This window comes from Coturnix japonica, chromosome Z, assembly GCF_054131305.1.
Source record: "Coturnix japonica strain WE chromosome Z, WE-NBRP24, whole genome shotgun sequence".
Lineage (NCBI taxonomy): Eukaryota > Metazoa > Chordata > Aves > Galliformes > Phasianidae > Coturnix > Coturnix japonica.
In genome coordinates, this window is record NC_140702.1 from 26,686,620 (window position 1) to 26,799,174 (window position 112,555).

At 37.6% G+C, this 112,555-nt stretch overlaps 1 protein-coding gene across 8 annotated transcripts; it reads left to right on the top strand.

Moving 5' to 3' along the window:
• The first annotated feature begins 23,439 nt into the window (after window positions 1-23,439).
• On the top strand, window positions 23,440-110,849 carry APC (APC regulator of Wnt signaling pathway). 8 transcript variants are annotated; one of them, XM_085528358.1, is made up of 17 exons: window positions 23,440-23,835; window positions 54,555-54,707; window positions 71,845-71,929; window positions 72,755-72,956; window positions 78,356-78,464; window positions 81,252-81,365; window positions 86,465-86,548; window positions 91,434-91,538; window positions 95,066-95,188; window positions 97,723-98,101; window positions 99,062-99,157; window positions 99,947-100,086; window positions 100,883-100,960; window positions 101,643-101,759; window positions 102,753-102,967; window positions 103,353-103,783; window positions 103,889-110,849. In XM_085528358.1, the coding sequence occupies exons 2-17, from the start codon at window positions 54,573-54,575 to the stop codon at window positions 109,912-109,914; spliced, it is 8,439 nt and encodes a 2,812-aa protein (XP_085384484.1). In that variant the 5' UTR covers window positions 23,440-23,835; window positions 54,555-54,572; the 3' UTR covers window positions 109,915-110,849. The 8 variants fall into 8 exon arrangements, with proteins under 8 accessions (XP_085384484.1, XP_015704902.2, XP_085384482.1 ...); XM_085528360.1 differs by lacking the exon at window positions 23,440-23,835 and adding an exon at window positions 45,163-45,319 and having other exon boundaries at window positions 95,066-95,164; XM_015849416.3 differs by having other exon boundaries at window positions 103,353-110,849.
• Window positions 110,850-112,555: the final 1,706 nt, after the last annotated feature.

The following is a 112,555-nucleotide window of genomic DNA, read 5'->3' on the forward strand; positions in this document are numbered from 1 at the left end:
TCTGTGAGCAGCAAAAAATACACAGCTGTGCTTTCCATTTTGGTAAAGAAATCTGAGAACAGGTTTCAAGATTGCTGAAAAATCATGGTTTGTTTGTTTGTTTGTTACATTTGCAGCTCCATGTTCATTTGACATAAATAAAGTACCGGGGAATTCTCAAACTGAATGTATAGAGTCACAATCACACTCAGTTCAAAACTCTGATGTTGCTCTACCAGACTTCTACATGAGAAAAAATACCCCATTTCACTACCACCACTCATGTCATCAGTTTTAGGCAGTGCACACATTTGTGAGAAACTGTTTTCAAAGATGAAGCAGAGGAAGAGTAAAATTTCATCACAGATCTCTGTCAAACACCCTGAAACCATTACAAGAATACTGCTGAAAATACAAGGTAGTTTAAAAAAATGCTCAGCTTCTTCTTTCTGTTACTTGTGTCAATAATATCTTTTTTTTCTAAGCTGATTATTAGGCTATGACACTTCTATTTTATGACATGTTGTATCTATCATACAGTGTGCTACATTTTACTGATGCATCAGTAAGTCTAGCAGCTGATGTTTGTGTGTCATCTGTGCTGTCACAGCCAGGCAAAACTGCATTTCAGTACGCTGCATTTCCTGCTGCCAGCCCACTTGAGCAGACTTTGTTTTTTCCTTCCTGCTGCTAACCTTGCTTACCCAACTCCTGTTGCTTAAAATAAAATCTTTCAAAGGGAAGCTTGGACAGTTTTACACACATAAAAAGCAAACAGATGTACAGAACGTTTTTAAATTCTTCCCTGTATCTGTCTGGGTTAGTCCTAGAAGATTAAAGAAAACTATTAAGCATATACAGATGTGTTCATCTTATGTTTGCACATCTGCTTTTTCGAAGTGGAACTTCTGTGGGGAAGCTGCCAAGAATACAGTTCACATCAAATAAAACAGAAATACCACAACACAAGTGGATCTGTAAACAACTACAGAGAGAACCGCTCAGCTCCAGAGGTTACCCTGGAAAAAAAAATGGAAGGGTGGGGATACTTTAATATGGAAATTGATATACTTACAGTGCGTGCTTAAAAGATCTAGTTTGATTTAGATATCCACCTCCACAACACTTAAAGCAAGATATTATACAGCTGTGATCTAAAGATTACTATCATTATGTTGTTACTACCACCATTTGTGGGTCAAAACACTGCTTATGGTTCTACACTTCTTGTTTCTCATTGGCACTCATGGACCAGCTTGCAAGGCAGCTGGCCAACAGGAAAGATCAAGTCCTGGCATACTGGTGGAATCAAGGCTGTCTGAATATAGTTCTCCTTGCAAAATAAATGAGGCCAAGGTCCTCATCAAGCTTCACTGCAGTTATGTGAGGCATCTGCGTGCCCCACCCTTGTTACAGCTCCACTCATGGCCTTAGGATAAACAAGTTAGGTAACACGATCTGGAGTGCCTGCAACAAGAGACATCAGCAGTCAGATATCTCAGAATGTGCTTACTTTCAGAGCTCCTGAGCTTTGGAGCTAAAGCTGTTCAATGTAACTGTTCGACCTCTCTATGAGTTGTGTACTTTATTGCTGTTCCCTACAAATTGCTAAAAATAACATGTGCTCTTTGGTTTGCTGAATTGCAATGCTGGTCACAAAAAGAAGTGGAAATTCATTACTAATGCCATCTAAAGCTAGATATAGCTCTGGTTTCTCTGTTTGTGACAAATAGAGGCTGCATATTCTGCAGATATATAAAATAACTGTGCCTCTTGAAAGCATGCCAAGCATGTGTGTGTGCTCTAGGTTGATCATACACTGAGAGAAGTGAAAACCAGGTCACAATACACATGAATATTCAAGGGGAATAAAAGTCCTTACAAATACGTACAGTTAAAAAGATGAGTGAGCCTTCCGTGCCAAGTGGAAAAGATGTGTAGAGAGGTAGGCAACTATAGAAACAATTACAGCTATTTACTGTTCAATTCCACTGGTGCTAGCCTAGGTCTACAATGAAAGCAATTAATAAAGCAGCTGCTTAAGCTATGTTAAAGTTGCTTCATACTTGCTAAAGTTCCATATTTTAAGGTTATTTTTCTGGCCATTCTGTAGTTTTATCACTCTAAATATAGACAATACTAGAAACCAAGAAATTAATGTTGTTAAATATTGTCTGACTCTACCTAAATCTCATTACTGTCTTAGCATGTAGCAAGTATTTGTTTTACTATTCTTAAACAAATGAATACAGTATATAACACAGCAATGTGTAAACACTGCAGTGCTCAGAAGTTTTTCCCTATTTTTGACTGACCATAGAACTACTGAGATGAGAAAGGAGCTGAGATGCATAATGTAGACTTCATAAATTATTTATGACTAAATAGTGATGCTTAATAACCTTCTTGTTAATTGTGTAGTGATGCACTTGGGAAAAAAATAAAAAAGAAAAAAGAAAAAAGAAAAAAGAAAAAAGAAAAAAGAAAAAAAAAAAACCCAAGCATGATATTCCTGCAGTCACAGAGAGATCATTCTGTGTATTCTATATGCTCCTCACATTTATTTTTACACCAAAGAGTACCTGCATACCTTTAGAATTCTTCTCATGCACAATTGTACAGGTGCACTGCCTCACATAGTCATCTAGGCATATCTGTTCCCTGGCTGAGTCTGCATCTTACCCCTACGTAGGGATCACCACAGCCAGGGCCTTCCAGAGCCTGAGCTGGTCATGTGCCCAGACCACAGCATCATCTGGTGTGAGTCAGAGAAGAGACAAAGGATATAAACTTGTATACAATAGCCCAATTGTTAAAGCAGCTATTCAAAAAGCAGGAGGTTCAGCTATGTGACCCTCCACAATGCAAAGGAAATCAAAACTCTGAACTTTTTGCCTGTGGTTTTGTAAAAGTTCTGATGCCACCTGCAGGTGAAATTTCCTCCAACACCCATCTCACTTGTCTTCCTGCCCCAATACATGTTTTATTTGCTCTGGACTCACCAGATCCCTCACAAGGATGAACATCCTGAGTGACACAGTAACACCAACCGTCTAAGGAAACAAACAAACAAAAAAATCCTTACTTTTTCCTTTGGCACGTTTTGCAGTATCAGTCAGTGTACTCAGATCATGGAGATCCACTTCAGTGTTAAGGGCAGGTGTTAGAGGCATAGGAGACAGGAGGGTGTTCTTCTTTTGGCGTCATTGAGATATACAGTTAGTTATACCGTATCAGACAGGTGTATTTTACACAAATTCTGGTCACCAGGCTGAAGGGAGGGTTGCATTGTGCAGGGACTTGAGAAAGTCACCTCCCAGCTCTCCTTGCTGAAAGTATTTATCTTTGTATCCAGGAGTACAAGCCTGGGAAATCAGAATCTTGTGCATTCATGAGAGAGAATCAGCTCACTGATTAAGGCTGCTCAAAACAAGTCATCGCTGCTTTTAGGAAAAAAGAGAAACTGAATTGTTCTTCCTTAAAAATTACAACATTTCACATTTTTTTTCCTTCATGACAGGTTTAATATCCATTTCACTGCTTCACACTGGAACTTGAGCAGTAACAAAAGCACAATATCCTCTTAATGAGAAAAGAAGGTTGTTTATGGCAATGCAGTGATATGTCTGACCTTCCACCTTGTTTTTACTTTCCAAGCAGAAATGTTAATATAAGTGAATATCCATGTAACTAATCTCTTCTCAAGGGAGTGCTTTTCCCATGTACTTTATACTTAATCTGAATAATTCGTTAAACAATCCCTTTTTTTAAGCAGCTGTCATCAGTTCTCACCTTCAGAACCGAGATCTATGTGCAAAACAAATGGCTGTTCATAAAACTAGACAGTTTTACTTCAAATATGACCAAATTAATATGTATTCTAACAAATGTTTCCTTCTCTTCTTTCAATATTAAAATTAAACTAAGGGAAAGCATTCATGTCATACTGATACTGAACAGATGACAGGACCATATCCACTACATACATGTTTAATTCTTCCATGATTGCATTACTTAATTAGGAAAAAGGAAATGAAGAAAGTTTCTTTCTTCCTGGATGATCAATTAGACTTCCCTGTTCTTTTCTCCCTCCACCCCTCACTGCTAAGATGAAAATGAAATTATGTGGTTGCTTCATATTTCTCATCTGGTAGTAGGGAGCTCTGTTGCCACAAATTGTTGAGCTAAAGAAGCTCAGTTAAGTCTATCGTGTAATAAAACCATCTGGTTTAAAAGGCACATTTCAAGATAAGTATTTCTAGGTTTATTTAAGAGCTGATGAGCTGACAGTAAAACAGCAGGAGGACTGCAGATCACAGTGAAAAATCTCAGTTATGATTCCATTCTTTGTTTCTGATTACTCAGTAGAATGGTTACCTGAGCTTGTATTAGTATAAAGTTTATTCTGTTTGTTATACTTCAAACTCAAATCAATGAAGATTAATGAATGAAAGAGCTAACTGTAAAGAAAGTCAATAATTGAAAAGCCTAATTGTTATCTAGTGCTTATCTAATTGGGAAAGGTATAATTACTCTTTTTTAGTATACAGTTCAGGAGGAATTATCTGTCTGAAGCACCCATCTGGACATCAGCAACTGGCATCCATAGGAAAAAGTGACTTGAAGATAATGGCAAGAAGTTGCCTGGCAACAGCTCTTTCCTTTTATTTTGAATGGCATTTTGGGGGCAAAGAACAAGATAAGAGCTGTAAAAGAATGCAGACTTGAGGTGCCTGATGCGATCTAGTTTCCCACATTGCTGTATCACAGTGATCCTGTTCAATATGGATATGGAACCTACATAGGAGCATGTCAGACTGCACATCACTCCACTTTCTCTTTGCATCTAATTCAAGCTATGTAGTTTACTCAATCAAATAAGCCTCGTTAAGGTACACTAATAAACTGAGTTTGAGGAGGGAGAAGTGTTTCCCTCCAGAGAGAAGTGCTTTCTCTATGGCAGAGAGATAGTGAGAAAAAAGAAAAACTGGGATCATTGTCTTAGTTTGATTTCTATAAGTGGTTCTACTCAGCACTCCCCAAGACAGATGAAATTTTCAGGTCCGCTGTAGTAGATGGAGTGTTTCACTCTTGGGAATATAAGTAGCAAATACGTGTCCAGATGTCCTTTGTAAGGACACTTGGATCCTGCATCCCCATGCCCCCTACCCTGGGCTGGATAGGATAGTTCAGTCAGCTTTTTAGTTTTCTGGAATGTTTTTATTTTAAAAAATTTTTATTTTAAAAAATATTTTTAAAAATGAAAGTATGGAGAAGCCTAGAAAAACAGAAAACATAAACAGAAGGAGGTAAGCTTTGAGCTTTAAAGGATGTTAATACATCAACACTATCACCAAGAAAGATTAAGTGAAAAGGGAAAATAAAACTACATATCGAATACAATAATTCTGTTACATATTTAGACAGTTTACAACTCAAATGTGTTTTTCTACAAAAAGAGCAGTAGAATAAAAGCAGTTTTGTGACTGGCTGTAGAACCCATGTTGGGAAAAGCAAACCAATATTGCAGAATCCTTTAATATTTTAACATCAGCAAATCAAGCCAATTAGGTACTGACTCTGTTGCTCACTGCACCATTTTGTGAGGATAATAATAATGTTACTCCTTCCCAAGCTGCTACTGTCTTCCACTTACTTCCTCCAGGTAGAAACAGAAATCACTCAAAAAAGAGTTATTTGACAGATTCCTCTACATTCCAGTAGAATCTGATGGTAAAATAGAGCCATTTAAAATGAGTGTTGCTCAACTTTAGGTTTTTGACTCAGCTTGTCCAAAAAAAAAAAAAAAGAAAACACAATGTACCTTTCTACTTAGGTTTCAGTTTTGCCCCAGATAGGTTGGGCGTGGATTGTCCAATCCTGAGTGGCCCCCTGTGCTATCCAGAGGGTGAGCCCTCAGTAGAGCACCCAGTTATCTGTGCAGATGTTCAGTGCACCTTTGCCCAACTCTTGAGTTATGTATTCATATTTCAAGTTTCATGTAACTCATGCCTGTATTCATTCAGGATTCTTTCTTCCATTCTCACAGCTGTTCTTTTAATCCCTAGTTAAAATTGTGTTTTGTTCAAGCAAAGATCATAAATAGGCTGTAATTGCCTATCTGTGGAGAGAGAAGAAAAAGGGAAAGCTGAACACTTCAGTAGTCTTTGCTTCCTCCATTGTTTCCTTTCATCTTAGCTGCATAGATTATATTTCCCTTTGTCACCCATTCATATGAGTTCACATAACTTTTCACATTTTTTATCCCCAACAACAAACTGAAACCTACTTTTTGCCTTAGTCTTCTTAATTTTCTGTTACAAACTTGTTATTCCTTCACGCACCGGTTTGTTTTTACCAGTTTAATACATTCTAAAGACCATAATTTAAGCATATTGTCTTTTTAGAAATGTTGAAGCACAAGCTCGAGCAGTAGAAGCTTATGCATGTTGTCATAGCAGTGTTCCTGTGCGCACCTGTGCAACTGGACTGTGTTTTTCAGAACTCACATACTGCCTTGCCCCCAGCAATGTGTGGCTTTTGTGTCTCATCAATACTTGTTGGATTGCTTAAGTGATCTTTACCAGCCTGGTTCTCTATTCTTCAGTCAGCTTCAGAAGCATACAAGAAGCTCACCTAGCAATTCTGACTGATGGAAATAGTAAACTGGGAGAAGCTGATAGGCAGCAGTCTTCTTCACCAATGCAACTCTTGGCAGACAATCCAGGAGATTCCCGGAGTCTGCTGAGGATAAATTCCTTGACCAGGTATTAGATGGACCAACCCAAGGTGAAGCCTTACTGAACCTGGTGCTCACTAATGCAGAGGAGAGCATTAGAGTGGTTAAGATTGGAGGCAGCCTGGGATGTAGTGACCATGCCCTGGTGGAATTTGTGATCTTGAGGAATGTAGGCCTGGCCAAAGGTAGTCAGGACCATGAATTTCAGGAAAGCAATCTCCCTGGTGTTCAAGGAACTGCTGAATGGGATCACCTGGGAAACTGTACTGGCAAAGGAACATAGAGCTGGCAGCTCTTTAAGGACACCCTTCTGAGAGCACAAGAGCTCTCTATCCTCCAGGAGAAGAAATGGAGCATTGGAGGTGGGCAACTGGAGTAGCTGAGAAAGGACCTGCAGCTTAAACTGAGAGAAAAGAGGGAAATGTACAAGAAGTGGAAGCAGGGTTGTGTAGCCTGGGAGGAATACAGGGCTGTTGTCTATGTGTGTAGAGATAAGATTAGGAAAGCCAAGGCGCAGCTGGAGCTGAACTTGGTAAGGGATGTGAAAGATAACAAGGAGTTCTACAGGTACATGGACAGGAGGAGACAAATCAAGGAGGGTGTTCCCCCTCTGATAAATGAGGATGGAGAACTGAATATCAAACATGAAAAAAAGTGGAGGTACTCAATAAGTGCTTTGCCTCAGTCTTCACAGGTGGTCAGGCTCTCAATGTCTGCCAGGATCCTGAACCTATAGGGGAGAGTGAGAGGGTGGATTCTGTCCCTCTGTAACAGTGGAACAAGTCCAAGGCCTCCTCAGTGGATGGGGAAAGGGTGATGGATGTCACCTACCTGGACTTCCGCAAAGCCTTTGACATGGTTGCTCACCAAATCCTTCTCTCTAAATTGGAAAGGTGTGGACTTGAAGGATGGACTGTTTGATGGATTAAGAAATGGTTGGCTAGTTGGAGCCAGAGGGTTGTGATTAATAGTTCTGTGTCTGGGTGGAGGCTGGTCACAAGTGACGCTATCCAAGGTTTGGTCTTGGAACTGGTGCTCATCAACATCTTCATCAGTGACACAGATGATGGCATCAAGTGCGCGCTCAGCAACTTTGCAGATGACACCAAGCTGAGCTGTGCAGTCAATACATTGGAGGGAAGGGAAGCTGTCGAGAGGGACCTGGACAGGCTGGAGAAATGGGTCTATGTGAACCTGACGAGGTTCCACAAGGCCAAGTGTAAGGTGCTTCACTGGGGCCAGGGCAATCCCAGGTTAGGGGCAGAACTTGAGAGCAGTCCTGTAAAGAACTTGGGTGTTCTGGTGGATGAGAATCAGGACATGAGCCAGCAGTGTGCGTTTGCAGCCTGGAAGGCCAAATGTGTTCTGGGCTGCATTAAAAAAGGGGTGGCCAGCAGGGAGAGGGAGGTGATTGTCCCCCTCTACTCAGCTCTGGTGAGGGCCCATCTGGAGCACTGCATCCTGGCCTGGGGCCTCCAGTTCAAGAAAGATGCAGAGCTCTTGGAACAGGTCCAGACGAGGACCACAGAGATGATCAAAGAGCTGGAGCACCTCTCCTGTGAGGAAAGGTTGAAGGAACTGGGCTTGTTTAGCTTGGAGAAGAGAAGGCTCTGGGAAGACCTCATTATGGCCTTGCAGTACTTTAAGGGAGTGCGTAAACAGGAGGGGAAGTGGCCATTTATGAGGGTGGATAATGATAAGACAAGGGGAAATGGTTTTAAAGTAAGACTGGAGAGATTTAGATTAGGTATTAAGAGGATTTTTTTTCACTCAGAGGGTGATGATGCTCTGTAACAGGTTGCCCAGAGAAGATGTGGAAGCCCCATTCCTGGAAGCATTCATGGCAACACTGAAACTAGATGATCTTTGAGGTTCTTTTCCACTCAGTCCATTCTATTGTTCTATGATATGATTCTATGAATTTAGAACTCTAGTCTTTGCTCCATTAATAGAAAATTGTATCCTTTGCTTTTATAGAAATAAATTAATATAAGAAATTGGTATTGTAGACAAAATTACAGAGCATCTGACAGCCAAGATACATCTAGGAACACAGGCTTCACAGAACATTTCCTGCTGTGTTTCCTGGGTCTGTTTGGAGAATGGCATACCTTTATACTTTTGCCTGTAGTCATATGCCTGACTAATCTTACCAGATAATCTTCAAAAATGGTAACATTTCTAACTATGTTTGCAGCCATTATACTGAATGACAAAAGAACAGTCCTTGAATAAAGCATACAACTAGCATTTAAGAAATGGCAACTTCAACGCCACACTCTTCTTCATTTCACAGCAGAAACCCTTAGGAACTGACATATTACCCAAAAAGAAATTAATTATCTGGTCTAAAACAATACTTCATTTATCCTCTAGGAGGACCCTGCAAATAAATAACTGTTTGATCTTCCTTTTTGTTCATAGGATAAATTAAGAAAATAAGTGATAGTCCTTACAGCAAGTGAGTGATCACTACTGTGTTTGTGGTTCCTGTTTGTTATTTTTAGAACTCTGTTTTGTTTTCCTGAGAGCCCATATACAGCATACAAATACACAATAAAGGTGATATACATTTCTCTTTCCTCTTTTCAACAGTTTAAATCTTCAGTTACACCAACTGTGGTAGTTTCTGATAACAGAAAAAGAGATTATACTACTCCATTTCTGCTGCTGAACAACTATTGTATAAAACTGTCACCTTGAAAACTCATTTCTTTTGTTCCCACAATCCAACTAAAACTAAAACATCAGTATTTCTTCCACCTATAAATTATTTTGGCAAAAAGTCAGGTGCCATCTCCAGGAGTGAAAAAAGGGCTTATTATGATGAAAGGATCTAATGGTACCACACTTGAGCCCTGCAAAACTATGGAGTGTAGCAGCATTGCAGCTAGAAGAGTCTTGCTGAGCTACTAAATGCTATAGACAGAGCAAGTGATCAGGAACTCTGTAGGACTGAAGCTCATGTGCAACTCTGCTGATTTGCTGAACACTGTAGAAGCAGAGAAGCAGATTCAGCAGCCTGTGATTAAACTTGTCATCTCCTTGTAATTCATAAGGCTAACCCAGCAGGCCTTGAGCTCATCAAAACTCAGTTTTGTGCACTTGAAGGAGACCTTGTAAGATGGATCATATTTTTTTCTGAGTACTGCAAGCTTAAGTACAGAAAGCTGTTCCAGAGATGCCAAATCTTTCCATAGTTGAACAGTTTCCCAATGAGCTTGACTATTTTATGTATGAAAGACTTTTGGATCAGATAGGCTTTACAAGAAATATTAAGGATTAATTTGCAATGAAGAAAAAGGTAATATTTTCCCTTGACAGAGCTGGAAAGCTCTGAAAAACATGAGTTCTGACACATAAAGTTTATCTGGCTCTTTGTAATATCATACAAAAATATTGCCAAGCTCCTCTGCATACAAATGTAAACCTTCCTTGGATACTTCTTCTCTCTTAGTGACTAACTAGTGTTCAGGCAGCTACTGTTCCTACATGGAAATTTCCACTTCTTCAGACACTTAACTGCATGCTATTTTCTCAAGGAAAATAATTAAAGACAGTTTCTTAGTCCAGAGGGCAAAAAGTTTCAGGTCTGTGTACTGCACTCACGAATGTTTGTATAGATAACAAATAGAAATATAAATACAGACAGTTATCAGAGTTGTGGAATTCTGCTATTGTTTACAGTCCAGTAGAACTTAAATCCCCCCTGCTTCTTTTTGTTAAGCAACTTCCTTTTTTTTAAATTTTAAGCTACACACTTGGTTCTTCCTTCACACATGCAGAACCAAATGCACACTGCTGAAATTCCAGAATGGCTTGGATGTCAATGACTACTGAGAGTGGCATATAGATCAGGGAGGTTTGAGTCACCATCTCTGGATGTGTTCAAAAACTGTTTGGATGTGGTGCTCAGGGACATGATTTAGCAGAAGGTTGTTAGAGTCAGGGTACTATGGTTAGGTTGTGGTTAAACCTGATGATCTTTAAGGTCTTTTCCCAACTAAGTAATTCTATATTCAGAAAATATCTGAAAATTATATTTTTTTTTCCAAAGGAGCAGTAGGGAATAATCATGTGCCCTGAATCTTGTCAGTTTGTGTACTATTGATTATGAAAACTTCACTTCCTTCATCTTCTTTGTTAGATATCATAGAGACCATCTTCTTTAAAGCACTAGCGATCAGTCATAAATTTGATCTGTATGTTACAGACTAGTTTATTAGTCTACTTATTCACAAAGATATTTACCTGTACATTTTGCAGATTCTGGTTGTTTATAGGAAAGCAGTGAATCTAATTTCTTCTGTATTAGTAACTTCTCTGCAAGCTTTTTCACCAGCCATTTTATCTGTTTGGTAAATAAGGAATACCATTCAATAGATGTTGATTAGATATAAGAGTAGATGAGTTTCTAGGGATGGAAAGAGATCCTCGGAGAATGGATGACAAAATATGAATACATTTATAAGCTGGAGATATCAGTTCATTTTTTTCTTACAGAAAAAGTCGTAACAGAGTCATGACAGTTTTATTGTTTCCTTAGTAAAAGGGGTATCTGTGGGCTGCAATTTTCAGACAGCACGACTGCTTGCACCTGAAATCTATAGTTTCAAGTGGAGAAGCTCCAAATGCTGGAACTGCCTGCAGATTCTTTTGCTGATGGTGTGACCTCCATAGGTCAATTATGTGAAAAGCAAAAAAAAAAAATATTGGTCTTTGTCTACACTCCTTTGGATTCTAACATTGCAATTCTTGTTACATGTATGACCTATAATCTCTCTGCAATTTTTAGCAGGTCATTTAACATCTTTTCTTGATTCCTTGCTACCTTTTTACTCAATTTGTGATATAATGAGAAAAAAATAGCACAAGCAACACTGGATCAGTAACTTGATGTGGGGATTGATGGCAGTTCACTTATTAAAGTGTTTCAAACTGCCACAAAACTACAGCAGAATGAATGTATACATAGAACAAAACTGCTGAAAAAACTGAACTGTGTAAATTTCTCACATAACAGACCTCTCTGTTGTTAAACAGTAACATGTTGCGCTACTGACAATTTTAAGAATGCATAAGCCAGCGCAAAAGTACATAAAAATGACCTAAATTATTCTTTTTCCTTTCCTTTTTTTTTTTTTTTTTTTTTTTTTTAACTTGTCAAAGGTTATAAGCTATCAAGTAAAACAAAGAGCATTCTTTTGTAATCTGACACAGGAAAGAAGCAGTCAGACATTATACATAGTCAGTTCCTTTTGAGTCTGTCTTCAGACTCCAAGTGTTTTAATACAGAGGCAGAATTTTCTTTTTTTCTTTTTAAAGACATGTATCTAAAAACAGTGACCAAAGAAACAAACAAAAAATACATAAAAACCCCATAAGATAGATTTATTTAATATAATAAATTTTGCTCAAATCTCTTAGGTAGAGCAAAGAATTATCTGATAAAATAGCTACTTATATTAATGATGAGTATTTGATGTATTTACATCACAGCATATGGCTGTACAAAGAATGTGTCTGTAGCACTTTAGAGAGCTGTCAACCAGTAGTAGTCTGTGGGGGAAATACTGCTATCTGAAAGAAGCAAACAAAAAACCACAACACAATGTGGAGCAGAGTGAGTGATTAATAGACAGGACTCCAAAACTAAGAGACTTTAATACAGAAATTTAAAGCAAATAGAAAACAAAACCCAACAACAACAGCAAAGACAAACAGACAAGCATATGAAAATTAAAAGATTTGCATTAAAGAATAGTTTTTTGTGTTGTGGGTTTTCTTTGTTTTATTGTTTTGAAGTTAATCACATCTACGTAATAGCAAAATGAATGAATTTTGAAGCACTCAGCACATAATGTCAGGATGTTGTCTGGGATCCTGGATTCTCTCGAGGGAGATGAGGTATTGTTCAATTCTACATTCATCACATTATTTCCAGTCAACCCACTTCAGTCACCAAGATGTACTTTCATGTCCTTTAGCATTACCCTTACTACCTTAACCTCAAACCTGCACTATGTGATTTCTTGGTCAAACAGAAGAAAGAGCTTCTGTTTGCACTAGATATCATGCAGATGTATTCTCCACAACTCTAAGTTTAGTAGGCTTGCCTTATTCTCCCAACTCTGTTTGTTTTATGTTCACTCATTCAGCATAAAACAGAAACTCTTCCACAAAGGTTTACCCCTTCTAGCCAGTTGAACTATTAACTATTAGCTAAAAAGTTGCTATAAGCAAAAAAATGTATTAATTTTTTAAGCTGAAAATAAACACAAATCTTCTTTTCCTCCTCGAAAAGGAAACAAAACTTGACATTTTTTTTTCCCCTCAGGATTTCTTTAACTGTCCAGCTTTGATTTGAATTCACAGAAATACCTGAGGTTGTTTTAAACAAGTGAAAACCAAGTATAATTACAACATATTACATGAAGCTCAATTTTGAAATATATATAAAAGATAATGTTTCTTCCAGAATTTATAAAGATGAATATCAATATCCCATCAGAAGAAATAGATCTACAGTTCTTAGACTACATAGGGCGCTAGCATTTCTCTTCTGGTCACTTTGAAACTACCTCTACTAAAGAAAAAGCTCCCATATGGATATAGTTCAAAAGGCATAAATTAAAGTGATTAAGCTCTTGCCATTCTTTCCCTTCATTCACTCGCTGAATGAAATCATTTCCCTCATAAAGCAGCTCTGTTAGTCTCCTACTTTACTTCCCTTTTCTCATGTAAAATTACTAAATTCACTTTCATATTTTTGGAAGCTGCAGAATATAAATGACACGGGGACATACAGTGGCTATGCCAATATACAGGGATTGGCAGAAAAAAAAAAAAAAAACAACGCAAAATAATAAAATGCTCCCTTAGTGCCTTTTTAAAATTTTTTGCTTGTTTGCTTGCTTGCTTTTTTTTAGATACAGACTTCATGACTTCTGTTTCTTTCTCCTTTTCCCTGTGTTTTCCCTTTCCTTAGTCCATCCTTCCCCCTTTTCATTTACCTAACCTCCCTCTTATTGTTTCTCCAGTTGAAAATAACATTCAAAGCTCTGTTTTTCCTCATCAGTTCCAGTAAGAGGATATACCAAAAGAAATCTGGCTTCCTCTGGGAAATGGCTAATCACAGGGGAGCAAAGAGCAGGAAAAACTGTATTTCTGTCCCAGCAGCATTCATGCTACTCAAACAACAAACGTGGCCTTGAAAGTAGTTCAGTCCCCACCTTGCCACACCACTTGCAAGCATGCAGATAGAGGTGGAATTATTTGCTTAGCGAAGTTGTGGTCTTTTTCCTTCAGCAGTCCTCTACAACAGCTCAGAGAGGCAGATGGTTGCAGAGGTAGCAACAAGGTGAAAATCCCTTGCACAGCTGAAGTGCCTGTACACCAATGAGTGGAGCATGGAGAACAAGCAGGAGTTACGTGTGTGTGCCTGACTACAGAGCTATGATGTCATTGCCATCACTGAAATATTGTGGGATGACTCTCACAACTGGAATGTAGGAATAGATGGGTATTAACTCTATAGGACGGACAGACAGCAGAGAATGGGAGGGGGTGTTGCCTTCTATCTACATCAGTGACCACCTGGAGTCCATGGAGCTCTGCCTGATGATAGACAAGGAGCTGACAAGAGAGCTTATGGGTTAGGGTTAAAAGGAAGGCAGGGGAAGGAGGTGTTGTAGTGGGGCCTTGTTACAGGCCACCCGATCAGGAAGACAAAGAGGATGAGGCACTCTATTAACAGATAGGAGCAGCTTTACTACCAACAAAACATGGTCTTCATGGAGGGACCTTATAGAAGCCTTCCAGCACCTGAAGAAGGCCTACAGGAAAGCTGGGAAGGGACATTTTAAAAGGGCAGACAGAAACAAGATGAGGGGAAGTGACTTTAAAATAGAAGAGGGTAGATTTAGACTAGATATTAGGGAGTAATTCTTTACTGTGAGGGTGGTGAGACACTGGAACAGGCTGTCCAGTGAGGTTGTGGATGCCCCCTCCCTGGAAGCATTCAATGCTGGGCTGGATGGGATTTGGAGCAACCTGGAGTGACCCTGCCTGTAGCAGGGGGGTTGGAACTAGGTGGACTTAAATGTTCCTTCCAACACAAACCATTCTCGATTCTATGATTGAATTATTTTTTCCAGAGCTCCTTCTTTGGAATAGTAAGGCTGGAAATAAAGCCAAACTGGACTGATTAAACCAGAAGACTCGAGCTCACTTTCATGTATCTTCCATTTCTATCTCCTTTGTAAATAAAAGTTGCTTAGTTCTATTCACTTGATGTTGCAGAAGGGTAAATAAAATCCTTATACTTCATCAGTGCTGCAAATTGTTGTTTAGGAAGTATTCAATATAAAGAAATATGGCAGGTAGTTAAATTTTCTGCTCACTGATGCATGGTATAATCAGCAAACATTCCATACAATCACCCTTACAGTAGTTGTACAAAGTTAATAGTTTGAACGCTTTTCCCCAGTGCTAACATTTGAAAAAATCATGCTGAGTTATGTATTTATGCTCATTACAGTCATTCAGCACTTAAACAGTTCTTTAGAAACTGGAAGATGTAAGAGGCGGTATATTACAGTCCTCCACAGCATTGGTACCAAGGAACAGTTGATACTGTAATTGGAAAAAAGGCCAAAACACAGTTATTGTTGCTAAGCTTTCACAGCCCCTTTTGTTTAACTTAGAATTGTCAGCACTACCAACTGTAAGATCCATGTCTTCTTGCCACTTCCATTTTGAATCCCTTGTGATAAATGCTTATCCTGATGTGGTAAATTCACTTTAATATCTACTCATTAGAATGTGGAGGAAATGGCTAGTTAACAGTGTAATAATCATCCAGTTGTAGACTTAAAGACTTAGAGATAAGGGAGAATCATAGAATCTCAGAATCACAGAGCATCCTGAGTTGGAGGGGACTGGTGGGGATCTCCAGTTCCTGGTTCCACACAGGACCATCCAAAACTTAATCCCTACATTTGAGTGCACTCTGGGAACTCTGGCACTTGGAGCTGTGCCCACTGCCCTATTCCATGCTGTTCCATCCTATTCCAGTGGAAATGCTAAGTCATGGCTTTAAACAGTGCTTCAGGACATGGTAGGAAGACAGGGCCAACCCAGGAGAATTCAAGTGCATTCCCCCCTTCCTAGACCTCATTTAAGGGTTTGCTTATCTGAGGCCTTCTGAAGGTAAGCAGCTTATTTCTCTTATTTCTGTGCCTTCTGTTGTTGTGTTTGAGTTAATCCTCATTCACTGCAGCCTGGGATCTTGCTGTTCTTGTGTCACTGTTGCACTTAGCTTTGCATTACACATGCCCATCACCCTCTGTTGAAGAACCTTTTCTTAAGCCTGAATTGACTTCCCCTAGCACATCCCCATGCCATTCCCTCAGGTCCTGTTGCTGTTACCAGAGAGCAAAGCTCAGTGCTACCCTTCCAGTTCCTGTGAGGAGCTGTAGGTCGCCATGACACCTGCCCTCAGCTTCCTCTGCTTTGAATGGAACAAACCAAGGGACCTCAGCTGCTCCTCTAACATTCTTCTTTCCAGATCTTACATAATCTTCATAGACCTTCCTTGGATGCTCTCCTTTATAGCACTATGCCCTTCTTATATGGTGGCACCTAAGCTTGTACTCTGTGCTTAAGATGAGGCTATGCAGAGCAGATTGGACAACCCCCTCCCTTTTCTGGTGGCAGTGCTGGGCCTGACGTACCCCAGGATATGGTTGGTTGACCCTCTGGGCTGACAACCTGGCTTATATTCAACTTGCTGTCAAACAGAGCCCCCACATCCCTTTCCACCGCACTGCTCTCCTGTCTTTCATCCCCCAGACTGAACACATAGTCAGGGCTGCCCCATCTCAGATGAAGAATCTGGCATTTGCTCTTATTAAAATTCATGCAGTCGGTGATTGCCCAGCCCTCCAACTAGTCAAGATTTCTCTGTAGAGCCTATCTGTCTTTAAGGAAGTCAATAGCACTCTCCCCCCCCATGTGCACAAACTTAGTATAACTTCAAGTTCTGTATCCAAGTCATTGAAGAAAACATCAAAGAGAACTAGCCCTAAAATGGAGCTGTGCAGAAGCCCAGTAGTGGCTGGCTGCCAGCCTGATGTAACTTCATTTACTGTAACCCTTTGAGATCAATCCACAAACCAATTGTTTACCCATCATATTACAATTTAATCCAGTAGGACACAATAATAAATACCAAAATATTTACTGTTATCCAAAAAGATAATGTAAACTGGCTTCCCTTGGTCAGTGAAGTGGGAAAACATGTTATAAAAGAAAAATAAGTTAATAAAACAAGACTTTCTCCTCATTAATCTGTGTTGGTTGTGACCAATGCCTGCATTGTCTTTCAAGTGCTTTTCAGTAACTCCCAGAATAATCTAGATAATTTTGCCGGGCACTGAAGTGAGACTGACAGGCCCATAATTACTCAGGCCTTCTTTCTTGCCCTTCTTCAAAACTGGGACTTTTCCCATCTTTCAGTCAACTGAGACCTCTCCAGGTACTGTGCTCTAGAATGTGGACATCCTTCTTTTTTTGCTTGCCTGGGCCACAATGAGTGAGGAGGAATTCTTTTCAGCTGCATGTAGAATATATAATATAGTTAATGTACATAACAATGTATTATTTTTTTTAATATTTTTTATCAAAACATTTTTTAAAGGAAGCAACAAAAACATAAAACTAGCAGGTTGGACATGTATGCTTTAGAAGACCTCTGCTCTTCCACGATGACTTTCTGTCCAATCTGCATGACTTTTGACACTTTGGAATTGCCTGTTCCTGTGCTCTTAAGAGACAGTACTTAAAAAGTGTTTGGCTCTGATGGAACCCAAAGCCTTCAAAAGAATTTCCCATGGAAAATATTGCTAAGCAGATCCCTGAACAGCCTGATGTCTGCTCAACCCAGGGTTGAAATTTTTGTGGCAGTTTTGCTGCTATCAAAGAAGACTGAAGCCCTTAATCCATGAGATCCTCACTGTTGAGCACCATTGGTCGCTGCACAAAAACAGCTGTTAATGGCTGTTTTTAGAATACACAGCAACAGATGTGCTAGCCTCTTTACTTAGCACACACAGACATCTACATAGAAGAATATGTGGAAATAAAGAAAAACATGATTTTACTTTGTTTTGAAATGACAACAAAACTAGTAGTTTGAAATACAGAATTGAAACTACTTATATGTGGAAAGCGATCTTCTGTAAGTGCCTATACATAATATAAACCTTTTTTGTCAGTTTATCTGACAATGGCATTCATCAACAAAATTAAATATAAACTCCAGAAATTAAAATACAGTGCCAGAGTGTAAACAGTTAAGAGTTGCAACCAAGGGAATGACTTTCCAAAATGCGTAGTTTTCTGTTTGGAAATAGAGACTGCTATTATAGTGAGGTCATAAATGATTAGATCCACTGGAAAGAGTGTTGACATGACAGTAAGACTGGTTTTGAGACTCTAGTCTCTGACAGCAACATCCCATTAATATACAGAATTTTGCTGCTATCCTGTAAAAAGTGGAACAAGCTGATAGCTGAAAGGGAGTAAAAAAATTGAATGGAGAAAATAATGGAAATAAATAGGAGGCACTACTTTTGGAGTGGCCTGTTTAAGTTATAATGCACATGCATGAGCATCTAAACCATGCATTTTGAAAAAAAAATTTTTTTTTTTGCTTACCACCTATTGGTCAGAATGTCTTTATAAATTGTAAGATGGTGAGATTTCACTTGAAAACATGTATTTATTTTACATGACCTATTTGTTCCCCGTTCCTTTCCTTATACAATACCATGTGATACAACAACCCCTTGTTAGAAGCAGGTGTACTTTTCTACCACTGAAAAGCAAGTTTACTGCTCAAAGTAAATACGAACAGCTTAGCATGAAGATGCATTTGCTTATACCGAAGTCTCTAAGAAAATGCAGTGGTCCTCCTGGACAGTGTATGTGACCAAAAAACGTATGAAGTTCCTCAGCAGTGACTTACTAACATGCAATTAGACTTGGTCGTTCAAGTCCTGCAGGATTTGATTCCATAGCTTCCTTGGATTTCATAAGTCTCTGCTATCCTTTCCCTTCCTTTCCTTTCCCTTCCCTCTAACAGAAATGTTCTTGGATATAAGGAAATTTTTGTATTTTCATATTTTCTGGTTTAAGATCCCCTAAATGATAATTATTTTTAGAATAATGGGTTGACAAATGGAAAGTAAATAATAGTTTAATATAGGTAGCCAATCCTTTTTTTAAAATTATCAGTGTTTTCATCAACTTGGCAATATCTTTGCTTCATCACAAGAACATTTCTCAATACATTATATGATTCATTTGTACCTTCCATAACTTAATAGAAACATCAACATATGTTGAATTTGTCTATGAGGATGTACTGAATTACAAGCAAGTAAAAAAAAGGAGGGAAATATAAACCTTTCCTTACAGGTAATATGTTCTTAAGTGCACGTGCTATTAGAACATGTCAGGAATGAAGAAGAGGCTGAGGTGCTCAATGTCTTCTTCATTTCTGTATTTAATAGTTGTATCACTTGTCCTCAATTAAACTCATCACCCTGAGGTGGAAGACAGGGATAGGGAGCAGAATAAACACCAATAATTCAGAAAGGAATAGTGACCTGCTACTCCTAAGACTAACAGGTCCAAGGGGCTGGATGGGATCCACCTGAAATCACTAAAGAAGCTGGTGTAAGTTCTGAATAAGCCACTTTCCATCATTTAACAGCAGTCCTGGTCAACTGGGGAGGTGTCAGGCAACTGGGGAATTGCCAGTGTGATGCCCTTCTACAAGAAGGGTGAGAAGGAGGATCCAGGAAACTACAAGGCTATCAGACTGACTTGAGGATCAGGGAAGACCATGGAGCAGATCACTTTAAATGTTTCTCTGTTTCTAATGTGCTTGCAAGATCCCCCAGAGCAACCACCATCTCTTGGCTGAGGCCTGCATCTTAAACTGGCGCAGCTGAGGGCCCACTTTCAGCCCCCAGGCTGGTGCTGGATACCCTAGACTAGGGGCTGTCCCCAGCCTGCCCTGTTCCCTGCTGTGTGTGGTGGAACAGACCCAGGCTGGTTTGTGGCCTCCCTTGGCACCACAAAGTGGCCCACCCTTTGAGTGCTCTGTTGCACCAAGAGTATTGCTGCTATGCCAACTGCAGTAGGTTAGAATTCTCTTTCTGAGTTTCAAAAAATGCTATGATCAAATCAAAGATAAAGCAGATGCTCAGCTTCCAAATACTTACTTCCCAGATACTTACCTCCCAGATAAACATTCACTGTAAATTACTGATTATTATATGAACTTCAGTAAATAAATCACATAAATGAAGGAAATTTTGCTACTGCACGGAACCAATCTTTCACTAAGCTGATGAGGAAGCATCTTGACTATTTTGTTATCTATTTTTACTCCCAAAGTTTACCTCTTGTGTCAGTCAGGTAGCTACATTCATGAGGTTTTAATTTAGGCAGCTTTCAAATATTTTTTCAGAATATTTTCAGGATAGAAAGACCATGATTATCCCGAAGTTTACATGAGAAAATACTAACACAAGTGATGGACTTCAGGAAGAAGGGATACCTAGAGAAGGGACTGTTATTCATGTAGCCATTTGATCTGGCTGATACTGACATGTTAGTTTAACAGAGTTTATATATCCCTTAAATCGTAGGCTACAGAAGTGCAGGATATTCATATTAAAAATCAAATGTCAAGATGTATGTCCTTTTCATACCTCTATTTGTGTTAAGGCTTACATAGTTTGCTAAAAGTCCTCTTACTTATTTTTTAGATTATTTATTTTTTCTTTGTACTATTATATTGTATCATGTACAAGGGTATGGTATTCATACCTTTTTATTTAAGAACATAAAAGCTAGACATAAAAGCTAGAGGTAGGTACCTCTATACTGCAGTTACAATCAGTGCAGAGAAACTAAGAGAGCAATTCATTTCAAGTATCTAAAGTAAGTTAGATGAAGTTAGAGAGGAGAGTGCAAGTCTCTATTCTCAGATGAAAAATGACAGGACAGGAGAAAGCAGTGTCAGGTTGCATCAGGGAAGATTTAATATGAACATTAGGAAGAATTTCTTCACCGAGAGAGTACTGAGAGTCAAGCACTGAAATGGGCTGCCCAAGGAAGTGGTGAAGTTGCTTTCAAGAGATGCATGGATGAAGCATTAAAAGATAGAGTTTAGTGATGAGATTCAGCAGGTCAGGTTGATGGTTGGGCCTGATGACCGTGAAGATTTTTTCCAGCCTAGATGATTCAGTAGCTTTATGATTCCATGAATTGCTCCAAGCAGTGTCTCCAGTGCAACTTCAGATGCCTGAGATGAATTTACTCAGGGTGTCCAAAATCATTTCCTACCCAAACAGAACACTATTTTTTTTCTCAAATTTCACAGAAATTAAGGCTTAAAATTGAATTATTACAGTATGTAATGGAGAACAAACACGATGAAATGAAATATGAAGATTTCAACATATAACATCATATTCTATAAAACACTTTTAGCGTTTTAGTATCTACTGTGCAAACCAGTTAACACTACTATTTGTTCTGTGCTGAAATGTCAGCATGCTGATGGCTGCCAGTCTTAAATTTTTGTTAATATGCTGTTAATTGTGTAAACTATGTGTAATTCTTTTATTGATCACATTTTAGATAAGAAGATTATATCCTAATTTCCTTCAAAATTCTGTTGTTTGTGCCCTTAACTTCTGTAGCTGTGGCAGTTCAGATAACTTCAACTACAACTCTCCTGCAGAGCTTCCTTTGGCTACTATAGTTGCTTCCTCCTCTTATTGTGAAGCAAGTGCTATTTCAAAATTTTCTAGGCTTATAGAATTGAGTAGGTCAAGCACATGAACTGAATTTGATCTTTATGAGCTCTTTCTACCTTTTCAGGCTAGTAACAATTTTAAGTATGCGAACAGTTGACTTAAAAAATGAAATATATATATATTTATATCTTAAAAAGGTGAAGATTTTGTGTGCAAGCCCAGACCTCTTCTGTTGTCTGGACTTGAGCATAACTCTGTGACTCATCTTCTGGAGTAAACTCAAAGCCATTTTTCATAAATATTCAAGTACCCTCATCTTTCATATTCTTTCCCGCTTCAGTTTGAGCACAGGAATCTATCTTGTGCTGTCACTTTCCTTCACACTGACAGGATAAAATTAATGCTATGATACTAAAATATTATTTGGGTTTAAGTGGACATTTCTATTTTTAATCCTGTAACCTTAACATGGGATCTCAGTTCTAACACTAATGTCTAGTCTATTCTTTTTTTCCCTTGCTTTAAATCTGTGGACCTTAATGTCAACCAGAAAAACTACCAGCACTTCTTAGAATACCTCACTGCTCCAAGCGATTGACCAATAGAAAAATCATATATATGTGTGTGTATACATGTATAATCTTTAAAATTATAGATACAGCTTTAGGATTCCTAAGTTACAGAATGTCCCAGGTTTAGAACTATTTTTACTGAAAAAATCCTTTTTGTTGTTGTTTGTTTGCTCATTGTTTATACTTTGGAATTCTAGGCATACAGTACTGTGGCTTTTTGCTTTCATATTACTTTCTGTTCACTGCAGCTAACTACCTACTGTAGTGTGGCACAAGACTAAGTCTATTATTGGTGACATTTTAAAACTGGGTTATAAAGTACTCAAACCATATATTAAAAAATAATAATAGTTTTAAAAGGAATTTCTATCTGTTAAGGTTCATTTGCTTTTACAATGGCAATCCTTGAACAAAGAAAGATCTGTAAAATAATAGCCTGAATGGTTCTTACTGAAGTTTTACTTGATGAAGGTCCTGTGGGTTGGCCTTCATTCTGAAAGGTAAATGTTGCCAAAGCAGCTCCTGAAGTTGCCAGCTCAATCCACAGAACAGCAAAATGCAAACTGTGAGAAATTATTTCCTGTTCAGAGTGGGAAGACCATGATTCTACTTATAGTCTTTAGAAGAGTGACTGGCTGGCAAGCTGAAAAGATGAGAAAGCAGACCATTCCAAAAGCTAAGTTAAGAAATGTGTTCAAGTTTGCTATTCTTATGTTACTATGGTATATGATTTACATTTCTTTCAGCAGCAAGCACACAGGCAAATCCCATGTTTACTTCTAGAAAGGACAAAGGCAGCAGCACAGAAGGGATAGGAGGGAAAGGAGAGGTCACAGCTAGGGCAAATTCCTGCTGATTTCTGATAGCGTATGCTTCCTTATGGAACCATTTAGAGCAGCTACAGACAGATCTCTTGAGAATCATAACTAGTTGTTGCTTTTCACTTCTCTTGTTCTTCTTTATCCCGTATGAAACAGATTAACTCAGGAGTTTGACACAGTCACTTGCTCTCCCTTTCGTGGAGGCAGAGGGTGTAGAAGGCAAAGTTTATTTCTTCACTAGCAATCCAGCAGGTGCTCAGCCACAGGGTCCAGGGAGGAGCTGTAAGAGCAGAAGCACTGCAGCTGCTGCTTGAATACCAGCACTGGATGGATGGGAGACCGTCAGGCTGGTGCTGGTAGGACACAGCCCCTCCCTGGTTGTTTCCCTCAGCCCCGCCCGCTGCCGGCCGCGCCCCCGGCAGGTGCGTGCCGTCCGGAGGGGGCGGGTGCTCTCCCGCCTTCGCGCATGCGAGTCGCTGCCGCAGCTGGGATTTCGTGGTCTGAGCCTGCGCGGTGCCTTCTCCCCTCGGGCGAGATGGCGGCGAGGAGTGCAGTCCCGGGGAGCGAGTGAGGCGGGCGGCTGCGAGCTGGGGCTGCGGGCCCCGCGCCCAACGGAGACAGCTGCCCTGTGGGGGCTGGGTCCGTGCAGCGCTTGGGAAGAAAGCTGGGGCCGCCCGTAGGTCGCCGCAGGAATGTGGAACTGGGGAGACGGGGCAGGGACCGGCCCTCGCCGGTGAAGAGGGGAGCGGTCGCCGAGCCCGCCCCGCGTATGCGCGCCCTTCGGCCGCCGCTTCAGGCCGCCCGTGGGGGTCCGCTCCGTGGGGCCGCGGCGGGACGCGTCGAGGAGCCGCGGCGGCGCTGCCGGGCGGGCGGAGCGAGGCAGACAGGTGAGTACCGAGCTGCCATGGGCCGCAGCGCTACCACCCCGCACCCACAGTGCTGCTAGGATCGTCCCCAGGGCGCGCGTCCCCTCCTGCTGTTTGCTTGTGGCCCAGCTGGGCCGCCCCTGCTGCCTCCCTTAGATGTTGTCCCTCTCGCACTCAAAAGTCTGGTCGTGGATTGTCGGTCACGCAACAAAGTTGTTAGTGGCGGCAGTGTTGTGTGATGTGACTTCACTTCTTGGTTTTGGACTCAAGACTCTGCCCCAAAGTATTCAGAGTCTTGCTGCTGGAATAGGAAGGCAATGGTAGCAAGACCCACTGACTAGTTCTGGGGAAGAGCCCATAAGCTCTCTTTCTTGGAAAGATTTGAAGTCCTTAATCTGCAAAAACCTTTCTCTAGTTGTTAGGTTGGTCTGACTTCAAAGAGAAGGCTCCAGGGAGACCTCCCTGTGGCCTTCCAGTACTTGAGGGAAGCTTACAAACAGGATGAAGACTGACTTTTTAGATGGACAGATAGGACGAGGAATGAAGGTTTTAAACCTTAACCTTAAAGGGAAAGCATTTGTTAGATTTTACGAGGAAACTACTTACTTGAAGAATGGTGAGGCCCTGGAACAGGCTGCCTAGAGAGGCTGGGGATATCCCACCCCTGTAGGCTTTCAGAGCTGGCTTGGATGAGGCCCTGGGCAGACTGATCTATTGAGTGGCATCCCCGACCACAGCATGGAGTTGGAGCTGGATGGGCTTCACTGTCTTTTCCATCCCAAACCATTTGGTGTGTGGGGGCTTTTTCAGTTTCATCCTTTCTTAACAAGATGTGAAGAGACTTGTAGGTGAGAGGTGGGTCTGTTCAGGTGTGACTAAACCGTAGTTACTGAAGTCATTCTAACCTTTCTGTATTCTAACAGAAACATTCTAAACACATTCTGTAGTTTCAGAAGTTTTTGAATGTGGAGACAAACAATTCAGATTTGAGTAAATGTCAGCTTCACAGTGTAACTACAGGGTAATAGATAAGTAGAGATGCAAATTTACTCAACTGTGTAATGATCTGTTTGCTTTTGTCCTGCCCCCCTTAATAATTATGAACAGTGTGATAGCAGTGACTTGTAAACTGTGAAGACAAGCATTTTGGTAAGGCTGTCCTGGAAAATCAACTCCTCAAAAACTAAAACTTTATAGAGGCGGATTCCACATAAGTACCTTTTCCAGCTACTAAGTGAACAAGAGATGGTTTGTTTTTGGTTTGTTTTTTCGGTTTTCCAGTGGAGAAGCACTAGTTTGAAAGCTTTTTTTAACAAGTGGTTGTAACTTAAAGTTTTTGTAAGAGTCAAGTAAAATTAGATAATTAATTGAAAGAGAAGAACTTTTCCTATTCAGGTGCTTTAATCTTCTATTTTTAAACTGGATTTGAAGAAATTTGTCTCCGTGCTGGTTCTGAATACATAAGAATCATTAGTCATCTTACAGTCAATGCTGTGAGATCGAAGTCATAGAATGGCTTGGACTGGAAGGCACCTTCAAGACCACCCAGTCTCAGTCCCTTGCCGTGGGGACTTGGCAATGCCATCCAGTTCCTTCAGGACCCTGGGACAGTGCAGTCTGGCTCCATAGACTTGTACACATTTAGTCTCATAAGGTGGTTACAAACTTGCTCTTCTGTTACAGTGGGGAAGGGTTTTTCCTCCCCTAACCTTTGCTGTTCAGTGGTTGGAGATGTGTGAAGTGTGTGACTGACAGTGAAGACTGAGGCAAAGAACCTGCAGAGTTCCTCAGCCTTCTCTATGACTCTTGTTGTCCTTTGTCCCTTCTCAATTTATCAGAGGGGTACAATCTCCTTAGCATTTATTTTTTGATCCACCTGTAGAATCCCTTTCTATTTTTCACACCTCTTCCCAGGCCACTCATCCCTGCTTCCACTACTTATGTTCCTTCAATTTGACCAGCTGGTCTTTCCTTAGACATGACAGTTTCCTTCCTCTCCTGCTTGGTTTCCTATACGTGGGAGATGGGGAGCTTTTATTTGTTCATAAAGGTATCCTTAAAGAGTTGCCTGCTCTGCTTTGTTGTTTTGTCTCTAAGGACAGCTTCTCAGGGAATGTCATCCAGTAATTCCTTTAACAGAGTTTTGCTTTTCCAAAGCTCAGAATCCTGACTTTTTTTTTTTTGGCATTTTGGCACACCCACATTGCTTAAGACCATGGTTTTAAATTTCTTGATGTTTCTTTTCCCATGTTTATGATGAAAAGTATAGCATAGTTCTGCCATGAGAAAAAAAGATGTTGCTGTAGTGAGTACTTGGGCTTCTTGAATGCATTGCATTCCAGAAGAAATCATAGATGGATTATTTGGTAAAAGTTTTTATACTTAATGGTATAATGAAAGAAACAAGACAGAACTGTGGAAATCCAAATGTTAATATACTTGATGATTTTATTTCTAAATATTGCAGTAGTAAATACTATTGAGAATAAAAACATGCCTTAAGAAATGCAATGAAGTGCATGCTTAAGTATATTCAGTTTGGATGCACGAGCATCTGTTGCACAAAATATTGTCAAGTAACTATTGTCACAGTTGCTGTTTCTTAGATTATCAAACTGCATTGCCATCAGCAACGTGCTCTGCCACAGAGTGCAAAGCTTTAGATACTCAATTTAAATCAGTATTATTGTTAAATTAATTGCTTTTAGCAAGCCTCACTTTTAGAAATATTTTATGGTAGGAAGTTCTGAAATACCAGGAATGGCATGTGAAAGCATAGCACTGATTTAGGGGTGGTGTGAATCTCATAATTTCACCTTGCAAAGTAAACTACAGAAGTTATTCCATAGCATTATGCAGTGGAAGTCCATTAATTTTGTCCTCACTCCATCTGAAACTTAATGTGAGGTTCAGTTTTTTGTTGTGGTTAGGCCTTATATTTGAATTGCTGTTTGAACAATAGAAAGCAATGTATTTTTTCTTTGTATCAGATTATCATGTTTTCACAGTATCCTTTCTAGTAACTTGTATAATGAGTAAGCAATGGATGAGTGTATCGAAATTATGTAGGTAAATAACTTGGTGAGAATAATGTGCACCACTAACCTTTCATGTTTCACTGAGGTTGTTGGAATGATGTGAGAGGGGAAGAGGTCTATCCTAGGATTATTTTATGAGTTTAGCTTTCAATGAAATATCCTCTGTAAGTATAAAAATGCAACATGAAAGCGAGTATGCAAGTATTTAGCTTGGAAATGGAATCCAGAAGTTGTAACTAATTTTCAGATAGGTCTTCCAGTAATTTGCTGTTCAGATTCATGTTATTTTCACCATCCACTCACTGTCAGTTGTACTAGATATGCTCTTAGCTTTGATTCCCGTTTCACATACTCTCCTTCTAATGATCTAATACTTAATTCTGTTAGAATTTGATTCTGATTAACTTCAGTTATGACTACAACTTGTGTTTGTTAGGACAGTGTTAAAAGAGCTTGTGTGCTGTTGTTGAATTTTGCTTGCTGGTTGATTGTGATTCAGTTTTAATTAAAAGCTTGTAACTTCTGTATCAGTGTAATTGGAGAATGAAGTTATCAGGCAGTAAATACTGAAAAATATAGACCTCTGATGTTTAGTGGGGATAGTATTTTTCAGTTGGAAAAAAAAATAAGGTTAGGTTTCACTGTCTCCCCGTCTTTAACATCAGTGCTAATGCTTGCTTGCCATGATTGCCAGCCTAGTATGTAACAATTCGAATGGGTCACTGAAGATTAGTAGGATTCTGTGAATATTTTCATTTGTTATTGTTTAAATATTAGCTAGGAGAAATGAGAAATTTTGGAAGCGTGAACGTTCTTGAGTGTGGAGAGCCTTCATTTTCCCTTTACCTCCGTGCTGATTTTCAGAAGGTGAGAAGTGAAATTAAATGAGAGTATCTTTTGAATTGGTTGCACTCGACCAGAAAGTATTTCGATTTTTTGATGGAAATGGTAGGATAAATAATGAAGATTTTGGGCACAGATAGAATTTTGAGGTGTATGAAAGGTAGTGTTGTTTTTCTTGGATGCACTTGAGTCACAAATTGATAGAAGAAAAAACCTTATTTGTAATTCAGAATAAAAATTATTTAGGCTTTTGTCAGATGAGTAACGGTGTCCCTTTTAACACTGTAACTTCTTCAGAAAGTGTGAAGTTTTTATTCTTAGTCTGTAGTAGAACTCCTCTGAGACAGTAAAGCATCACTTAAGACAGTTTGTGAGATATTTTTTCTTGCAAGTTGCACACTTGTTCTGGGAATTTGATACAAATGAAAAGCTTATTTATGCAGTTTACGCTGTAAGTGTTAGTTGCTTTAAATAGATTCGGCAAGGTGCTGAGATTTGCAAAACTGAATTTGCCTGTTAATAGATGGGCCTTCTTGTAGGAACTGGCATGTTGAGAGAACTGGAAGAAATCTAGGACTTCTCATTGTTGTGTAACAGGAGTGAAAAGAAATGAATGGATGAATTGTGTGACTTAGCTCTCCTTTTATTAGCTGAGAAAGGTTTTCAGGATCACATGAGCTTTTCCTCTTTAAAACACTTGCTACGGAGATCCCATACTGCTGCTGTTCTTAGAGGGCATCAGCTGATAAACTGTTTTGAGCTATGCAGTACTATTCTTAAGTGGTCATGTTATATATGCAAGGTGTTTGCATACCTTATATATACAGAAAAATTCCAAGTTAACATACGTAAAATTTGTACAGAAACTCAACTGTATTCCTTAGATGTGCCTGTTCTTACTCATTGTTCTTACACAGCAAGCTTTAGCTGGAAGTTTTATATTGTTTTATGAGCTGATTGTGTTTTGCAGCTATTTTTTGGAGTAAGAATTTCAGCTTTTTTAATTGAAACTCAGTTGAAAAATGAGAAATATTGCCCCCAATTCCCTCTGGCTTGTTTTGCTAGCAGTTTTTACTAGAGCTTGCATTTATATGGGAAGCTCCCTGTTTCAGTAATGTGGTGACTTCTGTCTAATAAAATTACTAGAATCTCTAAGTAAGCATGTCAGAATAAGACTTACAGCTGTCACTGTCTGCACTGAAGTGGATTCCTGTTCTGTTTTTTGTTTGCCTCTTGATACATGATTTCTTGTATGGTAGCACTTTTCTTTACTGCTTTGTGGGAATATGGAGAAGTCTTAGTCTGAATAAAAATATAGCAAATGGGATTCAAACATGTTAGTGAAAATAAAAAATGAAAATTACTGTGTTGTAATCTTGAGTGTTCTTGTAGCCTTAGTCAAAATTACTCATCAGGCTTTTATTTATTTACATTTTGTTTGACAAAAGTACGGTAAGCCTGAACACAGACTTCATACTTGGACTCAGAACTCTGCTGCTCCATTTACCCATGTTGCTACTTTAATTATCCTTGCAGAAGCACCATTCTGATGGAAACAAAATGTTATGACAATGGAATTATTCCTGTCTCTTCACATTGCATGAAACTAGAGAGATTGAGTTTGTGTTGTAATTATTTCCTAAAAGTCCAGGGATATTTAAAAAAAAAAAAAGAAAGAAAGAAAAAGAAAAAGAAATGCAGCTCAGCATGTAGTGAAATATTTTTATTGTTGCAGAGCTGGGATTTTTGCAACAGTTTGTTATAAACACTTTTCAATGACCTTTGGCTTTCTCTATTAGAATGTTTTTTTCTTCTTCGTAATTCAACAATTGCAATGATGGTACTCATGTTTGTTTTAAGTAGCTGCTAGAGCAGCATTGTGGGTATAAAGTTCTTGATTATCATGTCTTATCTTGCAGCTTTATACTCAGAATGGATTTGTCAAGTTTGTGCAGTTTGTGACTAATATTTTTATGTCAGTTTTGCCTGTATATGAAGGAGATTATAGGGAAAACTGTTGATGGTAAGAGCAGTTATGTCTTAGAACTAAGGGACTGAGGAATGTGCTACAGAACAGGTGCACTGAAAAGCTCAGGTGAGTCAACAACCGTACCTGTATTTTAGTGCTTTTATGTGAGGAGAGGATCAGGTTAAGTTTTAGTTACTACTACTTCACAGCATAGACACAAAGAACAAGTTGCACAGCTTAAGGAGCAGTAGTATGTGCTATTGTGTTAGAACTACATAATGAAATGTCTCTTTTTGTGTGTATATAGATTCTCTGTGCAGGAATATAGTAATCTTTTTACCTCAGCCTTATCAACTGTTTGTTTTGTATATAAATTACTGACAAGATACATGCAAATTCTAGGATGCCCTAGTGTGTACCTACACGTTCTTGTAACTTTCTTTGGGTATGTTTGAGAACGTGTGAAGAATATCCTGGGAAATAAATTTATCATGTTGATATTTACTCAATGGAACTGGAATTAAGTTATGTAAGAATCCATTGTTTTACTTGTTACTGTAATAGTTGCTGTAGTGATCAAGACTCCAGATAGTGTTTTATAATAACTTCAATTTAAATGATAATGGAAACACTGAAACATTCAATTATCACTGATAGTTCAAATGTTAAAAATGTTTCTCTATTAAAAAAAAAAAATGGAATCAGAATTGCCTAATTTATTAAATAGTTCATTTCATTCCTTGCTGTCATGAAGTATTTGCAAATGTTCTGTTAGAAAGCAGAATCATTTATTTTTTCTAAGCTCCAGATGAGTTAAATGGACCTTCTTTCATCAAAAGTTACCTTTATTGCTTCGTGTATTTTTTTTAATAGGGTGAGATTCTTCAGACTGTGAATCAGGTCTTACCTTTAGAAGACAAAGCAAAATAGTTTGATCAAATAATTTCATTTTCTTACTAAGTTGTATTGTATGTGTCTAGTGTCTGATGAAATTGCCTGAATTTACTTGGGCAGGGGCCTCCGCATGAGAAAAATGTAGAGCTCTTTGAGTGGGTCCTTATGAGGGCCACGAGGATGATCAGAGTACTGGAGCAAATCTCTCGTGAAGACAGACTGAGGGAGCTGGGCTTCTTCAGTCTGGAAGTCTGGAGAATGGAGGCTCTGGGGAGGCATCACTGTGGAATTCCAATATTTAAAGGAAATACAGGAAGGAAGTCAATTTTTTTTTACGCCGTGATAGTGGAGGAGGACAGACAGCTTTAAACTGAAATATGGGAGATTTAGATTAAATATCAGGGACGCTTTTCACCCAGAGTGCTGCGAGGTACTGGAACAGGCTGCCAAGAGAAGCGGTGGATGCCCCAACGCTGGAGATGTTTGAGACCAGGCTGAATGGGACTGAGCAGTTGGAGCTAGTGCCTGATCCAGTGGTTGGCAACTCTGCCTATTGCAGAAGAGTTGGAACTAGGTAATGTCTGAGTTCCTTTCCATCAAGCCAGTCTGTGATTCAGTGATTATAGAGACAGATCACAATAGTGCAGTCCATATAGACTTAGGCTCAAATGTGAGACTTGGGAAGAACTTCCACTTTGTTTCAAGTTGCTGACATCTTAGTGTAATACTGCCATTGTCAATCTGTGCTAGTCAAACTAATTTTTTTTCTGTAGTTAGGTATTTTCAAAATAAATGCATCTAATGTCAGATGCGTTTTGGACGATGTAGTTGAAAACACTTCTTCCCCCTTTCTAATTGCATGTAAAAAATAAAATAAAAATGCTGAGTTCTAGTTCCAAAGCTTTGAAATATTGTCAGAAGTCTTAATGCTTTGTAAAGGCTGGAGGAAGTGATGGTCTTCACAGTATTGTTGCCTATTCAGAAAAAAAGTATATCCTACATGATCTAGCGTATGATTTCATCTTTGTTGTATCATGTTGCAGTCTACTTATTTTAGTGAATATGTTGCTTATTTCATCTTCTAGCTATTCAGTGAAGGCATCGACTAGATAGGCACTTCATTTTTCATGAGATAGAAAAGTTAACAGCTATTCCTAATGAGAAATGTATATCCTGTGAATTCTACGGTAATCCTCATCCAACTTATTGCTGGCTTCAGGGAGGAATTCTTTAATCTGACTTTGGAGTCTGAAATAGAAAATTTCCATTTATGATGCATAAAGCATGTAAGTCAAAGGGCTACATGTGGTTGTTCGATACTGTATTAGGAAGTGTACAAGGCTAATGTTGTTTTGAACTACAACTTTTTTTTTTAAAGTGTGAGGAAGAAACAGGTGTAAGTATTTCAATTAGGCATTCCACAAAGGAAACACTGTAAATACCTAGAATAATGGAGATTTTGGAATTAAATGCTTGTGTTCTCACAGAGATTTTTTTTTTCAGCTTCTTACTGTGCAAAAAGTTCTGTGTTCAAAATCTCTGCTCTTTCTAAGCTGTTCCTCACAGAATTTGCAAACCAGAGGCTCATGCAAAGTCATCTTAATTTGTATTAATCATGAGAGACTTGGATGTGAAATGAGTTTGGAAAAACTGTTGGCTGCTGGCAAGTGCAATATATGATAATCTAGACTACAGAAAAGAAAACTGTAGTTACTTTTGGCATCAATAGCCTCATCTACAGTTTTGAAGTAGGAGTGCTTGTAGTGACAAAATTATTGGCACCATTTGGCACTTAATATTACCAAAAAGGCAATGTCAGTATGTAGTGCTGAGATAAGTGAGGTTCTGAGGCTAACAGAATGACCACATTCCTTCTGTATTGTTACTTTTAACACGAAACTGAATTGGCTTTTTTTGTCAGTCTTCATATTCTCTCCTCTTTCAGTAGAATTAATATGTTGGGATTTTGTTCCCTAGTGTCTAAACTGTTCAAATATGACCCCTTCATGGAACATTCTAGCCCAGTCAAGTAGAGTGGTGATTAGAACTTCTGTGAAGTTACAATTTCCAGAATTACAACAATAGAAATCAGGAGTTCCTGCCCCTTGCTCTTACACTTTCTACATTTTGGATTTTGCTACTGTGATTTCTGTGGAAATCATAGGTCTTAATTAGAAATGAAGGCTCAAAAAGATATCAGCTATTGCATTTTATCCTTTGGTTCCAAATATAGGTTATCTCTTTGTATGTATTGTCATGTATATTAATCAGTTTAAATTCCGTGTTCTGACTATGACTTAGGATAGTAATGTCAAAATAGAATAGTGGTGCTAAATTCACTTGTGTAAGTCTCTAAATTTTGTTCAGCATCAGCTCCAGGAACTTTGAGGATCTGGAACTCAGTTTGGAATCAGCAAAACAGCTCTAATTGAATCACATCTTGTTTTCACTTGGGTGTCATTCTGATTGCTTTCCGGTCACCAGGATACACAGAGTATGCCTGAGTACCAGCTCATAAATAAAAGTGGTTATTATATTGTTTTAGGATGTTAGAAATAACCTTTAAAATTTACTGTGTACACAGTAAATCTGTCCTTGCATTCAGTTAGACTTTGCTCACTATTGTGCTAATATATGCAAGTGCTATCCAGTAGCCAGAATATTATGAGGGTTCTAGTTAGTTAATACAAGACTAATAGGATGTTTGAATTGGCATGGAATTAGGTCTCTGACAAAAGATTTAGATGCCAGTCTAAGTGATGGCTTGTTAATTAAATGTCTAAATGTCTTTGTTAAGACCTTGAGAACTAGACTTGATTCATAAAGCCTTTTCCAAAAAATGTTTCAAGTGCTAGAAGCTGAAAAGAATGAATTGAATAGAGAAAGAGACCTTGTCTTCCTCTAAAACCAGTGGATTTGTGTATTGCTTTATTTGCATGAAAAAGTGCATGACTGTCTTTATACTATTCCAAGTCTCTCTCTTAATTTTATTGTAAGCAAGATGTCCAGATCTTTTCTTTACTAATGAAATAGGGCCTTCAATGGTACAAAGGTAGCGAAGAGTCTGTGTGGTAGTGTGTGCACCGAGGAAGACTTGAAGATAGTTGACAGCAAAGCATGGTGGTAATTTGCTATGCTGATTATTTTTAAGATTACTTGCATGGTTTACAAAGTTCTGTCTAACTTTTTAGAAGAATATTGGAAAAGCATCTGCCTTTGGCATGTTGGTTACAATGACTAGCTTTGCATTAACTTTCTGCTGTTATATTCTTTCCTTTAAAGTCAACTGTTCTGCATAGGAACACACAAATTTGTTCTTTGTTTACTGAGGTTTTCGCTGCTTCACTTCTGACTTGTGACTTGCAAGTGTTGGTTGTTCTTTGCAAAGACAATGGTTCATGCAGGCAGTTCGCCTACACCTCCACTGCTTGAAGAATTTTATTCAATTCATGTTCATTACCAATGGTACAATAAACATACATGGATAGTGCTTTTTATCATTCTTGCTTCTGCTCTGTATGTTTCAAATTATTTTATAATTATTGCAGGGATCTCAGAATTAACCAGTGTTAGGCAAACCTCGTATCCTTAGAGGCATTATTCCAGTCTGAAGCAATAACATTACTCGCAGCCATTAGACTTCAGCTGTATAAGCTGACAAGTAAGTTTGGCAAATGCTAACAGTGTGCTTCATGGAAACATTCTCTCTTTGGGAGATGCAAAGTAAATTAAAGTACATGACAGTATCTGCCAGAGGTAGACTTGAAAGCCGTTGCATTTGTAGCTCACTTGTCTTTTAGTGAACTCATACTGTACAGCCTTTTGTGGAAGTGCTTAAACTTGATAGTTGTAGTCATGCTTTAGTCTGTGACTGAAGTGTAGGTGTTACCTTCTGTATAGTGAGTGCTTGTCTGGGCATTCCAATCACATCATTCATCCAGGTGACTTTAATCACTTGCATGTTTGCTCACATGATGAATAAGTATCATACAATGAATGCTACACTACTTTTTTTTTTTTTTTTTTATGACACGTTTGGACACAAGATGAAGTAAAAAATTCAGGGAAGTCAAAGAAGTAGGAAGCGAGAAAGAGGCACAGTTCATCTATAGTCTTAAGAAAATTTCAGTTCCTGACGGTTCTGTTAGTGCAGAAGGACTCTTCATGTGACAGAAGAGATTTTTTTCAATGACATCCAATTTTTCCTGATATGTCATCCTTGTCAGAACAAATATCTGCTGTGAAGATTTCTTTGTTCTGCTCCCTGGAGTAATTAGCTTGAGAAATAAACCCCTTCCATTCTATTGGAAAGTGATTAAAATTCTTGTGATCTCAGTGCAAAATTCGCCATGGTAATGTTTCATTTGAAATTTCTACTTTTGTAAAATAACACATCTTATGGTTACTGAACTTCAATCAGGAATACTCATAATGAGTTGAATTTAAAGTGAACTGATTTGACTTCTTATATTGAAATAATATAAATTCTAGTTGAGGATTCTGTGTTAGAACAGTTATTACTCTTTGATAACTATTCTGTATAAGTTAACTTCGCAAACCATTTTGAGGAGGAAGTTCTAATTATTGATTGTGGTTTTCCTTGAATCTCAGCTGTTTGAGGTTAATGTTTTAGCTTTCTTTGGAATCTTTGAAGACACTTTTCCTTTATTCAAGATCAAAGTACTGGGAACATATGCTAGGGGAAAAAATGGGAAGTGTTCTTTTAGTACACATAGCAATAGAGAGTGCTTCTCTAAATGTAGTTGTGTTTAAAGCTTTTCCTTTACATATTGATAGAGTTTGGAATCTGAAATAGAAAATGGAGCTGTAGTCAATATGGTACTTTAGCCTGAGACTTTCAAGAGTTGTAATATTATACACTTCAGTTTTGAAATTGCATTTTGTGGTTCTAAGATTTAATGCACATGCAGTTCCATTATCTTGATCGCCTAAACTGAGTAACTGGTGGTACTGGGTCCAGGCTGGAGAAGGGAAGCATTCAAATGTGCACTCAGGCATACTCATCAGCTCTTTTCTTCTTCCCTTGATTTTTTTTTTTTTATTCTCCCCTCCCCCCCCCCCCAGAATACTTATGAAATAACTTGGGTAACAGTAAATGTTTAATAGAGTCTGCGTTGATTGCTGTTTTCCTTTTTTTTCCTTCTCTTTTGAAGTAGCATATTGATTAACAAGATGAAGAGTGGGCTATAGAAAAGCTAGCTTTTTGTGAGTTGTAAAATTACAGCTCATTTAGCATTACTGTTGCATGTATAAATCTTGCTTCTGGAAGCAGTATGCCCAGAGGTTTAATGAGTATTTCAATTTTGTGGGTTTTTTTTCTACTGAACTGGATCACGTACAGGATGGAGTAGTCTGTCTGAATTGACAGAATTTGAATAGACTGAGTCATGCATCCCACCTTGAATTTTTGTTCCTTTCTGACTGTTCAATGAGCTAAACCTTTGTTATAAGGAGAAAGTGTCCTAAGATTTTAGACTTCTTGGGTATTACGTTAAAAAAATCCCCCGGAATATGGGATTGAAAAATGTGTTTTTCAACCTCACTGGTGTTACAGAAATAAAGACTTGAACTCTAAAAGATAAACAGAACAACCCACAGTGTCCCCTCTTGTATGCACCAGCACCATAAACTCTCATTTTGAAATGAAGTGGTGGATTTCAGTTTTAAAAACATCCACTAAGCTATGCACAAGAAAAAGATGCTTAGTGTGCCGCCAGTGCCTAAAGGATTGTGTCACAACCCGTTCCCTAAGGGACTGAAACTCAAGTTATCCAAGGAAGCTTTTCTTAATGTAATAAATAAGCTGAAGAGAGTAACATTCCAAAAAAAACAAACAAAAAAAAACAAACCAAAAATCTCACATAAGTCTTAATTAAGTCTCAATTTATGTGGGTGTGAGCAAGAAAACTTTGCGCTGCCCAGGTGCCTCTGGGATGCTTTGCAGTACATAAGATCATGTCCATTCTGGAGGAGTGCTGCTTCCCAAGAGCCTTATCTCTGTATAATTTAGCCAGTGATGAAGGTCCTAAGGGAAAAAAAAAAAAAGAAAATGGACTCCCTTTCCAGACTTTGACAGCTAAATCTGTACTGTAAGACTTGGCTGTAATTATTGCAACACATTGATTGTATACACATTGCATGGAATTACGTTCTTGAGGGACTAAATCAGTTGTGCATTTAAAGCCCACCATGAGTCTGTACTGTTCAGTATGACCTCTATATGAGAGATACTGTACACTGAAAAGCAGCATTTCTTAAATGAATGTCTTGTTTCACCTTGTGGAATTAAGGATGAAACAAAGTATTTATTTTTTGGCTCCTACTGAGCTTCTGTGATTTTATTTATTACACGGATATTAGAAAATTCAGTTCCAGTTTGCCTGACTTCTGGCTACTGGATCTCTTTAAACTTCTGTGACAGCTGTTTATTTTTGTATATTGAAAACGTTTTTGTTGCTAATTGATTAAGTTGCGCTCTGTAAACCATAAACTAAATCTTACCTATAAGATTAAGCCATCCTGTGGTCCTGTTGTGAGTTGAAAGTTGTTACTTTCTGTTGTATACTAAAGCATGGGTTTTATTTATTTATTCATTTATTTAAAGAAAGATGTATGTATCCTCAGATTTGTTGTCAACAATTTATTTTGGAGTGGACAGTTTTTAGATTTATTTTTTTTTTAATACATAGTTGTCAGTGAAGAGCCTCTGGGGCTCAAATGTAAGAGCTTTAAAAGATTGTAATTAAGAGCTATGACTGAGGAAGATCTCTGTGGTGTTTCTAGACTTTGTCACAGTATTTTCTTGATACAGGAGTCTTTAAGAATTTTTCCTGTAGATGCCTATGGTGAAGTTAATAGCTAAAACTTTTTTGTCTGCAAACATGGAAAATGATGGTTAGTGTACCTCTTTGTAAAAAGTCTTTGCTTAGAGGATTCCACAAAAGTTGACCTTTTCTCCTTTTCAATGTCCTGGGTATAGCGCAGGTTGATGGCCTTCAGCTAAATAGATTTTTAACTGATTTATTACTGCTGAAATGTCAGAGTGCTTACAAGAAATCAACTCTTGCATTAAGAACATCTGGTTCAAACCAAACATAGGAGAGACTGAAAAAGATGACTGAGAAGAAGAAAGTAAATATTCCAACAGCCATGACAGAGCTTCCATTTGTCAGAGTGGTGTGAAGTTTGGGGATGCTCACAGGTTACCTATGAAGCTCAAATAACCATGTAGCACTGTGCTCCTTGTAGTGACCTCGTGTCAACCTCAGTATACTTAGGAACTGATTCTGATTATACATTTGCAAATGTATTCATCTATTTGTCATTTGCAGATGTGAATGCCATCTTCTTATGGCTAATGCTAGATGTAAAAAATGTTGCTCTGTCATGTAATTCCAGCCACTGTAGCTGTTCTGTGCGTGTACTCAGTTTTATCTACAGGGTCTGACTTTGAATCTGTTACTGAGCAGCTGGTGACTGTGCAGCCATGGGTAAGAATGTAACAATCAAAAGCTGAGCTACAGCTAAGAGCAGAGCATGCTAAGATGTTATGTTCACATAAGGTCACTGTAGTGAAGTCAAGACGGACCCACAGCCTGACACTCTCTGTGAAACAAGGGGAAATACAAAATTCTTGATCTTTCTGTAAATGTTTAATCCTTTTCTGCTCTAGAGACCAGTTAGGGAAGAAAGAAGAAATAAAATGGATGTCTGCTAGGGAAGAGATTTTATCGTGAAACATTTTCTCTAGGGAATCCTCGAGGTATGCTAGATGTGGACTCCCTTATGGAATATATTCAGCACTACAGATGCTCCAGAAATTGAGTAAATCTTCAGCTTTCTGAGGATTTGGAATGAGAAGATGGGCATGTACATAAATCGTTGACGTAGAATAAACCAAACTTGAAAGTCAACTCATGTTTTTCTAAGTGATATGGACTTTCTGAACATATTACAAATGATAATTTCCTGGCTTGCAGCTAGTGGGGGAAAAAAAATACACCTGAAAACCAAGAAACCTTTCAGTCTTCTCCAAATTTTTGCGAGAGTCCACCCTTTTAGTGAACTGAATAAGCACCATCAGTTTTTATTTGTTGCATTTCTTTTATGTTGCTGACACAGCTCTTTGTAAAGGACTGCTGCATTTGCACTTATACAAAAATGTTTGTAAAATAATGCAGGTTATTAGTGTTAAGTAAAATGAAGGTATCTGCAGTATGTTTGAGAAGGTGTTATAGATATGTGTTGAGCATCTGAGTTGCCTTTCATCTGAGGAAGAGATGAGTGTTGATCTGACTTTTTACTGGTGTCTTTGAGTTGAGGCCCAGGTTACACAGCTCATTTTGTTGATATTTGAACAGAAAAAATCTGGCAAAGATTTGTACTCTAAGGTCTATTAGAAGTGAGATCTCGTGAATGCTGTGCTTTCTTTCTGTTGAAAGAGCCTAAAAACATAGAGGGAAGGCTGGGAAGGTAACTTGCATCTTGCTAAGAAAGAAAAAACCTCAAGGCGTGGCTGGAATAAAAAGTGGTAATTACAATACAAATACAGTAAGCTACTTTACGTACTTGAAAAGAGCTGCAGCAGAAGAAATGTAATACAGGGATACTGTGGCATTCTTAATTAGAAGGTGAGGAAACCATAGTAAATGAAACACAAAGCCTGATGGGGGTTCCTTATCATGGAATCATTGGGGTTGTAAGAGACCTCAGGAGATTAGAGTCAAACCCCCTTGCTAAAGCAGGGTGCCCTACAGTATGTTGCAGAGGTCGACATCCAGAAGGGTTGTGTATATTTCTGTAGAAGGTGACTCCACAACTTCTCTAGGCGATGTATTCCGACTCCGTAAGCCTTTCTCTAAAGTAATTCTTCCACATGTTAGCATGGTGGTACTTACATTCAACTTTTAGGCCACTGAGAGGAGCCTGGCCTCATCTGTTTGCTTCCCACATCCCTTTAGATGTTTATAAACATTTGTCAGATCCCTTGTCAGTCATCTTTTTCTAAGGCTGAGCATACCCAAGTTACTCTGCCTTTCCTCTCACAGGGTGTATTCCAGGCCCTTTATCATCTTTGTTGTCCTCTGCTGCAGTCCTTCTAGGAGATGCCTGTCTTGTCTGAACTGGGGAGCCCAGGGCTGGACATAATGTTCTAAATGTTGCCTCATCAGGGTGGAGTAGAGAGGGAGGATTGCCTCCCTTGTCCTGCTGGCCACACTTTTTAATACACCTTTTACACCTCAGGTAGAGGAATGTGTCTGTTTACGGTCAAGTTTGCTTGTATTATTATTTGCTATACAGACCTCTTCCATTATTGTTCCTGTACTATGTTTAGAGCATCTGAGTAATCACCTTCGGGTACAGAAGGCCTCTATAATGACCCCCAGAACCTTCTCTTCTGAGGAGAGCTCCACCTTTCTCAGCCTGTCCTTGTAAGGCAGGTGTTCCAGCTCTCTGATCATCTTTCTGCCCCCCTATGCTGGCCCTGCTCCAACACCTCAGTGTCCTTCTTGTGTTGTGGTTTCCAGTACTGAATGCAATAGTCCAGGTGGGGTCTCATGAGAACAGAGTAGAGGGGCAGAATCACCTCCTTTCACCTGCTGGTCACACTTCTCTTGATGCAACCCAGGATGTGTTTGCCCTCTGGTCTACAAGTGCACATTGCCAGCTCACATTGACTCATCAACTCACAACCCATATCCTTCTCAGGGCTGTTTTTAAGCCAGCCTCTGCCCAACCTGTATCTGTGCTTTAAACTGTAATATCACAGATTGATCTAAACACCTTACTGGATCTAACTCATGGGCAAAATGAAGCAGTATTTCTCCTTAAAGCTGTTTTTTGTTTTTTTTGGTGGGTTTTCTTGTTTGTTTATTTTTTAATTTTCAACAAGAAACCTTCATGCAGATGGAATTACTGAGAAGGAAGAAAGTATGAGTGGGAAATGTCTCCAGAGCACAGTATTTCCAAATTGAGGAACTGGCAAACAATAGAGAGCATTACCTAGTAATGGATTTTAGGAATAGGTGATAGCTTTCTGTGAATCTCACTTATTTATGAGATTATTAGGAGGAATAAATTTCTCTACTTTTCTCATTCCACTTATGCTACGTTATATGACATTCTGGTTGTTAAATAACCTTGTGCAAGACAGATCTTTATGAAAGAATCTTCTCAAGCTCAGGAACTATTGAAAATCAGAAGTGAAATTTTAGTACATTAGCATAACAAAATCTTACAAGAGCAGCTTACTGTCTAATTCTCCATATTCAGGTCAGAAGTTTTGTGCCTGTTTCTGTAGGACCAGTGTCGGAAAAGTTGAGTGCTCATGGTTTGAATGGTAATGATACATTAGGAACAGAGGGTTTTCTCTCCATTCTTTTCTGCATGTTAATGAGAAAGATGGTACTACAGTTTCTTGATCCTTATGAAACCTTTTTCTTCAGATATATAGAAACCATTTGTATGGGGAAATAGCATACAGTGTTTCTCAAAGAAACTTGATGGACTAAGTAGGAAGATAGCACTACACCATCAAGAAATAACATTGGTAGAGGAGAGGGGATCAGAATTGTGTGTATATAGGAACCATTCCTGGTCTTAGTCATGTGATAAGGACAAAGCTCACAAGGAACAATGCTCAGTTTTAGTGTAGCAGTGAGAAGTGAAAACACCTTCACAGTTTCCAAGCAGTGAAAAGCAGAGAGCATGTTCTGCTTCAGTGGTTTTTAAACTGCAGATAAAAGAAGCGATCTTTGGTTATAGCAGCTGCTATAACAGTTTATCAAGTTCTGTATTAAGGTGAAATTTGAATATGTTAAACAGATGTAAAGTGTTTTCAGTGTATTTTATTAATAAAGTCTGCTTATACTGTCTTTCTAAGGGTTGCAAACTGATCTAAGTTGGTGTGTAAAACTTCCATAAGTAATGAAGTTCTGAAGATGATATCTCAAACTGGTGAGGCTGCGTTTCACATTTGTGAGTAATAACCACAGTGCCTAGCAACAGGGAGAGTTTAGCTCATTATCCCACCTGCTCGCTGTGCTCAGACTCTCAAGTAGTGCTGTGCATGAGATATCAATAAAAATGAGATAACGATTGCTTTAAATATATGAAATAGTGGAAAGCTTCTAGGGAAGAGGGTATGCTAGAAAGAGGGAGGTTGTAAAGACACAGGACTAGTTATAGTTAAACTGTCTAAATCCAGAAGACTTACTGCATTTTCTGTTATAATAGTCTTGATTTTTATGAAGCAAGTGTATGTTTGGGAGAATGTCTTTTATGTTTTCAGAAGCATGTGGGTCTCAGACTGCTGAGAGCTTCTGTTTGGTGTCAGGTAGTAGATTTGGGTGACAAGTAAGGATGTTTAAAAAAAATGTTTGAGTTTATGGCTAAAATTATTTTTGGTCTCAAATTGGATTTATACACGTGTGGTGAATTTGAAAGCAGTGTACAGATGTATCAAGTATTTTATGAAAAGATTGCTTATTGGTCTTCTGGAGCTCAGCTCCTGCCTGGCTGTTTGCTGTTCTAGGTGCAGCGCAGGGATCCAGTTCAAAATAATATGAAGAATTGCACTCTAAGCTGGTGAAACGGGGCTGATGATTTTTTGACACTAAAACTTCATGTCTCTGGGATTTAATAGCTTCCAGTGCAGAGATTTTGTTCTTTTTATTGGCTTTGAAGTTATACTGAGCATGTATCACTTGATGTGTCTTGGTTTCAGGCGCTGGTATCTTCAAGAGAATGAGAAAACCAATGTGTTCTTTATGCCTCGTAGTGCATTTGGATTTGCAAGACTTTCCCCTGCATAATTTTTTTCAGAGCTTTTGTTTTTTTTCTCTGGGAACCTTACTTTTCTAATCAAATGCTGTTTTATTGGTGTCTGTTCTGTTAGGTGCCAATACCGTACATTAAAAATCAGTTTTGAAATGGAATGGGGTCCATTTACTAGTTTAGTTGCATATTGGTTTTCTGCACAACTGCAGTATACAGTATGAGGAAGATTATTATTGCTGTATACTAAGCTGAATTTCATTTAATATTGGATTTTGTATCAGAGTCAAGTACACAGGAAGTAAATTATAAGATGCCATTTTCAAACGAATCAGAATAGAATAGACATCATTGTGAGGAAGGAAGGGAAGGCTTTGTCTCCTGCTCAGCTGTCATGTTGGCAGAATCTATTAGAGAATCTGGGCTTCTGCTTAAGCTCTACTTCTCCCATGAATAAATATAGGACTTCATGCTGAGCAGTGAATCTGACATTTCTCTTCAGCACGGGGTGCAATCAGACTTGGGTGACAGAGGAGTACCAGACTAACCAGCACCAGGATGAACAGGAATCTTTTCACAGACCAAGAATCATGAGTTTTTCAGAGCTGCAGAAAGTGCAGTATGATGTGTGTACTGTGTGGATGTGTTCCATTATGTAGCATTTCATCTTCAGTATTCAAATTATGGACCCTAGAAAGAAGCAGTGAAAACCACTTACCACTTCTCAAACTTAGTTTTTAGGTTGCAGTATGCATTTTACATGAAAGCATTGAGAACTATTTATTCTCTGGCACTTGCACATTGAGATTAGTTATAAACTGCAACATGATTGAAATTTACAGACATGATTTAAAGGCATTTCTTGATGAACCTTGTTGGTATGTGAGTTGTTTCTTATATTGCAACATCTTGTCCACTGATGAGTGTTGAGATGTGTACATTGAAGTGTAATGCTCACTCTGACCTAAGTGATTTTAGTGTAGAGAAAGACACACAATAACAACTGGGAGCATTTTTGGCTTTTCTGAAGAAGAACTGAGGTACGTATATCGTGGTAAGTTGGCTTTAGGTCTAATGCCTCTCTGGGTTATAGGCTTGAGACCTGTTACCAGTGATTTGATAATTTGTTACAGCTGAGGAATTGCTAACTCAGTCTCTAGTATATCCAAGTATAAGGAGAAACTGATCAGAAGATCAAAAACCAGGATGTCAGACATTGCTGTAATTAATTGAAGGTTTATAGCAATGGTAACAAAAAAAATCACGTAGTCTGAAACTCCTTTGGATGTTGTGCTGTTAACTTTGTTTACAATGCTTTATCACCTGTCAGAATCTCTGTAGTTAATCACGCTGATGAAGTCAGAGGATTTTGTGTGATGCCATGTTGAAACCAGCACATGAGATAATGTTATATTGTTATATGTCCTGAAGGTTACCTGGTAGAGAGCACCTTTCTTGAGAGCGGACTATTGTCTTCTATCACTGGAAAAATAAGCCAGGAAGAAACAGCTGAAGTGGAAGTTGCGGTTTAAGTATGTGGTGCAACTGCTTACATTCATACACAGGAATTTAGTGCTTTATTTTGCACGGTCCCAACCGTGAGGTGTCATAAGCCTGCTGCTTTCATACAAATAAAAGAAGTTACAAGAACGAAGTTTCCTCAGGCGTATGAGAATGCATGTTTCTGATGAGCTAATCTACTCCTGCGTCCACTTGCATAAATAAAGAACCCCATAATTTACGTGGGATGCCACAGGGAAGAAGGGCATCGTCTCCTGTTAAGAAACAGTTGCACTTTTCCCAGTGTGATGTGTTAGGTGCTGTTTGTTGTGAAGTTGGAGCGTGCTGCTGATGGGTTTACTTGAAAACACATCTACTAGAGGATTAAAAGGCTTTAATGCATTTTTTCCCCACAAAGCAGTCTTCTACATTGAGCTGCATTTTCTTAAACGAGCATCGTTTTTATTACCTGTTATCTGTGTAAAGGAAGTGAAGGACTATGAATTCAAAGACCTGAGGTTTGGCAGAGTCACTGCTGCCTCTGCAGTTGGGCAGGGCTTTTGTCTTCATCAGTCCTTTACGTTCTTCTCTTGGGAGGGAGATCAGTTCTGGAAGTAAGTTCTAACATCGTTTCACAAGTCGTTTGGTTATCTTATGTGGTTTTTTTTTATTTTATGTTTTCCCGAGCATTTATCACTGACTTGGTTCTTGTAGTTAAGTTAACTACAAGTTAAGTGTGTGCATATTTAGTCTGCTGGTCAATTATGGGGCTGGGACTGCACCGTACCAGAAACGCATATTAAAATGGTATTTCACGGCATCACACACAGATCGGAGGCAGCCGTAGCAGCTGTGCGTGCGGTGCCCTACATCGAGCGGCTCTGTACGCGCCGGTGCGTTGGCTCCGGCTGCGGTACGAGTGCGGCGCTACGTGAGTGGAGCGGTCGGTGTGCTGAGCAGCAGTGCGGGCCGTGCAGTGCCCTGTGCTGGGAGAAGGGCCAGCGGTGGCCGCAGAGTCTGCCTTCCTTCCTGCGTGCTGCCTGCGGCGAGCGGCGCATCTGCAGCCGAGCGCGGCGTGCGTCCGCCCGGCACTGCGTTGCGGCGCTAACAAAAGCGGCGTTACGCAGCGCTGCGGCGGGGCCGGGCCCGCTGCGGGAAGGTGCCCTTGCCGTGGATCCGTAGAGGCCGCCCCGTCCGCCCCGCTCCCCGCGGCCCGGCCCTGCTGGCGGCGTTGGGCGGCGGTCGGGGCGGGTCGCAGCTGTTCCCCGCGGAGGCGGCGGGCGGGGCGGGCACATCCTCGGAGCGCTCCCCGCCATTGGCCGCGCCGCCGCGCCGGGCAGCACGTGACCGGCGGGGCCGTAGCGGCCGCGGCGCTGGCGCAGCAGCTGGGCGCGGGCGGAGCGGGGCGGCCGGGCCGGGCCGGGAGCGGGCGGCGGGATGGAGGCGCGGCGGCCGCGGCCATGGGGTAAGTGCGGGCGGCAGTGCCGGGCGGCTCCGGGCTGTGCCTCTCCGCGGCGGTGACAAGGCGGTGGAGGCGGCGGGCGGGGAGGAGAACGCGGCTTTTGTGGCGAGAAAAACAGGGCAGGGAGAAAAGGGCCGGTGCCGCAGGAAAGGGGGACGGGCGGCATCCGAGGAGACGGGCGGCTGGCAGCCGGGCCGGCCCCGCCACCGGCACAAAGCCGCTGCGCTCCGCCGAGAGGCCTCGGGGTGGCTCCCGCCGGGGGGCGGCGATTGCGGCCCCGCTTTGTCGGTGCCGAGTGGAGGCTGCACGGGGAGCCGAGCCGCGGGGAGCCAGGAGCCGCTGACTTCTTGCACGTTGGTTTAACATCACAAAGAGATGCTTGGGTCCGAGATTTAACCCGAATGCCGAGGGAAATCTTAATAAATAATGTATGAAGCAGTGAGTCCTTTCTTTCTCTTTGTCAGAGGTGCAGCTTTTATTCCGGTAATTAGGTCACTGCCAGCAGAACGCTCCTTTTGCAGAAATCCGTGATGGTTCTTAGAGGATGCGAATGCGGCCAAATTATTTTATCGTATTTATTGTCATAATGAAGATTGAATATCCTTTCTCGTGACCTACACGTAGGACTCCTGGCAATCGGCTGTAAGGAGCATCCTTCATTTGACAGAATGTTCTTCAAGGGATCAGCACAGCCCATTTTGACTCGCTCGATCTGGATAGTCATACACTGATGGATGCCTTTTTAAGGCATAGCAGGAAACATACAGCTTCTGAGCTTGTGTATGTCTATTGTCAGTGTATTTGTGTACGTATACAAATAGTACAATATCGATTAATCTTGTTTTTCAAATACTCTTCCTGCATGTGATGTTTGTTCTGTTGAAAGCCTTTCTTGGCATTTTTTCTACTATTATTTTTAGTCTTGTTCCTATTACTTAGTTCCTTTTTTCTCTTATTGCTAATGCAGTTAGAAGATTTCCATGTAGTTCATCAGAATTAGGGCTCTTTGAAAATACATATAAGCATACACACTGAAATTAGTTTCCTGCAACCAGGCTCTTCTGTGTGTTTAAGGTGTCTCCAAGTAACTTAGTTTTGCAGCATTCTTAGTTCAATTAAATGAAGCACAAAAAATGGTTTGATGATGACAAATGCTAACTTTTTCTTATGAAAATATTCTCTTAAGACATTCTCTACCTAGAGCACAATCTACTTTCAGAATCATGGTTTTCCTTCCTGTCAGTAAGATATGTATTATGTTAAATTTTAATACACTAGTTGATAAATTTACCAGTTGAAGAATTTGGTGGTCAAGATGTAAATCAGAGATGTTCTTTAAACATTCATTTTGGCAGCATAAGAGTTAGAAGGTTGAATAGGTCCATAGGTGGTTTCAGCACCTATTTTTTTCTGAAAAGAAGATGACAAAAGCACAGCCATGATTGTGATTCCTGTTATAGTGTTTAATGCTTCTCTCCTTACATCTTTAAACCTTAAAAAAAGTGTATGTATTGTTTTGTGTAAGAGGTGAAGTATTTCCTGTGAATAGTCACACTCTTAAAAATGGCAGCGTGAACACAAGTATAATATTTTGAATGATTCATGACTGCAGAATCATCCTCAGCATCATCCCTCCATTCCTCCAGTGATATTTCCCCAAGCCATTGTGCAGATACTGTGTTACATCTTCTGATACACACGTTCACACAGTATGCAGCGTTTGTTGGAAATACCCATATCTATGGGTTCCTTTGCTCTACGAATTCTTATGTTGGATTTTTATTTTAGCTTAATTAGCAAAACACACTGATGAAATGTAATTACTTTTTCCATCAGCACAGCGAAATCTTATTTAAAACAAGGTGTAGTGATAACGCTCTTGGAGTAAATTAGTGTCCTCGAAGACCTCTGGAAGGCTCCACTGCTTGTTTTTTCCAATATTCATGCAGGATCTCGGTGAACACATTGTAATATGTTTCCTGCAAGAGAAGTGGTCTTCTGTTCCCTGCAAGTGCTCAAGTGAATGCTGAAGATTACCTTGGTAGATTACCCAATGTGATGAAAAGCTTCTGTATCTCCTTAATATAAAATAATACTTTAATAAAACAGATTTATTTCTTAATACTTCGTGTTTTAAATTAAAATAAGAGGGAAAAAAAGGCCTTTTTCAGACTTCAGGCTTAAACTTTCTGAATTTAGTTCTTAAAAACTAAGCTACGTTGGGTCATTTGCAATGAGAACATACACTGTTAGCTATGAATAGCAAAAATGGTCATGCTGAAGAATGAGTGTACAGGATTGTGAATCATCCCAAGTCCAGCTCAAGTTATGATTCAAACGATGTCTGGACTGCTTTGTGTTCAACATAGTATTTAAATGCAAATCATGTTTCGTATTTTGTCGTATTCTGAATGCAGCATGACTAACCAGCTAAGGAGCTTCCCAACTCAGAATTCTAAAGGCAGAAGTAGGGTTCTTTTTTTTTGTGTTGAGAGTGTAATGAAAGCTGAACTCGTCTGTTCACAGCCTGAAATGTATGAGATGCGGATTTTTCCAAGGGGAGATGGTTTTAAACTGAAAGATTTAGAGTAGATATTGGAAAGAAATGCTTTATTGTGAGGGTGGTGTGAGGCATTGGAACAGGTTGCCTAGTGAGGTTGTGGATGCCCGTTCCTTGGAACCATTCAAGGCCATTCTTGGGGCTTTGAGCAAACTGGTCTAGAGGGAGATGTCCCTGCCTATAGCACAGGGGTTGAAACTTGATGAAGGTCCCTTCCAACCTAAACCATTCTATTTGCACCAGTATAAACGTTAGATTGTTTGTGATTTTTGGTGAAAAACTAAATGTGGAGTCGTTCCTACTAAGAACACATACACCAAATGCAACGGCCATGAAACTTCACCTGCAACTAAGGAAGGCAAGTCCTGATTTGAGATTAAACCACCATCTTCATTCTTCTCCTTGTCATGGTCTTTTGAAGAATGCAAAGAATGTGGACCACTGCTTATTTTGGCACCATCATCAGCCAAGCTATATTTTGGTTGGAGGAACAGATGATGCTTCTGCTTGCGGTGATTCATGAGTACAGGCCTAGGGTATGAGCTGTGGAGAATGTCACTGCTGGGACAAAATATACAGCATTCTGCACTACCTGCATTTGGAGGTGCTGCAGGCTGAGTGCTGTGATTATTGAAGCTCCTGTAATCTTTGAAAATGTGAGGGACTATAAAATTTGCAGCATACTTAACCATGTCAGTGAACTTGAAGAGCATTCTCCTAAGAATGCAACACTGAATGGAAAACTCTTGTCAAGTTACAAACTCATTCAGAGAAGAGCAGAACAGAACAAAAGACCCCGCAAATAAACACCCTTTACCTTATTCCATGGTCAAAGGTATTTAAGAAGGTCAGGTATACTAATACTTATTTGCTTTGTTCCACTGTCTGTAAAGATGACCATCATGCAGAAGCGGATAGAAGAACTGAGAAGAAAATCCTCTCAGTGCAGGTGAGGGAAAGTTGAGCATGGCTTCCTTTAAAAGGGATTAACTCTCACATTGTATTAGGACGTCTGAGAATGGCTTTTCATCTGGCTCTTCTATGGCAAAAAAATACCCAGCAATTCAGTGCACCTAATCTAGGGACTATTATTTGTTGTTGTCAGTTTATTATTTTAATTATTTAAAATCTATTAAAAAGGGTTGTGTTACATAACTTGGAAGTCACTTCTTAATATTGTAGTCCTTGCTTCTGAACCAAGGATTTGAACAACTGAAGTACAGTTTTCCATGATAAACAATTTCTGTTCCTTGTTGCATCTTTCCTGGTGGTCTGTGCGTGCAAACAGAATGTAAGATAACACGAACAGGAGATGAAGGATCTGGTGTTCTAAACATGGGCTGTTATAGTTCTGCTCTCAGTGATTTCTTATTCTGGCTAAGCATGCCCTAAGCCTTGAAGTGTTTTCAGTTTCCTTGTTACATTTGTCTGTGCACATAGCCAAAGTGAGGAACAAAATAATGTAATAACTTCTGCTATTGACTAGAAGTTTTAAGAGTTGTTCTTCAGTGCAGGTAGAGGTCCAAGAACACAAATATGTTGGCCATTAGGGCCTTTTTTATAAAGTACAGGTCTTTCACAAGTAAAAATAATACACATTTCCCAATGTGATGTTGGACAAAATGGAAATACAGTTTTTGTGTGTGTGGAAGAATCAAGGTAATGGGCTTTTGTGACCTGAGGGTAATGGAGTTTTATTCAGTGAGCATGAAAGAATATTGATGCTTGTGAAAGATAAGTGTGTTTAAAGTAGCAGGTCTGGAAGTCTTGCCCCAAACAGAACTGCATAAGACAGTCTCTGGCCATTGATACAGCGATAAATCCTTAAACACAGCACCTAGAGTACTGATACTATTCCAGAGCTGAACAAGGGCAGGCAGAGGATTATCTATGCATAAGCTGTATTGGAAAACCTATGCAGGGATTTAGACAACAGAAAAATTTAATTATTGCAAGTCAACGTATCAGTCTGGTATGTTCCGAGAAGGAATGGCCCCAAACTCCTCACTTTATTCTCTTAAGTATATTAATAAAGGTAACTATAAAAATGGTAAACCTAGGGCTGAGATTAGTGAGTGGGAGGGCTGGTTTATTGTAGAACAGCTGTGCTGGATTTATGCTTCTGTCTGTCAACCTTACCGCTCTTTTTCCGGAAGAGTCGTATAACAGCTGCTGAACCATTGTGGTTAATGACCCAGCATGTTAAGTTAACTGACACCTATTTTAGATTACCTTGGTAGTCATGCAGTAATCTGCAGTGGTTTAGCAGCTGCTACATGAGCAGCTGACCCCTTCTCTTTTGCTCAAGTGGGGAGTTTGTGTAGATGGGAAGGGCGGACAGCTGGGGGTAGGCACCATCACAGGCATGCCATCATTAGCACTCTCTTCCAAGTCTTGAGAACTCTTAGACTTGGCACTTCAAATAGTCTGTTTTGGTATACATATGAGTTTAACTAATGGGAAATATCTCAAACATGCTTAAATAACACTACTCTGTATTTTTGTTGTTGTTTTTTCTGATTTCAGTGTCATATGCCAGTAGAAAAACAGTTCTCCATTAGTCATCTAAACATGGCAGAATGGGAGAGAATAATAGGAACAAGACTCTGGTCTCAGGACAGTTAGGTAATATTTGTATATACAGCAAGAGATCAGAGTTGATAATCTTTTCCAGCATTACTAAATTATAATGTAGATCATCTGTGAATTGTAGATTCATTGATTATGAATTCTTATGTTGAGAAGATAAACTACAATGTGAAAGTTCTGCAGAGTGCAGGAGCACATCTGCTTACCAGTAGTGGTGGTAGTAGAACATTAATTGTATTGCACTATTAGAGATTCAAACATCAGATTTACTATTTTCAGCAAAGTTCATAATCCAAAGTCAGCAAAATGTACTGGAGCCCTAGCTAACTTCAGTGTTGTTTGGACTGGCCTTATTAAAGAAAGTAATTATGCTTTTTTACTGATTCTGTTCTCTGACCTAGCAATACAACTTACCTGCTAACAAAAAATTAAAAATAAAAATAATAAAATAAAGCCACCCATGTATACATATATTGTTATATGTATATATAGTACTCTGCCTACATTGTTATAAGAGCATATGGTAGGGTTTTATGTTTCAGATTATTTTTTAACCTCTTAAAAAGGCTAAGACAAGTTGTTCTACAGAGGTTACATTGTAAAAATGTATGCTCTGGTAATAATTACAGCTTTTATGGATGAAAAAACAGTAATAGGAGTCTGAAATATTTTCGTAGAAAGTTAACGTTTCACAAATTGCTGAGCTTAGGGTTCTTAAGTAGACCTCCAGGGATTTCGAGTGTATGTGCTTATTGATTTCGAAGAAAGAAAAAATTTTTCTGATCAGCTAAAAAAAAATGTAGATTTTCATAGGATTCTGTATATTTTGTCTGCTTCAGCTTTGAGTAAGAAATGAGAATATGTAAATTTCCAATTCCAAACTTTTGTAGGTTTTTTTTGTTGTTTTTTGTTTTGTTTTGTTTTTTTTTTCCCCATGTGGAAAAATGCATATCTTGAACCCTAACAGTACATAGGTATTTAGGCTTCTAGTTGATTTGTGTCATAGTTTGTGGAAGCGCTACATCTGGCTTGAAAGTCTTTGATGCACGTATTCATATGAACTGCTAATTCATTACACAATGAAATTATTTTAGGAGATGGAGAAGAAACCTCTTAATGCTGAGAATATGGGTAAGGAAACTTAAGAAAGTAGATGTGAGGTGCTTTGTGTATCAAGGGAGTTAAATCTTGAAGTGGCTGTCTAGAAAAAGGTGTTGTCACCATTCTTCCATTTATATCTTTACCTATCGGCAAAGAAGAAAGAGTTTTGGCACAAAAGGGTGCTTGACTCTGAAGCATGAATGTGATCTTCCCAAAGATGTGTTGATTTCAGCATGTCATGTGTTCTCCTTTGGGCTAAATAAAGTGGGAAATTAGCGTTAGAGTACAGAATTATTCCTTCCACTTCCCCGTGTAATGGCTTCATGCTTGGAGTAAAGAGTCATTTATTCTTCATCCAGCTGATTCTGGCCTCAAGCATCTTGAATACTTTTGTGTGTGTGTGCTTTTGTGCAAGTTCAGGCTTTTAGGCCAAGTGTAAATTATTCTGTGCTTTACTTAGCACTGGTGATGTGGTATTTGCTGTGAAAGACAGGTTACGTGGCTGCAAACCCTGTCTGACTGAGAAGGACCCAGAGTGACCACTGAGTACTTCCAAGTGACAAGGTTTCAGTTTGCAGTGTCAGATCTAGTTATTTATATAGTTATTATATAACCTTAGATTGTACGTTACTTCATCTCACCCTCTTTATCCTGCTCCATATTTAAGCTGATTTTTCCTTTAAATTGCCAGAGCTGTTCAGTTGCTGTCTTAGGAGTTTTTTCCTTGCTTCATCTTTCTTTACATCCTTCTTTGCATTTACACGTCTTGTTAATGTGCCTAAAATTCCTCTGTGAGTAGAGAAATTGGAAGAACCAAGTATTTCTTTATCATTACTTGTACTTCCATACTAATAATGAATTAGTAAGAAATAGTTACACTAGCTAGAATAAATGTCTATGCCAAAGAGATGGGACACTGCAGCTTCTGTCGATTAGATGTAAATGAGTAAACATGGTAAGCTTGACTTAAAACCAATAGATTGTATCAATATGGCAGAGTTGATAGTTAAGTGGATGCTTAGTATGGCTCTTAAGGGTTTTTTCCAACCTAGGCAATTCAACCTTAGTAATTCTGTATTACAATGCAATACTTGTTTGTAATTGAAAGTAATTGTTTAGAATAGAATATATTTTCAAGTTGTCTGCCTTTTGTTGTGTTTGTGCTGAATTATCCACGTGGCATATGTTCTGGAAAGAAGTTAAACTTTAGATGTTGTTTTTATTACTAGGAGTGGAAAGTAATACTCTCATGCACTAAGTGGATCAGAAGCAGTCCAGAGCTCTTTGTTAACTCTGCTTACCATTTAAGTGAATCTGTAGTGAAAGTATGGAATTTTTGGAATAAAGCTTAAAGTTTGTGATTGCCTTCATTGCTCTGAATGAGCCACCTCCAGTAAAGCATGACCAAGTTGTGAAAAATAAATGTATTTGGAATTATTTTTTTCAGTTGTTTAATGGCATCATGGAAATCACAGCTCTGTAAATGGTGAGCCTTTTCCTTGACCTCTATGTGATGATGACAGTTGTTTAAGGCATGACTTTTGTATTGAAAAATAAATAAACCAGTCATATCATTTGCAACTGGTTGTGTGGTTTTTTTTTCCTGAGTTCAGTGGTATACATTGTTCCTTCTGCTTCATTGAGTTTAAATTGAAAAAGATTAAGCGTAATATTCAGAAGTTATCCTGGGGAACAAAATCAAATCTTCTAGCATAATTTTACCTACCTTTTCATTGATTTGATAATTCAATTAAGATTCATCCGGAAGAGCAAATTTGATTACATAAGGAGTTACACAAGCAGCAAGGTCAGAGGTTTGATGTGAGTATACACAGAGAATTCTCTCCTGTTAGCGCAGTTTTCAAATGGCTCCTTAGCTGTATTTGCAGGATGCACCAGAGGTGTAAGAAAATTGCTACGTAGAGGCTTTCAGTAGTTTCATCTTTCCAGGGTGTTACACTATGAAAAAATCTCCAGTGAAGTTTATGTACTTTTCTCTTTTGAGTTACAGTTCCTGTACTTAAGAAATTCTTACTGTGATATTGGAAGGGTAACTTGTGCTTATATGAAGTGGTGGACTTCCTTTATTGTGTTGGAATGACCAATGAATAAGAAATAAAAAAAAATCTAACTGTAAAGGTCTTCAGAAGTGGTTAGCTATGTTTTAGTTGTTAGACAAAGTTGGTTGTGGTTTTTTTTTTCGTTTTTTAATTTGAAAAGCGTGACTGAAAATGTGTGTAAGATCTATTATTGCAGTCACTATAAAAGCGAGATTTTTTTCTGTTTTTTGACCTATATACCGTGCCTTTCCTACACTTGCTCTTTGTATTTATAATAGCATGTCTTAAGAATACTCTTTCATCTGTTTCTTTTGCAGTGCAATACAACTGCATCTTGTGTTAGAATTGCATGAATATGTGCTTTAATCTTTTTGCCTTGGAGTTGTGTTTTTGTTGTTTTTTGTTTTTAAATAAAAGATTTGATTACTGCTATATGCTTTCTTTTCTTCTGTTAGAACTCTTTATTATTTAAATTGACATTAATGTGTGCTATTCTGAGGAATTTGGGGCATCTGTGGTTTTCATTTCATAAAATCTGTAGGCAGTCAGCATCTTGTAGCATCTTGTGTTTCACAGTGCATGTTAACTACGCATAGATGTCTAAATATGGTGTATTATCTCTTATCATTGTTAGAATTGAAGTGGGATGGTATTGTATGGTGCTGTGGTTTTCCTTCATGTAGTTTGCCTTTCCCTAATACGTTATGCAATCCTTGATGAACTTCTTTCCTAGACTCAATCATATGTATCAAACTGAAGGCCACTGGAAAAAGCCTTTGAACTGGCAGTAGTAGTTTGGCTTTATGTACTTAAATGTTTAGAAAATTGGGTGGTAAATGGGAATGAGATAGCTTTATGGTTAGGTATGTTTTTTGTTGTTGTTGCTCTCTGAAAAAGTTTACATTTAGTATTTTCTCTTATTTTTTAGGTCTGAGGGTAGCCCAGGATGGCCGCAGCTTCTTATGATCAGTTGTTAAAGCAAGTTGAGGCATTAAAGATGGAGAACTCCAACCTTCGACAAGAGCTAGAGGACAACTCAAATCACCTAACCAAACTGGAAACTGAGGCATCTAACATGAAGGTATTACAAATTCTGTATTCGTCATTCGTTGTTGCATTTTGTAGTTGATTGTCTTTTAATGAACTGATCATTGTACAAGTTCTTTATGCTTCTACAGTCCTACAAAAATTCTTTTATAGGATGTGTAACAGAAAACTGTATTAATCAGGTTTAACTGGTGTAGTGTACTGTTTATTTTTTGTCCTTTGGAAATTAAAATATTTCAGAATTGTTTTTAGAAACACCTTCCATTTTTCGTAGCTTTTTTTCTACGTATCATTTTTTCTACATGTCATTCTACATTGTCATGATAAGCACTACCATTTTAGCACTGCTCTACTTCCCAGCATGAATTCATGGGAGAGAGTGGAGGTTTCATGTTTATTGTTTCCTTACAATTACAGTGCTTACACTCAAAAAAGAAAATTTCGTTTTAAAGTAAGACCATAAATCTCCAGCCTCTCCCAAGGCATAAATTTAGACTTGATAATTCCACCCTGATCTGCCCATCTAATATTTAAGGACTATGTGTAGGCTATCAAAGCCACCTATCCAAGGGGTAACACTAGACTCAAATAGAATTAATACAGATTTTAATCTGTTGGAAGATATGTAAGTAACTGCATCTGTGTAATAATGGCACTTAACAAGGAAGAATTGCTCAAGCATTCTAGCTACTCTTCCTGAGCTGACAAATCCTACTTCTTTTTGATAGCAGTCAGCAGAACTGATACATAAGCTAATATCATTGGAATATAATCCCAGGTATTTATACAGTCTGAGAGCAGATCTCCTTGAGAGCAGCCCTGCAGGGAAGGACTTGAGGGTCCTGGTGGATGAGAATCAGGACATGAGCCAGCAGTGTGCGCTTGCAGCCCACAAGGCCAGCTGTGTTCTGGGCTGCATTAAAAAAGGAGTGACCAGCAGGGAGAGGGAGGTGATTGTCCCCCTCTGCTCAGCTCTTGTGATGCCCCATCTGCAGTACTGCATCCAGGCCTGGGGCCACCAGTACAAGAAAGACACAGAGCTCTTGGAATGGGTCCAGAGGGCGGCCATTAAGGTGATCAGAGGGCTGGAGAACCTCTCCTGTGAGGAAACGTATTTAGCCTGGAGAAGAGAAGGCTCAAGAGGGACCATCTCGTGGCCTTGCAGTACTTGGAGGGAGAGTATAAACAGGAGAGTGTAAGACTGTTCACATGGGTTAATAGTAATAGAACAAGGGGGAATGGTTTTAAACTGAGACATGGGAGGTTTAGGTTAAATATTAAGGGGAATTTTTTCACTCAGAGGGTGGGGAAGCACTGGAACAGGTTGCCCAATGTGGATGCCCAGTGTGGATCCCATTTTTTTTTTTCAACGAACAAGAGCCTGCATGCCACACTCATAATCTGCTCCAGCAGATGTGACCCACTGTTGCTGTCACTGCTGCTGAACACACCATCCACTGTTTGGTCGTCATAAACATTCAGCAAGCATCAATAATGTCAGTGGGTGCCATTTTTTCCACGGGGAGGAATTCAGTGACACACCTTTGCTTCATGTGCACTACCTTGTCAGACACCATTCTGTCAGACTGCCTCTCTGCTGCCATCTGTCACGTGGCAGCAGTGTGTAACTGAACAGTTTTGGGGAAGGTTCAACCTCCACTGATGTTTCACCAACAGAGTAATAAAACAGCAGGCATTACTTAGAGAGCAGTTCTCATACTACTACATAGTGTAGGCTTTTTGTGAATATTGAACAATATTTCTATGTCCATTATTTCCCATACTTATATCATTAACTTCTTGTTACTTTGTAGCTGGTCTTTATTTTATTAAAAGTAATCTGATTAATATAGAAAAAGAAAATGAACTTCATCTTACATATAGATTGACCAATGTATTCACGTATTTGGTTTGAATCACCATAGTTTGGTATAATATTATTTAAAAGAAATACTTCTTTTTCTTTTTTCAGTTATATGTAATCCTTGCATTGGCATGTAAAATCCAAATGTCTGTGCAACCTAAGCTGAAATGATATAATGGTCCTTCGCACATAAATGACTTGAAACTGTTTTTGGCGTTAACAACTAAGAAAGTTTTTTGTGTGTTTAATTGTGTATCTGAAAGCTATATCTGTTAGATTGCGACTGTTAAGGTAATATTATAGCAAATCAGTCAGTTTCTTTCTTTGCCTGTCATTGCAGTCTGAAATAAGGGACGGAAGAAAAAAGAACTTTTAAAAGGGGGAAAACATTTTTTTTTTCCTTTTTGTGTCAATAATTAAATTCTCAGAGACCCAGAGAAAGAGACTATTTGTATTAGGTGGTTTCCAGGGCATTAATTTGGGATGTGGAACAGCTTTATGCCTTTACTACAAATGCAGCAGACCAGCAAACTGAATGTGGTTATATTGCACTCTAGAAAAATTTGTTTATATGTGTATTCCAGGTAGATACCTCATTTTTTTTCTCCTTGAATGCCACCCTGAGTATAAGCAGTATATCCTTATACTCCCTTCAACTCAAGTATTATTCTTGGGTTGTTTCTTTAAATTTCAGAGGGCAATGGAGATTATTTAGACTGATCTGATTCTTTTTTTCCATGCTCTGTTAGAAAACGCTGGTCAGTTCTGTTCGTCATGGGTGCTTGCTCTTGGACCTGAAGCAGTTTCTTTTTCTTGTTTATTTTAGTTGTATCTGAAAAGAGTACAGACCTTGCCTTAACTTTTGTGCAATTTGAAGAGTGTTATGGAAATCATCTTGGGCACAGGAGCCTGTAGGTGAAAAGGCTTGAGAGTAACTGCAGGATTCTGTTCAGTCAGGAGATAATTTTAGTTTTCTAAAAAATAACTTGTTTGCTTTGTTCTGTTGAAAGAAACTGATTTCTTCATGGTTTGTATGGTTCCAGCGCTGTGATTAGGAATAATTAAAAGAAAAGTAAGTAGAAGTAACAGAGAAGCGTAGATTAAAAATCCCTTGGCTACCATATAATTAGTTATAACGCTACATACTTCGAAACACAAATCCTTTGGGATAACACATAGGTACTACAGAGCCCTAGCAGCCTCTCCTGCCGAGTGCAGTTCCAGATAATAGAGGAAGAAGGAAAGTGGTAATAAGGTAGTCTGGGTGTGCTTCAGGGATGTTATGTACAGCAATGTTGTTATTCTTACACCATTTCATCTTGATTTGGTAGGATTATCACATAGTGACTATTTGGATGCTTAATAGCTTTGCTTATATCAGCTAGTCTGCCTTATATTCTTTAATCAGTTGTGGAAGGCAATAATTGAGAAGGGTATTTTAAAGACAATATTGAGTAATTTTAAAGAAGTAGATTCTGTAAGTAGTAGTGTTAAAATACTGTGCAAGAGTGCCTCATTTTTACAATCTCTCCTTTTTCAGAAATGCAGATAATCATACTGGAATTAAAAGCTTAACATGAGCTCAACTTGCAGATGCATTTATTATAAACTACTACTGACCTACATAGGAACAATGTTCGAATGCTTCATTTTTAAAGCCAATTTTCATAATTAAAAAGGAAAATTGTCTTTTTGTTGACCAGAGGAAGATGTGAGGGGTAAGGAAAAATGAAGATGTTATCGAGGATGCCAAAGTTACTAATAAAACAGTGTATGCTTTATTTTTTAATTTGTGTTGTCTTAGAGATTAACTATTCAAACAAAAGAAATCCCTCAGAGTATTATGACTAGCTTGGGAAATTCGGTTGTTACTGTTGGCTTCCTCTCAGATAAGGACTACAGCAGTTCTGTATGATAAAACATTCTCTCTAAATAAACAAATACTCTGTTGGGTGGCCTGTTAAGTAGCTGTTGGCCTGTAAATGCAGAACAGGTAAAGTGTGTGAATGCAGTTAGTCAGCGTAACCACATATAACAGAGGCTACAGACAAATTTAGGAGCAAGTGGACTAGTGAGTTTATTTTAAAAAAGGTGCTGCATTGCGCCTTGCCCATACGTGTAAAAGCCTTCTGTCAGAAAAAGACCTCCATTTTTAAAGACAGACAGTGAGGACTGTCCTGTCTGATCTATATGAAGAACAAGTATTTTGCAAGTCAGTATATAGTTTTTCGTGTAATACCTAATTCATGTCAGTATTGTTCCTTATGTAAAATCTGTGTGTAAGTAGCTACGTTCAGTTTAATTTTAGGTATTTAAAACAAGCAAAAGTAAAGCTTACATCACTCTTGATTACCACATTCTCTCCCTCTGCTTGGATTTTATGAATATTGCATGTTGCCTTGTTTAAGAAGGCCAGCTTCAGCATTTCCACAGCTGTGTGGGCATTATCTTCTCCCCTTCATCTTTACATAATACAATTAAAATTATATTCTGCATACTGTTTTCTAGCTTATTGAATATCCTTATTATTGTATCCACGTGTGTCTGCACAGAACAGGTAGAATATAATTCAAGCTGCCACGGATATTGTGATTTTATTTTTTATTTTTTGGAGAAGTGTTCTAATCAATTGAATATACACTGTGAAGAAACAAAGCAGTGGCTAAACATTCATTCTCAGAAAATCATGAGCAGCTTGTTCAGGGTTTGGCATTTGTCTACAGATGATTTTTTTAAAAAATTTATATATATATTTTTAATGAATAAAAATTTTACTTAATAATTTTATGTGGATTTTTATTTTTGTTTTTGTTTGTTTACAGAATTCACATTTAAAAGATAAGTGCTAAAAAGCTGCAGTGTCCATTGTGGGACCAAAGAATGTTTTATTTTTGATATGGATAGTATTTGTGTGGTTATTTTTCTGCAAATTAGATGGCACAGTACTAAATACTGTGATGCTTTGTTTTATTGGAGTAGACTTTGACCGAACAGAAGAAGATATTTTGAGCATTTTGATTTCGAATGTTTGTACATCGCTGAGGTAATTAGATGTGGCTGTGAAAGAAACTTTAAGCCAATAAAATATAATACCCCAGGTTTATTGTGAGGTCTCGTGAATACTTTGTCTGTTTGATAAAGTACTATAACATAAATTAGCTGAATTAATAGTAAATGTTATAATGGACTGGATAGTGTGATGTGTCTTTCATCTTTATGTCATGCAGGATTTTCAAGAATATGGGAAAGCTTATTTCTTAACAGAGTGTGATTTAATAATAAAATATAATTAATTTTCATTTTATTTTCTCTGTAAGTTAAACTTGCTATTGTATCTTTTTATAACTAGTTAAAGGAATAAACATATAGATCCTTAGCAGAAACAGGAGACTAACTTTCAAGATGGCAGCTTACGAGAAGTTACAGTAGCTTGATTGTTTCATGATGAAGAAGGAATCTTAAAAATGTACTGCTTCCAACTTGGAGCTTATTAGAGTAAGTTTGTTTATTTAAAAGGATGATTGATGTTCAGTGTTTCAGTAGCAAACTTAGCAGCCCACGTGAGCAGGATTTTGGGATCTATATGTCTTAAGAGTTTAAATAACAACAACAAATGCTGATCTTTTATAATCAAGTTTACCAGTTACTGAACCACGTATGTGTATTTTTTAAAGTTTATACTTAAAGAGACATAAGATTGCAGATATTGCTGTCGCCTTTTTAGTCTTCTTGCACGCATTTTAAGGTTTGCTTTAAAATGGTTGCTTGGAGAGTCTTCAGGGATGCATGACTGCTTTTATCATACATATGTTCGATTAAGTAAGCAGGTGATCACATTCTCTTTTAATTTGTTCCTCATCTAATGGTCAGATAGTCTCTTGCTTAGCCATCATTTTTTGCTACTTAACCTAGAAAATCTGCTTTATTCTACACAGTTGTCTCTCATCCTCAGCGCTAAAGATCCTTGTTGTAAAGCACAGAAGATACCAAGAGAGTTTCTTATATCTGCCAAAGGAATCTATTTCAGTGTATTATAATAAATTATGTGCTTGCAAATAATAAATTGAAGTCTGTTTTATTTGAAGCCTGACAGAACCCCTGAAAAACACAGCCAGCAAATCTTGCCATGTGGTATTTTTACGTGTGTGTGTAGTGTGTACGTGTATTTGTTTGCGTGTATGTAGAAATGGGTGGCATGGTGCCTGTCTGTCATATTCTTTCTGTCATGCTGGATTTGTGAGAGTATGTATGAATACACTGTGCATCTGTTTGTATGTAAGCTTCTTCAGGTATATGACAGATACATGCATACAAGATACCCATATTTCTAATCCCATCTTCTGTTGTCTATTAGCAGTTTTTCCTCTGAGGTGCCTGAGGTTGTATATTTTGCTGGGAATACATATTGTACCAAATAAACAAGGTTTTCCCATCATTTTCCAAAATGGAGAGTGTTTGTAGCTTCATCTGGCCTTTTCTATTTTTTCTTGTATTTATGGAGAAAAGATTTAGAATATTTCATTAGAAAAAATATTAGAATATTTCTGCAAGTCATGCAGAGATAAACAAAAAATTATATGTTGAAGAATGTTGAAGAGGTACAGAAGCAAAGTAGTCAGCACACGGAAAGGAAAAACATGGGGAAAGATAGATTTCAACAGGAATTCTTATTAGTGAATAGACTGCAGGTAGTAAGCAAATTGGTATAATTGTGAAATGTTTGTATTTGAATCATACATTTTACTATGTTAGGTATTTTTCTGTGTATACTGTTACTAATTTGGATATTAGCATTGTTTCCAGAGCTATCAATGGAAATCTAGTTTCCAAGTGATATGAGGTAATCTGATACATTCACTAAGAGGTGAGGTCATATGTGGGCTGCTCTGCAAGTTCTGTCTCCTTGTATCATTACTGCTGGCCATCCCTAGGTGGATGGATGTTGGTGGCAGGGCAGCAGGAGTGTATATGTTGTAGTTTCTATGAAAATAAACTGGAGGCATATTACTTTTGGAGTTACTGCTTTTGGAGTTATGTACACATAGTGTGATGAGGTTATAGTTGCTGAATAAACTAAAAACAACATAATGTCTGTGCAGTAATTGTATATATGGAGCTAAGTGATAGTTTGCTGTTACATGAAGAACATCTCAGGGATCCTTTGTCAAAACTGTTAGTAATTTCAGCATGAGGTTATAAAGCAGAAGTAATGAAAGAGCAGAAAAAAATGGATACTCACCGAAATATTCTGAAGCAATTTGAGTATAATAATTCTGAACTGTCAACTGTAAGGTTGTTCCTGTTCCACCACCTGTTCTTCAGTATTTGGGAAGATTGAGGTATGAACCCCTTGGCTTCAGTAAAGGGTCGTTACAACCTAAGTAATAGGATAAATAATTTCTCAGAGCACTGATTAGATCTGGATGCTTAAAACCATAGTCATCCAAATGGTTTCCCATCTGACATCAGTCTTTATCAGTTTGTCAGCCAGTCATTACTTGTTTATTCATAAAGTTCCTTTACGGTAGGTTCTCTTCTTGCAGCAATTCATCAAGTATATCTTCCCAGTCAAATTTGCTTTCCTATATTATCTGCACTGTGCCAACTTCATTGCTTGAGAGTTTATAGCCCCTGGGATTCTTCCCCAGCATGTTCGTGTGCTTCTGTCTTCCTTTCTTTGTTAGCCATTGAAGATAAGTATAATGATGCACTTTCAAACTGTAGAATTCAAAATGAAGATAGTTATCTTTTTCTTATTTTTGCTGTGATGTTGCTTACCAAATTTTTGAGTATATAACCTTCCCTCATGACCCCTTACTTATTTAGTTCTTCTTGTTACAACAAGCACTTGTGCTTGTCAATGATGAAGATTTATATTATTTGTATCAAATAGCTGTCAGGAAGCATGGTAGATTTGATCGCACTTTTTAAGAAAACATCCTCAGAAAAAGTGCTGCTGTACCAGTGCTGATGCATGACTGATGTTTGTAATGACCATGTTGTTAGAAAACTAAAGAGTAGACTACTTCTGGGCAAAGGGTTAACATTGCTATGTTAAAATGTGGCTTACAGACTTGAATTCTATGAAGGTTTCATGGAGTTGATGGCATTAATGAGTTTACTTGGATTTCTAAAATGCGTTTAGTACTGATGTCCATTCATCAGAGAAGAAACTAAACTGATTTGGAAAGGTCTTTGACTGGCATCTGGGTTAAAGATGGAAAATGATGAGTAGAATAAATGGTCTTTTTTTTTAAAGGTAGCCAGTAGTGACCTAGTGTTATGTCTGCTGGGACCTGTTCTGTTCATCTTAATTTTTAACTTAATTGGGGAAAAACAAAAGGGGGTAGGGGGTGGGGATGGGTGAGGTGTTAAAGTTTTAGTGTGGTTAAAACTGAAAGGAAGAGCTTCAGAAGTGGAATGGAGTGAAGAAATATGTGAGAGATAAAATTCAGCTTATTTGGATGCTGAAAGAATTGTCTGGGAGTTAGTACCACCAGAGATGAATTTTCAGGATATTAACAGCTAGAAGCTGTGAAGAGGGATATACAAGTTAAACAAACAATTTATAAATATATATATATACTTATATATATATTTTATATATATATATTTTAACATATTTCTGAGTTTCTACAGAGATAGGATGATGGCATAGATTGACATTTGGTCTGACGTGGCATGAAGGGATGGTGTTTGAATTTTTGCTTCTGGTTTGTTTGTTTGTTTTTTCTCTATCAGTGCTGTGCTCTCTTAAGACTGGTTGGAGCACAGCCTCAGGAGGAAGAGGAAATTTGGCTTCCTTCTAGAACTCCTGAACATTATGAGGGAAGGGGGCCTTCAGTGGCTCGGGATGGAATGGAGGGTTGGAGGGAGAAAAATTAAGGACGTGACAACAGCTTGGGAGTCATGATTCAAGAAGAGAGACTAAGGGACTTTTATGGAGAGTAGGTGACAAAGAGGTCTGCCAGGCCAGTGATGGGAGAGTCTTTTCTCTGAGCAGGTAGCAGTGTCTAGCGTGTGCTCCGATTCACATCTGCCCTTCAAAAATACCATAGGAAGTGGGAGAGTTGTACTGAGACTCAAGAATGACTGATGTGCCTTTTCAAGTCACTTTTTTTTTTTTTTTTTAAATTTAAGTGGATAATATTTTTGATAATAAGGTTTGCTTATTATCTTGATTTATAGTGTAGCTTCAGGTATTTGTTTAAAAAAAATTCAGTCTTATTTGGGAGCTCAGTAGTTAATGTTAAAGTGTTAATTGGAAGGTCTAAGCAGATCACTGCAAAGCTCTGAACGCCTTGATAATAGCACAGTCCCTAGCACATCATGTCATGGAGAAGTTTAATGTTTGCTGCTTGTGTTTGTATGTGTGAAAATTTGCACTTTAACACTGTGTTAGTTGGGACAAAAATGTATGATAATTTAACTTTCTAAGTTCTGTATGAGGTGACTCTGGGATAAATTTGTCATAATAAAAAGTGGTAGGTGTGGAGGCTTCCTTTTTTCTTCCCTTCCAATAGCTTTGTTACAGTTTACAAAGGAGTTACAAGTCATCATATTCTGGGGTGGATAATTATACTTCTGTGAGATTCTAGAAATACTGCAGTTTCTTGTAATATTTTTTGATTCAAGGATTTTATTTTTTTTTCTGTCATCCTGATTCTGCCTGTATATATGTCTCAGAGCTTTTTGGAGAAGGATCGTTTTTTACCTCGAATACAGATGAGACAAAAAAAAAAAAAAAAAGGAAAAAGAAAAGCCTTGTTTTTCACTTGCTACTAACAGCAGTTAAACATAAATTTTCCCTCCTTAATTAGCCTGTGTGTCACCAGATAATGAGAATCTTCTAGCATGCTCTTCATTTATTCATTGCCATGCAAATAGTGTTCCTCAGAAAGTGGTGCCTACACTGAATCTGTCTTCGCCTTGGCATTGTTTCCATGTATCTTCCAGCCAACTCTTAATAAATCAACTTCATTTTGCCAGTGATTTTTTTCAGCATTTTGGCTGATGTAGCCAAAGTTAAAGCTTTTTGTACGTTGTAATTTTGGCTCTTAGGAGTTGTTTGTGTGGTACCGTGTCCTCTGTTGACTTAACAGAACAATTCTTCTCCTAACTTCCATTTCTTAAAGTTTGGTTTGATACATGTTCCATTTAGCACACACAGGGCTTTGTCTGGATTTCTGTGATAATTCACTCAGCAGAAACAAATTACTGTAGACAATAAAGGAAAATATAGGAGAAAGGGAAAGTTTTGCAGAATAGCTCAAGTAGCAAACAAGAGCATCATGTGTTGTAAATGTCTTGATTTTGAAAAGGACTTGTTAGGAGGCAATTAATGAACCAAAAGCATAGACTGAAGGAATTTCTGTTAAATTCTCGTTTGTATTATTTTTCAGAGGTGGGAATGATGCAAAGAATCTGACCCTCCCATCTGCTCTTTGCTTGTAACATGGATTTTGATAGTGAAACAAACTATAAAAGCATAGTAACTTATAAAATAAGAGTTTGCTTCTACTTTTCATAATCTAATTATAAGAATACAATTCTGTGCAAAATATTGCACAGAAGATGTAAGGCTTACTCAAGTTTGTGCTCTTAGAAACAAAGGAAATACCGTTTTTAAGGTAGATGATGCCCCTCATATTTTGTCAGCTGGCCCGTACACGCTGTGATTCCATTTTACATACTCAGAAAAAAAAAAAAAAAGAATAAGAAAAGACTGCCAAATAACTGCTTCATGCTGACACTGAGGGTGAAAATACACTGTTCTATCAAATTAAGTGTTCTTGAACTCAACTCACCTCTGCAAATGAATTCTTTAAACACAGATTTTCATGTATGTTAGAGATATTCAGGGTCAGGAATTTCTCTTGAAAGATGCTTTTTGACAGAAATGCATTCTGTGGGGAAACATACATTTTTATCAAAAATGTTTTAATAAAAAATAGATTTTTAACCTACTGTATTCAAAACAAAGCCCATTTATGTCCTCTGTCAGCTGAATTTTCTAGCTGACAGACTGCATCTCCTTGATAAACTGTGGTCCCTCTGAGTGGGTATCATGCATCATTGGAAACATCGCAGTCAGGCACAGTAGGCAGCGAGTTGAGGATACTGGGATGTAATAGAATGCAAATTCGGAGATATAGCTCTCACTTGGCACTGTAGCATCCTAAACAGAGCTCAAAACTCTATTATATTTGGCAAAAGTATTTTAATTCAACAATAATGAGTATTTTGCATTCAGTGTAACTGCATTATGTTTTGTATTCTAAAATAATATGGAATTTTAAAACTCACTGCAAGTTGCCAGACTCTGTAGAAGTGCAGTTGTACATGTATGTAAATTTCACCTTATACATATTTAATAAGAGAGAAATTGGGAAATAGAATAGTAGCATGGAATCTGGCTGTTTAACAGACATGTCCTCTTCCAGATGATTGACTGTGTGAGTATTTGCACATACTTCGTGGTATGTATATACTTTTACTGCTAGTAAGAAACATATCTTTTTAAGCTTCGTATTTACCCAACTCTGCACAACAGGCATCATAAAAATGAACAGAAAGTTGTGACACTTGTTTGGTTCTTTGAATAGTAACCCAGGTTTCCGCTTCCTGCCTCAAGTCTTCATTATTAAAAATGTAAATCTAATACATGTTGATTTATAGTATATATATCATTTATTATTTGTATTAAATAAAAATACTAAAGCATACTTGCTTTATGTAACTGTAGGAATGATCTTACTGTGCACATGGTGACAGTACGTTTGTCTAGTATGAAAATGTAGCGAGCCGTGAATAGTCTCACTTAGAAAGAGTGTTCTGATTAGTTCTTAGGTGCAGGTCAATGAAGTACTAGTTCCTGTATTTTTGCCTCCTATAATCCTACATTGATCTTGATAATGCCTCCTTTGAGGCTGAATTTCTAAAGGTTTCTATTTCATATTTTGGAGATATTATTGTAACTGCAAGTGCTTTGTTGAAGAAGTATAAAGCCCTCTACTCAGCTGCAACATTTTTTGCCTGAATAAATATCTGTGGTGTAGGTGCTAAATTTTGAGGTTCTGTACCTCATGCTGCATTAATTTATACCTTATTTTCTTTTCATCATATTGTTTTCCATTTTTTTTTCACTATTTCCCTTTCAAACCTGTAAGTGATTGAATTTATCAAGGATTTCAAGGGATGATGTTGTTCATGCTTAGCATAGGAAACACAAATATTCCTTTTTTTGTTGAAGTTTTTCCTAGTCTGAGCTTTTCTGTTCCTTCTTAAATTAACTGCCTTATCCTAAGGTTGGGTTTTTCTTGTGCAGAGTTTTTTTTTTTGTATCCCATGCATCCATGGTTTTCATAGGAGTGAAGAATCAGCAGTGACAACAGCCTTGAAGCACCTAAAGGGAACGGCCACATCAGAATTATGCCACAGGGAAGAAAAATACTGTTCCGACTGTGCATTTGATATGCAAGGAATAGTGAAATATATGGAAACATCCTCTAAAAATAACAGTACATTTGAAAATATTGATTAGCATTTATTGATCATTTGATAAACTCTTAATGTCAGAGAAACTCCCTTAAACTTAGTAGATTTTCATGAATAGAATCAAATAACAGTTCAGTGTAATTTTTTTCTTTTAGTGACTGCGCATGTAGTGCATTTAGGCATTTGCAAATAAGTCTATTATGTTCATACATACCAAAAATGCACTGAAATAACTGAAAATGTTATGAGAGTGACTTAGTATCTTAGAAAATAAAAACCTTTAAAATACAGGTTTATTTGGGCAGTAAAGAAGTTGCAATGGTACTGTACTGAGTTAGATCTGTTGTTCTTAGTTTGTTGTTATATTTTTGATTAAGCATAGCATTTGCAATTCTTCCAGAATCCAAGTTGGTTGGAAAACTGAAAAAAAGTTTTTTCTAGAATTTCAGTGAAATTGAGCTGGTGATATTTTATAGTTACTGACTTACCTCAGATAGTGTTCTGTCTGAGCACAGAATAAGATAACTTTAGTTGGTCTGACAGCAGACTTGCACTAAAATCTTGATAAACTTCAATGTGTAGTTACAGCAACTGACAGCTCTTGGGTATGGTGGCATCATGTAAATAATTTTCTTTTAGAAAGTGACATTATTTGAAATGAAAATGAACAACATCATTTCACATAACGAATGCTTTATTCTTTCTAAAAGGTTAAAAAATGAGCTTGTTTCACCTCACGTCAGCAGTGCTGTCATCACTGTGACCATTTAAACTTGGTTATAGGGTCAAGCAACCAGAGCAATTGCCTCGCACTTCAGCCAATTAGAAGAGCTCCCACCAGGCTTGATTAAGAAACAGTGTAAATTTCCAGGTTGTTCAGGATTAAAAGATCTTTTCGTAAGGCTCACTCAGACAATAGAGTCATCATTCAGGATCACGTTAGACCTTGAGTATCTATAAATTAGTGGACAATAGTATTCTGATTTCTCCCATACTGTTATGACTTCTAGCGGTTTCATTGAGTTTGGGTGATGACTTGGCTTTCAGTATGTTATCTCTTTTTCTGCCCTTTGATAACAATAATTGAAAGAGTGTGCAATACTGGATTGAACACTAAAAGTCACTTTCAGTTTGAAGTCCAACTGTATGGTAAGTTTTCAGTATAGAATATTAAATATATAATTACTGTCAAAAATACTCTCATTTAACGACACTGATGATGTGATTTAAAATAGTAATATGTAGTAATTCACTGTACTCTATCTCTGTTCTGAATGGTGCTGGGACAGATGTTCATTTACTGTCTGAAACTGTAAATACTGCCCATGTTTTTGTAGTTAAGCTTGTTTCAGTCCTCAAGTGTTAGAATATAGTGGCAGCCATAGTAAACGTAACCTAGACTCATGCTTATTTTTGGAAGATCTAATAAATTCCAACACATCTTTGATTAGTCTTCCAGCTGATATTGATCTGTGAATGTCTCTGTCCTCCTGCTCCCAGTGTTTTCATACACAGAGGTCATGCTGAAAGTAATGCCTTCTTTTTATTTCCATGGAAACTACAACAGATACAAAGAGTGCAGTAATACTGCCTCATTTGCTACAACACACTGTTTTTCAGCGTAGTCACCAACCTTGGCTGTGCATTTGCACCAACAATGAACAGAAGTACTTCACTTAATGACGTGACAGCTGTGATTGCTATCTAGGATGCGACTTATCTTTCCTATCTCTGCCTCCACTGCTTGAAACACAAAAGCCACCTCCTCACTGTGCTCTCAGTGTTTGGTCTCTATAAACATTCACCAATGTCAGTGGGTGCCATTTCTTCCTCATGTCAGGCGCCATTTTGTCAGAGTGCCCCTCAGCTGCCATCTGACACACAGCAGTACCATGGAATGGAATTTTGGCTGGAAGGTTCAGCCTCTGCTCCCATACCACCACCATCTGCTTCTGACATTGTGGACCAATATAATAAAATAGGAGGCATTACCTTTGGAACAATTCTTGTATTTAAGTTTTGTCATGATTTTCAATCATGTCACGGTTTTGTAATTTTCGCTATTGGTATTCTACATCATAACGTCATGTGGAGCACAGAGAAGAACTACATGTCCCAGAGGACCTCACGGTCGGAGAGGGAAACACATCACGGAAGTGACTGGCTCTCTCTCTCACTGCCTGGCAGCAGGTGTGGATGTGCTTACAAGCCATGGCACCTTCAATTTCAAAGCAGGCTTCTTAGTCTTTAGAAGCCTTTCTCTCTCTCTCTTATTGATTTATTAGCCAATTTCAATTAGATTGTAATTAGTAAAATAAGTTCTCCTCCTTAGATCATTGCCACTGCTCTATTTGTTTCCTTGAGCCCAGATCCCATCTCCCTACCCCTTTCCCTTTTTCCCTTTCCATCTGTCAGGGGCTGGGGGGCCCAACGGCCTATTGCCCCCCCCCCGTCATGGGCATAGATTGATCTAGATAACTCCGTGACAAATCATTTGGGCATTCTCTGAATACATAAAATGTTATGAAAAGTGAATGTGAGTAATGAAGCTTATTTTGTCTGAAAGGGGTGGGGAAGATATGGAAACAAGTGTTGTGTACAGGGACCAGAGCTATCTGATTGGACTGAATTGTTGTATATGCTTCTCTTTGTGCTGAAGAGAGGTGTATCTAGCCAGAACAGTTTTGTACAGATATCTTTTAAAATATTTCCAAATACAAATATTAATACAGTTCTCCAAAATTAAACAGACTGCTAAATTTTTACTCATTGGAATTTGAAATCTGGCATTGTAAGCATTTCTTCTCTACATTTCCTTTCTTTATTAGTAGTTTAATTAGTAGTTTAATTTGCAGCAGTTTAATGTGTAGAGATGACTGGACCTCATGGCTGATGAAGACACTCTTAAAAGACAAGCAGAGTGGAGGTCATTTTCAAGGGCAATAATTTTATCACACTAGATGTAATCTTGAAGGTTATGTCGATATTAACAGGTAGTGCACTGTAGGTAGATTACATTGAGGACTCAGTGTGCATAATGTACATGTCAGGAGATTTTATTTTTGGACTAGTTGCACCTTGGTCCCATGGAGTGGATGTCCACTAACAGTCTCGAGCAAACTGCTGGCATCTTTTGGTCTGAAAGAAAATTAGTTCATGCTGAGACCATTCTGTGTTGTCAGGCAAAGTGCAGTGAGTGGGGGAAGCTGGGAGGCTGGCTTCAAACTGTCCTGAAAAATGAAAAAGAACTGATACAGACATGCACCTTGACTTTGAAAGCTGGGCGGATGTCTACGTTAGTAAATTTGTCCTCAGTTCACCTCGAGAATTACTTCTAAAAAGTCAGAGAAGGCATAGTTCATGCATATATGTACTTCAGTATTCCTACAGTACTGGTGCATAATTAGGCAGTGGTTGTTCACAAGATTGTCCTTGTAACATTTGCTTTCTGTGCTAGTATTTGGAGATTATATTCGCAGAACAACTTAGAGTATATGACTCGAAATCCTTTTATTTCCTTTATTTTTTTTTTTTTTCTTAATGAAGAACAACAGTTTGAGTATGGAAAAGCACAGCATTATGCCTGTTTAAAATAAAGAGTCTCTTGACTTCTTGTAAATGCTCTTTTTGTTGCTTTTGAAGAGATTAAAAAGCCCTTAAAAGGTAGTTTCTGTACAAGTTGCAGGAATGGTTAGTATTGGTGATAAGGTATGCTTCATTCAAAAAAGAGCAAAATGGGGTTATGAAGATATTTAAATGTACTTGAAATACATTAGTTTTCAGGTATGAGCAGAAGGAATACAACTCTTGATGTAGACTCTTGTGTGTAAAAAGTAAGCAGTATCTTTAATTAATTCATATTTTTTATTTTCTAACTTTTGCTGCTTCTGAAAATATTTTCTAAGTCAGGATAGACAGTAACAAGAAGTAATTTCAGTAAGAGCTTTTTGCTTTATCAGCAGTCTTTTCAATTTATTTTTGCTATCAGTGTATCCATCATTGTGGTATGGAACAGTCATTCACTAGCTTGCATTTAATTTTCTACCTGAATTTAGGCCACTGAGCATTAGGGACCCAGGGGCTTACAGAACCCCTTTAGTGCAGTAATCATTTACTTGGAAGCTTTTTGTGTATTAGAAATACGTTCTTTCAGCTGTATAATTCTATCCTATGTGGTTTTAATAAAATACAAGGTTGTTTCTGTCTTCAGAGTTTCAGCTGCATAAATGTGTCCCAAAGAATAAGCCAGATGAAACAATACCATGAGAGAAACGTAATTCTCTTCTACTTAGATCCGGTGATGATAGTTCCAGTGGTGTTAGTAGTAATAACTATAACATTGATGACTATCCCCTCTGGTTTATGCTGCTGTTAACTTCTACTGATATCTTAAAGGTTTAGAAAATGTGGTATTCAAAATACTGAGGTAACTTTTAATTAGCTGCCTTATTTTTATTTTTACAGGGCAAACCTTAGGTACACAGGTGAAGAAATTTGACTAATTTCTCAGTTTCCTACTTCTTCATCTATAAATTAGAGATTAATGGTATTCACTTTGAGAAGGACTTCTAAATAAGCTGATAGGTTTATCAGCTTATCGCTACCAGACAGACTATTCTTTACATTGTGACATAGTTTGGGGAAATACTGCTTATTTTATTTGACAGAAATTAGAGTTATATTCACTGCTCACATGAAATAAAGTTCATACCAGTGTTTCAGTAGCTGTTACATAAGTGTGCACTTGAGGGCAGGTTATGTGCATTTGCTTTGTACTTTATTACTCTAAGTATCTCTTAATTTCTTTCAGGAGGTGCTGAAACAGCTACAAGGAAGTATTGAAGATGAGGGAATGGCATCGTCTGGACAAATTGACTTATTGGAACGACTTAAAGGTAAATTTAAAATTATGTTTCAAGTAGGTTCACTTGTTTCTTAGGTTTTTGGTCTTTCTTTTTTTCTTCAAGATAGTATTTCCTAGCTTAGTTCTGTCTTCTTTCCAGTTCTGACTTTGTCGGTTTGACATAGTCTTACTGTTATTTTTTGATGAGCATTTTAAAGACACATTTTCAAAAAGATCATTTTTCTGAGTTGCTTTTGGGCTTCTGCTGCTGTTACCTTAGGACTTAAAGAATCATAGAACCTCTTGGGTTGGAAGGGACCTTTAAGATCATCGAGTTCCAACCCTTCTGCCCAGCAGGGACACCTCCCTCTAGACCATGTTGCTCAAAGCCCTATCCAGCCTGGCCATGAACACCTTCAAGGAGGGGGCATACACAGCCTCTTCCAGAAACCTGTTCCAGTGTCTCAGCACCCTCACAGTAAAGAATTTCTTTTTAATACCTAGGTTAAATCTACTTTGTTCTAGCTTATTCCCCCTTCTAAAAAGTTCCAGGCTACAAGAACAATTCATGTGACACTTTTAATGACATTTTTACAAAGCTCTACCCATTTCTTAATTTCTCTGGGAAAAAGGTAAGCAGACTGGTGTGGGGACACTGTTTCTAATTGGAAGAGCAGTAGTTTTTCCCATCTGCTCAAGGACTACTATTGTCTTAAACGTACAGTCAAGACTGGGTTTGTTTGCCTTGTTCTTTTGTATTTCCCAGTGCAAAGTGTTCAGAATGCTTCCATCGAAGAAACCTGGATTTATGCATGAAAGGTGTTTCAAATGTGCTGCTGAGCTTCATCTTTGAAAACGTTTGCTTTCTGTTATCCAGAACTGAACCTGGAGAGTACCAGCTTTCCTGGAGTGAAGTTAAGGCCAAAGGTGTCTGTGCGCTCATTTGGGAGCCGGGAAGGGTCTGTGTCAAGCCGTTCAGGAGAGTGCAGTCCTGTTCCCATGGGATCATTTCCAAGAAGAGGATTTATGAATGGAAGCAGAGAAAGCACTGGTTATTTAGAAGAGCTAGAAAAAGAGAGGTATATTTTCTTATCTGTTCATCCAGTATGCGGTTACTTTTAATTTCAAAGGGAAAAGTATAGTGGCACAGTTAATATTTAGCTAGATTTTTTTTCCGTAAAGGTATATTTAATGTAACAAGTAAGGAAACAAGGAGTTTGCATTATATTTAGCTGCAAAAAAAAAAAAAAAAGAAAAGAAAAAAAAAGTCTTAAAACACGTAGAACACATTTTGCTGCTTCTTGCATGTTGTAGTTACTGTAGTTACTGCTCATTGGCTAAAGGTTAATTTATGTGGATCTTCAGAAGATGGCTAGCATTTTAAAAAGATTGAGATATCATGGCATCTCATACCCATTTGTATCTCCGCACCATTGTTGGTAAGTTGATAAGTTGAAACTGATGATGTGATGGTGCAGTTTCTTTCTGTGTTTTGAAAATTGTTACAGCAACCATAGCTAGTTGATCAGTTATTTATTGTTAGTAGACATTTACAAATGGATTCTTGTCTCTTACCAAAGTTGTCAGCTATACTTATTTATTCAGTCTTTGGGATTTCATTCTCGTGTGATTTTTTTGCATGTTGGCAAAACTGTGGAATTTCTTTTCCTGAAACATAGAAATAGTCACTTAATAAGAAGGTCGGCACAGGCGTAATGCAGGGTTGTAGCACATTGTCAATTACTTTTGAAGGAAATGTAAGAGATGGGTAGCTTTTTCCATTGAAGACATCTTTATACCTTAAAATGAAACTGTCTGAAATCCCAGATGTTCTTAGAGGCGTACTTATAGGGTTTTCTAAAGATTTGGTCATAGCAAGCTGCTTAATTGATAGGATGTAATTCTATAGGGCTGAAGAACAGTCAGCAACTTTATATTTTAATGCTTAATAGTTCTAACAAGAAAAAAAAAAAGTACTTGGAACTATAATATAAAAATTAGTTGGGAAGGAAATTGTGGGGCAGCAGCCTAGAATTCCTGCTTTTAATCTTTCATCAACTGACTCTCCCAGATCCTTCTCCTCAGGGCTGTTCTCAAGCCATTCTCTGCCCAACCTGTATCTGTGCGTGGGGTTACCCTGACCCAGATCCTCATGTTGAGGAAGGCTTTTATGCTTTAAGTAATATTTTTAGATCCCTTTCATTTGCTGAAATGAAAGTGGATCCATAGTGAGTCTTCTCTAGCGGCAGTTTTTATCTCAGATTTTATTTACTGGTCATGTTTGTTTCCTCTCCAAACTGCAGACTCCTGAAAAGCTATACAGAAAACTGTAGGATCCAGGAATCTCTTCCTACTTACTTAACTCAGTCTTAAAGAATCTAACGTATCTGCCATTTTAACTCATGGCTGTTCCCTCCTAAGTTTTTCCATTCGTACAGCCTTTTATCCTAGTCTCTCAAGTATTGGTAGTAGAGCTCTCCATGTGTCATAGTTCACAAAGACAGGGCACTCCTGTTTCTAATCCAAACTAAGAACCGAGCAGTAGCTTATGATCTACCATCACGAAATATTGTACATGTTTGTGTTATTTCCAGTGCTGTTTTTTACCACACATGGTACTGAAATCATTTAAGTGTAGTTGTGGCTTCCAGTTACAATTCAAGTCATTGGACTCCAGGTCATTCAGAGAAGGGACCATTAATTTAGAGCAACTGGATTTCAGGTTAGTTACTCCAATACGTGTGGTTTATGATGCAATCTTTTACTACAGTTATCAATTCTAAGGTGATAGTTCTTTGAACATTTTTGTTCAGCAATGTCCAGAATGCTCTGTTTTTTGATTTTTATTTTTTTATTTTTTTTCAAACAATGCTGGAAAAAAAGGAAGGGAAAGGGTTATTTTAATTTCAGTTAAGTTCAGACAGTTACTGTAGCAACCGTGGGAGTAAAGATTAATGTTGCTGAGATGATGGTCTTCTTTAGAGGTGTGACAGATAACATCTGGCTTCGTTTATTATTGAAATAATAATCAATACTGCCCAGGTTTTTTTGCTGTTTTACAGGACATGTAGAAATAGTTAAGATGTTGACCTGGGCCCTAGGTAATCAGAAGAATCAGAATTTAGGGTGGAGAACCTTGGGCTATGCATCTGAAAGCAGTATGAATTCAGAAAGGAATTAACCACTTATTTTTCTATGCCTTGTGTTTTTGTTGCTAAGTTTTGGTATTTATAACCATATATTTATTTCAACATGGATTACTTGCTGGTAGGGGTTTTTTTCACAAATGTTGGAACATTAAAAAAATTTAGAGACTAGCATTTTTTTGAAACCTGCAGCATAAGAACATTTTCATTCAGCATTTTAACACCATGGAAAAACATGTTTTGCTTGTGGGCAGCAGTGTCAGGGCAAGGACCAAAATGTATTAACTGTATATGAATTGGGCAAAATCACAAGGTGCTTTTCAATAAAGAAATTCTCTAGGTGTTTGAAAAGGTAAACAAATAAGAAACTAGAAAAATTTGCTAAAATTAGTTCTAAATTGAAAAATGTATTTAACTTGACCAAAAATGCTCTTCTGAGAAGGAAAAAAAATAACCAAGTGGTATGTTGGAATGTTTTGCATGTTTCCCATTAACTCAATTCTCCTACAGTTTTAAAGTCAATAACAGCAGAAAATGGGAAATATGCATTTTTAGAATCTTAGAACTGTTTGAGTTGGAAGGGATCTTTAATCATGGACTGGTCATCCAGTCCAATTTCCCTGCAATGAACAAAGACATCTTCAGCTAGAACAGTTTGCTTGGAGCCCAGTTCAAAATGTTTTAGGTTACCAGTTTAGAATGTGCTGCTTAATAAATCTCTCCTGCTTTCTCTCTGGCTCTTTCCAGGTGTAGTTGGTCAGACACTTTTTCAGAGCATGATGCATGTTCTGCAGATTGCCTTTCATAAACCATAGGTTACCTCTGGTGTACCTTTTTTCATTTAGATAATCTCATCTTTGTCAGCTCTGTGACATAATACTAGAGGTAATGGTCTTGTGCTGATTTTTTTTTATGAAAATGTGTGTATTCCTTGATTGCTCCTCATTTTATTCTATTTTGTTGTGTTTTTTTTTTTTAATGTTTTTTTTTTCCCTTAATGTTGATTTTAAGCACTTTCTCTAGTCTTCTTATGTTCTTAACTCTTCATGGCTAACTGAATGACTTAACTGTTTCTCTACAGTATCTTTTAGATAACTTTCTGCTAACTCTTAAAAACACTGTAAAGTTTTGAAACTTTACTACTTTTGCCTTGTTGAATTTTCATTAATTCTAACTGCATATGACAGAGAAAATATTCTCTATGACAGTGCTGATAAAAGTAGTTTTGGGGTGCATAAAGATTTATTAACTCTCACTTAACCTCATGAAATTCTCAAAGGTTGCAGAAGGAGCTCTACTTCTGGTTGATGGAACCTCTGATAGTAACGTAAGTGTATGGAGCAACTCATCAAACACATCTACAGAGACGTACTGCTTATTTTTAAGGAAATTGCAGTGCAGTCTGCACTTCTTCAGGCATTGGACTGAGAGACCTTAAAGACGTCATTAAAATCTAAATCCTCCTGGAGCAATAATAGCAAAGCAGTAAGCCCAAATAAAGCATTGCACAGAAGCAAAAATGGACGCTATTGAATTTAAAGAGTTGCCCGCAGGTCTTGAATTGTTTTTTACAGAGTACTGATGGTTCCTAAGTTCATTTCTTGCTTCTAGCACCCATTATACATGTCAAAACAGATTGAATGACAGTGTCTCACTCATGAACTGAATACCCTCCATTTTGCAGGAGAAATTTAATCAATGTTCACTTAGCTGAAAGTAATGCCTCCTATTTCTACAACCAGGTCTTTAAATCCAGAGGCAAAATTAGTCAATTTGTAAATCTTTGTGTGGTCTTAACACAGCAACAGGTGAGAATAATCTGATTAGGGCTGTTAGAAAACATAGGTAGAAAATAAAATACTTATAATAAGAATTTGCATTAGTTATACTTCTGCAAAATTGATCTATCAAATAGGACACAACTAGTGCTTGGACACCCAACAGCATATTTCAAACAAGGAGGAAAGGAGGTGCACAGAGATCAGGCACTTAGGTCCCGTATGTTAGAGAATGGGCAGTGAAAGGCCAAAAGAATGACTTTGTCTCACGGCCTTTCTCAGAGTGTAATCTACTCACATTTCATTTAGTCTGTCTTCAGAAGACCTTGAGGGATTCCTCAGGGCACATCCTTGCTTTGGATATGGAGTATTATTGTTATCAAAAATAGTTTTAAGCATTTTTGAAGAAGAAGGCCAGTCAAGCAGATTCTTGAGAACATATAAATTCTTTTTACATGTTCTTTCATGAAGAGACTTGATTATCATCCTCCCAAGTTACTCTTGGGATGCATTAATAAAGTAATTTAGTGAAAAATTTATTGTATGCTTTCTTTGTTCCTTAAAAACTTAGGGTAATTATCCGTAACATTTTTTTCTGTGTGTTTTGTAAATGTTCATATGGCTCTTGCTTAGACTACAAACTGAGACTAAAGAGAGGCAGATGTAAAAGTTAAGGAGGGGAAGTAAAGCTTGCTGAGCATTACTCTGAGTTGTACAGAATAATACTGAAAATCTTACATATTTTAAAATGTGATATGAGAATTAATAATATATAATCGTATTGATAACTTTTGGGACTGTACTGATCTAGTTTATGAAGGATAGATAAAACAGTAGGTAAAACTTGTAATACATTTTCTTTTGGTACTCTGCACATTGTGAACTTCTTATCTTTCTCCTGTACTGCTCAGGTCTACAGTATGCTTATGATACCCATTTGAAATGCGCAAAATGGCTATAAGTGTACCCTGTCTGTAACGTTTTGTAGAAAATACTCTCTTTTATGTATTTTTAATAATCACAGAAATAACTTGATATTGCAACCTTTACCTTGGTGGTTTTTGTTTTTATGAGTGACAGAGTTAATGAGGAGATACTGCGAAGGGTGTGAAGGTAACTGTATTTAGTAACCTGATATTGAGATGTATTCACTGTTAAAATTCCCAGTCCTTTTCTTAAATAGCAGCCGCAGTTTGCTGTACCATACAAAAGCCTATTGTCTAAAAGAAGGTGGATTTGAGTTAGCATGTGATTGGTAACTGTGCTTAATTTTCACTAAATGCTACTAGGCTGTAAATTCTAAGTGGTAATAGAAGACATATCAATATTTACCTGTAACTGCAGGCCTGATGCACAAGAAATTAAAATGACCTGCTCAGCATAGCACAGCAATTTGTTCAGCTGGGTCCAGGGAACCTTCTTAGGCTTCTTGTTTGTGCTTTCTCCCTCAAACCTTGTTTCTTAACCTTTTGTGTTGGTATCAGTGCTCATTTCTGCCTTCATATTTGTTGATGAGGTCTTAACCATTAAACATTTCTTGCTTGTTTTCAATAGATCTCTTTTGCTTGCGGAACTTGAGAAGGAAGAGAAAGAAAAGGACTGGTATTACGCCCAGCTTCAGAACCTTACTAAAAGGATTGACAGTCTCCCTCTTACTGAAAATGTAAGTAATTGTAGTATGCTACAGACTCTGATTATCTGCTTCATATATCTTATGAACTTGGTAATTTTCTCTAATTTTCCCTTAAAATATTTTAAATTAGTATGTAAAGCTTGGTCTAAATAATGTTTTCATATGTAATTTTACATTTTAAAATTCATACATACCACTATGAATGCCAACACTGGAAAGGAACACCAAACAGTTACTGTGACAAATAATTACATCAGTAAGCTGTATCCCCCAGAGGTCTTTTTTTTTCTATAATTTTATGTTATTTAATAAAGTCTTTTAATTTTGAGAGCAGTATTAGTCTAAGAGACAATTTATGAAAGGGCTCTTCTTTCAAAACAGTAAAGTGGTGCTATAATGTGATACAATTGCTCCAACCTTGTACCCTTGCGTCTCCAAATAATTTATTGTCAAATATTGAATAATGAAGATCTCTGATAGGAATGAATATTCATGTAAGTGAAGATCTCTGCTTTCCAAGATAATACACATTTCTGGTTGTTAGGCCTCAGATTCTTGTATATATTTGCAGTGAATTCATTTGCATATACAGTTTTGATTGCTTGTCTTTACAGAGTCTAATCTGATTAGGCATAAATCCACCTCCTGGAAAAAGAAGTAGAATATGGAAGCACTTTAGTAAGCGGAGTGGAGTAGCTGGACATCAGCATATATAACATTCAGCTGTGGCCAGTTTAATCAGAAAACCAGAGGAGGAGAAAGTCTGAAAAAGATCTTGAGGCAGCGGAGTATATTCTCAAAGGCACTGTATTATGTCTGTGTCACAGTAAAGGTATTGTAGGTTTTAAGGTACAAATCTCTCAATTTCAATAGATAATCAGTAAAGTTAGCTCATTTTACTAGGACGTCTCACTTAGTATCTACACTAAATCTGTTCTGTTGTAATTATTCATTACTGCTTATTCATCAGCTGGGGATAGAATTGTGAATGTGCCTACAATGGGCAGACCCTGTTCTTTTTAATATCTTTTCAGTAGCATTTTATGCATTTGTAGGTGTTTGACTGTTTTGACTTTATCTCTGAACACTGTTTAAGTCTTCACTGAGAACTTGTCTTGAAGACTTATTTGCAAGCTGAATAGTCATCCAAAATACAGTAGTGGAGACTTCTATGAGCAGCGTAAAGGTGCAGCAGCCCTATTTGTATTTTGTAGGAATAATTAAAGCCTTCAACTTTAAAAAATTTTCATCATAGTTTCATTTTTTTTGCTTCAGTTTAGCCCATATCTTTGTCTAAACACTCTGAAATGCACAACCTTTTCATTTCTGTGCAGCTGCCGTAATAGAGCTGTGACTGCACTTCAGTCTTTACCTTTCTTTCCATATGTCAGTGTCTGAAAGCTTCCTCACATTTTTTAAACTCCTTTTTCCAAAATAGAAATGGTTTATAAATTCTGCTTTCATAAGATTATTGCATATTATTGGTTGAAAAAAGCTAGTGGAATATACTGGATCGGATACTTCCTTTTCTCACTCAAGAGTTACCTTTCTGTTACGGAGGTGTCTCTACATATTAAGTACAGTTGTAATGTTTATCACTGCTCCTTTCTGAAAGAACTTTTTCTGTCCTTCCCAGAAAGGCAACTGTCAAATGGAAGAACTTTAATCCCCCATAGCATTCATTTCATTTTACTGGTCACTCCCTTGTTGCTATGTAGTTTCAAAACTTCTGACCTCATGAAAAGTTCAGTGAACTTATATTCATCTTGTCAGGAAGTTAATGGTGTGCTTCAGAAAACATTAGCTACTTCTTTTCATGTGCAAACATGTTTACTGGATCTTTCTCCATTTTCCACATGTTCAAATATATGACATATGTACATGTGGGTAATAATTGAACTTGCTGCTAAAGCAGTCAACTTGTTAAGTCTACAGAGGTCTATGAGGGATCTATTTATCTCATGCTTAAAAAGTAGCTGTAGAGAAGACAGAGGTGCTCTTCACAAGGATGTGTGTTAACAGAACAAGAGGGCACAAGTTACTCAGGAGACATTTTGTGTGAATATAAAAAAAAAAAATCTTTGTTGTGATGACAGCATAATATTGGAATTGGTTGCTTATAGAAGTGGTGAAACCTATCTTGCTGAAAGTATTAAAAACTTGGTTTGACTTAGGCCTGGATACCGAACTTGAAGACCCTGCTTTTGACAGAAAGTGGGACCAGCTTATCTACAGCAGTTCCTGCCACCTTGTTTCCTGTTTTTGTCATCTTTAAAACTAGCACTTAATTTGATTTTCTTGCCTTTTGTTGTTGTTTTTTATTGGTTGCACAGACCTGTTGCTTTAAATCTACATTAAAATCATAAACTATTTGAAGTGCCTTTAAGCTATGTTGTTGTTACAAATTGAACATTATATTTTTTTCACTGGATAAGGTAGGTAACAGTAGTAAGAATGAGGTCATGGTATCATAACAACAGGTTGTACCTCTGGATGTTTTTAAGAATACTGATTCTCCTGGAATGTGTAGCAGTTTTGTTGACATGCTCATGTGCATTGGTAACCAAATATTCCAGGCTTGTAATGAGTGATAATGTCTCAGTTGTTATAGGTTGTATTTAGTTATTTGACAAAACTTGCAGGTATTGTTGTTTGAAACACAATTTGTATTCTTCTTTTTAATAACATAGCCATATTTTAGTGATCTACCACTCATCATCTGCTTATGAATTTTGCTGTGGTAAAATAGTTCAAAAGACATTAATCATTTACATAAATTTGATGCACTAAGATGCCTTCTCTGTAATTCGATTTCAGTTCTCCTTGCAAACAGATATGACCAGAAGGCAGCTGGAGTATGAAGCAAGGCAGATCAGAGCTGCAATGGAAGAACAGTTGGGTACATGTCAGGATATGGAAAAGCGAGCACAGGTATAGCTTTTATTAGAAAGAACAGAAAAAGTTTTTTTCTGTGATTTTATAAAATTAATGATTGCTGTATCTTTAAACAGTGTGTAAACACAGTGATAGCTTAAAGCATGTGTGTCCTTTTGGTTTGCCTGGGCTGCATTGAGAAAGACAAATTGAGGTGTGTATGAAATACATAGTATAGTTAATATATATAAGAAACAGAAGTTGTTCTTTAAAATATATGTCTATTAAAACATTTAAAAAGAGGGCCACAAATACTTAGATCTAGTGGTGTATTTGACTTTGTTTTTGTAAAACTAGTGCATCAAAGTCTGATGGTATGATGGAATTGGTTGCAATTCTTTACTGAGTTCTCAAGGTGCTCATCAGAGACCTCTTCAGAAAAAAATCCAGTGAGGATCTGGTAGATTTTCTTAACCAGAGACCACATGTCAATTCACATGCATAACTTGCAGTTGTTTGCTCTCACTAAGAGTTGTTTTGCATTCATAATGAGTACATGCACAATTTTGTAAGCAAATCATATTAGCCACATTTGGAAGTATTACTCAAAACATGCATGAGACCTGTAAATAGGATAGTTACTCTCCCATGCGTGTTTATTTGAAGTATTTATTCCTGCTTGTTTCCATGGATGTTAAATAACAAGTAGGTTAAATAATCTGGTTTTATGTGTTTGAAGAACAAATGTTTTCAATAAAACAGTCTGCTTAGGCACTATCTTCTCCAGGTTTATGTGAACAGGAATTTTGTTACATAGGATACATTTCTAATTAATTCTGTTCACAATTGGAGTTTAAACTGTGTTTTCTAAAGTGAATTAAACTTCTTAGAAAAGTTACGTGGCTTCAGTTTTTTGCAAGATACATATCCTGTAGTAGTGCTACTTCTGTTAGGTATATACGTAAGGGATGTGTAAAGAAGGATCTGTCAATATGGTTGTACTCAAGACAGAACCAAGTTTATTCTTCCCTGTTTTAGTCTGCCTGGATAATAACCAACTCTGACCTGGAAGCCTCATGGCTGTGCTATCAATGTTAAGTAGCTACAGTAGTGAATGCAGCTGTGCAACTTCTGTCAGTTGGTTTTGAGTGAAGGCAGAACAGGCTCAGCCTGAGTATGTCTGGTTATCTCTGTTCTATAAAGGAGCAGTGTGTCATCAGACTTCTGAGTTTTGTTACTAATGGGCTGATGTAGAATAAGGTAAAGTAAGCTAAATGGATACAGACAGTATGATACTGGCCAAGTTATTTATGTAGGCAGAGTATAATTGAAATTGTTAGAAGAAATTATTTGACTGTAATTCTCTCACTCTGAAAGTACGTTTTTCCTTAGGCGGCTACTTCCCTACCTGTTCTTCCTCAACTTCAGAAGGGAAAAAGTCCTATCAAGAGGATGTTGAAATCTTTGTATGCTTTCCGTATTAATGTTTGCCTGTGGGTTTATCACAAATGTTTTGTTCTTTATGTATAACACCTATTTACTTTAGAAAAGAAAAAGAAGAAAAAAAAGGTGTCTACTGACTGTAATTATGTAAAGATGATAGAATAGGAAGTGACTATATCCACATTTTCCTCTTGTGGGCTTTGACGGATAATTCCCCTTGGTTTCATTATACCAAGGATAGGTGCTAAAACTGTTCAGAGGTACACTGCTGTGCAGACATGTCAAAGCTAATTCTGTATTATTTCACTGTGATGTTCAAAACGTGCCATGAACTTGCTGGTTTTACAGCTTTCTTACTGCTCTGTATTTTCCCTCTGCCATAACTGTTTGTTATACAAAATACAATGCAAAAAGTGAAGGGAGGAAACAGATGAGGTATGTAGAAGGTAATGCTACAGATGTCTCTGCATTAAGAGTCACAGAGATTTATTCCATGCAAGAGCTGGTAGCCTTCCATTGCCAGTTAATTAGTATAGTAGCCACTTCTTCTGGAGGACCTTAAAATAATGATCTTCTCCACCTCTAATCTGTCATTGATTCCTCTGAACTTTTCATCGTAAAATAAGTCAGCTCACAGCAGTCATTGTTTGTTACCCCTTTTGAGGATTGTATATGACCGCGTGACAAACGGTAACACAAACAGATGCAAGAGAAGACTTTATTTTAGCTTGTTTAACTATTTGCACTAAGTCTTACCTGAAGTTTATAACTTCATGTGGTATTTCTCACTTGAGAGGAGAAAAAAAAAAGATTTGAAAAAGTTATTAAATTTAATCTTTGTTTTAAGTGTTTGAATATTCAAATGCATATATTTTCTTGTATAACCTTTACAAAAGCAAAGTGTTTTAAAAGAAAATATTAGTCCTTATTTTTCAGAAGATGAAGGAATGTTCTTAATAAGGGCTACTGGAGCAGTGATTCCCAAGTAATTTGTATCTTTAAATGTCAAGTTGCTTTATCCAACAATATTCTTTTGATACGAGTGATAAATAATTACAGAATGAGTAGGAATATATTGTGAATAGAGATGTGATGTTACTTACATGGCTTCTAAAATATAAACAATTTTCTTCATGCGTTCAGACACTTGAAAATTCATTCCTATACAGATTAAAGCAGATGCTTTAATAATCAAAATGATATGATTAACCAAAAAACATACAAACATGACAGTGCATTAACACAATATAGAGTACTAAACAGTGATTCTTCTCAAAGTTTGGAACCCTCTTGCATCTCTAATATTAGCTTGTTTGACTTAATACTCTGAGGACTCTTTTAAGTTATACAGTAAAATTAATATTCTCTTGATTTTCTTTGCCTTTTCCTTACCGTCTTCATCAAATTAATGCTCCACTGTACTACTACTGATAAATATCTTGAGATGCTTTGATATATTGTGTTTACATAGGAAAAAGTATGATTTGTCTTCATTAAGAGATATGCTTGATATACTGACTTCAGGCTTGTTTTCAGTTACTCTGCTGAACAAATTACATTAGGATCTTAAAGCTTTGTTTACAATAGCATTTTCTTTTTTGTGCTTGTTCAGTGTTTGGTACAAAGCGTACTTCCAGTTGATGGAAATTCTCAAGTCCCCTTTAATACAAATTATCAATTAAATTAAAAAGAGTTGTCTAAATTTGCATTTTTCAAGTAAAACCTGGGAGGTGTGGATTCAGTTCTTGTCTCTTTGGAAACTTTGTGGTACATGACAAATTGCAATATTGAATATTTTTAATCTGCCAAAAAATATTTTCCCATGTTCAGATGTGTATGTATACATATTCAGATTTCCTTGATGTACTTTAGGCAATTAATTGCTGGTTACATGGAAGGAAGCTCAAGCTAAGGGAAACTCCAGAGTCATTCTCAAAGACAGAGAAGTGTTCTGTCATTGAATTACAGAATGATTTGGGTTGGAAGGGACCTTAAAAATCATGTAGTTCAGTCCCACTGCCATGGGCATGGTTGTTGCCCACCAGATTAGTATTCTAAGGCTCAACTGAGCCTGGCTTTGAAGACCTCCTGGCATGGGACATCCACAGCTTCTCTGGACAGCCTGTGCCAGTGCCAAACCACCCTCTCAGCAAAAAACTTCACCTTGCCTTCTAACCTAAATCTCCACTCCTGTAGTTCAAAATCATTCCACTTTGTCCTGTTGCTATCGCATCAAGTAAGAATCCTGTCTCCCTCCTGTTTATAAGCTCCTTGTATGTACCGGAAAGCCACAGTGAGGTCTCCCCGAAGCCTTCCCTGCTCCAACATGAACAAGCCCAGCTCCTACTTCACAGGTGTGGTGCTCCACCCCTCTAATGACCTTTTTGGCCTCCTCTGGGCACACTCCAACAGCTCTACAGTATTCTTCTGAAGTGCAGACATATGACATCGTTACTTCAATGTACAGTGTACCTTTATTTCCAGTAATACTTTTTTGGCTTTCTAATACTTAAGAAATCTCCAGATACAGGAACTAAGGAGAGTGAATGATCTGTTTGCCTTTTGTGGAACTTCTTTATGCCCTGCTTTCAAATTTTGCTTCTCTGTTCATAGCTGTGCATCTCATAAGTGTTGGTGTTCATGATGCTTTTCCCACAGCTTATTATGATGTTTCAGGAATTCATTCCTCTTTGTGTTTGTATGTTTTATTTCTAAGATTTTGAGATTACATTGTGTTACTATTCCACGTGTATCTTTTGGTAGAAACACCTTTTTAAAAAGTTCATCTTATTTTCATTTTCAGGTTGTAAAGATGTTAAATAAGGTTGGTTATAGCAATCCTTGCAGCGTCCACTAGATGCACAAAACCTTTTTTTTTTTTTTTTAGTGTAACACCAAACCTGTTATTCAGTTACAGCAATCAGGATTTTATTAATCTATCCATCAGATAAAGAAATATTATTTAATCAGTTCAGTATTCTGTTCATATCCTGATGCTACTGGACTAATTATTCTCTGCCCACTTTTTGAGTCAACGACTGTGTATTATCAAGCACACACAATTATCTACCTCTTACTTTATTCACTTGCTGTTTCAGAGAATCATTCATCCTGTGCTTCACAATGCAGCTTGTATGTGCATTCTGTAAAGCTTGGTTTTTCAGCATTCCATTTATGAACCACAGAATGATTGCACTGAGAAATGAGTTGCAATACAGCTTCCTTTAAAAAAGTCAGGTTGATTCAGAAATGTCTGCGTAAACCCAGACAGACCAAAGAAGCACTATGTAGCTTTTTCTTTACATTTGCCTTGTAAATTCTTTCAGATTTGTAGGTGCAGAAAATATTCGGAGGCTGTTCACATAAACAAGAGCTTCCAAATCATCATATTAACGGAATATAATAGAAACCATTCAGTATTTTCTACTTTGAAGATGCTTGGTCATTACAAGTTCTCTCAAATTTCTGTTTGGAAAGTACAGTGAATTAATTTGCTAAAAAAGCATTAGCTTTACTAGAGACCTAACTGACCACTGTATTTTCAGTGTTTGCAATCATGCCTGTGTTTTCTTGTGAAGAACACTTGAATTACAATGTGAAAGTAGTTCTGTTTGTATAAGCTGTTGTAGTTAGCTGTATTTGCAATGAACTTGTCATATTGTCATTATACAGAATAAATAAAAGGTGTTTTTGAATAAAACCATTTATTTCAGGTGAGGGTGGCAAGAATTCAGCAGATAGAGAAGGATATTCTTCGTATACGACAGCTCCTGCAATCACAAGCAGCAGAAGCAGAGGTTAGTGAACCTTCTTTTGTTTCTGATATGTTTCTAGTAAAAAAAAATCAAAAAACATTTGAATGAGATGTTGGATAGGATAACTTTCAGAAGCTAGTGATCTCACAGTTACTGAACTAGTCAATGTACACTGTCAGTTACTTGTTCTCTCACCTGTGAACTGAGGGAGAAATAATGGAGTTACTCTTCATGCTGATACTGAGCATTAATCACTAATGATAGGACAAAGTACTACCACCACTTTCAGTTCAAAGACAGAAGTACAGTGTGTTATAAACAGTTTGTCTTAGTTTCAACAAGTAATTAAAACTACCAGATGTACACACCTTTCTGAAGAGGAATTTCTGATAAACAAGGCTTGATTAACTTTTGAGAGAGAGAAGAAAAAAATAAGAATGAATATAGCTTTTGCCTGGTTTCTTAGAAGCCTTGTATATTTTTAGCATTTAAGTACTGAGTTCTATATTAACAAGTACCAAATAATGTTTATTCTGAACAACAAAGTCAATAGTAGTAATTGCTGTTAGCAAAAAAACAGCATTAGTAGTAGACACTCGCTTACAAGAAATGGAGTTGAACTGGTAAATTAGTTATAATTTTTATGTTGGACCTGAATATTACTTTTATTTATTTTCACCCAAAAAACCAACTGTGAAAGTTCAGAGCAACACCTGAATTGTTAAGGAATGTATCTTTTTCCATTTGTGATGATAATGGTTTTATAATTCTACAGCTTGGGGGAAAATCTTGTGTTGGATGTGAAGGTGACAGTAGTGTGTATAATTAAATTGTCTGTTCTTTTGACACACTAGCCAATGCTGTTGTTTAAGCATACCAATGAGATACCCTCTAAGCCTTTTTCTCTCCAGGGCTATATCCCATGGGATTCTTCCAATCAAATACCTGAAGGAGGTTACAGTCTGCTTTCCTGCAACATAAGACTGTTGTTCTGTTTTTTGCCTTTCTCTGTCCTTTTTGGATTCTGAACTCTACCACTTCAGATTGGCCAGGCTTTTGGCAGCTGTACTTTTGCACCATTTAATCAGATTGAACCTGTCCTCAGAACATTTATTTCCTATTCTGGTTTTGAACAAAACAAAACCCATGTTAATTAGGCCTTGCATAAGCTCAGGGACTCCAACAGCATTGAGATGCACCAAATTAGAGAAGTTCTCGTCTTAGTTTTCTCTCCACTTCTTTCATCAAGTTACTTGGCTGCTGAATATGTAGAAACACTTAATACAAGTTTTGGTAGGATGTGTTCCTGACATCTTGTTGGCTGGTTGTTTGTTTTAGGAGAGGGTTACTTGGGTGCTGCTGGTAAAGGAGACAGTCAGTAGACACATGTGAATACTTTAGTGTTTTTTGAGTCATGTAGTGCATGGCTACTTACTGTACGTAGCAGCTCGATTTAGGTCTGAAATTGCCTGGTAGCAAGAAGGAATTTAGTAGCACTCAAATTTCAAAGCCTGTATGATTGAAGAGAGTGAACATAGTGATATAATAATACCCAGCTTGAATGTTCTGCTTCTGTTCTTAAAGATTTATTAACAGTAATAAACAATTATATCTGCTGATGTAGTTGGCGTCTGCATCCATGTAAATGATTACATAAAGTGAATAATATATGACATGAAAAAGACCGAATGCAGTGGCATTAAAAACTTTTGCAAAATATATCAGAAAAGAAAAACATAGCACATTTTTAAAGTTTTTGCACATTACTGACTTTTGTAAATGCTGTTAGACGTGGTCGAAGGAATCCGCAAGTACCTTCCAATTTCATGAGAATTCTCAAATATCAACAAAATATTTTGTGAGATCTTCACAGTAAGGTTTCAAATCCACTGTAGATTGAGACCCCTTCAGTGTTTTGCTGTCAGGCACAGACCTGCAAGTGCATTTAAAAAGCAACTTCTTGGCAAGTACGGAGTTTTCAATTTGTTGACAGTGTTGCAGGCCTATCTGTCCTTTGAAATGTGTGCAGTATTTCCATGGTGCATTGTTACTGTAGATAAAACGTAAAGGACTTATTGCATACAGAAATAGTTCTCTGCAAACTTTAAACTCTTCTCTGCAAACTTTAAACTCTTTGAATTCTGATGGGCAGGGATTCTGTGAAGGATTTAACTCAGTAGATTTTTTTCTGACTCAACTGTAGCTAAACTGTATCAGTCTTACGGCTTCATGTTCCTCTTTGTTTCTTTCTTCTCTTTTTCTTACCTTCTTACACCCATATAATTTCTGTATTTACTGTAAAGACGTGGCATAATGAACATTTCTGCTGTCTTGAAAATAATAGCATACCTTTAGTTTTCAGTGTTTAGAAAATAACCGTCATTCAAAATTCTGAAGAAAATTCTTCAATGTTGAGAGAAGTCTTTAGTCCTAGTAAATACACAGAAAGCTATTACAACTTAAAATTACAAGGTATTTAAGTAAAATATTTTAGTTGTTTATTTTAGAAAAAATGGTCAAGTCCTTCTGTGCTTGCAGATGTCTCGGAACACAAAGATTTTTCCTTTCTTCTGATAGTGCACACTGCAAAATTAAGAAACATGATATTGTTGACTTCAGAAACATTTAAAGCACAGAGAAAAGATCTAGCGATCTTGTCATCACATTTATTTTAATCATCCATGTTTGTATGTGTGCATACACTTTTTCTTATAATACATATGTATAATATAAAAATAATACTTTAACTACATTAATTAGATATATATTTGTGTGAAGGAATCAGCTTTCAGTAAATACCTGCGATGTGCTACCTGTATTACTATTAATTTCATTAGACCAGTTTTCTGTAGCTAAAGAAGTAAAAAAAAAAAATCCTTTGGCATGAACTTATAGATTTGACATTCAGGTTCCTTGGATGAATCGTGTGACAGTAACATGGGTGTGGATCTTTGTGCATGTAGTGAGAGCACACTGCATTTAGGACATGATCAGCTGTGCTTCTAGCTGTTTAAGATGATCTTACCATGATGAATGAAATTGGATGTTATAATGATTACTTTTTATACTGGCATATTCTTGAGGTCTTTTAGGGGGAATGGAATGCCACCTCTTTCATAAATAACATGTAGTTGGAAAGAATGAAATGTCTCCCTGTTTGTGCTTTAAGTGCATCAAAGCTTTTTAATAAACATTCCACCATCAGCACTCAAAGAAAGTGTGCCACTAATTCAGGGCTATTGTTGGAAGAATAATACTGTCCCCTAGGGGTAACCCAGTGCCTTGCTAATGAACGCTTCTGCTTTTGACCTCTATGTGCATTGAATACCTCTTAAGTCATTGTTATCTAATGACTGGAAAATTCCGTCCTTACTTACAGAGGAAGCTTGGATGCAGAATTTATGTCAAACTCACCATTACAATTCACTCAAGACTGAAAATACTGTGAGATAGTCGTCGTGTGCTGTGTTCAGCACATTTTACAGCAAGGCCTGATCTTGACTGAGTTCCTACTCTTGTATCAGGAACCAAAATGTCTTTAATCATTGTATGAACATAAATAACAATAAAATTTTGTGCATACTGGCAAAGATGTTGAGGTTTTAAATGAAAAATTCTTTTAAAACAGCAGGAACACTGTCTCCAAAAGTATTTCAGGAGTTTTCCCTTAAGGACTAGTCATTTTCCATAACTAAATATACAGCTTAAGAAAAATATTATCAGTCGTTATTTTCAGTTTTCTTATGTAATTCCTTGTGTTCTTCGACAGGTCTTCTTCCATTAGTTCAGTGGATGTGTATTTCATTTTGTAATGTTTGTCCTAAATATTTAGTTAGTTACTGGTTTCTGAAACCGTTCAGTGTTAAATTTTTTCTGGGTTTGATAAACTCGTGTCTTTGCAAACAAATGAAGGGGGTAGGCTGGTGATGCCGTATGTGTCTGATCACCACACGCCTAAGGAAGCTAACATTTTTTATGCAACTAAGAAAGTTTCAGTGTGTGCACGCTGAAAAAAAATCTGTTTTTGCTAAAAATTAAAGAGAAGTTCCCATAAAGCATGGCAGACTGCAGGCTGCCCCAAAACATTTTAGGAGCCTGTAGTAATTAAATTTAGTATAGCAAATTTAGTTAAACAAATGAAAGGGACATGTGTATGGTAGTAGCCTCTGAGTATAAAAAAGGTGGTTTTACATGAAAACTAATGTTATTAAAAAAATCTTGTTTTTAAGGTAAGGCAATACGTTTTCATCTCCGGACTTCATTAAGAGCGGGCTTATATGCCATTCTGAAAAGCCAGAACATGTTAAGCATACTAGTCGGTGATGCTGGATACTTCACATACTGAACAAAGCTCAGTTATTCTATTTGCTTTTTAAAGGAACTGTATTTAATGGCCTGGTTTTTGTGTTGCTTTGCTGATATATCATGGTGGAAGATTTATATAAATTTAATTGGTACCAAGCCAGTTATTCCTGCAGTGTTTGTTGTTAAAATTCAGATTGACCTTCTTTTCACACAGAAATTGTTTGCCTTACAATGTAAGCTTAATTTAACCGTGCTGGCTGTAGTCTCCAGTATGTGCAAGGATCACGTGATGGTGCAGGGAAGACAGCTGTTCGCTCCAATTCTGTTACATTTCTGATAGCGACATGAGCACAGCTGGTGGAAAATGGTGTTTCTGTGTCTCACAGCAAATCCTTTGTCTTGCAGGGCTGTAATCCTCAGAGGACATGCTTTACTTTTATCGGGCAGTTTTTCTAAGACGGTCAATCTCGGCTGTTAATTATTGAAATGAAGTGTCGTGAAATAGGAAGCCCCATTTTCTGGCTTTGTGAAGATACGGCTTTGTTGATTCACAACCTAGAGAGCATTGCATGGTTGCATATTACATTTCTCTATATGATTTCATGAACTGTTCCATTGACAGAGAGCACCTCAAGGCAAGCATGATGCAGGTTCCCATGATACAGAGAGGCAGAGCGAAGGTCAAGGAGCACCAGAAATCAGTATGTCAGCGAGCAATACTGGTCAGGTAAATTGATTGTTCTGTTTATTGACGTATTCTGGAAATACACAATTATGTATTTTTATGTACCTTACAGTGTTTGCATGCCTGCATATTTTAAAAAGATTTATTAATTTCTTCATTGCATCTCAGACCGAGTAATTTTTGTATTTAGTTGAAGGAAATGTTTTTTTATAAGATGAAATACAAGCATTTCATAATGCAGGAAATGGTTTTCTTTGGTTTAAATAATTAATTAGCCAAATACTAAGAAAAAATGTGACTACAGAGAATGTTATTTTACTGTAGCTGAACTGTAACATTAGCAGTATGATTTAATTATGAGAAATTGTCCATTTTTTACATTAGAAGTAATTATTATAGCATCAGTGATTTTAAATAGAAGAGTCAAATGACAAGCTTATTATAAGTGTTTATTTAATACTATTTTAGATTAAACTGTGAAACAGTATCCATGAAATAATCTGAAAGTGTGCTGAAGAGTTGTTTGAAGGCTTCTCAATGGTCAATCACTGCTGTTCCTTTTACTAGTTAGATACATTTCAAGAATTGTTTTGAAGGTTGTGCTAAATTCTTTTTGTATTTTTAAAAGAAATATCACAATGTATGGCTTCCTTCTGTGGATAAAAATATTTATTTACCATGCAGTAATGTCCATTCAATTCATAATTTCTAATTGTAGGTGAGACATTCCCAATAGTAATTTGGATTTTCAGACTTTGCCCTTAAAGTTTAATAGTTGAATTCATATGCAAAATATTTTTGCTACTTTAGAGAAATAGAATTTCTTAAATAAATTCTTAAATAAAGAATTTCTTAAAGTATTGTGTACCAGGAGATTTACCAGTAAGAATATAAATTTTGCTTTGGCTAGAATATTTCATTTGATTAAACATGAACCACAGGTCATATTTTTGCTTTTGAAATATAGTTGATCGCCATTTAGAATTAACTTCTGTCAACCATATCTGAGCAATTGCTCAGGGATTTGGGGCTTTGACTCTAATTCTTAGGACAACGTTATTGTTTGGAGAAAAGAAATAGTTCAGCACAAGTTAGAGGTTAAAAGCATAATGTATTTAAATAATTGATGCACTGTGGGTGCATCATCAATCTTTATAGCATGAATCGGGAGTTATTTTGTTGTATTTTGGCAGACTCTTTCGAGTGGAGGATTCATTCACTCTTCATTTGAGGACCTGCGTTTGTGATTTTATCAATTTTCAGCTTTGCTTCATAAAAATGTTTAAAGCATGTCCCCTTTCCTCCTGGAGGATGATAGATATAGGGATCTGAATCTATATTCTAAGAGGCATCTGGGGATTATTTACTTCCAGTACAAGTCCAGAGGGAGGAGGCTTAATGGATTGCGCATAATGTTTATTTCTGATAAACCAGCTCAATGTACTTTGTGTTGCTGAGCAGTCACTACTAAGCAGAACCCAAGAAATATAAACCAAATTATTCGGGTCTAAGTATTTTTGTAGTCATATAATCAGCGTTACTTGAAATACTGCCAATTGAAGCTGGGATTTTTCAGGATTCAGTCCTGTCCTTTTCTGTACCGTCCTCCAAGTATCTTCTCTTCCATTACACTGGCACTGAAGTTAAATCTTTGCTTTCCTTTGCATTGTAATCTGTAATAAGGAAATCAGACAGGTTGCTTACTTCACAAAGAAAATGTGCCACAAAGCAGAGAAAATGCTTAGTACTTTTTTTAGTCAATCAAGTCATGTTAAAACAGACTGCATTAGGATTGTTATTTTATGTGTGGTCTTTTATATGTCACTGACATGGTCCTCTAATATTTATGATTTTTTATACTTGTGAAGCTTCTGTGATTCCTTAGCAGTCCGTGTTTAAAAACAGAATGTAATTTAGAAAATTAGAAAATGTTCTTCCTTCTCTTAGAGGGAAAACGACATGACTTCTGTACAGGGAAAAGCAGCAAATACAGAAAGATCTGGGCTTGGGTCAACACAGCACTGAGAAGACTTAAATCTTATAAGGGAATCTTCTCAGTTGCTACAAAAGATGAATTTCACCAGTAAAGAAGTGAAGTGAATAGAACAGTGTTCTCTTGAAATGTTGTCTACTCAAATATTTATTTTAGTTTCCCATACTGAATGGGGAGGGAATGGCATCAGGAAACTTTGCAAATAGGATGAAGAGACAAAGAAAGAGCAACATCAAAGACAAAAAGTAAAGAGTGAGTAGGTAGTAGCGGTGAGGGAAAAAAAATGAAAATACACAAAATAGATTAAAAGGGCAAATATGCACATAGCAGGTCTTGCTACAGTAGGTAGGAACATGCTATTTGTGATAATTTTTAGGAAAATAGCAGGAAAATGTATCATTATTTTATAGCTTTTTATTTAAAAAAATAAAAGTTTAATCCATTTATAATTTGTTTTTGATACAGACAAATTTAAGTATGGTTACTCCTTGTCCAGATGAATATCTTGTCAGTTCTTGCTTTTATGATTGTGCTATAGAGATGTATGTATAGTCCTATGCAATGTATAATCTGACATAAATGTCAACGTTTTTTCTCTCCTTAAAATGTTAATTCAGCTTGTTCCCAAATCCTCCTTTTTCTCAATAAAAATAGTGATAATAAACGAATTATAAAAGCATTGCCAGGGCAGTATCAGGTGTTTACACAGACTGAGCGAAGAACCCCTTGAGAGCAGCCCGTCCAGGGAAGAACTTGGGGGTCCTGGTGGATGAGAACACAGTTGGCCTTCTGGGCTGCATTAAGGGTGGCCAGCAAAGAGAGGGAGGTGATTGCCCCCTCTATGTAGCTCTTGTGAGGCCCCCTCTGGAGTATTGTGTCCAGGCCTGGGGCCTCCAGTACAGGAAAGACACAGAGCTCTTGGAACAGGTGCAGAGTTGGGCCACTAAGATGATCAGAGGGATGGAGCACCTCTTGCGTGAGGAAAGGTTGAGGGAACTGGGCTTATTTAGCTTGGAGAAGAGAAGGCTGTTGGGAGATTTCATTGTGGCCTTCTAGCTATTTATTAGGGTAGATAGTGATAGGATGAGAGGGAATGGTTTTAAACTGAGACATGGAGGTTTAGGTTAGGTAATAGGAGGGCTTTTTTCACTCAGAGGGTGCTGACGCACTGGAACAGGTTGCCCATGGAGGTTGTGGATGCTCTATCCCTGTAGGGCTGGATGTGGTTCTGGGCAGCCTGGTCTGGTGGTTGGTGACCCTGCACATAGCAGAGGGGCTGAAACTAAATTATTATTGTGGTCTTTTTCAACCCAGACCACTCTGTGATTCTGTTAATTCCATTGAAAATAGAACCCTGTTGAGAGTGGGTTTGGGGAGAAGTTGTAATAAAATCCAGCTTAACAGTGACATTTATGTAGTGTCAGGGCAGCAAGGACCTAACTTAACCAAAATAAACTGCGAATTCATAGCTGTAAATATGATTTCATGACCTAGTTCCAAAACAGAACACAGTAAGACAGTAATTGTTTTTTCGGTTAGACTTTGTACTGTATTGAATTGTTGTTTTAATTTGTAGGGTTCTGCTGCTCGAATGGACCATGAGACAGCCAGTGTTATGAGCTCTAGTAATAACTACTCTGTACCTCGCAGACTGACAAGTCATCTGGGTACCAAGGTAACCGAAGATTACAAACCACAGGTCGCTAATGCTACATTTTTACTAATACAATAACCTCATTGTTTCTGGCATTAGTACTAATATTAGCTGAATAATCAATTCACATGTAGTAATTTTATGGAGATATAATTTTAAAATATTTTCTGTCTTAATTAAGAGTTACTACAGTAAAGAAGAACCAATTGCTAGAAGTTCATAGAGTATTTAAAAACTCCATGATGTTGATCTGTGCTCCATGATGAAAACTTTTAAATCAGTTCTTGAAATACTTTTCAGGGACCAAATTCACAAAACATAAGAAATTGCTAAGGAATTAAACAGACCAAAATTAAAAAAAAAAATTATTTAAGACATTCACAGTGGTGTCTATTTGCAACTGAGTGTGTTCAGAAGTATATGTGCAGCATGAAAAAGAGATGGAAAAAAGCACAAATTTGTTACGCACAAGTCCATGAAACACTGGAGTTTGTATCATATCTGGACTTAGCAATAGTATGGGTGGGGTACTGAGCCCTGTCTTCCATGAGCCATTTTTCTTGACGTCATATTGATTACTTTGGGCCTTAAGGATGTTGCTGTAATGTTGGAATTTCTATCTTGCACTGTATGCTTGCCATAGAAGAGTGTGATGTTGGTTAGTCTGTTAACAAGTTTTCATTGCAAACTAGAATTTCCCAAAGCCACAGATAGATGGAGAACCCTGAATGCATGGAAAGTGTGAAAAACACATGCAAAGAAATGGATTGAACTTAGTGTGATGTAGGATAAGAAAAGCTTAGTACTGATACGTATGAACATATATGTGGTAGAGATTCTAAACAGAGCAGTGTATTTACAGATGCAGAAAGAGATGTCTTCATGTGCAGTGCGTGTATACAGGGAAGGACAGAAAGAAAAACATTTCATAGTTCTTCCTCTACTGTCTTTGCCACAATTCAGAGGTCAGATTTTGGTGGCTTCTTTAACTTTATTCTCTACAAAAGAATTATCTTTAAAATCTAAATTATTGTCGATTAAAGCTACCACTTGAAATACCTGTCAAAAGGCATACGTGCAGCAGATTAAATTCACTGTCTTTTATGAATCCAAGCAGTTTGTTTTAATATTGCAATATGAATTCTTCCAGACCAGGATTTTCCAAATCAGGATGCTAGGTTGTTATAAGATAGGCTCCAAGACTATTTCAGTGGATTTTGTATGGCATCATAGAGTTTCACTGATATCAAGATTTCCATTGTTCCAGCAGTTCTGCGTTATTACAGGAGATACACCTTAGCAGATTTGCTGCTTAGTCTATTCATTGCCATATAATTTTTGTATAACTATGTGTTTGTACTTAACCTCAGATACAGTAGAATCTTTTGCAAAAGAGCAAAGAAACAAAATAATTCATTGGTCTACTAACTGGTACAAAAATCTAACTTTCTGTAGAAAACTTGGTATAGCATTCCAAAGTGTCATTTTTTAGTTAATACATCGTAAAGAAATGCCCACTGTTCCCTCTGATGGTTTCTTTGTGTTGTGCTGTGATTTTGAATTTTGCTGTTTATCTTGGCTTTAGGAATTGGGATAGAGTTCAGGAGTTCTAGATAGTGTCTCTGCCATCTTCTATGCTGTACTATTCTACTAAAAACGCACTGAAGGAACCAAATGCAATGCTCAGTGTAAATCTACTAATGAAGAAAACAGAATGAGATAGACAAATCAAACCATACATTGACCACAGATAACAAAGAAATCCCTGAAGAATCGATCCTATTTTTTAATGTGAAAGTTTGTTGCTTTGAGTTAAATGTGTACTGTTTGGTTTATACGGCTTTATTTATACAACTGCTTTGTACTCAAATGATATGTAGTAAATGAGCATTTGTTTCCTTCTCTGATTTTACCTCAGTAATCTTGAAGAAAGTTTTAATTTAATCCTCCAGTTTTGCTTTTGCTGTAAGCAATCTGGTCCATATGCAAGTCACTCTTACCAAAAATGGTTGGTTAATTTGAAACAGTTTTAAGTTTAAAAACTCGAGGATATGTAGTTGCAAGATATTTTACTACAGTGTAAAGCCAAAATTCATGTAATCACTCTAGCCCTGTCTTGATACTTTTTTTTAATGCCAACATAAGAAATAATTTTTCACTGAAGAGCAGTTCTACATGAAAGTGCCATTCATGCAGAACTTACTTTTTTAAGATGGAGTTAATTTTAAACATATTTCACATTTTCAAAGTAAAATATTTTTGTTATTGTTTATTTAATCATTTTACACAGTGGAAAGTTAGAAGTCTTCACTGTTATTCTTGCAGACTAATACAGCTGCCTACAGTTAACGCCAACTTGTTCTATCTATTTAACCACGAAGTGAGATTTGTTAAGGTCATAGATGGTGAAGTAGTAATAGTACTTAATTATTTCTAAAGTAGCTCAGGCTCTTGCACCATTAAATCAGTTGTATGTTTGGGGTTGTTTTCCTCATGTGTACCATTTGGATTTCACTTAAGCTTATTTTAATATGTAGTTTTAAAATATAACCTTATTTTTAAAATCATTTGACCTACAGGTGGAAATGGTGTACTCATTGTTATCAATGCTTGGTACTCATGATAAAGATGACATGTCAAGAACATTGCTAGCAATGTCCAGCTCCCAAGACAGCTGCATAGCTATGCGTCAGTCTGGATGTCTTCCTCTCCTCATCCAGCTTTTACATGGCAACGATAAAGACTCTGTCTTGTTAGGGAACTCTCGTGGTAGTAAGGAGGCCCGTGCCAGAGCCAGTGCAGCGCTGCATAACATCATTCACTCCCAGCCTGATGACAAGCGAGGCAGACGGGAAATCCGCGTGCTCCATCTTTTGGAGCAGATCCGTGCTTACTGTGAAACGTGTTGGGAATGGCAGGAAGCACATGAACAAGGCATGGACCAAGACAAAAACCCAAGTACGTTCTTCCAGCTTTATATTTTTTGATAAAACAATGAGTTTACAAAAGATACAGCTGACTTTAACTGCTTGGTAAATGTATGCAAGGTTTGTGAAATGTTTGGGCATCGGCATATATAGTATGTGCAATTGCATGTATAGATAGGCTTTTTAAATTGAGGTAGCTAGCATTAGGAAGTATCACCTACTATGGATATGGAACTCTATTTATAAACTTGTTCTTTAAATCATGAGACTTTCAGATGCATTCTAGGTAATAACTAGTGTTTTTTATTGATGGTCTGTGAATTAACAGTAAATTTCTATCTAGTGCTATGTTACGTTTCAATGCATAATGCAGTGTATCTAAATGAATAGATAATCCCAAATTGTTCTTCATTCAGATGTGTTCAGGAGATACACATTTCACACAGGAGATAGTAAAAGACAGCAGTTCAAAAAAATACCAGTCTAGGCAATATGATGTGAATTATTATTTTTAATGCTATACATGAGAACTATTTCAGTATTAAAATACCATGGTAGTAGCAGTTTTCTCAGGACTTAACACCCAGAGAAACAGATTCGTTTTAGATGCTGCATGATTTAATGCTGCTGGAATACTTAACCTTACTGATTTGTTTTCAGTAAGTTATTTGTTTTTCAAAACTAAAAAGGTTTTCTTGTTGTTTTACCAGAAGTTAAATTATGTAATGCATATGTTAATTCTCTCTGACTTTTTCTGCACCTAGTATATGTATGTCTTCTTGGGTGAATATGGATTTATTCAGGCATCTTCTGCAAATGCATTTGTTAGCAATATTCCTAAGTATCTGTATATTTGTGAATTAATAGGAGGACACAAAATCCAAACAATATCGCAGTTGGTTTCTCTTTAAGTTTTGATTCTTTTTGAAAATGTTATATCTAGACAAATTATACACTTAAAAATACTAACTGCTCCCTATTTCTGGATCAGTGCCTGCACCAGTTGATCATCAGATCTGTCCTGCTGTATGCGTTTTAATGAAACTTTCATTTGATGAAGAACACAGGCATGCTATGAATGAGCTTGGTAAGACCAAATGTATTTATCTGACTTCACTGAAATGCTTGCTAGAAATGCTGACATTCATTGCTTGTAAGGTTTACTACAAAGAATATGTGGCTTTGTTCTGCCATGGGTTCAAGCAAATCATCAGTTCATTTGCGACCTCAGAGTGATTAATGCGGGTTACCTTAGCTATTCCATCACCCAGTGGACGCGTTATCTTTTAAGTTATTCTTTTCTGTGGCATGAACTCTGAATACTGGAAAAGTATTATTACCACATGAGTTCTTGTAACTTTTAGAAACACTGTGCTTACAATGGAAGCCACTTTCTGAAGTATTTGTGTCCTAAGTAGATTCCTGTTCAGCAGCCTGAATTTTTTTATCATTGTCAATCAGTTCTGTACATGGGGGTTTCCTTTGCAGCATCTGTGTGAAAATATTCTGTGTACTTTTTCCTTAGAAATATAACATTCAGTAATGATGTTTAATTGTTGTCAGGTTTACTATATAACCTTTCATGTTACCGGTGTGATGTCATCAGTTCCGACTTTAGCTCAAAGTAAAAGTATTTTTCTTCTTCATAAATGCTTCTGTTCCCACTTCCTCCCCCCCAGATCTCAATGTCATGTTACCAAACCTCTCAGCTCGTACTAAACATAGAATTTGAGATCCAGAGTCATTTATTTAGAAGTTTATTTTATTTTCAGAGCCTAATGTTTTTCAGATGTTTGAGATGTTACAGCATTCTTGATATCAGGACTGAAATTTGTTGGTTTTTGTTGTTGTTGTTGTTTTTTATTTGGCTTCAAAGGAGGTTTGCAAGCCATTGCTGAACTGCTGCAAGTAGACTGTGAAATGTATGGACTTACAAATGACCATTATAGTGTTACATTGAGGAGGTATGCTGGAATGGCTCTGACAAACCTGACTTTTGGAGATGTAGCAAACAAGGTAAGAATCAAATATATAATAATTTCAGTTGATAGCTGTGCTTGAATTGCAGCTCTTGGGCAGGTGAAATCTTTGTGATGGGATATTGGATTTAGGCTCCAGGGAGAAATTTCAAACAAAAACAACACCTGTGGTTTTGCTTCATAAACATTTCCCTGTCAGACCCCATTTTGTCTGACTGTGTCTCTGCTGCCATCTGTCAGACTTCAGCAACATGTAACAGAATATTGGAGGGAATATTCAGCCTCTAATGCCACACCACCAACATCTGCCTCTAATGTCTGAGCCAACATAATAAAAAAGAAGCCATTGCTTCTGGAGTAGCCCTCATATTTGCTGCCCAGCTGACAAGTTGTACAGTTCTAACACATCATTCATTTTTAAAGAATTTTTAATTGTACTTTGTCACAGGCAGTTTCTAATGTAAGCGTTACGGTTTTTCATTCATGCTTTAAAAGCTGTTCTTCAGATGCCACAAATGTTGTGATTGTCCATTATTTTACCCAAGACATAGTAAAGAAAGTTTCTTAAATGGTAATGTTCCAGATCTGGTCCTAGGCCTGTTGTAAAAATTGTAAAATTTATCACAATTCTACCTCTTAGGATTTTCAAGAACAGAAACTGAATTAGTTTTCAGTAGTTGTGGACCAAATACTTATTATTAGAAACAAATATTAATAAGCTTTTTTGCATTTAGAGATGATCAGCTTAAAATATCAAAGTCTTACGTACCAGTAAGCCACCTAATCTGTCATAAAACCTTTTTTTTTTTCTATTTCCTTCTGATTCCTATCAGGCTACATTATGTTCGATGAAGGGCTGCATGAGAGCTCTTGTAGCCCAACTGAAGTCTGAAAGTGAAGACTTACAGCAGGTAACAATGAGATGAAATATTATTTGTTTATTTCCACTAGTTGGCAGCACTTAGGTTTCATTACAGTATATTGAAAGACTTTCTGATCTCTTTTCTTAGTATTTACTTTCCTTCTACCTTTTGGCCTTGCCGTCACTTCCCTTTGTACTTGAGTTCTGTCTTTGTGATGAAGTTACTCGTGTTCTGTCCACAGACAGCCTTCTTGCTTTTTTTTCCCATTTAGGTTCTCTCTTTGAAATGTACTGCATTCATCCTAGCCTGATTTTTCATCTGTAATTGTTGTTCTTGCGTTGTCTTGTCTGCATAACAAACTTAGTACCTGTATTCATTCTGCAAATTATGAGGTACAGTTCTTGTAGTAAAATGCCCACCTGTGGGTCATGCTGTTTTTTCACCAACGTATCTCCAACGCATCAGCTGTAAAACTTCTGTGACCATGGTCTGTCGATGAAGTCCAGTTTTTGAGACAAGTTTAAACTATCCTGGCTTGGGACTCCACCACTTCCCTGTGCAGCCCATTCCAATGCTCGACCACCCTGCCTGTGAAAAATGTCTTCCCAATGTCCAATCTAGACACAGCTTGAGAGCATTATATATGCTTTTTTATATATATTAAATATGCATATAGGTGTGTAAGCATATTTAGTAATTTTTTTATTTTATTTTTTTTCATATTTTGCAGGTCATTGCAAGTGTGTTGAGGAACTTGTCCTGGCGTGCAGATGTAAACAGTAAAAAGACACTACGAGAAGTTGGGAGTGTGAAAGCACTGATGGAATGTGCTTTAGAAGTTAAGAAGGTACTGTGTATAAGAGCCTATGAGATACATTTTTGAGACAATACATTTAATTTACACAAAATAAATGTATTGTGGTCTTTTTTGAACAAAGCAGTATGTCAAATGTTTAGGGTGTTTCAGATAACTTCAGAGTTAAAGTTACCTAAAGTTCTGTTAGAATTGGTAAATAGAATTGCTTTGAGTTAATGGAGCATCAGATCACTAAATAATGCCATTGCCTCAAAACTAATAGTATTTCTGTAATTTCATTTTTTGATGGTTGACAGTTTTTGCTCTTCTATTTCATTGTTTCTTAGAATTTAGAATTTAATAAAACCCCTTCTGATCTTAGGGAACAGATAACTTCCACTTCTGTCATTTTCTAGATGTATTCTTAGTATCCAGACAAGGGTATATTCTATCCCAGAGTCCTCTGCTAGCTAATCTTCAAACCAGATACTTCAAAAAATTTCTGGCGAGCAATAAATCCATTGCTGAGGGAAAGAGGGAAGCCAACAGAAGTTTGCCTGCACTGCTGTGTGCCTTGGTTGATAAGCTAATCAGCCCAGAAAACAGAAATCGAAACATAACTAGCTTATATTTGTGAGAAAAAAACAGAGAAATAAGAGGCAAATATAGGAGAATAGAAGAAAATACCAGGCATTAGCATACAAGTGAGATTTCATCCAAACAAAAATCAAATTGTGGTGGTAACTGGAAAAACAAATTCTAAAACAAATTCCATGGTCAGTGAATTTCATTTCATTGCAAATGTATGTTAGAATTAACGAGGCTTTTTTTTTTTTTTTTTTTTTTTTTTTAAAATCTGTGGGCTATATTCCTGCAGGTTAAGTGGGAACTAATACTTCAGTTTATTTGTGGTCCATCTTTGGATCGGTGGGAATTAGAAAGAGATCTGTGACAAACTCCTTGTAACTGACTTCAATATTTCTGAGGGCTTTTGATCAGAAATTGAAAAACTTATCTAATCCTGTCACCTTTTTATTTTCCTAGGAGTCAACCCTAAAAAGTGTCTTGAGTGCCTTATGGAATCTGTCGGCACATTGTACTGAGAACAAAGCTGATATATGTGCCGTTGATGGTGCTCTTGCATTTCTAGTTGGTACACTGACATACCGGAGCCAAACAAATACTCTTGCCATCATTGAAAGTGGAGGAGGAATATTAAGAAATGTTTCTAGCTTAATTGCTACTAATGAGGACCACAGGTGGGTATACAACCTCTGAAAGACTGTAGTGGTACTAAGAGTATGTTTACAAGGTAGTTTGTATGCTGAGTCTAAATGTGAATGCGTGTAGAGTAATATAAAATACAGTAACTTGTAGCGAATCAGCAGGTATTCGACTCAGATAACAGAGATATACAAACAGCATAGGGTGGGAGCAACAATTTGTGTTTGTAGTAGCATTTGATTAGCATTTAGATAGATTCCATAGGAATAGAGGAAAAATAAGATAAATTTTCACTGGATAACTGTAACTATCCTTTAAAAGAATTAACTTGTTTGTAGTGTAGTAAGTTTTTATTTTGTTTGTCTCCGATCTGTTGGAAATGTCACTTAATGATTTTTGTTTTCAATTATTCAATACCAGGCAAATCTTGCGAGAGAACAGTTGCTTACAAACGTTGTTACAACACTTGAAGTCACACAGCTTGACAATAGTGAGTAACGCATGTGGAACCCTGTGGAATCTTTCTGCACGAAATGCAAAGGATCAGGAGGCACTTTGGGACATGGGAGCAGTCAGCATGCTCAAAAATCTCATTCACTCGAAACACAAAATGATAGCAATGGGCAGTGCTGCAGCTCTAAGAAACCTCATGGCAAACAGGCCAGCAAAGTATAAGGATGCTAACATTATGTCTCCAGGATCAAGCTTACCATCTCTTCATGTTAGAAAACAAAAGGCACTGGAAGCAGAATTAGATGCGCAACATTTATCAGAGACTTTTGACAATATTGATAATTTAAGCCCCAAAGCATCTCATCGTAATAAGCAGAGACATAAGCAGAATATATACAGTGAGTATGTTTTGGACTCTAGTCGTCATGATGATGGGGTATGCAGAACAGAGAGTTTTAATACTGGTAACATGACTGTACTTTCTCCATATTTAAATTCTACAGTATTGCCTGGCTCCTCGTCTTCTAGTAGAGGAAACATAGAAAATTGTCTATCTGAGAAAGACAGAAGTCTTGATAGAGATCGAGCAGTAGGTTTAAATGCCTACCACCCAGCTACAGAGAACAGTGGAAGCTCCTCTAAGAGAATAGGAATGCAGATTTCTACGGCTGCAGCTCAAATTGCCAAGGTTATGGAAGAAGTGACAAGCATGCATATTCCACAGGAAGACAGAAGTTCCAGTTCTGCTTCTGAAATGCACTGTTTGACAGAAGACAGAAATGCCACAAGGAGAGCAGCCACTGCCCATACTCACTCAAATACATACTTTGCAAAATCTGAGAACTCAAGCAGGCCGTGTCCTGTGCCTTACACAAAAATGGAATACAAGAGAGCATCAAATGACAGCTTAAATAGCGTCAGCAGCAGTGATGGCTATGGTAAAAGAGGCCAAATGAAACCTTCAATTGAATCTTACTCTGAGGACGATGAAAGTAAATTTTGTAGTTATGGGCAGTATCCAGCTGACTTGGCACATAAGATACATAGTGCAAATCACATGGATGACAACGATGGAGAACTAGACACTCCTATTAACTATAGTCTTAAATATTCAGATGAACAGCTAAATTCTGGAAGGCAGAGTCCTTCTCAGAATGAAAGATGGGCAAGGCCTAAGCATATAATAGATGATGAATTGAAACAAAATGACCAAAGGCAGTCAAGGAGCCAAAGTTCAACCTACCCTGTGTACACTGAAAGTGGGGATGATCAACACATGAAATATCAGTCACCTTTTGGACAGCAAGATTGTGTTCCTTCATTTAGATCAAGAGGATCCAATGGTTCAGATCAGAATAGAGTAGGGTCAGCGCTTGGAATCAATCAGAAAGTAAATCAGTCTTTGTGCCAGGTAGATGATTATGATGATGATAAGCCAACCAACTACAGTGAACGCTATTCTGAGGAGGAACAGCATGAGGAGGAAGACAGACCAACCAATTACAGCATAAAGTACAATGAAGAGGAACATCATGTTGATCAGCCCATTGATTACAGTCTCAAGTATTCAACAGAAGTTCCTTCCTCTTCTCAGAAGCCATCTTTTGCTTTTTCAAAGACTTCTTCAGTGCAGAGCACTAAAACTGACCATATTTCCTCAAGCAGTGGGAACACATCAGCTCCTTCAGCAGGTTCAAAGAGGCAGAATCAGCTTCACCCAAGTTCTGCACAGAGCAGAGGTGGTCATGCTCAAAAGACTGCTTCCTGTAAGACTCCCTCTATTAACCAGGAAACTATACAGACTTACTGTGTGGAAGATACACCAATATGTTTTTCAAGGTGTAGCTCTTTGTCATCTTTGTCATCAGCTGAAGATGAAATAGGACGTGATCAATCCACGCGAGTGACTGATACTACTAATACACTACAGATAGCAGAACTGAAAGAAAACAGTGGGGCTCTATCTGCAGAAGCTGCAGTGAGTGAAATCACATCAACATCACAACATATCAGAACAAAGTCCAGTAGACTTCCAACTTCCAGTTTATCGCCTTCTGATTCCTCCAGACATAAAGCTGTTGAATTTTCTTCAGGTGCCAAATCTCCCTCAAAGAGTGGTGCACAGACTCCTAAAAGCCCACCAGAACATTATGTACAGGAAACTCCTCTCATGTTCAGCAGATGTACCTCTGTAAGTTCCCTGGATAGTTTTGAAAGCCGTTCAATTGCTAGTTCAGTTCAAAGTGAGCCTTGCAGTGGAATGGTGAGTGGTATTATAAGTCCAAGTGATCTTCCAGACAGCCCAGGACAAACAATGCCTCCAAGCAGAAGTAAAACACCACCCCCTGCTCAAGGAGTTCAAGTGAAAAGAGATGTAGCTAAAGGTAAAGTACCTAGTACAGAAAAGAGAGAGCCTGGTCCTAGGCAAGCAGCAGTAAATGCAGCTGTTCAGAGAGTTCAAGTACTGCCAGATGCTGATACACTACTGCATTTTGCCACAGAAAGTACACCAGATGGGTTTTCTTGCTCTTCTAGCCTGAGTGCTCTGAGTCTTGATGAGCCATTTATACAGAAAGATGTAGAGTTAAGAATAATGCCTCCTGTACATGAAAATGAACATGGAAATGAAGCAGAACCTGAACAGTCAGATGATACAAAGGATAATCAAGAGAATAAAGCAGAGAAGCCTTCTGAAGCAGAAAAAGACATTCTGGATGATTCTGATGATGATGATATCGAAATACTGGAAGAATGTATTATTTCTGCAATGCCTACAAAGTCTTCACGTAAAGCCAAAAAGCCTTCTCAAGCATCTGCTCCAAAAATACCTCCTCCTGTAGCCAGAAAGCCAAGCCAGCTGCCAGTTTACAAACTTATGCCTTCCCAAAGCCGATTGCAATCCCAAAAGCATGTGAGTTTTACACCAGGAGATGATATGCCACGAGTATATTGTGTTGAGGGTACACCAATAAATTTTTCAACAGCTACATCTCTGAGCGATCTTACAATAGAATCACCACCAAATGAGTTGGCCAATGTAGACAGTGTGGGTACAGGGGCAGAGTCAGGGGAATTTGAAAAGAGGGACACTATTCCTACAGAAGGTAGAAGTACAGATGACTCTCAGAGAGCAAAAAGCATAACTGTGACTGGCCCAGGACTGGATGATGACAAAACAGAAGAGGGTGATATTCTGGCTGAGTGCATTAACTCAGCTATGCCAAAAGGGAAAAGTCACAAACCTTTTAGAGTGAAGAAAATAATGGATCAAATACAACAAGCATCTACATCTCTAAATAATAAAAATCAATCAGAAGGTGAGAAAAAGAAGCCAACATCACCAGTAAAGCCTGTTCCCCAAAACAGTGAATATAGAGCACGTGTAAGGAAAAACACAGAGTCTAAAAGCCAAATTAATAATGAAAGAAGCTATCCAGAGAACAGAGATGCAAAGAAACAGAATCTTAAAAATAATTCTAGAGATTTTAATGACAAACTTCCAAATAATGAAGAGCGTGTAAGAGGAAGCTTTACATTTGATTCCCCTCATCATTACACACCTATTGAGGGAACTCCGTATTGTTTTTCACGCAATGATTCCTTAAGTTCTTTGGATTTTGATGATGATGATGTTGACCTTTCAAGGGAAAAGGCAGAATTAAGAAAAGAAGCAAAGGAAATAGAAACTAAGGACTGCCCTAACGCAGAACAGCCTTCAAGTCAGCAACCAAGTAATAGGACACAAGTTTGCCAAAAACACCCAGCAAGCAGAAGCCAATCTAAAACTTTCTGTCAGCCAAATAAAGATATTCCAGACAGAGGGGCAGCTACAGATGAGAAGATGCAGAACTTTGCTATTGAAAACACACCTGTTTGTTTTTCTCGCAATTCATCTCTTAGTTCCCTTAGTGATATTGATCAAGAAAACAATAACAACAAAGAAGGAGAACCAGTAAAGCGAACCGAGGCTCCTGATTCGCAGATAGAGTCAAACAGACCACAGACTTCTGGTTATGCTCCTAAATCATTTCATGTTGAAGATACACCAGTATGTTTCTCTAGAAATAGCTCTCTGAGTTCTCTAAGTATTGACTCGGAAGATGATCTTTTGCAGGAATGCATTAGTTCTGCCATGCCTAAAAAGAAAAAGCCATCAAGAATGAAGAGTGAAAGTGAGAAAAGTAATTCCAGAAACATAGGTGGTATGTTGGCAGAAGATTTAACACTGGATTTAAGAGAGATACAGAGGCCAGATTCAGAACATGGTTTCTCACCTGATTCAGAGAACTTTGATTGGAAAGCTATACAGGAAGGTGCAAATTCTATTGTTAGTAGCCTGCATCAAGCTGCAGCTGCTGCATCACTATCCAGACAAGCTTCATCAGACTCTGATTCTATCCTTTCATTAAAATCTGGTATTTCTCTGGGATCACCATTCCATCTTACCCCAGACCAAGAAGAGAAACCTTTTACTAGTAATAAAGGGCCACGAATTCTTAAGCCAGGAGAGAAAAGTACACTGGAATCTAAAAAAGTAGAATCCGAAAGTAAGGGAATCAAAGGAGGGAAAAGAGTATACAAAAGTATAATTACAGGAAAAGCTCGCTCCAATTCAGAAGTTTCAAGCCAGTTAAAGCAACCACAGCAAACAAGTGTGCCTTCAATTTCACGTGGCAGGACAATGATTCATATTCCAGGAGTTCGAAATAGTTCTTCAAGCACCAGTCCTGTTTCCAAAAAAGGCCCCCCATTCAAAAACACAAATTCCAAGAGTCCCAGTGAAGGCCAAAGTTCAGCTAGCTCCCCAAGAGGAGTCAAGTCATCAGTAAAACCTGAACCAGCTCCTGTAACTAGGCAGCTGTCAGGGTTGAACCAGGCTGGATCAAGTAAAGGACCTTCTAGATCAGGATCTAGAGACTCCACTCCTTCTAGACCTCAACAGCAGCCATTGAGCAGGCCTCTGCAATCTCCAGGCCGAAACTCAATCTCTCCAGGAAGAAATGGTATAAGTCCTCCCAACAAACTGTCCCAGTTGCCAAGAACATCATCTCCTAGCACAGCTTCAACTAAATCTTCAAGTTCAGGTAGGATGTCATATACATCACCAGGCAGGCAGATGAGCCAGCAAAACCTTACGAAGCAAACTGCCTTAACTAAGAATAGCAGTAGCATTCCAAGAAGTGAGTCTGCTTCCAAAGGACTGAACCAAATTCTCAGTAGTGGTGCATCAAACAAAAAGACTGACTTATCCAGAATGTCATCAGCAAAATCTAGCGGAAGTGAATCTGACAGATCTGAGAGGCCTGTTCTTGTTCGCCAGTCAACTTTTATTAAAGAAGCTCCAAGTCCGACTCTAAGACGTAAATTGGAAGAGTCTGCTTCATTTGAATCTCTTTCTCCTTCCAGACCAGATTCTCCCACAAGGTCCCAGCTACAGACTCCAGTTTTAAGTCCCTCACTTCCTGATATGTCTTTATCCACTCACTCAACTGCCCAAACTAGTGGCTGGAGAAAACTACCCCCTAATCTGAGCCCTTCTGTAGAATATGATGGGAGACCTGCAAAACGTCATGATATAGCACGTTCTCATTCTGAGAGTCCATCTAGATTGCCAATCAACAGGTCAGGAACATGGAAACGTGAACATAGTAAGCATTCCTCATCACTTCCTCGTGTAAGCACTTGGAGAAGAACTGGAAGTTCTTCCTCAATTCTGTCAGCTTCTTCAGAATCCAGTGAAAAGGCAAAAAGTGAAGATGAAAAGCAACATGGAAGTTCTCTCTCTGGACAGAAGCAAAGTAAAGAAAACCAAGCACCAGCAAAAGGTACTTGGAGAAAAATAAAAGAAAATGAAATCCCCCAAATAATGAATGATCCTCAACATCCTTCCTCGAGTGCCACAAGTAGCTCTGATTCCAAAACACTAATCTATCAGATGGCACCAGCTGTCTCTAAGACTGAGGATGTTTGGGTGAGGATTGAGGACTGCCCAATTAACAATCCTCGATCTGGAAGGTCCCCAACTGGAAATACTCCTCCTGTTATTGACAGTGTTTCAGAGAAGGGGGTTGTGAATGGCAAAGATTCTAAAGAGATTCAAGAAAAACAAATTCCAGGGAATGGAAGTGTTCCTGTTCGTACCATTGGTTTAGAAAATCGTCTGAACTCTTTCTTTCAGATGGACAGTCCAGACAAGAAAGGCAGTGAAACAAAACCTCTGCAGACCAATCCTGTTCCTGCACCTGAAAGTAACGAAAGTACTGTGAGCGAGCGTACACCATTCAGTTCCAGTAGTTCAAGCAAACATAGCTCTCCGATTGGTGCTGTTGCAGCGAGAGTAACTCCTTTCAATTACAATCCAAGCCGTAGGAAGAGTAGTGTGGACAATAGTTCTGCTCGGCCATCGCAGATACCCACACCAGTAAATAACAGCACAAAGAAACGTGACTCAAAGTCTGAAAATACAGACTCCAGTGGAACTCAGAGTCCCAAACGTCATTCTGGCTCATACCTGGTGACTTCTGTTTAAATACATCAAAAACTAAAACTGATGTATTAAATGCAGCAGCTACTTAGAAGTTTTGTTTCAAATGAAACTTCAAATGATGGGGATTGATTTTTTTGTTTGTTTGTTTGTTTGTTTTTGTAAATAGGTTTGATTCTTGTTAGAGAGTCCTTGTTCTGGAAGCCATATTTGATAGTATACTTTGTCTTCACTGGTAATATTTTGGAGGAAAAATGTGATCGACAGTTTGAAATAAAATTGCTAATGCAAGTATATTATTTGTACAGTATGTTTAACATGTATTTAATTAGCATCCCATCCCATAACCCTTTAAATATTGCTTGTCTTGAAATCATTGAACATTGCATATAGAGATGATGGAGTCATACTGCTTTATCAATCATTTCTAGACTACAGACTGACTAAACTACATCAGGGAAGAACTGGTATTATTTATGCAAAAAAATATACTCAGTTTTAGCATTTGTGAGTCCATCTAACCCAATAATTAATCATGTGGCTGTGAAATTCACAGTAATATGGTTTCTGCTGAACAAGCATTCCCAGCCTGCTTTTCTGCATGAATGGAACTGATGGTTATTTTCTGAAGTAATGATAACATTTGTGGTCACATAATGTGCATAGATAGGTATGGTGTAACGATTTACACTTTCTTTATGCCCTGGGGAAAGGGGGGGCGGAAAAAAAAAAACGAAAAAAAAATAGAAAAAAAGAAAACTGTGTAACTGTAAAACCTTGAGCGAAATTATTTCACCTGAACTAGATTTCATCTTCAAGTAGGTAGGTTTTGGGTTTTTTTTTCTTTTTTTGCTATGCTGTAACTTGTTGTATATTCTGGTATTTGAGGTGAGATGGCTGCTCTTTATTAATGAGACATGGGTGATGTCTCAACAGAGACTAAAATGAACATTTCAGAATAAATTATTACTATATGTAAATCGTGTGTGTTACTTTTGCATTACATAAAAATACAGTATTTTACTTTGAGATGTCACCTCTTAATATTTATAATGCACTTACACTTACGGCCTGATGCAGGAGAATCTTGCACCCTCTATATTCATTCTTAGTGACTGAAAATGGCTGTTGTAGGATGCTTGTAACAGCTGCAGGATCAGGCCTCAGGTCTTCTGTAATATAATTGTAATTGAGACAGTTTCACCCATCTCAGGTGCATAACAAGGCTAAAGGCAGGGTATTTCAAGAAGTCAAGCAGGATAATTGCTTTCATCACTGCAAACTGAAACAATATTACATGTATAAAAATGGTATTTATAAATTGAAACTTTTTTTTTTTAATTGGGGATATAATGTAGAATGTGAAATAGTGACTACTGTGAGATGAAATTTTAATTCTATTTGAAATGGTCATGCAATTTTATTTTTTTAAAAAATTATAAAGGGAAAAATACCACAAGGATTTCATCACAAAAAAAGTTTGTCGTAGTGGAAAAAAATGATTTTGTATGCAAACCGGGACCTTTGCTGCCTCAAGCCTTTTTGATGCAAATATGGTTTGTGTTAGAACAATGCTGAAAAGACAGATTAGTGCTTTAAATATATACGTAGGTAGAACTTAAATAAGATTTCATTTAAAGTAGAAACATGAGATAATAGAACATTAACCATTCTGTGCATGATTGAACAAACCACAAAATTGCATCCATTTAGTTCTGTGTCAGCTAGGCTGTTCTTAAGTTAGCATTCTAAATAGTTGGCATTCAGGATTCAAGATGCCCCAAATTTAAGTAGCATTAAAATTGAGTAATTTAAGGTGATGATAGGCTTAACACTGTTACAGTGTATCCCATCTGTAGCTTTTGTGCTTCAACTGCTATTAACATTAGTCAGTTTTATCTTGAATTCCTCATAAGACTTGTAGTGGTTTTGATCAGAATTGAGATACTGTCAGCAGTAAGTTAAAAGCCAATGCCAAAAATCCAAATTTTTTGAACAAGTGGTATCCAATTTTCTCTTTCACTCTTTGCCTCTTGTCACATTTTTCAAGACATTTCTACGCCACCTGGTTGGTGTAGCTCTTAACAAAAATCTTCAGAAAACTTTTAATATGAACATTGCTGTTCTTTTCAAGGTGAAATAGACCTCGATTTGTTTTGGAGTCAGGACTTTCTGCTGGAGTATAATACAGAACCCCATCCTTGTGTTTAAAATAGAAGACTGTCTTTCTCACAAATGAGGTGATACATTTTTGTGATGTTTTCTAACAGATAATGTAGAATAGAATATTCTGCAGGTACACCATTTTACCTGGGATAGTCAATTAATACCAGCCTGCATCTCCTTTGTCTAAGAATTTAAAGGTAAACCTAATCCCTATAAGTAAATTTTGGTTGTAACTGAGGTAAACTAGAGAACATGAGGCAAAACAATAAATAATTGTATGCATATCAAACACCAGAATGTATTTGAAATCTGTAGTGACTTCTTTAGGTAATCTAGGAGGTACTTCTTTTTAATTGGGAAGTTTCTCTTAATATCCTCATAACTAACCTACCTTTGTAGCAAAGACAGACGAGATAAACTTTCCAAGTGCAAGGGTAGTGAAACACTAAAAATATGCTTCCCATGGGAGTTGTTACATTTCCATTACAGAAGTTGTAAGAAGAAAGTTAGGAAACATAAG

Excerpts from the sequence above, each read along its gene's own strand:
- APC (XM_015849416.3), top strand. The coding sequence starts at position 54,573 with ATGGCCGCAGCTTCTTATGATCAGTTGTTAAAGCAAGTTGAGGCATTA. Across the intron at positions 71,930-72,754 it reads CTTATTGGAACGACTTAAAG|AACTGAACCTGGAGAGTACC; the intron begins GTAAATTTAAAA and ends TCTGTTATCCAG. Across the intron at positions 78,465-81,251 it reads GTCTCCCTCTTACTGAAAAT|TTCTCCTTGCAAACAGATAT; the intron begins GTAAGTAATTGT and ends ATTCGATTTCAG.